Here is a 144,179-nt window from a genome sequence, read left to right on the forward strand (position 1 = left end):
GTAAATTAAATTTTTTTTTAAATTTACTTGACTCAGATCCTCAGTGACTGTCATGATTTTTAGTCTTAACTCATCCGAGTCAAAAACCAAATTCTAGTTTAGTTCTTAAAAGCCTCAATTTCTTCAATGTTTTATTTGCAGCCCAAAAAGTGACTCTGCTTCAGTACTAAAAATCATCTGAGAACTCGGAGACTTAAATCTGAATTTGTTTTTTTGACTCGGACATTGTAGAATGTCTACGGACATTTAATTTTTTCTATTTCAGTCAATCGTATTTACAATTAAATTTTATCAGCGTGTAGTTGAATACAATTTTTGATATCGAACAAAAGTAATAATAAATGGCTATAAACAATGAAACCTACAAATAACAATAATGAATATTAATCATCGGATATTAGTTAGCAATAATTAAATATGATAAAACGCAAGTCCAATAACCAGCTTTATTTCCTTGGCAATAAATCATTCTTAAGTATCGGTTGTTCAATGATCAACCTACCGATCGACCTATATCACCTACATATATATACATATACATATATACAATATATATATATAGTATAAAAGCACGACGATACCGGTACGGTGTTTGTCGCGAGCCGCTAACGAGCGGCAATCTCTCTCTCGCTCTTTATCTCAAGCACTGGCTTATATAAGTCTTACCGGAGCAAACCAAGAGACCACACGCATCTGATCCTATCTGCTGTCTCCTCAGCCCGCTTCGAAAGCCCACCCTCCGCCCGCGCCCTACGTCCTTTATTTAAACCTCCGCGCACTAAATTAGCTCTTACTTAAACTCGTTCAATAAAACTCACCCCGTTCTGCAACAGACAAAATAAAATATAAATAGTTAAATAACTGACTTGAGGATTTCACTGATGACTGACGACCAGATTAATTGTTTAATCAGTGAAATTTACAGTTAATGAGCTTACCGTTGTCTCGTTGACGCTCTTTATGTAGTCTTTGTAGGTCCCAGCAATTAACTTGACGATGTTTTCATCCCCGTGCTTGGCTGCCCAGTGTAATGCCGTCTGTTGGTAAAAATTTTAAAAATTCAATTTTCGGTCTCTTTCATTAAAATTCTAAGGTTTCATTGTAATTTTTATTTAAAATAAATGACTCGTAAATTTATTTACTGCAGATTAAAGTCGATATTTAAATAATAAAAATTAAGAAACTCAAATAAAGACAGTGGATTTTTCTAAAGGTCATCTTAGGTCGGATGCCCTGTGAGCCTGTGGCTGTCCAAGCAAATACGTTGATGATTAAGGGGTTAATATGTCTTGTTACAAATATAAATGGGTTTAGGAACGTGAGTGAAGATTGGATGACGAGACACCAACAGCTGTAAGCTGTAAGCAAGTTGCCCGTATTTTCTTGGGTATTTTAAGAATAAATCTTTACAAACTCCGGGTACTATTTAACACTAGTGTGTAACGGAGTTTAAATGAATTAACCCAGTCGCGTGTTAATTCTTAGACGGTGAATGAATGACTGTCGTATTAGTGCACTTGCTTACTTGTTACTTGCTGGGGACTTTTATTGTGGGAATAGAGCTTTTTTACGCTGCCGAGTGTCGACTCTGTGCTCTGGCGTGGTCGTGGTGACGGTAAATTTAGTCGTTAAGCCAAAGGACTGGGGCTGGAGCTGGAGATGGTATATTTTTAAATTTGGGATTTGATTTATATTAGAGGAGGAACGTTTTTGTGGACGATAATTAAAAGAGCCTTGAGGTGTTGGGTTGATCTGTAAATTATAATTTAATGGATTCCATGTGTCACATTAGCTAGGTAGCAACACGGAAGAACTTTGGTCTTGTGATATGATCCCAACTCTTTACGGCTTTTTACTCTTTATCTTTATTTTATTTTTATTTTTATTCGAGTCTACATCCCGGCTACTTGCAGAGGCTCATTAGCACTGGAAAAACTCATCTGACGTTGCGTGGCTAATGACGAAACGTGTTGTTATAACCCTGTGCTTCTTTGTGTGCTGCTATTATGGAATCACGTTCACACAATTCACTTACGACATGATTAATTTTAGTTTACCCTCGGATATTAATGTCGAGTTGGATAATAGTGATAATTTTTTTATTTTTATTTTTTTTTTTTTAAGGAAATTTTTATAGAAAAAGTAGTTTTTTTAAATTTTCCTATGAAGATTTCGACCTGCACCCAGCCTTGGAATGAAAATAACATTTGCATAATTAAAAATAAAAATAATAAAATGTATGGCTAGGTGATTAAACTAATATCGCTAACAAAGTTTTATGAAGCAGCCTGGCTGGAGAACGAAACACGTCGCGACTTTGGCGCTCCTTAATTTGCGGGCTGTCGAGACCGGTAGGGTAAAAGAATGGTATGTCGCCTCTGACACGACGATAAATCCTCGGGCTGTGCATTACCCAGTTCCATCCCTGGCGAGTATTCCCGGGTCTTTATCAGCTGGTTCACACCATCTTCAATTTTCTAGTTCCTCGGCATTCATTTGCTCGGGCAAAAAAATTCAAAAATTCCTCTTCCATCCGATCGAACAAAGTACAAAGGCTTTGTTGAAATATTTAAGAAACGCCGGAGAATAAGTTGGTCACGTTGGGTAGAATTGTGTGAGAGTACTGATTAAAGCGGTTGACCGTCTCTCAGTTAGTGGAGAGTAAGCCGCTACCGGCGGGTTGCCAGGTTGCCGAGTACTTTTTTCCTCTTGTTCAGATGCTGGTCATTCTACTGTTTGTTGTTGCTGGGCCTTTCCGCTGATGTATGCAAGCGATACAGATATCTCCGCGAAGGAATTTGCGTTGAATTAGCGTATAATCGTTGGGCCCGATCTACTTCATACGGAATCCCGCGGGCCGTTTACACGTGTCTACGGGCTGTATTCACTGCGCGAACACAATATTTAGTGGCGGTCTCACCGCTGCCGCCGTCGCCGCCGTAGCTGCCGCCGCCAGAGCCCTGACTCGAGAGAAAATACTCTCCAGGGATATCTTTCCTTGTTCCTGAGAGTATTTTACTCCTTGTGGCTCCTTTTTTATTATCATCATCATTATTATCTTATTTATTTTTATTACCATGCCAGCCAGCAAGACATTACTCAACGCTATCTCCTCTTCACTGGCTCTGGAGGTCATCTGTGGACGCTTCGACGCTCCCGGGTCATCTCAAGCTATTTCATTCTGACATTTCTGACCCGACTACTTCAAGACACATCCAGTAACCCACTGATTTCTTCTTATTTATCGTCATAATTTATTTCAATTGCCGGAAAACGATACGCAAAGGTGTCATTAGAACCGAGCTGCTAACTGACGAGTGATATTCCGGTTTATTTCAACTAAAAGAAAAACAAAAACATATCAGCCATGTTCTGTTTCGAGATATTCAATTGCCGAGGTTACGCCCAGCGATCAACGTCACTCACATTCACTACAATGTTATCCTTCGAGATCGCATGCATATCTGGAGGTTATTATTATCACTTATTAGTGCCGGGGTCTGAAAGACTCGCAAGTACTCCGGGTCTCGGTTCTTGATTCCATAAATCATTTAAATATTTAATTATCCCTCAATAATAGAGCACGCGGGGTTTAGCTTTCTTGCGACTACTGACTCCGGCACTAATCGATAATTAAGACTCTCATGAGAGGTCTTGGAGGAATTCGCGGCCGTGTCCAAGTGTCCAATATACAAGCGTCTATTGAAACATTTAAAAGCTGAAGCGTTTAATGGTGACGCAAGCTAAGAGGTACCAATTGCAACAATGAGTTAGCGATGTACTTAACTCTATAAAGTTTTAAGACGGATACTCATTGCCGGCAGGTGCGGACATTCGTCGAACCGCGACGTGACAAGACATTCGCATCAGCAGACCATTAGCTTGTCAGTTATATTCACTCGAGCGAAGACATATATACACATTAGACATCCATTCAACGACTACTTATATCACCAAAGCAACTTTTCTCCTCGCGTCTACGACAATTTTAATTGTCGATGTTTTTGCCAGGAAACACTTTCAGGCTTTTCATCATCATTTACCGGAAATTTATACAAACATGGCTTAAGCGTTTCACAAAGATGTATTGTTCGAGTGCATCATCATCATCATCATCATCATCATCATCATCATCATCATCATGATATTTTAAGTGAGCGAATGAGCAGCGGCTCGGTATCAGGAATAAATGTTTAATGGATATCCTACTCAGAGTAAAAGGTTTTTTGGTTTTTGCCGTCGTTCCATGGGAATCTGCTCCGCGAAAGGGAGAAACGAGTGTATTGACTCAATTGGAAATTATACGGTCTCAATTCCAGATTGTTAGTCACGAATAATGAACGAGCTGACTCGATACGACAAACTTCTCCGACGATTTCGACGTGAGCGGTATTTCACCGTGGATTACTCGGCTTATAAGCTTTTCGTTCCGATACCGGCTGAGAGTTGCTCTCGGAGGGTAAACGCGAGGGAGCAAAGAGCACACCGAGCACTGATAGCTGGTGTGTGTACGTGTGTTAAGCTAATGGAAATCGAGCTTTTTAAATGCTGTGCAGATTCATGTATATCTGTGTGCGCAGTATGTAAACTGGTATTTGTGTGTCACGCTTACCCTTCTTTCGCGATAACTCGATACCAACACTCGGGAAAATTATCAGCAAGCTATTATATTTCCGTAGTACATATGTACTCGTGATAAAAGGCAATCGGGTGCCGAAAACGAACCACAAAACACCCGTTCTACGCCTTGTGTGCCACTTCCCAAAGATAAATCGCGCTCGACATTTTTACCTGTTGCAACGGTATTATTCCATACCCCCGTTCATTTTTTTATTTCCGCATTTTCCGCTTCCCTCTTTCGCCATCTGATGCACCAGCTCCTGATTTCCTATCAGCAAATTAAACCACTTTCCCTTTTGCATTTGTCAGCACTACTCCGAGCCAGACACCGATGCACTGGATCCAATTTGTGAACTCCAGTAATTAGACTCGGAATCAAGTCTTAGCCATAATAATGCCGTGTTATCGATCAGAGGGAAACCACTGGTGCAGGCAGACACTGTGAGAGCTAAGGGGTGAAATTGTAAGCTGCTTTGGAAGCGATTGGACCAGAGAGAGCGCTGCATAGAGCATCAGAGGCAAAAGCATCGAGGGGTTTAGGCGATTAGGTAAACCGGGGATTAGTCGCGGGCATCGCTCGATACCTCAAACCAGCTCTCTGGGAACGAGCTCACCACCCACGACTCTACACACACACCGACTCGACTATAAACCAATCCCTTAGTACTGGTGCCCTTTGACCTATCATCCAGCCAGGATCCTCTCAGCTAGTTCCACAGTGTCTATATACCACAACACCAATTGGATTGTCTCTATACTCTGCATTATTAATGTTTGCTCTCTCTTCCTTACTAAAACGATTAATGCACCAGGCACCACAAACGTTATATTACCCAATATATGGGGACAGGGAACCCCGTCGCCCGGGAATCCGGGGGAAGATCAACTTTTGACATCGTTTCGGTCATAAACCAGCGGTTATTTGGCCAACCTTTTACTTCAACCAGAGTCTGCCTTTATAAACACACATACATACATATTTTTATTTATCTGTGTTGGATGTATATACATATACTCGTATCCGCATACCGTGAGATTGTATCTCTTGCAAGAGCGCGCCTTTGTAAGTTTTTGTGCGAGTTGCGTACGTATTTATGCGAGGCCTCTCCACGGCAGCGCCACTACATTTTCAAACATTATTATTATTATTTTGGTTAAAAAAAGGAAGCTGCGTCTCTCTTTTATAGCTGGCTCTCTACTCTTGGTTTCTGTGTACTTGGTATTATTTTTAAAATCTTTTCCCTCGCCGATTCATGACATACCTGAAAAGCGATGAACCTAGTCGCGTTTGCATCGCGCAATAAATTATACGAGATCCCAATCGAGGATCTAACTTTCCTCTTTTCATCCTCATTCTTTTTACGATACGCTGTTTTTTTTTTTTCTTCATTTTATTTATGCGTCACGGTGTGAAGACCAGGAGAGGGAAAGGGATTATTATATTTCGGATGCGGTTTTTTGGGGACACTCAGCGATCGGTGACGCTGCTAAAGGATTAGGAGTTTCAATTGAATCAAACTTCTTGTTGATGCTCATGCCAAGTTCTGAGAGCTGTCTAATCCACGACGTGTACCAATTAATGGCCTCCCAGGCTAAGGCTATATGCAAATCTAAGTTTGGTCATGGAAACTATATTAACGCTAGTAGTTTCTCTGTGATCTTGTTGTGGACATATGTAAATGGATATTTGTCCATGGAAAAGGTTCATAAAAATTATATAAACATCAAAAGTCATCATTTTTCGCAAGTTTTATTTCCGACAATGTCGAAAACAGTAAAATTTTGTTTTTTCATTGAAAAATTTGTAATTTCGGGTCCAATTAAAAATTTGACAGAAATATTTTGGGTAAAAATGATTTTTCTAAAAGCTATAGTATTTTTCATTTTTTTTTTTTTAATAAAAGTAATTTTTAAAAAGACTCGAACTTATTTTAATGAAATATTGGTTGAAAAATTAAATAAAAATTAGTCGAGTACTTTTCGATCGGAAGACAAGAGAATTTAAGTAAAAATTAAAAAAAACTAGGATATATAAATTTTTTTTGTGAACTGTTTGGTATTTTGAGGAGGCAATTAAGCGATAAAAAGGCCCATAAAATAATTAAAATAAAACATAAAGGGAAAAATTTCGGGGATTCTCAATGCAGCCGTGAGTTCAAAGAGTTCACGGGTCTGGTGTAATTCTTGGGTGAGTAAGGGTAATTGAGTAACATCAAACACGACGCCAGGAAAAGAACCATTATGTGTTAAGATGAAGGCTTTTTACTTAATCCTTCTACTGTTCTCATTGTCTCGGGCTGTGGTAGATTAAATCGTTTCCTCCGGCTGATGATCGATCAGAGTGCGCTCACCCGATTGATTTCGCTAACTATTCCCCCGATAAATTCCGGCTTCTTAATACAACAGTCGACAATCCTTTGAGATGTTTTTCCGAAATTATAATCAGCTCCAAGCAAGACAGAAAAAATACTTGAAAAAATGGCTACAATCTGCAGTTACAATAAAAATCCCGGCACTACGCAAGGCTAGGTCGCTACAAAGTATTAAAAGGAAGTCTGTTTCTGAGACGTTCTTTATTTTAAAAACTCATTTTAAAAACATGTCGATGAATATTTATAGCCTGAATAATGCGAAAGAGATTCATAAGCAGCAACACACAAGGGATGTTACCCAGTCGTGCAAGAAAAATTGACGATTTCTCAATACTGATAACAATGAAACATATCGAGATTATGCGCAAAAAAGAAAAAGAAGAAAAAAAAACAGTAAAATGAATAAAAAAAACTCAACGAATCTAACAAAACTAAACAACAGCATTACGTGAGAACGGATATGCATATAAAAATTTCTCCTCATTATTCGTATTTTTAAAAAATAATTTCTTATTGGACTCGAGTAGTCTGGGTCTCGGGTTGTTTTCTCATCGTGTTAAACAATTTAACAAGTTGCTGCATGTATATTGATAAAATGATATTATGCGGCGTAAAGGTGGCACACACAATGTACTAGCACTTTGTACAAGTGGAAATTCACGTGCGTATGTGTCTGGATGTGGAGTAAAGGGCGTAGGATACAGATTTTTGCGGATAACGGGCAGCTGGCGTGTGGTAAGCCGCATTCTGGCCGCAGCGCCGCGTCGCTCGTGCATCACCGGCCACTCTATTAACCCCAAGCTGCTCTATATATATATATATGTATATATTTTAGGACATAGATATAACCCATAGCAGCCGAATAACCTCCATATGGGAAAAATAGTACCGATACCGCGATAAACTGGTAGCGTCGCCGCAACTTGCTAGTCTAGTGTCGGTGAACCTCATGCTCGATAATTATCGGTGTTTCTATCCGCGTCATCACACAGACATTTGACTAAATTATTGATATTAAAAAATTTATCTTACATTTTGATAATTTATCTTATGACTAAATTTAAATTGATGGCGGGTTTTATTTTAAATTCAAAAATTATTTACTTACATACTGGATTGATGCGTGCGGTTTCCGATGATCCAGAGGCAGGTCATGGAAAAAAAAAAATGTAATTAGTTCGTATTAAAATAATTAAGAAATAAGATTTTTTAAAATGTTGAGAAAAATTTCCATTAAATTAACAATTTCCGAGAGCGGGTAAAAAAATATAAATAAATTTAAATAGTTGAGTTTGACTGTAATAACTTGTTGGTAAAGCAATCCGTCATGATCAACGTGACTTGTGGGGATTTAATTGTCGTGGATCGATAGCGATTTAAAAAATAGACGGAGAAGAGGAACAAAAAGGAGAACGGGTACGGGTCGTGAAAAAAAGTATAAAGTTTGATAAATATACAAAGTAATTAGACGCGATAACGTGGGAATAATTGGATTGGCTGTAATATTTATGGAGGAATGCATGAGGATATGGGAAGCGATCCGAATTTGGAGTTAGGGCGATAAATAATAGTAATAATAAGTACATATGATGTGGTATGGGTATGGGTATGGGTATGGGCATGGATACATAAGTTGCGATGATGTTTAGTTATATTTTTCTATGTCAGGTGTGCGTGCACTCGCAATTATGAGTTGTTTAAGTGCGTGTATGTATACCGACGAGTGTCTCGTGGCTCTGTATAATTTGACATGTTGTCGTACACGTTATTATTCAGATAGATCTCGAGATACGCGGGCAGTCGGGCAGTTGAGTAGGCCCCTCTTTCGTGTCCTCAAGCTCTCCTCCTTTTTCATACGCAATCCACTTCTTTTGCCGGGTTTTTATCTTTTTTTAACCCTCATACATACGCTTCGTATCATTATTCAATATATATGAGTATGTATATGTATATATTTTTAGTTGCATGTTGTACCAACGAATTTAATGTCATGAAAGTGGTCAAATTTTTTTTCCATGTTACCATTAAATTGACAAGTTTTATTTTTTAATATTTAATTTATTTCGAATCTTCGTTATTAATTAAAATGATTATTATTGTTGTTATTAATTACGTCTTCCAATTAAATAATTTTATAAATCGCGTAATTATTAAAATATTTGTTAGCTTAACTTTCATGAGACGATCGTCTGACGATAAAATGGCAAATTTAAATAAATAAAATTACTCATTAAAAAAAGTAAATTACCTCGTAATAATTTGATTTTATAAATAAATAAGCTATGAAATACAAACTCGTCGACAAATAAATAAAAATATAAAATAGCTAATATCTTGAGGATAATGAATAATAAACACAGGGAGAAAATTTTTGATAGCTAAAGAGCGACAGAGATCGGAGATACGTCGAGCAGATAGACGATGAGTTTAAGCATCAGCCATTATATTAAATTGTGTATATTTCCCTCAATAATTACTTGAATTATACGCATTATGTAAATCGGTATGTTAATGCCACGTAACTCCCTCTACACTTCACCGTCTTGTGCATCAGCTTCTATGCCTCCGATTCTCGCAATTTCGCTTAAGCGCGTTAAATGTTACTTTATGCACTCTTTATACTCCGACAGTTTGCCTGTGGCGTCACTATTCTGTCCACAGCCACATTAAAAAAAAAAAAAAAAAAAAAAATATTGAGGCTACTGTACTTAAAAAATTCACTCTCACTATTTACATAATAACTATTATTATTTTTTTTTTTTACTATCTGATAATAAAAAAAAATGATAAGAGAGCCGGACGAAACCGGGTAGAAATTTTATTATTTAAATGTTTTTTAAACATTCCGAAATCACTTTTGTAAATATAATTGAGCATTATTTTGAATTTTTTTTTTGACTTTTTAAAAAATCGAGTATCGGTCGGAAAATGTTAATGACTTGTTTTATGATAAAAGTTATCAAATTTTTTTTTGTGTATTCAATAATTATGTAAAATATAATTTTTTTTCATGTAAATTATTTACAAAAAAAAAAAAATAATTTTATCAAACTTAATTAATATCCAGAAATTTTTTTCGCCTTTTTTAGGGGGCACCCCATTTTGTCCGCAAAGATGAAATTTTTTTTTTCAAGAACTGAAAATTTTTTCTATTTATTTTGAATATCATTAAAAAAAAATATTTAGCGTATTCGGGTCCTCAAAAATTTAGTATTTCATTAAGTACCCCGTTTTGCCCCTCCTATCTCTATTATTTTTTTGTACTATCTGATAAAAAAAAAAGTGATACTTTGTCCATAAAATTATAAAAAATATCGCGTTTCAAATTAATGTAAAAAAAAAAAAAATTCAGCTCACTGGTTTTAGTTTTAATTCATTTCGATTAAAGTTAAATTACAGTACTGTATAATGGATATAATTATCCGATAATTTTCATCGCAGATTTAAAACGAGATACGGCTGAAAGTTTCACGTGATGAGTCCGCGTAATTTTCTCGTTTATGTATTTACTTATTATTTATATTTATAATAATAATTATCTCGTAGCGAAACGAAAAATAAATTGTTGTTGTTGTTGTTGTTGTTGTTGCTCGATAAATAAAGTGAGGATTAAAAATAATAAATATGTTAAATATATTCAACGTATAAACATATGTATATTAGATAAAAAGGATCGTGTGATTTTCCATGCAAATTGAGTTGTCTGACTGTCATTATGTTAATAAAAATAATGACAAGTATCAGCTGCCGTAATGGCTGTCGCTTGTTGGATTTTTAATGTCAAGAAATTTCATCTGGCTCATGCATGAGACAAAATATTTATAAATACATATATATATATATGTTTAATGACATAGCATTCTTTCAGTAATTTTGTCAGCTTGACGTTCGTAAGTCATTACTACGCCTTCCGTCATCGAGACTATTTGTATTAACGACACCCAAGAAATAAAAATAAATAATTATTATTTTTCACTACTCGAAGACGGATAAGATATACTTTAAAATAAAAAAAACTTGGGATTTGTAGCTGTCGAAATAAGTAATTAATAAACAAATAAATATAACAAGGGTGTGAGTTAAAATATTTATAATTGGAAGCACAAATTAGGTGCCGGTGGCTGATGGCTGGCAAGAGCGTCGCGGTTGATAATAAAAATAAAAATAAATAAACCGGGCATCAACGTTAATAAATATATATACTGTAAGAAATAATGGCGCACGAGCCAAATGTATTTGGTTATTAATTTAAAGAAACCACTGGATGCCTGAAAAAGGACCCCCAGTGTGTGTTAGGGAATTTCTTTTACTCACTTAGTCCTAGAGGAGATAGGCTAGGCCCAGCTCCCCCACCACCACCACCAGCCAGCGTATATGGGACTTGAGACAATGGCCGCCCGCAGCGCTGATGTCTCCGACGACGTCTGGGACCCCCGCCGAGACGCGGGCGCCGTTCACCTTTTACTTATAGAGACGTCACTTATCGGTCCCATCGTTTTCAGATCTTCCAGCCTCCCCCACCGAGCGAATCCGAGCGATCTACACGATTTATCGGGTTTGTATTCTCACGGATTTATGGACGGGCGACAAAGGGCCACGCGCTAGGGCCATTACTAAATATATTATATTATAGTATATTATAATATAAGTCTCTGCTCTTTTACTGCTGATGGCTTGCTAATAGTACCTACGACGTGTGAGGTGTCCTGTTGCTCAAATGCATCATGCCCTCGTCAGTTTAAATATTTCTAACATGTTCCCAGCCACATTCCACTACTTAATCCCCCATTAATATCATCAGATACTCATATCAACATATATATCTACTATATTACCATCAGTATCTACGGTCGCCAATAAGACAGTCAGCGATGGTCCAAAAATTTTGTTTTATTTTCGAAGTATCAGAAGTCGATACGTTTTATCAATTTGCAGAAAAATGCAAAAGACACTCGTCTGCAATTTCATGTCAATTTTATAAGATGCGTGGGCGCCAGATGTCTACTGAACGAATTTTCGCACATGAAATTTGTTTTTAATTTCAAAAATACTTATTTTGCAATAATATGGCCGGTTATTGGAAAAAAATGCATGTAGAAAAAAATGGGGCAAAAAAAAAATGAAATAATAAAGTAATTTAAATAGATACTTACACCCTGCAGATGTTGACAGCAATTTGGTGGCAGGTTGAGCGGAAAAATAACACAGTAAATAATTATCCAAAAACATGAATACGTTTCTGTTAAAGAATAATTGACTTATACTCACGGAGGATGGATCCTGAAACAGAATAATCTCAATGAGTTTCTTTTGGCATCGAGTAGCTTTATGCGAAGGTTAAGATTATGCTACAACTCGCCGGTCCATGTTCTGTGTAGGTTTTAATAAAAAATTTTAATTGATAATGAATCGCGCGTTTTCTTTTACCGATATAATTTAGCGGTTAGAGCGGTTCTTGTGTTGCGGTTTTACGTCAATCTTTTCTCCTCGAATCCGCGGGGCTCTGGCATTTATTATTATTTCCTATCCAACACGCAATATCATAACATAACGAGGCTTCTCCCTCGCTTTGTTATTAAAAGTTTATCCAGGTTTATAGAATACGTGAGTGATAAAGAAGGGAAAAAGCTCGCGGCGATTTTGCGGTTAAGTACTTTGCCTTTCCTCCGCGAATATCTCAAGGAACTTTCTGCGGTTTATAAAATATAGTACATGCTTTTCATTTTTTTCATCCACCCATACATCCGTACGTATCTATATATATATATATATTTATATACATATATGTATATGGCTAATGTATAAATATAAATCCGAAGACACCGTTATTGCCGGATACCTGCAACTACCGCAATGTATGTGCGCAATAGATAATAAATATATAGATACAAGTATCAGTAGCTTTTATATATTATGTACGGCGCACGGGTTATTATGTTGCGTGCGCTGGGTAAAAAATTTAAAGGGGTAAAAAATTTGCCGGGGTTTTAGCCTCTTAGTTTTATTTAAGGTTTTATAATATTTTATGCTAAGCAACGATGGCTTAAGCATCGGAACATCTATATTTATGTAGTCGATAAAATAAGGCTGAGGACAAAGAAGAGAAATGAAACGCCGGTTGGCTAAATTGAACGCAATTTTCAGTCTCGGAGTATGCATAACAAATTATTGATCGGAGAACGTCTTTATACCTTTAAGTTGGCAACCGTATAAAAGGGGAATCAAACTCCTGCCTGTCGTATATACTTTCGTCCATCTTCTCCGTCATCCTCTTTTCAGTGTATTATAAACCACCGTTCCTATATATATTTATATGTATGAAGACGAGTAGCGGGGGAGATGAGACAGTGAACGGTTGTTTCGTCGCAGGTACGCGTCACCGTTTACATTCCAATTATTTTGCCCGCATAATTCGCGGGCTCTTGTGAAATTATCTGCCTACATATATATTTATATATATTGTGTTGGTAAGCTGGTGGCTCAATGACTGGGCAAAAATAAAAGTTGAATAACATTTTGACGTCGATAAATTTTTTTTAAAAAATTACGGGGAGTTGGGAATGAAAGAGTTTAAAAAAAGCGCATAAATAAAATAGAATATGTGGTTTTTTTGTGGAGTACATGAGTTTAGTTACTGGCGAGTGGAGGCGTCTCATGTGGATCGTTTGGTATCGGGCTGGAATGAAATTATTTTCGGTGGAGAATTAATAAAACGGGTGACGAGAGAGACGGGGATATTGTTAGCGGAAACAAGTGGAAACAAGAGACAGAGGTATGGCTGTGAAAACGTTTGGTACTCGGGTGGGAATTTAGTTTTCCTCGTTTAATCATGCGTCGGGCCCGTGGACGGAGTGCAGACGAGAGCTCGCGGGTGTCACGGGACCGGTGAGTAGACCAGGGGGGAACAGGAGAGAGGAAGACGGGGTGGCTGAAGGGAGAAGAGTTAACGGGCACAGGGGCCACAGGGAGAGAGAACGGCACTCGAGCCGTCATTTGTCAGGAGCTGTCGCGCCACGAGCGTGTTTCTGTTCCAGCGGTGCAGATAGCGGCCCGTCCATAGGCCGTTCATCTTTATTCCTTTATATATATGTATATCTATATGTATAAATGTATATATGTATAGCAGGAATACGAACACATTGGAACACCCCTACCCTCATTTAAAAGCATTGCAGTACCTTGTGTTCTCCCCACCAGCGTTTCCGCGGCTGGCACCTCACCCGTCGCTTAAACGTCCCCACGTCCCCCTGTACACGACTCCCTCGAACTCATTTAATTACAACAAACAATTTATTAGGTCCATCCGGGATCCGCCCACGGGCATAAAATGGCGCGTTTGCCTCACTCGGAGCTTCGGCAGAGCCCAGAACCCACCAGAAAATACCCGCCGGATGAGCCAGACGATTTAAACCGAGTAAGCAACTGTTTGGTGAAATTGCCTAGACACCCAGCACCCAACACCCAAAATTTGTCTATTCTATTCTATTCCATGATATTCTATTCTATCAGAAGGGTGCTAGTGTGCAACTGAAAATGGGGACGGGTTTAATTCACGCGTCCCAATTCGGGGTGCATAATCAGAATGTGTGCTGGTAATTTACCGCCGGACAATAGCCTGCTCAGATTTTCATGACTTTAATACTTTTATTGTGACATATGTATTTTTTATATGTCTGCGGTGGTTCTGAAATATGATTTAAGCCAGTAAAGAGAACAACTCAACAGTATACTGCAGTTGTTTATAAAGAATATATCTTTCATGTCCCTTCTGGACTCTTCTCCATTTGCCGAAGCACACGCGCATTATTGAAAATAAGAATAAAAAAAAAAAAAAAAAAAAAAAAAAAAAAAAAAAAAAAAAAAAAGAGCCAGGGCTCGAGGAAGATGCCGGGTAGGCACATCTTTTATTCATCCGACAGAGTGGAGCCTCAATTTGAATTGAATAGGATTTATAAATTATTTCAAATTATTGCCGGTATCCTCGCTGGCTGACAAACTCTGAGCTGCCCGGTTATTGCGCCTATACATTTGCTAATGCTTCCGGTAATGTCATGTTCACCGAATATCATCACTGACTAGACACTGACTATTTTTCCATCCTCGCTTTATTAATCCATTAAACGGGAGCGGAAATACGGTGGGGTTTACAAAGGGATCCCGGTTAATCCGAAAATTATTTTTCGAGCACAATATTTGTGTTATAATGAAAGACTCGGAGCGACGGTGGGCTTGTGTGCGAGCAAGAGCAAGAGCCTCCACTCGGCAGTAAGGTAGCTGGCAGGGCGTGCCACCTATATGCGCCCGTCGTAAATATGATAATCCCGAGGTATCAGAGCTACCCGGTGGCTCGAGGTGATAACGACTATTATATGCGAATGTGCGACGAAAAGGGAATTAGGTAAATCGTTTGTTAGTTGAGTAGTCCGTCGTCGCACACGAGAGATGATGATACCATGTTCCACTTAACCTCTTTTATCCTGTACACTTGTAATCTTTTATATATTATAACTCATAAATTTAACTAAACCTTTTGGATTTTCTTTATCATTCAACACATTCGTTATTTACTATTTATCCGCTTATATATGGCCACTAATTGCAGTCCAAGCTTTCACATATTTTAAATTCATCGATCTCCAATCTGGAAAAAGTAATTCGGAAAATTTAACGATTGATTCCTTTCGCGTTTTCGAGCATGGAGCTGACAGATCCAAAAGTTCGTTCTTGATCTGGAATCTAACGGTATCCATTTGTTAGCTTGGCTATAAAATGGACGTTCTCATGTCAGTGGGTGTAACCAGGCCAAAAAGAAGGTTTATAACCTGATTTATAGAATTGCCTTTTTTTTTGCCATGTTTACTTGTTTATAGTCATTTTTTATTTGGAGGTACAAACCAGAAATTTATTGCATTGTGGTGCAAAAAAAAGTCAGTTTTCAATGCATGGTAGAAATATTTTCAGTAATTAACCCAAAGTTCATTTTTGGAAAAATGATACTGCATTTTTTTGTGAAATGTTAGAGCATTATTGTAATCCACAGTAAAAACTTTTCACTTTCAGGAAAAAATGCTCATTAAAATTTAGAAAATTTCCATTTTCGAGTGACTCGAAACTTGAACTATAGTTAATAACTTCAAGAATTGAATTGTATATTTAAAGAAAAAATTTTTGAATACAGAGTGAAAAATTGCAACATTTGACAAAAACTTAAAAGAGCGGATTAAAATTTTAGTTTATTTTTTGTAAACTCAAGAAGGCCATGAGAAAATTGAAAAATTCACGCGGTGATTATTGATTGCGGCACTTACGTGTGACATGTGTCGCGATACTTATCATACATTATATACGCATACCGTACGACATTATACCTCGAATACACATATATAATATTATAAATATGTGCGTGGCGTTCTCGTTGGCATCAAGGTCTTATGTACGACACAATCTACAGGATTATAAAATAAGTGTACAATTATTGTTACATCAACCGAGTTACCGATCTCCAAAACCAAAAACACCCTTTTCACCTTATTTACCCAATTAAAATAACCATCAAAAAGCTGCTTGCGCAACTTATCAACGTAAAGATATATCGGAAATTTTTATCTGAAATCGTTTCGTAAAACTAAAAATGGGTTTGTCAGAATCAGTTATTATTTATTATTTTCTTTTTTATGTAATTGACTTATTAGCCTGTCAATCATCAGGCGCCCAAACTAATAGCAGTTGCTTCTGGGGTTTAAAGAGAAAAACCCAGTAAACATACCTTTCAACTTAAATGTCGCACGTAATGTTTGCGTCCCGTAGCCTTGGCTACGTAAATGCTCGCAATTATATCACCATAATTTAAATATATATATATAAATATAAACATGCACACATGAATATTATAATAAGCCAACAAGTTGTGGAAACAGGTAGATAATACAAGAATAAAGCATTACTAAACAGAGCTTTCAAAAAGTTTGTTGCAATAATAGCCAGCAACGTGTATATGTATATATATGTTGGAAACATGCTGTGTTATAAATACCGCGTATTAAAGGTACATATAGGAGAATAGGAGCTTTTAAATGTTCTAGTCGGAGTATCTAGCAGTGGCTGTATGTATATCTAGTGAGAAGTAATATATACAGAAGGATTCCCGCAGGTAAAGTTTGGGAGTAAAGGCGTACCGCCAATTAGCTTGAAATAATGAACGTGTTTCGGCTCCTTTTGTTTCTTCGTCGTTCGCCCCAGAGCCAGATATATGTATATACCGACCGTAGCTAATGTTACCTTGGTACAGCTTCTGTATTTAGCTGTGTGCTGTTCACTACATAGTTACAGCCTGTGGAGCTAAAGCTAGCGGACTTGCTGTAGAAAACTCGCGACGTTATAATGAAGTCTCTTATAATACTCAGTACCCGGGGATTTTAACCTGATACCTCAGCTGCCTCTTGCTCAGGCTCTACCTTTGCCTCTACCTTTGCCTGTTCTTGTTGTTCTTCTACATGGGGAATATTCCTTGGTGTAGTGGTGTAGAGATGTATCCTGGAGCCTCAGGAAATATCCGAGTGGTTTAATGTCTGAGCTTTTTTGGATACGGACTAACAATGAAGCTTGTTTGCTTACTTTTAATTATTATTTTATCTGGCTTTCATAATTCTCGATACTATTTAGCCTTCTTTTGTATGCGGGTTATTAAATTACATCCACTTGTAAAGAAGGTAATTATTTTTTTTTACCAGTGAGATAATAGTAATTAAGGTTAAATAAGTTGTATGCTATCTTTTTTTTCTGAATTAAAAATATGTTTGTAATTTTTTTTAGGATTAAATTGATTCAATATCGGCTATCAGTTAGGATGACGATCGGTACATATTTCTTTGGGGTTTAAAATAAAAGAGTAAGATGACGATTTATAAAAATGAGCGTGTGTGTGTGTGTGGGTTGTGTATGAAAGGGGGATCATGAGAAAAATAAAAAGAGGCTGATGAAACGGTAGCAGACGGAAAGCGTGGATTAACAATACCGCAAATACTGGCACTGGTCGTGGAATGCCCGCGAGCGCACACGACGCATAATTAATACTCTGGAGTCTAAGGATGGTTGTGAGCAGGAGTGAGAAAGAGTAATATGGGAAGAGAGAGAAGGAAGGCTGGATATATAAGACAGAATAAGAATAAAAATAAGGTATGGAATATAGTACCGAGTTGAGCTGAGCCGGTTTCCGTGAGCAGAAGAAGTGTAGGATCTGTAAGGAAGAACCAATCGGAGGGGGAGGATAGTCGGCATGTCCACGGGAACTGGAGATTTATGTGGCTCCTGATTGAATCGTTCTCACTCGATCGCGCCGCTTACTTTTTTGTCCCAATCCCATTGGTGTGCTAAGACTACATCGGGAACCTGGAGCTTCTTACTCTTACTCTTACTGTTGGTCTTGGTCTTGGACTTGGTCTTGGTCTTGCTTTTCTACTCTTGCTCTTATTGGTATTTTTATTTTTATTGTTCCTCTTTCGCGTCCTTATCCGCGGGGTTTTTCTTTACCCGGGCTCGCTGGGTTTGGGTCCGTCCGAGAGACACGATCGGGCCCGCACACCATCAGCCTCTCGAAAGACCGGTGGAATATGTCCAGGTATCAACTTATGGCCACGTATTCCCGTGCAGATGCCAGCTGAGTACGTGCACCGCGTACGTCACCACATCTGATGTATGTACCCGAGGTTCTTTCCACTGACAGTACGTCGTACTCGTCAAAGTCCATCGTAATTTAGAATCACTTGATATTTGTTCTCATATGATGCTCCAGCTGACATTTTATCTTTTTTTTCACTAAATGTATTTTTTAAAATCGCGCTTATAAATGCTGTGTTTTTTTTTTTTTTTTACAATAATAATAATAAAAAGAGTTTAAATAACAGGACAATTAAATGGCGCGAGTTGTGCTCGTAAAATATTGCACGAGGCGATTAATCTTTCTTGAAAATAATCCATCGCTGCAACGAGAACGACTGCGACGACGAATAACAGCAGCACTCAGTTATAAGTATTAGTATGTGAGTATTAAATAGTGTGTTGCCCTTTTCATATGTGCCACACTCACAAACCGACATCGGTAACCCCATTATTATTTTCAGCTTGTTCACTGCGGGTGTGTGTGAGTGTGTGTGAGCAAGTATCAGTATATGGATGGGTGTGTGCTTATGTATTTGTCAGTAGTGTGTGTGGCCCGAGTGGCAAGTGTATTTTTTGTTTGTTGCTGAGTATAAACACGTTAAGCAGCGTTTAAATAAATTGAAATAAATGGCACTTTTAAACTAACATATTATATGCGACATATATTATTCCTTAGGATTGCGTGGTTGTGCACGGTTTTTCTCTATACGCACACCCTGGGTGTGTTTTGCTTTATATATATTTCATAGAGAGGTAAGTACTTTGGCTGTTATTATTCTTCAAGTGTTCCATATAATGCACACCGCGATATGCACACCAGGGTGTGCTTTTAAGACATTTCATTCATAAAAATAATTATTCATTTTTTCTAAAAGAATTTTCATATATGTAACAAATAATAGAGGCTTCAATTAAAATGCACACCAGGGTGTGCATAAAAAAAAATTTATCAAAAATGGCGATGTTTTGAATTGTAAGAAGTGTTGGAGCGAATAATAATAATGAAGATAAAAGCAATAGCGGAGTGACGTCGAATGGTATATTACAAACGGCATCATCAGAAGGACATAAGTGCGGTGTGTATGGTTGTAAATGCGGTGTGCATGATGGAAGTGTAGTAAATGGAATGTGACGACGCGTTGTCGGATGTATGAAGAAAAATAAAATAAAAGTAGGTGTGATGTGTGTATGAGGGTGACGATGGGATTACGCATTTGTTTGTCGTTGTCATAGATTTTCAGACGAAAGCTTACACGGAAACGCAGCAGCAGTACGCGACGTCGCGGTACGTTGTGAGGTTCCGAGTGTCGTGAGAGCATTTTGAGAGTATAGAAAACAGCCTCGAGACACGCGGTGACACGTGTACGTTCAACTCGGGCGTATATTTATGTGCACTGAAATTGTGCACTTCCAAGACCCATAAATTATACCACGTTCTATTGCTTGTAAAACAGTAATAAAAAACACACACATCAAATGGATCACATCACTCATATTAGTCATAATCTGCTCCTTCGTATCAACACTCTCACTCTCTAATTAATTTAACGCCGAACGGATAATTACTTTGATTACTTTATTGCCATAAATTACTTTACGTCATTAAAAGTTATTAAATTACACTCCCTCGAGTAGTCTCTCCACTTGTTCGCTCGAGTTTCTGCCATAGATAATTGACTTGATGGATTTTGTAATATATATATACATATATATATATATATATATATATATATATATTTAACCTCGATGGACCTCGAGAATTTTCCAGCTGCGCAACGGCCGTCAATGTGACGACGGCGGCCACCCTCCATGCGATCGCATTCTCCGCGAACGAAAAAACAACTTGATGCTAAAGGCATCATCTCCTTATTTTAGTTTTATTTTACTTCTACTCATACATTTACTGGCCATTCTCTCTTGTTCTCGTGTATAGTCCCCACACAGAACCATCAGCGACCACGAAAGCTGAAATGACCACGACTCGGCCCTTGCCGTTTTTTTATTTTTTTTTCCGACGAGTCCTCAGTGGGGATTAAAACGTTCGGGATTTAAAAATAATAATAAATAAATTAACTTGATGTTAAGTTAATTTTTTATCTGTTAATGGAGCGGTCAAAAATAATTGGCATTACCGTCGACGGTTCACTTGCGTTGTTAATCACCGGGGAATAGGCGATGTAGCGGTCACCCAGCGAATCCCAAGCGTTCCATCACCCGGCTAGCTTTCTGCTCCCCAAGAGCCAAGTCTAGTCTCCGAGCAGACGTCAGCCTGACGTTTTCCCGTCGGTCTCGTGTCACCGTCGTCGCCTGTTTCGCGACACATTCTTTGCGACAGCTAAACAAAAATTAATCTCTCTTGCACAATAAAATTAAATAGAATAAAATAAAAATGAAATAAACGAGTTAATAAAACCCAGTAGAGTAAATAAATATAAATAAATATATACGAGTCATAGATATATGCTTATAAAACGGGAGACAGAAAACAGAATGTTTAATGGCAGCGATTACTCAGCGAATCGAATGGGCTGGTGCTCCAGTCTTGACACAGACTGTAACGAAATACCAAAATAACGTCACTAATAAATATACACTTGTGAAAAGTAGCGTCAGGGCGGTCGTCTGACGAACGGCTCCAGAATTAACCGGGTCGTCTGCGTCGCAGATATATAAAATCTACCAACACGTTTTTCGCGCCTTTGACTAACTCGCTACTCACTACTTAAACTAATTTTGCAACACACAAGTGGGTATTTTTGGCCAATATATATATATATATATACATATATGCACAATGCACACCCTTGTAAGCTGCAATTAACGATAAAGAACCTCCGGCAGAGGAGGATGAATTTCCAACCACAGTTTACGTGTCATTACCAACGACATCCAGTTAAACATGTGGAATAATCACTTGGACTAAGCATGCTTCGAATATATATATGAAATAAAAAATAATAAACTGTGATGATGCTGAAAAATAAATTATAAGGTTACTAAAAAACACTCGTATGTTGTCAAACTATTTAAAACAGACATTTATTATTTTAATGGATTTTTTTTACGCGACTTTTTGCCCGGCTGGATCGATAAATTTTCTTAAGAATGCCTATGATCAGAAAGATGTATGGGGATTTTGAGAAGAGTAGTTGAGACGTGTGTAAAAATACTGTGATATAATAAATATATGAATAAGTCGGTGACACATCCGACAGGAAACCATCGTCACCACGATAACGAACGCGCTAAGGGATTTTATCTGGATCTAATGATGTGATGCTGAATTTAAGACCCGGTTACTATTTTCGATTTAACATATTTATCGCTCCTTCCTTTGGCTGATTAAATTCCCGCGGGAGTTTATTTTCTGTTTAAAAATATATATAAACAATTATATTTTTTATATATGGATTATTTATTTATTTTTTTATTTAGAGAAAAAGAGGCTTGGGTTTTGCTTCCACAATTTCTGGGGAGCGAGGACGAGCGATGTGAGACTCGACGAACATAAATTACCGAGCGCCACTACACACGAGTAGAGGGGAAGTGAGTTATTTGCGTGAGTGATGGAATGTGCCAGCTGAGGAAAGCATCCTCTGTCTCCTCTGGCTCCCTCTTGCACTCATGACTCTCAGTGCACATCACATACTCGCCCTTAACCCTAAAGATTTTTCAACCAGTCCCAATTCTAGTGTTACCTACATTTCTTCCATTACTCGGACCCTTTCTCATCTACTGACAGATTCAATGTCCCAATGGACATAATTACGGTTTTTTTTTTTTAATTTTCAACCCAATAGCTGGTAAAACATCTGAACAAATGCTTGTAATTATTTAACAAATTAAAATTTTTTTAGGTCGGAAAAAAATGAGCGAGGACGGGATTCGAACCGTCGACCTGGGGGTTACGGAGTAATTCGCGTAGTTAATTAGTGGTAACTAATAAAATGTGACAATAGCTCATTTGTTAAGTGTGATTGGAGCGTAAGAATAGTTTTTTGTTAAATAAAAAAATAAAGGCTCACGTTTAGACCTCAGAGAGAGGCACGTTAATGGATTCATTAATTAACTTGGTTTTCGTTTCGCTGAACGTCAGAGCATGCGGAATCTCGGAGTTTAATTATCATTATCATTATATATACTAGGCTCTGGACGGTGTGTTTAAATATATAGTGCAGTATATAATGAGCCCGTGGAATTAAAGCGAAATAATTAGACAAATTAGGGCAACGTCACAGGAGCAACTGGAACTGGATGTAATTTGTCATTAGGATCCACGATTAATTCCTCGTTAATTCCTCCTTTCCTCGTCGAGCAAGATAAACGAGTGTACAGTGTGTGAGTTTTGGCGATGGGGCTAAAAAGACTTTGCAGAGAGACAGGACAAGGATAAAGAGCAAGACAGAGACAGAGACAGAGTCAGAAAGACAGAGACTGAGAGAAAAGACAGTAATCCCTGACCAGGTGAAGACGGATGGACTTTACTCAGATCTCGAGAGCCATTCAAGAGCCTACACGTACTCGAGGACACTTGGGCACGGCTCACCAGCTGAATAGAGGGCTGGACAACTTGAAGGGCTCTGGAGTTGAGTCTACTTGACCAAGGAGCATCGTAACATTATCGTAGAGCCGAGTCGAGAGATTCGAGAGTGCAAGTCCCGAGAGTGCCCACTCGACCGCCGGTGCCTTTATGTTTTGCCGATCTCCCTAGTGGCCCGGGGAACGGCCGGACAAAAAAAGCCCACTCTCCGTCCGAGAGCCGTGTCCTCGTATCATAATATGTATACACCGTCCGAAGACTACTCGTGAGTTATTATTATGGCGGCTGAATAGTACAATGAAATTTTTACCGTAAGTGAAAAATCGCGTCAGTCTTTTTTATTCATTCATCCTCTCCCTCTCTTCATTCCTTCATTTATTTATATAAATAAGTGAATTAAATAAACCAACGAGCTCGCGATAATTGCCCATGATAAATAGACGATATATATATGTATATGCCCACTTATGAGTGAGTCTTATAAAAAGAGTAATAAAATGTGTGTATACGAGAAGCACGTGGCTTAATTCGAGTCTGGGGGCCGGGAGGTTAAGAATCTTGATGTAGCGAGACTAACCGATGCACGGCTCGTTGCCGCTGTCACCGTCATACTATCTCACTCACTTATAGTAGTCTACTTATTTCATTCGTACGCAATATATAGACACACACACACACACACACACATACATATGTAAACAGAACGCGTAAATAAAACTGGAAAAGAGCACCCTGTATACCCTGAACTCTTCTATAGCAGCATGCTCACATGCTCGTTCGTGGGTATTTATTAAATGTCCTTGTCGCTTGCTGACAGTTATGACAGACTTTTTTTACCGGGTATTTTTTAAACTACCGCGCATGTGTGTTGCGTCCCTCTGTCGCGTTAAAAATTCGATATTTCAACGATCTAATAATAAACAGGATGTCTACGTATAGATATAGATATAGAGGGACGGGTTCGTGCATGAAGAATCTCGGCAAAAAATATTAATCGTAAGTTAACAGAGACATTTATTCGATAGAATCATTAGGCTGGTATGACAAAACAGATTGATGCTTCCTTGGACTGGTACCTTTAAATTTGTGGCAAACCTTCGGCCACACGTTTAGATTCCAGGAGACGGCTGTCCTTGTTGGGAGCACACTTTTGTCCCGGTTAATTCCTCGGCTCTTAGTCTTTTTGCTACAGATGACCTGGCAAAAAATACGCGGGCATTCGCGGTGGCTCATTAGCTGAGCAGCCTTTAAATTGCCCGCGTGACAGCAGCCTCTCGTTTTCTTCAACCCGGTCCTCAGCATACTCTTGTTGTTATTATTATTATTATTTTTGCTGTTGCTCACATTTGGTCCCCGTTCTCGTTCTCGTCCTCATCCTCGTCCTCGAGTCCTCTTCTATCTTCCGCAATATATGTTGGATACACTGGGTAATATTTATGTTCGCCGCGTGGCACCTAACGACCGTGAGGCGCGAGGTCTCGATATTTACCTCCGAGATCCCAGAACGCGATACCAAAAATTAATTTTCGGAGTCGTTTTATTTTTATAAATTGACAAATTAAATAGACTGATAAATTACCGGGAATTGGACGTTAGAATCGGAGGACTTAATAAAGAGCCTAATTTCGCAGATTTAATAGAGCGCAAACTGTCGCGAACGGGCCGCAGATGCGGGAGATTCCTGCGAAAGGGTTACTCTGGTGCAGCTGCCGGTTATCACTGCACCTCCTGCAACTTACGACCTAGGGAGAGATTTCCAGCCTGATTATGCTCAATCTACACCTCATTCTAAAACTATCGCTTATTACCCGTCATTTATTATGTCGACTGCTCTGACTTATGAACAAACACAAACAACTTTATTGTTTTTTATGCCAAGCAAATCTACATAGTGAACCCGGGGCACAACGGGGTACCCCAAAAATTAAGAAAAAAAAATTTATATGCCGAATTTTTTTTATACATTTCTGAGCAATACGAAGTATTTGGGTTAAAATGGGTCAGCCCAAAAATTGAAGGAAAATTTTTAAAAATTTGCTAAGTGATAGGGGAAAAAAATTTTTTTTATTGAAGAAATTAAAAAATGACGACAGATTTGTTGCAAATAGATAAAAAAAACCAACAGTCAGTGCTAAAAAAAAAGCACAAGAATTAATTACTCGGTCAGATATCCCGCGGTGGCCCACTCTCCCCAATATAAATAGATATGTATAAGTGTACATATTTATTATAAAATAAAAACGTATTTATTATAAAATAAAATAGTTTTTTTTATTTATATTTGTTGTTGGGATGTCACAAAGCAGAGAACGGTATAAACACGTGTCTCGAGGGATTCCACGCTCTATAGGGTGTCTCACGATTGATATATGATTATAACACAGCGTGCATCTCTACACGAGCGCGAACAATTATGCGTTTGATATAATGCAGCAAGCGAATGATTTGTTAAAATGTCGCGAGTAAAATAAGTCTTAAACCAAGACATATTCTGGTGGGTTTAACTCGTGGTTGAGTCGTTTGGATTGCAGGGATACGATGTAGAGATGGAGAGTGAGAGAGAAGAAATGAGTGAGTGAAATTGTTCTGTGTGAAAATTGCTGGCTCTCTTTTATGTGTGTAACGTGCAAGCGATTTATAAAGTGCACTCCCCCGAGACTAGACGTAAAACACAGGAAGAGACTGGGTAGAATGAACCATCGGAGCACAAGACCAGAAAACTAGAGATATTTTGCTTCTTAAATTCACTGAGCCTGAGAATCTTACTCACGTTTCAGACCCTTGGCGCCGGGTCTTAATGATATTTTTTTTTCCTTTTTTTTTCTTTTTTATTTATGTTATTTATTTATTTCTGCTGCATGGCTTATTTTTTAAAACGATCTAGACGCGTCGCATCGACGATTTATTTGAGAGGTTGCAGGACAAAGTCATTTTTTATCTGTATTTTACTTTTTACTTTCTTTTTTCTTTACTTGGGTTCGAGGTTTTTTTTTAAAACTGACACGTTCTAATTAGTTTAACATGGTCAGGGAATTTTATTGCGCAGCTGTAGGACCGCTACATGCCACGATTCAAATTTTTTTAAACTCAGGAAGTTATCAATTGTTTTAATTTAAATATATATATATATATATATATAAATATATATGTTTGCTGATGGTAATTAATGCTGGAAAAATTTTTCTGGTGATTAATTTTCAAAGCTGCTTTGACATTTTCTTGCGAGTTGTTTCAGTAATTTTTTAAGTCAACTGAGTTTTTATTTAGAAATTTTATTTTTAAATCGCTGATTTATAAAATTACATTTTTTTTTAAATACAAAATTGAGTTGAGAAGAATTTTTTTGTATGAAAATTAAAAAAATGGGCAAATTTATGGACTAGCTCTGAAATTTTCAATGTGTTCTAGCTTTTCGCGCCTCGAAATCGAATTTTCAGAGATTTTTTAGAACAGAAATTACTTGAAACACTTTGATCACGATGGAAATTGACTTTCCATAGGGAAAAATTGACAGTAGCTTGCGAAAAAACCAAATTTTTTATTCGATTTCTTAAAAATAAAATTCCGGTCGGAGGTAAAATAAAAATTTTACTAGAGAATTCTGTTCGAAAAATATTCAAGACTTGAAAAGCAAGATATCATTAATAATTACTAAGAAATATGTTTTTTTTTTTAAACTTGGCATTAAAAATAACAAACATAAACGAAGAAGCTTCCGAACAGTGTGTGCTTAGTGTTTTAAGTGTGACATACGGTGTCTGATGACTAGTTTGGACGTCAAGCAGAGCCAGCATAAAGAATAACTGAATAGAAAACCTACTTAAATTTATCTCTTTCTCTTTCTCGTAAAACATGACAACTCTCTGGTATTTGTATTTTAACATAAAAAGTATCTGTTTGTACTCCAGTTTAATATCACTGTGACATTTACTACTGAGCCTCACATCTGGCGTGTTCTTCTATCTCGAAATCTAGGCTCCATGCAGTCCGACCCGAGTCGAGGCAATTAATCCGCACAAACTTTTACGATTATTGAAAAAATAGATAATTGACAGTGGCCTCGGCAACATTTCACCGGCACGAAATTACTATTTTCCATTTTCGTTTTACCTTTTTATAGTTTATACCTTTACAGATAACGAAAGTTATTCCAAGGGAAAGTCTGAGATCTCTTAAAAAATCAGCGATAACGAGGACAAAGATAAACGGGCGCCTCCCCCGCAGTGTCATCCCGAGACATAAGTAGCAACATTGTTTTTCTTTTTTTTTCTCTTATATTTTTTTTTTTTACTTTTTCATGGGACCCAAGCCCGGATACATGAAACTGCTGACATACAAGGATACTTATACATTGATACATTTACATTTATGTCAAATGAACTGGCCATAATTAGGGACCCAACGCCCACTTTTGTCTGAGTTCAGACCTTTACATTAGACTCTTATACTTTTTAACAACCCAAACTATTTTGTTGTAAAACATGTATTACAACTAATTATTTTGTATTTCAAATTAATTTCCGTACATGGGAAAAAAAATTTTTATTTTATAGTAATTAGAGTAAACTATTTTGAAAATAAATAGAGAAGATAAAATTAGGCCTTCACTTTATACTATTTTTTTTTTGGCTACTCATATGACGGTTAAAAAAAAAAAAATTTGATAATTTAAAAAAATCACTGAATTTTTTCAGTTTCTTTTAAAAAAATGAGAGGGAAAAATTTTAATTTAAAAAAAAAGTAACACTTAATAAAGAATGATTATCATAAACAAGAGTACACGTGTTAAAAAAAAATTGTCGTAAAATGAAATCACCTAAGTCCTGTTTTCGCTGTCGCTATCTCTAGGGATAACAAAAGTTTAAGAAGTTACTTCTGAGTAACAACTGTTTTCTCATTCACCCACGATAATATTTATCTGTTAGTTCGTTAGCTTCTGATTTATTTATTTATTAACTTTTACACAGGGAAAAAGCGGGTAATACGGACCACCCTAAAAATTTGCTAAAAGTTTTTTTTTAGAATTAGTTCTTACTCATAATTTATGTCATTACTGTCTTTCTTGCACAATTTTTAGCTGTAAAATTTTTTTTGAGGTGGTCCGTTTTCCCCAGATGGAAAAACTTTTAAATTGGTAATTGAAAATTTGGTTTAATTACTTCAAATGAAAGTTAAAAAAAAGATTTGGCGGATTTGAGTCAAGGAAAATTGATTATTTCCTCAGTGGTCCCATTTTTCCCGCCTTTGCCTGTGTGTATATATTTTTTTGTTGTTGCTTGAAATGTGAATTATGTTACAATGTATAAAACATAAGATTTAGTTATTATTTATGCATGTTTATTAATCGAAATATAAGTATAAGTATTGATGACTCGGCGAGTTGTGTGTTGTACATAACAAGGGCCCTTGTAGAACGGAAATAATATTTCGCATTAGTTTTATTGGCATAGAGTGGAGCAGAAAGCAGAGCAAACCCGAGTATGTGTACGGGACGGCGATAATTCCAACTAATGTATCGCGGTGTCGATGAGCAATCGATTGTCTGTTGGAAAACGATCGGGCAGACAGCCGATGCGCCCTGCTGGGAGAAGTTTAGGCGGACAACACGCCCACGTGAGCGAGATAGCCGAAGACAGAGTTATCGCGGGCTTACAAGAGGACGAGAGACCGAGAATGGGAAATAAGAATGAGATGCAGGAGAAATAAGTTTTAGTTTAAGTTTGAGTCAAAGTAAAAGCAAAAGTAAAAAGAGAAAAGAGAAAAGGAAGGGACTGAGAAGGACTAGAAGGAAGGAAGGAAGGCGAGGATCTTCTTAACATATCGTACAAAATCCAGACGCACAAGACACTGGAATAAGTGAAGGAGGATGGGACCCGGTGGATATGGAGGAGACATTCGTCTCACATTAGCATATACACGCGAGGTTCCGCTCCCCTTCGCCCTCTCCCTCTACCTTCATGTCTTTTTTTTACTACGACCACACTACGGGATCTTAACTCTTTACTTCCTTTATTTCTTTGCTGAAATTTTAACAATTAAAAGACTGAAATAAATTTTTTTTTATAAACATTGCATACAATTAAAATTAATACGGCGTCATATCTCATTAAAATATAAATATATGCCAATTTATGAAAAATTTTTGTTACTTAAAAAAAAAAATTTCGTAACCAACTTGCCCTAATATAATCAGGAAATTATCTAAAGTTATGTTGGGAAAAATTTTCCACAAGTGGAAAAATTTCGCCATCTAGCGGCAAGTGGAAGAACTTTATTTTTTACAAGAGCTGTATGAGATTTTTTTACTGATAAGCTTACAAATAAATCTCATAGACATAAATAATTTTTTTTTGAATAAATAATAAAAGACATGAATGTAATCAATAAAAAAAAAAAAAAAAAAAAGCATAAGCTGAAATCAGTGTATCGTAAAATTTCGATCGTCCGTGGATCCTCCCCATCTCATTCATCTCTCGTAGCGACAGGAGGTGGGGATATCTGAGAATAAGGCGCGTGTGCCAGGTATCGTGCAGTCTTGGAACGGATATGATAAACCATCGGATAACGATCGTATGAGAGTAGGGAGATAAAAAAGTAAATAAATAAATAAAAGAGTTAAAGATATAAGAGCAGGAAAAAATAAAAATAAAAGTACCGGGTCGGAAGAGTTAAGGGAGTAAAAAAGGGCAAACGAGTTGGCCAAATTAAATTCTCCGTCGAATCGTCCTTGCGATGAACAAAAAAGGACTAAAAAGTTTACGAGGGTTCAATGGAGTAGAGGTTTTTGCTGTATAAAAGCATCGCTCGAGGATACATCGCCACGTAACTTTAAGTCGCGATGAGTTCCAGAGTCCATAGGCGCGAGAAACTCTTTCGTCCCACGAGCCTTTTATTTACTTTTATTTACTTTACTTAACATTACAATTTATTTTATTTTTATTATGACGCGCGTAGACCACAGTCACGAACAAACTCCAGTCCGTCCGTAGTCCAGAGGAAGAGCAAGAGCAAGCTCAGAGTACCGCCTCGGGGTTGCCAGTTGTATTGCCTTTGAGTTATAAAACGCCGAAGGAAGCGTCGCAAAAACAATAAGACTTTATTAGGGACCAACTCAACATCCCGATCCTCGTTGTTCGGCTTTCAAAAATAACCTTCTAATAGGCTGTTGTATTGCCTTTGATAGGAGCCCAGTAAATTATAAAAAAAATCTTTACGGTTTTACTACACTATTTCTAAGGTATATAAATATACTGTTGGTATTTCTATCAGATATAAATGTGGGACCTAAGAAAAAATTTAATATCTTTTTAATAGACAGCCCAGCTAATAAAAATCACTTTTAAAACATTTCCTCTGTTGGGGAAAAAATTCAAGATCGCGACTGTTCCTTTCCGAGGGCTGGACAATACCATCACCGAACGTTGGCGTATGAATAATCCACAATAATAATAATAATAGTAAAAAAATGACAGTGAGAGAAATAGGGTCTGACGAGGCTGGAGCTAAGTCCTCAAGTTAATTAGTCCGGTTTAGAGATTGAATGGGCGCCGCCATTCACAAAATTATTCGGGGAGCGGCCGAGATAGTATCACGTTAACTGAAATGAATATGAGCGAGGGTAAGGACTTACATCAACTGGTTATGGTTATATTAGTGTTAATGTTGAAGTACGCGGGCTCAGCCTCGGGTTTAAAACACACCAATTCTTGGATTGTAATAAAAATAAAAATATATTTTTATATATAATATAATAATAATAATAATAATAAAGTAACATCACTGACACGAGATTCGAGGGGAAGACGTTGACATGCCGAGCTTATTCACACCTCCGTCCCTTGGCGATTTCTTCCTCTCGGTCCCCTGGCCAACAAATCATTACTCGTTCAACAACTCGAGACGGATGTCACGATAATTCCTCATAATGACTAAATATCAGAAATTTAATTATTAATTTTTTATCACCAAATTTACACAGACCTGAATAAATTTTTTATTTAATTTTTTTTGTGTGAGAATTTTTGGGCTTTGTCGGATCAGAGTGCGCATAAAGGGTGAGTAGGTGGAGCGATATAAGACCACCCAACCAGTTTTCGGGCCGCTCGGAAGGCTCGCGGTGTTGGCACCAAGTGCGTGGGCGCCATTCGTCCCGCAAAGTGAGGATACTTATTTTCTTCCACCTCTAGCTAGGATATATTTACTCCCACCTGAGTTTTACCGTCACCCTTTTACCTCTTGTCGTTTCAGTCTTACACCCGACACACCACCATTAGTGTAGATAAAAATAAAAAAATTTATAAATACCGATCATTAATATTGGAGACAAGATTCTCGGTCTGATTTATTCGATTGTCTAAACATTTTTTATAAGGACACATTTTCAGAGCTAGCTGCACATAAAGATTTTTAAATGTTACCAAGATTTAAAAGCTCGAGATACAATCTTAAGATGTCGGTTCCATCAGTTAAAATGGCGCCAGAACAAAATAAAATTTTTTAACACAACAAAATAAAATAATTTACTCTATTGAGATTTTAGACTTGAGGAATTTTTCTTCTTTTATTAAATATTTACACAGTGGATCGGAGTTGCTGCCGTACTTCGAAAAGGTGACCGGCAATTTTGTAATTTAATAAAAAAAAAAAAAAAAAAATTAGGCAAATTGGCCCGCGAAAAATAATGTATGCTTATTAATGGGAGTTTAAAAATAAAAAAGTGCGTATGTATATATACAGGTATGAAGGAGATGTGTACAAAAGGAGAAATATGAGATAAGAAACGGCTCAGGATGGATCAGGCGAACCAAGTGGCTCGTTAACGCAAACCACCCATGCGATAACGATCGGCTAATCTTTGAATAGAATAAGAAGGGAAGCAGCGATATATGTAGATGTATATATAAATATGTGTGGATGTGGATGCGGGTACGGGAGAGAGGACGAAAAGATAAAGAGGGAGAAAGAGAAATCTAGTGTTTTTGTTTAGCTCAGGAAACACACACCGTCGGCTGATTATCCGTCTGCCTATCCGGCGTGTAGGCAACGCCCGGTATTTCTGACCTTTTTTCCCTTGCTTTAATTTATCGCTCTTGTCTATCGCTTTACATTTGCGCTACGACCCCATCAAAATTTATATATGGATACTACGAGTATTAAAACTTAAATTATTTATATTTTATTAAATATATAAATGTACAGAAAACGTCATCTTCCTTCAAGTGGAAACAGATTTTTATCGCGATGGATTACTTTGTATACCACTTTAATAACCACTTTTTTTTGTTTTGGAAAAAAAATTTACTTCGAAAATGGAGAAAATTAAAATGAAATATTTTTAAGACTGATTATCATTATGAATGAATCAGGCTCAATTAGAAAAAAAATATCTGCGAAAAATCATATGAAACAAATTTTAACAAGAAACCAAGAAAACCGTACGAAAAAAAAGTATACATTCGTGCAAAATTCAATATATGTCTCATATATATTTTTCAACTGAGAAAAAGTCATTCAAATTTTAATTTTCCAACGTCGCTCTCTTTTTTATCATAAACGCGCCGTAAAAAAAAGCAGAATAAAAAAAAAGTTGAAAATGTTAATTTTTCGACTAGTTATGGTCGAAAATAGGGTGGCGCCCACTTGTAAATATGTATCTCAGACTCTAATAAATGTAATTTTACAAAAAAAATATAATAAATTTTTTGTTTGAATATTTTTCAAGATGATAATTATTGTTAAATGTATAAGAATGTTAAATAAATGTGAGTGAAAGAATAAAAAAAAGGTAAATATTTTTTAGTAAGATGAAAAAATTTTAATTTGAATTCTTTTAATGGTGAAGAATGTTTTTTGGACACGACTGAAGTAACATAAAATTAAGTGTTTTTTCCTGCTTTATGAAGTAGTATAAACAACGGTAAAAAAAATAGATAAAAAAGTCTGTAATTCGAGATCATGAGAAATGAATTTATTAGCTTGATAACAAAGTGTAACGAAACGAGGCGTAGGGGTTGATAATCTGACCCTCACAATCGTCGTAACACTACATTAACAACACTCGGATAATTGTCAACATATAAACCTACATATTTATTTATATATACATATAAAGACTCACACATCTGCACGCGTAATACATAAATACACTTAAAATACGAGGACAAAGTCGAATGGGAGTAAAAATACAAGAATACGTGTGGATGTGTACAAGTATCTGTTTCGAGTGGGCTCGTAGCTTGTTCGCGCCATGGCTCTGCTAATTAGCCATCAAGACCGATGACTATCTGTCCAACCACATGTCCCCTTAGAGTATATTGCGGGCCCCAAACATCCGGTTTTAGTCCCCTTCCTGCTCGGAACCTCAAGCGTCTCAGGGATTCGAGGAAAAAACACGTGTTCTCAAGTGAATCGCGACGGGTCTTCTTTCTCCTGCAAATTGACATTTTTTCATCTCCACTGCCCCCACCCCTCAGCAACCTCGAGATCTAAATTACCGTCCGTCGGAAATTTTTTATCCACCAGCGAAAATTCGTCTCTGAAATCTCTCCCCTCGAAAATTCGTTGGTTTGAATTCGAATAGACAATAGAATATTGATAATAATCATGGTGTGTAATAATTAAAAACACTATGAATATGGACGGTAACAGGAAGTGCTTGGCAATTAGTAAAAAAGATTTAATTATGTAAATAATCCACGTAACTAAATACGTAGTAATAAAGAGCTCATCTTGAATTTGTAAATAGTTTCAGCTTGCATAAACACCTGAATCATGATCCAACGCGGTACCAACGTGGAAAGAGATATTAATATAACTGCTATATAGATACACATATATATGAGCCCTATCCACCGTGTACTTAATGTTTAATATACGTTAAGTGTGTGCTGTACACACGTCACTTTTTTTATTCTTCGTCATACAATAAATATATGTATGTATATATGTATGTATGTATTTCTATTTATATATGTACGCACAAAAGAGATGGATAGCTGGCGTACAGTGAACGGATCGCGTGTCGATCCCCGCCAAGATATTTGCTTGTTACTTTATAGTTGTGTCACGTCTTCTTGACGATAGGGGAAAACAGCCATTGTTTGTAATCAATAAACGTATTTTTTATTTTTATTTTCATTATTGTGCTTTTGTTATTAGTTAAAAACTCTGGTCGTACCACCTTTTGTTAATTTGGCCGTTTTCTGATGCAATTATGTTATTTTTTTTTTTTTTTTCTTTTTTGGCTGGGAATTTTTTTTATCCGATGACATGACGATACGATGGATGATTGGTGAGCATTGAAAAATGTCTTTCAGATGTGAGATGTGGAAGGGATAAATTAGTAATAATTTACGGTACGAGGACAGAGGCGGAGTCGTATCGGTATTTTGGAATCACAGATCTACTGGGATTTGGGAGGAAAAAATGTGGACCGGAAAAAGATCAAGTAAATGTGTCTGGATGTGGTGATGAGACATTAGAAGGAAGTAAAAAGGGAAGATGAAGAACCGGCATAACCAAGAAAACGACGATCCCGTAGTAAGATGACGCCTCGCTGGCGCCATAACTCGACATTCTTCGAGTACCACACAGGATCCCATAAAAAATATAAAATCTATTTTCTCGGGTTTTACTGCCGCATTTTTTTCTTGCCGCCACGTTTACTATTTTATAATCGCCGCTTTTTCGGTTTTCAAAGGAAAACTTGATAAATTTTATTGCTGTCAAATATTTTTAATTAAAAAGTACTTATAATCTATAGAACACTTGAAATTTTACGAAAAAACCGGCTTTATGCACTTTTTCAATAGAACCATAAATTTCATCATTTCAAGTTTTTAATGAGCTGAGGTTTTGAAATTTTTCAATGGAATATTGATAAAATGTAGTATTCTATCATTCTCTGAAATTTCTTATCAAAATAACGACCAATTTAAACTAGACCAACGAAATTTCAATTGAAAAATGCATTTCTTCTAATTTCGAATAAAACTTCAGAAAATAAATTTTTTCAAACATCTTTCCAAAATTTTCAGTCAGAAATGGCCTAATCATATTAAAAACAACAAATTTCATGTAAAATGTCTTTTTTCAACGAAAACAGTGTGAAAATTCATTTTTTTCTAACTTTTACTTGAAAACTGAAGATTTCAGACGGAAAATATCTAAAATAGCTCTCTTTTATAACAAAATCTCGAAAAATTTGTTTTTTTACAAAATTTCCGAAAAAACACTTGAAATTCGAAAGAACTCGAGAAAAGCAATTACATAATTTTTTAAAAATTATTAGTTAACATAAAATAATTAATAGCCACGGCTCAAAAAGCTAAATACGAAAAGTAAATTAATAAAGAGAAAATAAACATAAAGTAATATTGTATATACGACAGGTAATAAGAAGACAATTACGTGAGTTAAATGAACCAGCGAGTGAATAATGTTTAGCCAAGAATGGAATGGCCAAGTGAGGATTAAAGTTGCTCGGTGGTTAACTGGCTAAAGGTTTTCAACGCTTGCAGATATAAGATTACAATTTGTACCCAGAGTTTACCCACATGCACACCCATGCATTTATATAAATATCTATGTATGCATGTATGCATGTATGTATATGTGGTCTAGAGAATGAAACAGACCTTCTGCAAAGGGTTTGCAAAAATAACTCGGGATAATAACACGCATAAATCAGAATTGTTAATATTCGGGGGCGTATTAGTTTATATAAGGTGTAGTTAAGGTATTTCTCAGCAGCCCACGACCAATATCCACCTGTCCGGACAATCTCAACCTCTGAGGAATATCTTCCTGCTATCCGGAGCTAAGGTTATAACCAGAGTCCGAGACTAGTCTACTCTCCACTCTCTAGTCTCTGGTCTGTGCCTCGACCGGCTTAAGCTCCCGAGACTCTGGATGAGGATACTGACCACTGGGACTCGGAATAATACTAATGTGAGATCGGTATATCATTTCGTAGCAGGTCCAGAGAGATATCCTCCAGGTATACGCCTCCTTGTTAGCTCAAGTTTACTTAGTCCTTCGGGTGCTTCCACCTCAAACGTTACGCCTGCTATTAGCTCACCGTTAACTACCGCACATTCATCCACCGATTTTTTACTTCCTTTGTCTCTCGTGTCTTACGTTTTTTTTTATTTTTTTAAAATCTAAGCCGTGTTTTTTGTTGTTTTTTTAAAATATCCGATACACATCAAGGAGATCTTGTCAAATATTTGAAATTCGTGCTACTAGTTTTGAGGTAAGTGACAGGATAGATCGCCTGCCGGATTTGCTTTGTAACTAATACTTAAATTATGTTTTTAGGAAGGACAGAAACAGTCGAGGGAAAAAATATTTTAGGGCGTTACGATGTTTAAATCAACCTGCAGCCACTGATTATTAATTTTAATTCCCGATCGCTGTTTGTCTAGAGCAAGTAATTGGAATCTGATACCACTCATTATTTATATTAAAATTTTAAATTTAATTTTAATTAAAAACAAAAAAATTATGTTTTATCTTTTAATAACTTTAATGATTCATCGTACTACTAGTTTTATTTGCTCAATTTTTTTTTTGTAAATGAAAAAAAAATCGTGGAGTTTAAATTGATTCCGGAGTTAGGAGTTTATGGAGTCAAATAAATTCCAAGTTAGCTCTATTCCAGTAAAAAATTATAATTAGACAGTTTAAGGAGAATAAAAAATATAAACTCCAGCTGGAGGTAAATTAGACTCCGACTTTGATAGCCAAATGGAGTTAAAGAGACTGTAGGAGGCAAGTTCTCGGATTTTATTCGAATGTCCAAAGAGAAAGTTCCGATGATTAATCATCTGCATAAATTATTGAATAATCAATAAAGCAATAGTGCACCTTTAATATTGTTCTCGTCACGATTAAAAGCCAAAAGAGCAATGAGCGATGCTGAGCACGTAAACACGATGAGACATAATAGACACACGCGTTCACGTCATACAACAGCAACAGAAACAGAAACAGAAACAGAAAGAGCAACAGCAACACGAACAATACAATCATCCAATCCGACTTTACAAAGCATACTTTTAACTACTGAATACCGCGCACTTTTGTCCGTGTTCATTCGTCAGTCTTCGGTCACGTACACTCCGATCATTATACGGGTTGTACACAAAAAAAAAAAAAAAAAACTAAAATTAAATAAAAGTGAGTAATCAAGTGGAATCATGAATTTTTAAAAACCGCTGCTCCCGGTTTTTTTATTTTTTTTTTTTTCTACTTTTCTGTCGAAACTCATCGAAAAAGAGAGAAAATAATAATAACCAAGCTTTTGTTGTCTGAAAAATTTTTTCACGCTTTTATGAGTTTCACAATAGCACTACACATCCCAATAGTTAAAACGTGAAATATTAGCATGTTAATAAAAAAAGTAAAACAACCGGCGTTTTCATACTTTTTTTTTTTTTTTTTTTTTTATAAAATTTAGTAAATGTTTTAATTAATATTTTTTGTTATTTTTAATTAAAAGGGGATCCATTATATAGAACACTATAATAGTGGCGTTTAAAAAAATGTCAAAAAAAGGGAATAAAAAATATTTAAATGAAACGACGAGTTCGGGATCTCTGGAGTATTGAGCACACGAAGTACATACGTACAATTTGGAACGTAGACCGGGTCTAGAGTTGAGTTAACGGGCAACAACAGTCTGCCTGATTGCTACGGGGCCGTTGGATTTATTGACCTGTCATCGAGATCAGCCCTCGAAAACGGGGAATCCGCTCTCCAGGTGTCAAATTTCGCAACAATATTAATAACAATTATTCCCACCGCCGAGGATCATACTCGGAGGTTTAATATATATGATATTGGGGTGCAAGTGAAATGAAAGAGAGCATAATTTCTCACTATACGGCACTTAACGGTAAGCCACATACCCGTAATTATATTTCCAAGTGGTTCATTATAACATGACACGGTTATACATCAACCAGAGTTGACCCTCGATACATTACTGTTTGTATATTCTGTGGGTAGTGTGTGTTGCCCGTCAGAAATTATCGAAACATCAACACCTCAACCATTTATCAAATGAAAAATATAAAACCTTGTACTCACCTTCTGCCTGGTGAGACGCGGCTCTTCGGCTGCTAGTTTTGCTAGTGCTTGATAGTCACCCTGTGCTGCCCGGACTAGCCATTCGCGTGCTTTCCCATCCAATTGTTGCTATAAAAGAATAATTCACTAAAATTTGAACATTATAGCCCTAATTTCGTGATATTTTGACTGATTTACAATCCATCTTACGGTAAAATATCAATATTTTATTCAAAATTGGCAAGAATTTAATAAATTATTGAAAATGGCGCCCAATTAGGAATTATTTTGTTGTATTATCGCCTAATTTTTTAGAAATTCAACTCATACATTTTGAATTTTATGAAATTTGTCCATTTAACAGTAAAAATGAGTATTTTTGTATTGTTGAATTCGATAATTTTCAATAATTCAATTAAATTTGCAAAATAGAGTTCAATTTAGGATTTTCATTCTCTTGTAGCCCGGTTCAGCCAAAATTGAATTAAAATCTCGCAAACTCTAAAATTTCTACTCCATCTTACGGCAAAAAAAATACAATTTCAATAACTGAGACTCAATTTTTAGATATTCATAAATTCTATTTCTTCTACACAATTTTTTTATGGTTTCCATGCAAAATTGTTGATATAAAAAAATACTTACAGATGCGACGGAAGCGCTGTCGTCTTCATCAGCGCCCTGTAACAAACCCACCAAAGCCCATAAATAAATAAAATTAAAAGAGTGATGATGTAGTTGGGTTATCTACGACTTGTGCAATAAAAAACAAAAAAAAATAGTATAATAGTAAAGTTGAATGATGTGTGGGCGGTACGATTGGACTGGTAGGTTGATAAACGACTATTCATCCACGTTAAACTGTTTGTCGTTGGACTCAACATGAGCACAGGATTACAGAAGACTCGTGACACCGAGTTCATCGGGTTCTCTTCCTATCGAGCGTGACTTTTCACAAAACCCAATCTCTCCTCTTTCCTCCAATCTCTCCTTACCACAAAACTTACTAGCCCTCAACTCTCCCGTCCCATCTTCTCGATCGACATATCCGTCGAGTCATCATTAAATACCATTTCTCCAATATCTTCATATCGATCGATCGGAGCATTACAACCGGGATATGACTGGCTTCGGGATGTGTAAATCGAAACACTTGTTTACTTGTACCAATCATCAGCTCGCCTAATATAAGTAATGACCGAGTAATGACTAATGATATTAATATTTTGAAAGCGATATTATAAAAAAATTCCCATTGTTACGTTTTTTTTTTTTTTTTTTTTTTTTTTTTTTTTTTTTTTTTTGAGGTATAAATTATTTATCCTGTTCCCCGTCCGAAAAAGCGGAGGCTAAAATACCGACACGATACTTGAGAAAAAAAAAAAAGGTTGAAACTCTATCTGAAGAGGGCAAGAGCAGAAAAATAAAGAGCTCTTGAGATTTAACGAACAGTTATGTATTCTCATGGCACTTGGCTAATTCCATGCACGCGTCAGACACACGAGTTTTGATGATGATGATGATGATGATGATGCTCGGGTACACGTTAAAAGTCAAGTATTTTTCGGGCAACAAAAAAAGTATCAGCCAAATGAATAACACACGCAAGTAGCTGATAAACGTGCGGGTACTTGATGGAGATGGAAACGTTTTAATAAGCAAGTTGTGCACGTGTCTCTAGGGAAAGACGGTGTAAATATATGTTTATGTATGTGTGAATATATATACATACATATTGGGGAATATGTGTGGCTCATCTCGTTTACGTGACATACGCGAATGAGAAGCGCCCGAAAGGGAGATAGAGAGCGAAAGGCGGATTTCGGATGAAACCATAACGTATTGGCGTGGAGAGGAGGTTGGGGGAGTCGCACGGTGGTGAGATGGGACACGGGATGAGGCAAAACATGTTACGACACGAGCAGTCTCGAGTGCTCTCTGGAATTAGCTTTATTATAACTTGGGGACCGTCTACCCGGGATAATTGCACGTCAACCGCCGCTCGATTCAAATTCTTTTAATCAATAAATATTTTGGCTTTCACTTACTATGGTGTTTGCGTATGCTAATTGCGGATTACGCCGAGGCCATCAAAGTAAGCTATGTTTTTTAAAGTTGAGGAAAATTGGATTGGGAAGTGTTGACTCGGGTTATAAGAAACCGGAGATTGTGAGACAAAGGAGGAATAAAGTGTGAGGTTAAAGAAAGCGGAATTAGTTTTAGGATAGAGTAGATCGATTATGCAATCTGCGGATAACGTTGCTCTGATTTATTCCCTTAATGGGCGTTCGCGCATTCATTTTCGGTTGGACGACCAGGCAATTCCGACGAGGCTTCGTAGTTGGGTTATACGTTTAGCGGTTATACGGCTCATCGCGACTACTATTCTGTTGATGACAGGAAAACTCTCGGTGGGTGATTCAGCGTTCGCCGAGGGCAACGCCTACCAACGTTATCCGCACGGTTATAATGCTATGGAGCTGATATCCCGGCTATATACTCGGCAGTAGTAACCCCCTGGAAATCTACGCGGCACTTTCATCACAAACCAGAAACCATCGTTACCGTGTCGTGCACGCACTCGAGCTTTATTAGATCGTCCGACAATTCCATACCGATTAGATTCTAACCCCAGCCACAGCCCCGACCCCGGCCACACTCGAGTCATCTAAATCAACCGAGCGAATATCCGAGTATCCGAAAACATGGAGAAAAAAAGTTGCGATAATTTATAAAATTTCAGTTGATGTATTGTCTTTGGAATAAACGCGCTTCTGCGAATAGAGTACGAACATGGAACTAAATTCGTACACTCCCGGATGACAGGAATATTCGTACGAGCCCTTGTACTACTCTATATATCCAACCGAACACCCTCCGCCATGTCGTATCGTCATCACAATCGTGTCGCTATTGCCATGTAATTTACTGGATTATGCTTACTCTGCTTGTCTTCTCATTCTCGCGTGTTCACGCAATTTGCCTATCAATAACTAAATTGTACACAATGCCAAGATAAATAAATTAATATGCGCGACAATTAATGGCCGCCGGATTCGATTTAAATTCAAGCCTCTGGATTTCGAGCACTTGTGAGTGCTCTAGCGCATAAACTATCAGTTTAAGGATTATTACCATTCAGTACTTTTTTGTAGAGAATTAAATTTGCAACAAAAAAGATCCTCAAGACGATTAACGTAAATTCAATACTTTAAGAGATAGAGCCGTTTGCAGTTTGTGCACACCTTTTGAGTCCGTGGTGTGCATCAGCGCATTTGATGATTTTCAAAAGCGATTTACTTATAAGCAATGCTCTTTAGTTTACTAAGTAAAAGCATCCTTTTTAAAGTTCATTGCTGTAAATTACGTTTACCGTTACATATTAAAGGCGGCAGTACGCCGTGATACTCAACCAGCTAATTCCAAAATGTAATCTGCGGTTACCATCTCCCTGGATTAGCATATAGATAGACCATCGACGTCATGATGACCATTTTAGTGCATCAGCGTCTTCTGACCCGGAATCGTAGCTCAGATAATACTAAATAAATTAAATTATTTTGATTGATTGACGAGCGATTTGTTTACTTCGAAAGCGATTCATTGAAAGCGTGTGCACTGAACTTTCTCAAGGGAGTTTATGGATCGCGTTTGGTCCAGGTGAGCCCAACAGACACCTCAGAAGTATCTCAGCTATAGTTATGCTGATATTAAGGCAAGACGGAAGAATATCGAGATGGAAGAGTCCGAGTCATATGGTCGCAAGGTAATTTGTGCTCACAGCAGGACTGAGCAAACACGCACGGTTGGGGGTGCTTCGAAAAATTAAATAACTCGATGACTGGTCACATTCTCCTACAAAACAGCGCACTGGGTTTGTCTTATATTTATTCTGGACATATGTGTGAGTATAATAATGCAGGGTAAGAAGAATATTATGGAGAAGAAAAGTATTTACTAGTGTAGTAAGTAGATACGGTAAAAGATGTGAGTGCAGTTAACGGGCCTTGTCACACCGAATGACGTTGCCGAGACACATCTCCGTCTTGCTGCTCATCTTGCTCTTTTTCTTCCTCTTAAGGACGTTCAATATATATTTATGTAGGTTGTGTGTGCATGTGTGTGTGCATGGTGTGGTACGAATGACGGAGAGTACGGTGAAGAATGAGCGAAGAGTGAAACGGCATCATGGATAGCTGGCATCACTGAGAATAAGTAGGAAGAGAAAGAAAAGATTTCGCCCGACGGGGATTCGAGAGTCAACGGAGAAACGACCTCCCGGGGACTTATGAATACAAATAGCCGCTCACTGCGCGATTCATAGATCTCTGATAAAGAGCAAAAGAGCTCTTATATGACTTGTCCAAACCACGAGCTCCGTACGTCCACTAAAAACATTCACTTATATGCACTAGTCACTTATGACTTTGGTTTTTTTACCATTTATTTTTTTTATTCCCAGCAAATTACCTACCGGCCTCTCATCCTCGGCTATCAACCCGAGCAACTGGATCCACAAACACGTTTTTCGAAAAGAGATTATTGAAATCGAGTAATAATTGACAACAAATGTTTTAAACTTCTGTAAAAATGTCTAAAACACTTTGCGTGATAACAGAATAACAGAATATTTAAACTCCTTTTAATAAATATTAACTCTCGCATATCTTTAAACTAATAGCCCGAATGTCCCTCGGTATAGTCTGATAGTCTGTAACACCGAATCTCTCGGATAAAAAAAAGTACCAACTGGCCAAACTTCTCTACGGCCCTGGAAACCCAAAATAAACCTGAAAAATATCAGACATTGCCTACGGAGATGAGGAATCCCAAAAAATCCAGGTGCCACACCGAGCGGCGGTCTTGCCCATTAACCCCACGTCGCGTCCTGAATAATGACCTTAATATATATATTTCTCAGACAATGATGATCCGCCCGCGTAGTTTCCCTTCCGCTTGGATCAGTAAATGTTGCTCGCGAAACCATGTGTCGTATCTAACTCAGCACTACAACAATATCATACACATATATATATATATATATATATATAAGAAGTAATATATACTAATCGTCTTGCCTCGACCCCTTTCCTCTCGACTCGGCTGCGGCTGAGATTTGACATCAGATAGCACCCAGCGAGCCCCGACGCCCACTCTTGCCGAAAAAAAGAAATAACCAAAACCCAAGCGAGTAAAAAAAAGCTAAACTCGTTTATCTATCAGTATACATGAAGAAAAATGTGGCCAGGACATTAGGCTTGCCCGAGTAGTCTCTTCTCTTCTAGCTTTTCCGCTCATCTATCATCCCACTTAGCCGCCGCCACGTTTCTCCATCCTGCATCAATGGACCGCGTTCCTCTGCACATGTTTCTCTTACAACACATCTCCAACATAACGTACGGTAAAAAAATTTCCATTCCCCGGGGAAAAAAAAAAATTACCACCGAATAACAACAGCGAAGTAAAAAATCCAAACGAGGAATAAAGTTCGTAGAGTTGATGTAGCTACTGTACTGTCTGGTAGTAGACACGCGCATAATTTAGCAAGTACGAGAAGTTGTCGAGGCTGTCGTCGACTTGGAATCACGCAAGCTGCTTCTCGCAACCCTTCAGTACTTCCCTGGCAGTAGTAGTAGCTCTGGCTCTAGCTCTAGCTCTAGCTCTTTCTTTGGCTCTACCTCTGGTTCTAGATATGGCTGTAGCTATAAGCTGGCTCTTGGAAGCTCCTCAACTTATACTCCTCCTTTGCATATACATTCTGTAAGATTACTTTGTGCGGTTTACACCCTCAGCCCTAGCGACCAAGTCCTTACTCGAACTTGAACGGCACCTTGTGTCTTGAGTGTGTGCTACAGGAGCAACATCTCTACATGTACAGTTACATCCAGCTCGGGGATGCTAGAGGCAAACTATCCAAGTTTCCTCTGGCTGGCTGGCTAATGTATGCTGAAACTATACTGAAATTTCAAAGTTTCCCGCTCCCAACTGTACGTGGGATGAGTTTTCACGGTACATACTCAACACACTGAGCAACAGCACACGACCTCTACTCTTTCCTTCACCCTCTACCCCCCCGCTCAAGAAACTACATTGTAGTTCCACAAACTCTGAAGTCTAGACTGTGCTACTGATACTCTAGACTAAAACTCTCAACACTTCTCTTGACGTCAGACATGCGTGATCTTAATTAGCAAAACACCGCGGGCGATAATGTACACAAAACCCTTTTTTATTTTTATTACCAACTACTTTTCACTAAAACCAAAATGTTTTTACTTTTTTTCTCGGGTTTTTAATTTAATTAATAATTTTTAATTAAAAAAACAAGTTAACGTTTTTTAGCGCGAAATTCAAATATATTCAAATTAAAATGTTCCTGGTACTGGAAAAATAAAAAAGTGCATACTTGCTCGAAAATTGGAGTCAATTTCAATGACACAAGTTAGCCAACGACTAATAATTTTTTGATATTTTTCAAAGCGATAGATTATGAAAAAAAAATCTGAAAATTATTAATTATCCGTTAACTGCAAGATCATCAAATTCAAGAGCCTGCTAATTGAAAATAAAAAAATTTGTTTTTTTTTCGACTCATCCCTCATCACGAATCAGAATTATTCTATTAGATTGAGTAATAAAATTATCGATGAACAGGCAAACGCGCGCAGAAACTTCTAACATGAGAAAAAAAAGGTGCTGGATTAGAGTTTTTTGTTCTTTTTTTCTTGGGATAAGTTCTTAGAAAAAATAAAAACGGCACGCGACACCAGCGGCACTCATTGAAAATGCATGAGGATAGATGACGAGAAACATTGTGCATAATAATTGTAAGCAGAGAGACCGCGCGGGTAAAAGATTACCACAGGATTTCCGGAGAACAGCCAGGCGCCTGCCGCCTTATTCATTTATATTTATATTTTTTTTTAATTTTACCACTGTAGTGAAAATTAATTGGCTTTGTGTGTTCCGACGAAAAGACCGACGTTGATTATTTTCGACGACGAGTTGCGTCAAAAGTTTTATTTAAATTAAGAGTTTAATAACTCCTGGGAACTTAAGGATAGATTAATTCACGTGCCGATTCCTTACTTGCCGGGGATTATTTCGTTATATATTTAAAGCGAGATAAGTATCAAACAGCTTGTCATATTAAAGGATTAGGTTTTGTGAAAGTATTAAATTAAAAATACCTTGTCAGAGCGTTTCTTAGCAGGAGTTGCTGCCCCGTTCGGACGGCCGTGGAGATCAGTTTCGCTGGCCATGCGATTGAAACGCTGCATTCGTTCCCGGACACTTGGTAACTCAGATGTTCCGAGACTTTCCGGTGGTCCCTCATCTTCCTGATGAATTGACACAAAAAAATAAACTCCGCTCTCCTTAAAATTAAATAAATTATTTATTAAAACCGGTACCTTGATGGCTTCCTGTCCATTTTTCCCTTTTTCAGCATTTATGTTTTCTTTATTCTCCAGCTTCAACTTGTCCTGACTCTTTCTTCGTGGAGGTACAGGAGGTGAAGTCATCGCTGGCGGTACATCTTCACCAATTCGCGAGTTGCGTGGATTTTCATCCTGACTCGAGTAATTCGAGACCTCGAAATTGGAATTACTTGGGGAACTGAAGTTCGGGTTGTTGATGGATCCGAAACTCGGATTGGAAGCAAACTTAGGGTGACTGATGGCATTGAGGTTCAAATTTGAGGGACTGAAATTCAAACTACTTCCGAGATTTAAATTTCCCGCGGCTGAGTGGCTCGGGGACTTGACGTAAAATTCGTCGGGAGACAAATGCGCGGGGGATGAAGTGATTTCGGAACTTGAAGGACTCAGGGGAGCTGGAGGAGGAGGTCGGTAGGGAGGAGGGTCACGTAGCGGCGACGTGGGGGTCAGAAAATCGGGAGTTCCTATGGAAGGGCTCGTCGGCGCGTAAGAATACGAAGGTACCAGCTCCTCAAGACCGTGTATGTACTTTTTTTTCAGTACCAAGTACTTTTCTCCCTAAAACAAAATCAATTATTTTTTATCAATTATAATTAATTTTTTATGGAATATATAGAACGAATTTAATTTTTTTTTCTTTATGAGTGCAATTATTTATTTTTTTGCTCTAGATTACAGCTGGATGACTTACCAGAACATTTTGCAGTTTGTAAGTTAAATAATTCACATTTTTTTTTAATTAATTAGTTTGAATTACACGATCTAATCAACAATTATTCATAAATACCAAATTTCTACCGATCCCGTAGCTAAAACAGGTCAGCCATCTTTGAATTTTTCAAAAGTTCGATATATCGAGACATTTTGCAACTATCGATACTTTCAGTAATTCAAAAAAAAAAATCGCGCCATCTTTAAATTAAAATTTTTAACAATCGATTATCTAAAATCGATAAAAAAATCTTTATCAATAAATTTAAATAAAAAATTTACCGCAATTTAAAATTTAAAAAATTTGTTTTTCCCGCGATTTTAAATTTAAAAAATAAAATCCGGCAACGTCGCGTAGCGGTCTTATGTTACGTTCAATACAAACAAGTAACCCAGTATAAAAATACAATACAATCTCATCGAGGCGCAACAAGTCGTGCCGCTCCTGTCAGATGAACGGTCACACTCTTTGAAGAAGTAACACACACACACACACACACATACACACTCACAATACTCACAAACACACACACTTACCTCCTCATTTTTAATCGTCGCCAAAGTATTGACGTACTCCTTAAATTTGTTTCTCGCCTCAACTGCAACACAATATTTTTTTTTTTAAATAATAACAATAATATTAAACAGCTGTGTCACAAACGAAATAAAGTAAACATAAAATATTGAACACAACACACGTTGTAAACATGAGCAATCAGCTGAGGTCACGTACAGCGCACACATTTAACAATCGATAATAAATATATTAAATATCTATCGACTCGGAAAACTTACCTCGCGTATCAGGGTCAGTTAAAAAATACTTAAAGTGTTTAACTAGATCACGATTACGAGCAGAACCCCCATTTTCGAGTAAATATTTACGTATCTCAGCTAACGACAGATCACTGGGCGTCGCCATCTTTGTCTCGACTGAGCGACGCTCGCGCCTCTAGCGCCGGGAAAATTCAAAATTCAAATCTCGGATCAGTTCGCGCGCAGTCGGTAATCGAACGTTCTGTTATATTATGACCCAACATATATATATAGATATATATATATGTATATATTATTTATGAACATAACCCAAGGCTATAATTGATGTGTTCATTTCTCATTCGGAATTCGATCAGAGTCTAATTAAATAATTGACTGATTGATTGATTTAGTTATTTATTGAGGGCCTTAATTTGAATAGTGCGTCGTGTATTTAAAAAGTTTTTCTAGTGGATTAGTGCTTGGATAAATACAAAAAAGGTTTTTTCTGTTTTTAAATCAACGACTCGGGTTTTTATTTATTTAAAATAATGGAAGCTTAGTTTGGGAGACAAAAAGTCCATTTATTGGAGATTAATTTTTTATTTTTATTCCGTGTATGTTTAAATAAAGAGAGGAATAAATACAAGAAATAAAAAATAAAAGGAAGAATAAAATAAATGTAGGATTTATTGAAAGCTTTTCACCGTACACTGTACCAGCATCCGGAAAATTCGAATTTATCGTCATGTGCCGGACTGTTAACATTCGTACTTTTTAATTTTTTACTTTTTTATTTTTCGAAACTATTGTTATCATTATTTTTTACTTTTGCTCCTCGAAAAATTTTGGCGCCAATTTTTTTTTTAAATAAACGCGGGATTGAAAGTTAAAAATTATGAAATTCGGCTCCAAATTTTTGGAGTAAATAAAAAAATGTTAATTCTGAATTATTTTATAGATGCTGCTGGTGATCCTGGTTAGCAGACAATTAACAATCGGATTTTTTTTTTTAAAAATTCAAAAATGATTAAACATCGGCTAATTGACGTCTTGGATTTCAACGTCGGTCGAAATTCGCAAAAAAAATGTAACTACTAAATATTTTTTATATTTGATTAAACGATAAAACAAAAACAAAATTTGCTGCTAATAATTGAGTACTGGAATAGATAATCCAGTATATGAATATTCGATATATATTTTAGCAGCTGATAATTTTAGTCAAAAATTCGAAAGTTAATTTTTTGAGGCTGATAATTAAATTCGATTAAACATAAAAAAAGGACAATAATAATTACTAAATATGTAGTTGATCATTTGGATTAGCTCTCGGTAAATCGTGGAGGAATGCCTTGAACCCGGTATGCAATGATCCCCCGAACATTAGCACTGGTGATGTTTTTGCCCAAGAATTCCTCAGCGACATAAAGTCTCGCGTGCACGCTTATATTTTCTTCCTTTCTCTCTCTTTATTTATTTATTTCTGCATGTCTATAGCACAAATAAAAGACATTAAATATCTACCGCATCTATATACTTATATATATATATATAAATATATAAGACAAAAAATATCTATCCCATCTCTCTACTCATCAGTTCTTGCGCTCGCCAACAATTTATCAATTTCAATCATGTGAACCCAATAAAAGCGACAAATAATACAGACGTGTCATTAAAAAAATTATTGATTCGCTAATTATGCTTGCTCACATTTACACTGTACATATATGTATATAAATATACATGTATGTGTATAGAGGAATCCGACGAGTGCAGTATTGTTTGTCTTTCCCACGAGGTCGCATAAAAATATAAGAAAAAAAAATAATTTGCTATTTTATTTGATCTTCAGGGTCTCGGGACATTTGTCAGCCTCTTCGCTGGCTAAATAATTCGCGTAATATGCAATTTACTCAGGTTAAGTAATTATATGTAGACATACAATGCAAACGTGTAAGTGATTTAAGGCTTCTACGTAATGTTTCAAGTGTTTAATTGCCTTTTTCAAGGTCTTTATTTTATTTAAACTCATCAACTACCCGACTAATTAATTTAATTTTCAAGTATTTATTATTAAATTACTTAAATTACTTATTTTCATCCTTCGCAAGTCTAAAAAAAGAATAAACTCCATGTAAAATATGTATTCCAGATATTGGATTGAATATTTGTTATTTGTTGTTGTTATTATCATAAAGCATGAAATTAAATAAATAACATTAGAAACCATAAAAATAATAACCTATTGAGCGTTCGCGCCGAGGCCTCCTTACTTAAAATAATAAAATTACCAGGTAGCTCGGCCTCTATCCGCGTAATAAGCCACGGGGAAACCCGCGGATGTCATGTTTCTCGTATTCCACTGTTGTGCGTAAGTAAAAAAATATGATTCTTAAGCCCTGTAAAGCCCGTTAGAAAATACTAGACTAGACTAGAACAGAGCGAAGCCGATGTATGAGGAATAAAAATGCGGGAGAAAAGTAACGAGCAAGTAAACCGAGTAAGTACACGAGATACGCAGGCCCAACGGGGGCAGGTATTGGCGCCACCTCCATACTAGAGACTTAGGCCTCAACTCTCTCTGTCTCTCTCTCTCTCTCTCTTTCCACGCAACCCCATCGCCACCCAGCTCTCGGTCTCTCTTCTCTCGGTTCTCCTACTATACGCGACTGAACCCCCACGCACGATTAAAGACTGAGGTCTCTCTCGAATGCGCGATACTCCGGTTACTCCCTCTCACTCTACTCCGCTCCATCGGGAACCAACCGGCACTACTTGAACTCTCTCCACCTTGGTCTGTCTCTCTTCCACGTTCGCGGTTTACTCCATCTCACTCGATAGCCAGCTCTCTGATGCTGCTGCTGGTGCTCCTGCTATCTGCAACCGCGGTCTCTGGCTCCACTTACCCAACCTAACCCTCGGGGCAACTTCATTCCACGTTAACTGACCACCACCGTCGGCCGCCCTAGTCGTCATCGCCGTCATCATCCTCGCTGACGTCTACGCTGACGTTCGCCTCTTTGACGTTACTCCACTCTGGTTCTGTTTATTTCAATCGCGCACCGGCAAATAAATCATTTGTTTGATAAATACTGAATATCTAAAGGACATCAGCTTTTTTTTACACTTGGAGACTTATAAATGGAGGTTTTAATAAAAATAAATGTAATAAATCAGTGCAGTGGGTTCAGTGATTAATAAAAGTGGGAAATAAAATTTGAGTTATTAATTGCGGGAGTAAAATAAAGTGGAGGAAAAATAATAGTAATAATAATAATAATAAAAAAAGACTGGGTTTCAGTGAAGGATGGACATGCAAGAGGATTGCTGGGAACACGTGGGACTCCTTCAGGACGTTTCCGGTTCGGGACAACCAACGCCGCCTGATTTAAATCCCGCGTTTCTTTGTAATCAACAACAAGTGAGTACTTTTTCATTTATATTTTTATTTTTATTTCATTTTTTATTTGCGCGGGTATTTGAGCAGGAGGGTGGGAAGCTCAGGCAGGATGATTTATTTTTGGAGTGAACGCGGAATTGAGAGATGGGAATTAATTTTAAGGAGTGAGACAGATCTGGTGGATTGGGTGCGTCAAACACGGGGCCAATTACGCTCGGCGACGGTTCGACGTATGCCATGTACTCGCTTTGGGACATATCGGTAACCGCTAATATTTCAGAGTGTGGAGACTGAATTATCGATTTCGTGAATCCGTTATCAGACAGCATGCCAATCGTTATTATCCATCAGTTTCCGGTTTTAATGGCATACATATGCATGTCATTAATTTTTTTAATTGAAACAAAAAAAAATTTTTCACCAAATTTTAATAAAAAAATTCATGTGTAATTTTTGAAAATTTAATTAAAAAAAAAAATGACTCCAAATTATAAAATAAAATTTTTACAAACACGTGACGAAATAAAAGTCACAATGACTCAAAAAAAAATCGCGATCTCGTTAAAACGGCAAACTAAACAATTAATCAACTTAAGTGCGCATCTACTTCTAAAATCCAAGCATCAGCACAAAAAGACCATCGAGACTTATAATGCATCCCATAAAAGAGATAGTGAGCCAAAGGGTGAAAGTATCGGTTTAAAAAAACCGGGGCGTTGGTTACGGGGCTGCCCTGTAATCATCCCCCGAAAATTATAGGCATTTAGTCGGTGGGTACAACTACACTCCACACACTGCACACTTGGATTATCATGAATGAGCAGAGTAAGAGTGGAGCCGCGGAGCGGACAGTTAACTTGAAGAATAAGAAAAGATATCGGTGGCATCATCGGCGAGCGTTAAGGGCGCGTGCAGCAAAAGCCCGTCGGGCAGCTCCCTTCTCACACGCACCTGCTCCTCCTTCTCTCTATCCCCATCCTCCTCCTCCTCCACCCTTCTATCTCTTTTATTCCCTCTATTACTTCCTCTATACAACTCCACAGTTTTATTTAAAACCCAACTCGCTCTCTATTAAAGTATAAATTTATTTAAACGTTTACTTTACTCCTAACTCTGGTCGTTTATTAAAAAATTTCTGATACCAATCAAATTATATGACCCCTATTATTAAATTTATTTCATATATTTCTAGCCCGCTTTTATTTGCAAATTTATCCCGTACTTTGTTGCCCGTGCTCTGGCGACACGCGGCTCGAGTTTTGTCTTGAGACACGATTATTTAATTAATAATAATGATAGTAATAATAATAATAATAATAAATGTCCCCTTTTGGTATAATAATAAACCGAGAGGATGTACGTACGTGTTCTTTTATCGTTTATGATGAGACAGTCACACTCGTGCACATGCGAAAAATTTAAAAACCGCAATAATATGTACGGTGTTTATGTTGCTGGTGTACCAGCGGTTTCGTTGATCGCCCGAAAACGAAAACGAAATCGCAGGTGCAAGTGTCCTTATTTATAGACACATATATCGTTATTACGATGAATTATATATGTATATATTTTTTATTTATTTTCTGATTTATTTGCTGCATTATTTTGGTAATTTGCCTGTTTATTTTTATGACGGCAATTTTTATAATTTTTTTATTCCGAGGGATTATGGAAAAGGTGGAATTTATTTTGGTAATAGAGAAATTAAGGAGTTTTTTTATTATTATTGTTAATTATTTTTAAATTGATAATTTTATTTTTTAAACGAAGTGCAATTAAGGTGAATTAAATTTTTTTTATTATATCGGTTTTAATTTTTTTTTATAAAAATAAAAGTCTAAATTTTATAACAGGGAATTAGTAAAAAAATTTTTAATTAATTTTTCAAAATTTTAATTAAAAAAAAAAGTCATATATTTATTACAAACGTAAAAAAAATGATGAGTGTAAATTTAACGGACATTAAAACTATAAATAAATAGAGTAAATAATTTAAAAAATAAAATTTCAAAAAAATGGACTTATTGATTTGAAAATTCTTTGAATGCCCATTTTTTGAAAATTAAATTTTTTAAATTATTTACTGTATGTATTAATAATTTAAAATTTGTCTGTCTGCTACATTCACACATAAAAAATTGCATGTTCGGAAATCGGAAAAAAAAAAAATTGCTGAAGCACCGCGAGCTGGAAGTCTTTGTCATAACCCGTCCAAAGACCCGCACCCGAGCCTCCACAGGAAAGAGCAACTTGGCCTCTCTTATTTACATGTAATGCAACCTCCCGGTAAGTGAACTTACAAGCAAGTGCCCGAATACTCTATAGAGATTGAAGGCTTGCGTGTATATTAATTGTCCCGACAATTAACTCCCAGATAACTCATCATGAGAATAAAAGTTTGATATACACTCGGTATTAAAAAAATTATAAAAAAATAAAAAGATAAAAAAAAAAGAGTTTTAAAGAAAAAGGGCACGAAGATGACGCAGTGTGCGATGTTTGCTGCACGGGTGAAACCGATGCAACGTTGTATACTCACGTATAAGTTTCCCACGACGGACCAACCGACGTGTGGGAATATCCTGATTATTACGCGGCCATAGGCAAACTCTACCAGTTACGATCATCGCCCGCCGTGGATACCGATTTTTATATTCTCAAAACGTATCACACTATTCAAGCGACGCTATTTAATTTCACCTTTAACTACTCACACAAATCACACACTCACACACTCTCACACTTACAGACATTAACTCACTAAAAATACCCATTGCTCTCCACTATTCCAGCTCAAGTCCCAGTCCAGTCCAATATTTTTCGGGGGATTTTTTTTACTAACCCGCCATGTTAGCGTTATCTTTATTTGAATTGATAACCATAAAGGCGTGTCTGTGCTCATTAAAAAATTGTTTCTCATTAAAATAATTGTGTAGACAAATTAATTAATTATATATTATATTATTTATTATTAAATAATTCTTGTTATGTAATTTATCTTCATATAGATTCGATATATATGTATTACATATGGGTGATATATGATATATATGTATATCTACTTAAATGTACACGTATCGCAATAAACACATGCACGTAGGACATATATGTATATATATATTGGATGATATAGACTCGGTGGGAAATTCTGCAAGCCGTCGTTAATGGATATTATGTATGGCTGAGAGTTTTGCTGGAGATTGAGAGATTGAGTTTGAATATATGTGACACTAGGGGAAAATATATTTCGGGGACTAAATTTATATGTTGAAATATATATACATATAAGTATATAAATAAATAGTTAATCTTTTTTGAGCTACAAAATTTGACTTTTATTTTATTTTTTATTTTTATGTTTGGGAATTTTTCCGGAAGTTGCTTAATTAATTATAGAATCTATGTTCGAAAGTCGCTGATAGGAATTTATTAATTAAACGCAAGTTTGCTTAGATTTTTAAAAAATTTATTTCTTTATTTCTATGCTGAAAAATTAAATCTTAAAAATTTTTCCTCTTAATTAAATAATTTATTTATGACATGACTATGTTCAATTAAATATATATAAATATCAAGTGTCAATGAAATATGATACATTTAAAACCGCACAGTCAATAATAAATAGTTCACTTATTATCTAAACAAATATTTAAAAAAACATAAACTAGCAAATTTGCAACCCGATAAAATTTTAAAATTAACAACACAAACGGTAATTATTTATTAAGTATTGAGTCAACATTTGGTTAAAAACGACGCGTTAAAATGTAAGCTTATCTTTCCCAATATAAATAATAGCCCATTAGAATTAAAATATCATTTATTCTTATCGCCGCGGTTTATTATCACTCCTGTCCGTAACTCGCGTAACTTTCCTCATAGAAAATTAACAGAGCCATTTTGCATTACACTTAAAAAAAAAGTATCGTACATTCCCCGGATTTTTTCAGATAAAATTCCCTCAATATTTAACAACACTACAAATCTATACCCAGAAAAACAAACCGTAAAAATAACTCAACCCTTAAATTTTATTACTTTACTAAATTTTTACCCTAAAAAAAATATTCAAAAAAATCGTCCTTGGTGTTTTTTTGGGCCCACTTAGACCGAGGACGAAATTTAATGTCATGCAACTAAACGCAGATTTGTAAGCGGCCATAAACTTTCGAAAATCAGGTAAATATCGGATATATTTATGACAGCTCAATATAGGAATGTAAGCGTGCACTTATATAGATGTATATATATATATATATATAGAAATATCTGACGTGACAACTTAACTACAAACCTATGCAATTGTACAATTTACTTGTTATACTATATTATATTACGTAACAGACCAATAAACTGAAAAACCCCCACTCCAAATATTATTTATGACCTACACTATTTTTTGAACCGTCCCTCGGCACCCGACACAAGAGCCGGTATAGGTACAAAGTTTTAAAATTCTCTAAATTAAAATTAAAATAAAAACTCAAGTAAAGTCTTTTGAAAAAAAAAAAAAAGAAAAAAAAATATATATAAATGGTACTTGTTTATTACTGCAAGTTTAAATTTAAAAGCAAACATTTTTATTGAAAACATGAAATAAAAAAATGTCATAATAATTCATAAGATAAAAATATATAAAAAAAAGTCAAAAATTTATTGTGCGATAGTAAAAAATATTTAGTGGCTATTGTGAATAATAAACACCTTTGATATTTTTATTAGGTCCTAAACTGAAATAAAAAAGAAAAAAAAACTATATATATATATATATATTTACATTTATATTGGAGGCGAATTAAAATATCTAATGTAAATAAAATAAATTTTGAAAATATAAATATATATAGTTAAGAATTGAAATATGTGTGGATAATTAAGAGGATGGAAGGGACACCTGTGTAGTGGATGTATATTTATATATTTATATATATATTAAAAATGCCCATAAGGCACAAGTCCCCTCGAATTATACTAATAGATAAAATAAAATTAAAAAGGATCCGGATCCGTTACATCCTGTGTAGTGACTTTGGTCTATTTTATCTTTGATCACTGCGCGCTGATATCACCTGAAACGCATGCACATTTATTTTGTAGCAATGGCTTATATTTATATATTTCGGGGATAAGTATCTATTAGTGTCTCAGCTAGGACGAGTAGTATTGTCCCGATAGCTGCCGCTTATGAGTTCAACAGCTGCCTCATTCACTTTATTATGTGTTGTTATGGTGTCTATTGCATCGAGTCATGGCTCAATCTAACAGTTTTCATTTTACCTTCGGCTTTTTATTATGAAACCCTAAATTTTTTTTTTTTAAATACTGTGTTTAGTTTTTTAACCTGAGTTTTCAATTTGGCTCTGGCTTTTATGCTTTTCGTGACGTTTTTATGGAGATTTAATTTTTATGGGAAAAAAAAATTTTATTTATTTATTTTATTGTAAAGTCGTTTTTTTTTAATTATTTAGTCGATTGTTTTTTCATGTTCAGAATTTATGACTGAAAATTTTTACACAGACACTTTAGTCTCCGGGTAAGAGACAGCATGTTCAAAATTTTCGACTTACAGGCAAAAAAATTTTTTTAAATCAAATGGAAAATTTTCTGTTAGAAATTTCAAAACTATAATTAGTTTTTGCAATTATCTCTGTAAATATTGAATAATGGGCAAAATTGCAGAAAACCTTTTTTGTAGCGCTATAAATTCTCTATAAAAAAGGTATCCTATACTTTTTTTCAAAACTGAAAATTTACTGAGATATTTGAAGTTTAAAAAATAATTACGAAGTAATAAATGACAATTTAAAAATATCCATTAATTAAAATCAAATTAAAATTGCCCATGAATTAATTAAATAAATAAATTTCCTCAAAACAACCATAAAAATCTCACCAGAAAATCATGAGGATCTCAAAAAAATAATTTAATTAAAAAAATAAAATAAAATAAAAACAATAATACAGCTTACAAGCCCCTGTGAGGGTTTTAATGTAATCAACAATTAAAATAAATATTCAAATGTGGTCACATAGACTGATTAATTCACAATCACCGCGGTAGGTGCGAAAGCCTCCGGTCCACTCAATTCAGCTCAGCTCAGCTCATTTCATACTGGAAGTGGAGGCCCGGAGCGTCCGGCACGGCGGTCCATTAGCCTATTAGAGCCTCGCAGGTGTCTCGAGGTGCACTTATGGGTACGCGTTAACCCCATACCCATAAACCATACCCGTACATGAGATCGTTACCATCCCACACATCCCTGACCCGGTGTATGTATATATACACATGTATATCTACATACATTTACGTCTTCCAGCTTCACCAGCACCTTGATCACCCGCTTCACCACTATCACAATCGCCCTGGACATTATAATACATACAATTATCTTCGACTTTTACGTGCTAGCAATATTTTTGAAGCCTTGTCTAGAGCTTCCAGAGAAAATACAGACTCAATACAGACTCCACACAGACTTGGTGTTTGATGTTAGAAAAAATACTCATTTTCTTTAATTTTCATGTGCTGGCGTAATTTTTGAAGCCTACCCATGTAGGAACTTACAAGCTCTGACAACGGGGCTAAGCACGGACCAGGACTGGGTAACCCTGCTCTAGCTCTTCAATATTGGCCCAAGCTTGAACCAGAACTAGTTCACCGAGCTCTGGGTCTACGGTAGACCCTAGCTAGGACCCAGCTATGAATAACTTCTACCCATACAGGAAGCCCCCGAGTTGAACGACGGGGCCATGCCTGGGACATTATTGGGAAGCCCGTCTTGGCAAACCTATACTGTCCCATGCCTGGGCCATAACTGGTTAATTAGTATTGGCCATTCCAATAATTACCCAGGCTTGGGCCAAGATTGAATAACCTAGCCTCGGCCGTTGGATGGTTACCCTAACATCGGCCAACACTAGATAACCTAGCCTTGGCCAAGCCGAGAGTCACCCTAACTTTGGAATTATGGTGGTAGAGTAAGATAATTAAGCTGGGTTCTTGATAAATAATCAATTAAATTTAATAAATTTTATTTTAAAAAATTATGTAATTATAATATAAATAATACGAAATTATTTTTTTCTTTCTTAATCGAAAATATAAATTAAATTGCTCTTTATATTTCATAAAACCGAGTGGCTGTAGTAAAATGAACAAGTAGAACATATAAAAGTTTCAATTGAACGTTAGTAGGTTCGTCCAGTAGCCAGCGTTCAAACCCAGCAATCAGAAGGACGGCAGTTCGCGCACAGAGCCCAGCAGAATTTTCACCGAGTTTTTTTCACGTTATTTACTTCACTTAAATAGTTTAAACGTTAATTATCACAAACTCTAGTACTTTGATAATAATAAATTTTTTTTTTTAATTGAATTTATGTGTTTTTTCGATGCATGGGCCAAGTCTGGCAACCAAGCATGGGCCAGGTCTGGCAAGCAAGCATGGGTCAGGGCTGGCAACCAGGCTTGGCACCCAGTTATCATTCCAGACTTCTACCAAGGCTGGAACAAGGCTGGCTTACAAGCTTGGTCCAGAGTTCAACATAGTTGAACCAAGCCTGAGCCAAGCCTGGGCCCGTCGTACTTTCCTATCTCGGCTTGTCTAGAGCTTCCAGAGAAAATACAGACTCAATACAGACTCCACACAGACTTGTTGTTCGATGTTAGAAAGCATAATTATGTATTACAAGAACCCGTCCAAGTATAGAGGCAGCGTATAGGTGCCAGAAGTTGAGTCAAGCTGCATATTCATGCGCACCGAGAAACCCGGCCGACGAGCGTTAACGACCAGGGCGTGTAACGCTAAATTTCGTAGCGTGTCTCTGTCCAGTTATCCACGCATAATCTGTCCTCAAGGCGCGATTCTGCCACCTCTATACACTATTCTCTTCTCTAAACTATTTTTTTATTTTTATTCTACTTTATTTTATTCAAATCACCACTATCATTACTACACACCACAGACGCTGCTTAATTATTTATACATTTAATATTTATTCGTTAAATAATAATAATAATAATTGCGGTTGTCAGTTGCCGTCCACTTGTCGCACTTAGCTCCCTTACAGTACATATGTATATTGATATTTTTTCGCATTATTTCCTCCCTACATAAATATAAATAGATGTATAGACGACAACTAACAATAATATGCTGGGGTAAAAGGTTTCAGCTCCGGTTTTAATGCACGTGCATTTTTACTATGACACGTGTATAATTTTTATACATTTCCTATATGTTTATATTTATATATAGACCTCTTACATTGTGTTACATGTATGGAAGATTGACTTTTCCGTATATTTTTTTTTTTTTTTTGCAACTCAAGTGTGCGAGCATGAGAATTTAGTTTTCGAGGGAACGACCCCAGCGTCGGCACTTTATTAAGTAGAAAACGCTTGCTTGTGAGTTTATGAAGTAATTATAACCCTTTTTAGATAGCATACATTCATGTGGTACAAATTTTTTTTTTTTATGAAACAAAAAAATTATAAAATTTAAAAAAAATTTGAGCAATGATTTTCACGTGATTTTTATTAATAACATTTTAGTGAAGGCAATAATAATAAAATATATGAGGCAATAAATATGATATTGAAATAAAAGTAGGAAACACGGGACAGAGTGGTGTGGAAGTGTATATAGTGTATATAGTCGGTGAGAAATGTTCCTTAGCTGATTCTTTAGTCGTTTAACCACCCTCGATACTAGATTATTTTTGTGCGGGGGCGTCGTGCCGTTAGCCACCTTTTTTCCGCTTATTCAGCAATCATTCAATTCGAATGGTGCTTTTTACGCCGTCTCTGTGGAGCTACAGCACTTCTGCCAGGACGATAAAAGTTAGTACCGCGAGTAGGAGGTCCCGAGACCAAACCCGACCATACATTTTCTTAGGTGAGCCAAAGTAACCTCGGAAACCAGGGAAAATAATCTGACAATCGACATTTCGGCTGCTAACAAAGGGGACATTAGTTGGATATAAATTATTTTACGTGTCGATAGGGAGCTCTGACACCCCACCATCCATTTTTCTAACTTTATTTTATTTTTTAAATTTACAATCATAAGGACTGCGATTCGAATCCACTTGTCGGTTCTTTTATCAATTTTTAAAAAATTAACTCGATTATAATTTCCAAAAAAAAAAATTTCTATCAAATAGAAAATGGTCTGAAATTACTTGTCAATTTTTTTCTTTATTTAAAATTAAATAAAAATTTCAAAAATTGCCAGGAAACAATTTCATAGAATTTCTATAATTTTTAATGAAAAAAAAAAAAAAAATCCAGCCAACAGCCGTACTGCAACAAAGTAACGAGACAACGAGTGGATCAATTAAAAAAAAAGGCGAATGAGACGTTTAAAAAAAAAATTGAATAACTTTTAGTGTCGTAGGATAATAAATACAAAGCATACCACCATACATACGAAGCATCAGTCTTATATGAATACCTGCAGGTCCCATAATACCGTGTAGCCAAAAGCCAGCAGCTGCCGACTCGTTTGCAGCACGCGAGCTCCGAGCTCTCACCTGTAACGTATAGTATCTTCCTTCCTTCCATCAGCACCACGTCCGTGCGATCAGTCCGCTACGACATCGTCCTCTTGCATGCTCCGACCTCATTTTTTTCATCGCCCTCTCGCTCGCCAACCTCCCGCTTCTTTTCCTCCTCCAATTTCCCCGCGACTCCTCGCCTCGCCTCCACTCAACTTCACTCAACTCCACTCCACTCCACAGTAGTGTTATTACACTCATATCACCTTTATTTTTATTTCTCCACTCGAGATACAAGATCTACTACTAAAACATCTATTATTATAGTTTAGGATTGGCCCCAAATAAAATACAAAAAAAAAAAAAAAGGAAAAAAAAATATATAATAGCAGTATGTTAATTTTTATTGGGACTATTAAGTATGGGTATCAATGAAGTAATTATAGGGCATTCTTTCCATCACCTGGACGATCTAGGAGATAAATAATATTCCCTAAAAACATCCATGTACATATTTTTTATTTTTATTTTTTTGTATCGCCTGGAAAATTAATTTAAATTATGAAAGTCAAAAAAAAGTACTAACAAGTAGAAAATTATAATAATTTATATGCCGGAATAAAATCAATTGTCAAATTATGACTGACATACACGTACATGCCAATATGTGACACGTATCAATTATTAAATATGTGCAATAAGTATATATATATATATATATATATATATATATATATATGTGTGTATGCGGATATTTGTTGGTTGGGATCCGTCGTCGGATTGAAGGTTATACCAACTAAGTAATTGGTTTGGTTCTTCCCTAATCATAAGGATAATCACGCTGTATCATGTACGTAAGCGGGGATGTATGAGTGCGAGTGTGGATAAATATATAATATATAATATGTAATAATATTGGAGGCAATTTAATAAATTCTACAAGAAGCGAGTTGTCGGTAAGGTTCAAAAGAAAGGATCAGGTAATTGGTGGGGATCGATATTAAACTAAGATCGATTCTCACGCTCACTCTCTTGGTGTACTAGGGGCACGCTTTACTTATATGTATGTATGTACAATATATATATAACGAGTAGTAACAGATTTATTTCAAACCCGCTTCCTATTAACGACCGCTGAAAAACGCTTGCGGTTTTAATTAACAGCTCGTGTTTATCGATTAATTGTTTTCGTTTGACTATTCCATCAGGTTTTTAAAACTTTATTTTTTAGATGTTTAATTAAGAAGGAAAAGTTTCCGGGGGCTTTGGAGTAGTTTTCCGATTTTTGGGCGGGCGTACGGATGTACGGATTTTCAATATCTAGGAAATTTATCTCCCGATTCAGAAAAATCATATAGGAATCGATTAGGTTCGTCAATATTCAGAGCCCGTGAAAATTTGGAGTAAATCGGTTAAGTAATTTTGGAGATATTCTCAAAATTAAACTCGTACAGAAAATTTTTGACGGTGAAATTTTAAAATATGTCGATTCAAATATTTTTCGAGGTTTTTCTTTTTTTCTTCTATGGAAATAGAGCAAAATAGTGAAAATTATTGAATAGAAAACTTTTTTAAATCCCGAAAGAAATTTTTTTCTAAATTTGTGCCCGAGTACGGATGTACGGATTCCCAATATCTTGGAAATTTATCTTCCGATTTAGAAAAATCATCTTATAAAAGATAAGGTTCGTCAATATTCAGAGTCTTTGAAAATTTGAAGCAAATCAATAAAGTAATTTTGGAGTTATTTCAAAAATTTAATTCGTACAGAAAATTTCTGACGGTGAAATTTTAAAATATGTCAGTTCAACTATTTTTCGAGATTTTCTTTTTTTTTCTATTGAAATAGGGCAAAATAGTGAACCCGAAATAAGTTTTTGTCTATTTTCATGCGCAAGTACGAATGTACGGATTGTCAATATTTATAAAACTGATTATCCAATTTAAAAAATTTCTTCAGTGATTTCAAGTCTTCATTAGCCCTCAAAGCCTGAGAAACTTTGAAACCAATAATTTGAATATTTTTTAAGTTTTTCAAAAAATGGAAATTCTACCGAAAATTTTCTTCTATATCTCATGTACAATTTATTCCTTCGAATAAATTTTCAGTAAAATGATTGCAGCAGTTTGAAAAAAAAATCAGTTCGAAATTAGGTTTTTCATAAAAAAAAATTTTGTCACTTTCTGTATTAAAAAAGCGTCAAAAAATTTATCTTTCTCATGTCATTGAGAGTATTTATAAATCTGTTGTAGATAATAATAAACACCGATCATATATATCGAGACGATTGAGGATTTCAGGAGAATTCTAATGAAGATGGAGGATAAATTGTCATGGAGTAGTCTTATTGAAATACCTGTCTCAATACCTTGACAGAATAAATAATGGATATGCTGATCAGTGATCATGATGATGATCACTGATGGCATATATGTCGATTAAATAAATAATTATAGGATGTGCGAGCGCCGTCCAAGGTTTACTCCTCTATATGTATTTAATATTGTACACCCATACAGCTCCTCGTCTCCATACATGTACGCAAACTGGCGTCAATATACTTTCCCACGCGTGCAATCTCACGCCAATGGAATTCGCCTAGAATTTTCATTCATCTCGTTTCGGGGCTTTGTATTATAATAACAGCCACAACTTATTACAATATTTACCATCACTCATTTTTCAATGCAATTCATAATTAACAACTCCCCCACGCGATCCAATTAAAGTTCAAGCCCAAAAATTAATTTAATTAAACCCATTGAAGCTCAGCTCGATTTCAAAAATTTCCATCGGCTCTTTCTCTATTTTTTTTTTTTTTCGTCCTCCAGAGATTTTTTACTGCAACAAAAATATATCTGTCCCCTGGCGACAAAAATTATTAAAAAGTATTATGCATATGTGTCTATATGACGCGAATATTTTTTGGTGATATGGTTTAGGGGTAAAATGGTAATGCTCGAGCAGCGGGAGTCATCGGGAACCCCGCGGTGTTTGTTGAAGTATCGACTACGAGAATGGATAATAAACCCCGACGGGCCGTCGTATTCGCTCAAGTTACTTGTAACTCTCTTTTATATTTTATAAAAAAAAAAAAAGTAGAAAAAAAAAATATGCAGATTTACCATAAATTATTTTTTTTAATTTTACGAAAAAAAAAATTTTTTTTGTTTGTGGAATTTTATTGGGAAGCTGAGATTAAGTTTGAATAAATAAGCAAAGTAGAGACTCTGTGATGAGGGCGCCAAAGTTAAATGTACAAGAAGCAGTTTATTTCGGTCGGGTTAATTAGTGGGACTCGCGAGTAGGTTTACGGTTGACATTTCGTAGCTCGGCTCGAGGAGCATTTTCTGGGTACGAAGAGAAGAGGGCACGGATCGAAATTAGTTGGTGATGGTGTGCATGGTGTGTGGTGTGCATGGTGTGTGTGTGTGTGTGTGTGTGAGTATGTGTGGTGCAAGAAAGAAATAAATGAAGGAACAGCGAGGGATAAAATAAAACGTTGAGAGACACGTTGTTGTTAAGAAGGTATATAGCTGAGCTAAAGAGGAGTAGGGTGTGCTGAGCCGGCTTTTTTACGGCGACATACTGGTCGGCCATACCAAATCCAACTTGAGCTTGTCGAGAATTAAACCGCCGACTTTACTCTACTCCGCTCTTTTATGTGCCAAAAAAAATACTCACTCCTCAACTGTTCTAATAAAATTACCACGCTAGCATTTTACGATAATTATTTTACTGTCAGTCTCTTTTTTTTTTTTTTTAATTTACCATCTAATCATTTTTTGAAAAACTCAAAAATTCCTTTTCTCAAAAACACCCCCAACTTTTCCTCCTATCACACCGTAAATAAAAAATTAATCTTTGACACTTTTCCAAACTTTCACACCCTCGCTATAACTTTTTGGCGGGTTTCCAAATTTTGAATAAAAAAAATGAACAAATCCAGTAAAAATAAATTGTATTAAATTTTGAAACATGTTGATAATAATTGTAGACATTTAATATGAATATATATTGTACATAGATATATATTTGTAAAGGTTGATTACAATCGGTTGATGACGTTACGTCCCGGGTTGTCTGTATCAATATTGGCATCCTGGGCGGATAAGCTTCTATATATTCCACCCACCCACGACACCTTCTTCACCCCAGCACTTCAGTAGATATATGTATATATATATACCTGGTTATGTATATGCGCATCGATAATTATACATGCAATATAGGAGAGAGCGTGACTGTCGTTATTGCCGCGACAAAACGCTCAGGGATATATATCCTTGTGGATAGTTGTGTACTCTGTATGATTAATCGCGGAGTGAATAACCCAACCGTTTTGGTCTACTCGTTACCTCTATCTATATACATACACATATATAATAATATAATGTGCATGCCCTATACTCTCCTCTGTACTCCATACTCGATACTCCATACACTTAATATTGTACATATAGTTATAACTACAACGACACGACTATACCCAGGCTCTACAATGACAAAGACGATCACCGACAACCAACAAGTGCATATTCAGACTTTTATCATATTTTTATTAATCAAGATTGCTAACTCGGCATTTATTTTTTATGTCATTTGATAAATTACATACATGCGTACTGTAATTTCAATAATTATTATTCTTCTATTTAAATCCCAATAATTAGTTTTTCTTCTTTTTTTAATATTTACATACTTTGTAGTACATGTTATTGAAAGTTGATCAGAAAAAAAAAAAATTGCAGTTGTGGTTTTATTACGAGTGGTTTTAATTGCTATTATTTAGTTAATAATTATTTTTCTAATTTAATTTGATTATACTTCGATTCTAATTGAAGTCACGGTAGTGTCTCGCGCCAAGTACATGTTATTTTGTAGCTGCTGATTACTTTTTATTTTTATACTTGAATTTTGATACTAATTTCGATAATTGCTAGTTCTAATTCCTAGGGATAATTTGAATTTTAGTTCAAATTTTTATTTTCAAAATTCGACCTAATTTCGTTCTTGATAGTTTTGAAATTTGAATTTTTAAAATTGCCGCCAATTTTTGCTGCAATGAAAAATAATTCAAAAATTCGATTTAAATTTTGAATTCAAAATTTCAATTAAATTATGACTTTAGAAGCCATAACTCATTTTTTTAACACTAAAAATAAAATTTTAAATGCATAATAAATTATTTCTTAAATTGCATGGGAATAAAAAAATTTGTTAGAATTTTTCCAAGCAAATAGAAGTCATTTATTTTAAAAATATTTAAAACTATAAATTGACTTGGTCAAAGTTGTTGTCGATTGTGAGCTTAGGGTGTAACTCAAGGTAAAAAAAAAAATATAAAAAAAAAAATATGTGTATACACGGTACCATTAAAGTACAATAGATAATTTACAATAAAGCAATCGAAAGTTTTGAGGAGCCGTAGGACAATAATAATAAAGAAAACAACTAAAGGAAAATATTTATTTAGTAAATATGACATTGTGAGTAAATTTTGCGCAAAATATATCTGTTGGTCATTGTCACGGGCGAGATCCTTACAATAAAGCTGTTTTAAAATTGCATAATCGGCAGGTCACTGGGTTTTTATGGCCGACCCCACAAAGGCGGTAAATCATCGTAAAAACTTTAAAACTTCATCCGCTGGCATTAGCGTCGCGTCTAGTCAGAATATTGCCGAGTTTTCCGTGCGACCGTTAGAACTTTACATTGGAAAAGTTCCTCTGCTCTATCAGAACAGAAAAAAAATAAAAAAAAACGTAAAAATACTTTAGCTTCAGGTATATCCGTCGCAACTAGTCTTATCTTTAACAAACGATCCTGCCTGTTGCTCATCTTGCTCATCTTGCTCATCTCTTGCTCATCTCTTGCTCAGATATAGCTATATATTTACCCAAGATTCCATTCTGTGTAGTTCTTATATTATTCGGCTTTACACTGGAGATCAGTCCTATAACCTAGACCCTAGACAAACTAGACTTTTTCGACCTGTCTCGGTAAGCCTATTAACCTCGGACTACAACGATTTTCGGTTACACATTTAACTAACGAAATCTTTAAATCCAATAGAAAAAATATTTAACACAAACATCATGTTTAAATACCATTTAAAAACTACCTTAGAATACTAAATTTTCCACTTTCTCTTTTATTGTCATGTTTTTTTTTTATTTTTTCAAATTTTAAATTATCAAAACGAACCCAAAAAAAAAATTATCTCACCGAAAATTTTATGAAAATACGCATTTTAAGAATTGAAAATTAATTTTATTCGGTAGCGGTTAAAAAACAAAATTCGGAGTTTATTTTTTTTAACTCCGGAATTGGAAGTACTTTTATTGAAAATTGAGAGTTAATATAAATTTCCTGGAGTTTACTTTGAAGTAGTAGGAGTCTAATCACGAAAAAAATTCATTCCTGAAAATTCGGAGTCGATTTCTATTTCTTTCGGGAGTTCAAATATTTGAGCCCTACAATAGATTTTATTCTCTATAGGAGTCTAGTTTAAGTATAGACTGTATTGCAAACAAAATCAAATTTAGTATTATTAACTCCGGTTAAAAAAATTTTATTAAAAATGATCAATTATTTCATATTTCTAATTTTTTCAACTCCGTTTTTAACAAAAATATGTATACTACTGAAATTTCAAATGATACTGAAGTTAGCCGATGTCCAATCATTTTTTGATATTTTTTTGAACAATAAAATTCAAAAAAACAAATATTTGGAAAAAATGCACCTGTAGTTTATCAAATTTTCTACATGTGCATATTTTTATTTTTCTACAATTTATTTGTTGAAAATTCGCAAACTGTAAATTATCTGATAACTTCGAGATCATAAATTTCGGAGTCAATTTTTTTTTGCTACATTGAATACTTCGAGTTTATTTGCTTTTCGAATAATTCATGAAAACATGCATGCTCCCAAATTTTCTTTTCCACAATTTTTCTTATGGAGTTAATTTACTTGTGACTCCAAAACAAATTCAAATTCGATGTTCTGTAGTAAAAAATTTCAGTAGTATCTATATAGAGTTGTCAGAAATGGAAATCAATGAAATTTGATGAGTACAAATGAGCGTTATCGAATTTGGGAATAGACTCCACTTGATTACAAAAAGTATAAATTTCTTTAAATAATCAATATCTTAACAAGCTTGTATGCTCATAGATTAATAATTAACTACAAGGATAAATTTATCTAAGCCATTAAAGTGTTAGTAAACATAAAAAAGTCTTAAAACTGTTATCATCCTAAAGATAAACCCAAAAAAAAAAACATATATACAAATATAATACACAAGTGTTAGCAATATTATAGTATCAGGTGAAAATGAATAAGAACAACGATAAAGGTTCGAGTTAACAAAAAAAGTGAAGACAAGCTGAGATTTATTCAAGTCCCGTGCCGACGGAGTTGACAAGAGTCGAGCCGCGTAAACACCCTCGCTCTTTGTTCTTCCCTTGCTGTTGAACAAAGACAAACTCGTACATACGTACATACGTATCCACTCTATTCGGCTCAGAGTGTAACAAGTGAGAGGACTCACCAAAAATACTAAACCGAGACGAAGAAACAAAGTGTAAGAAGAAAACCGCATCATTTTACGATCTTTTCTTGTTCGTGGGCGGAGCCAAGGGCGTGGCCTATTCGCAGCCCGCCCCTTTGTTCCTTTGGCCAATGGCGCAGCTCCAAAATGCCTTTTAGGAGTCAATTTTGTTCGCTTTCCAGCTCGCTGATTGGTCGTTACCTTTTAGACTCCACCCAGCGCCCGAAAAGTGGGACAATTTAGTTGGCCATGAGACCGTAAGAGGGACCGGTTGTTTCAGTCGATTTTGAGCCTTAGAGTGGATACCGATGAAGTGGTGTGAGTGTAAGCGAGTCAGTCGTAGACTGGAGAGCCCTGTGAGAGCAGGGGACGGACTACTCTCTTACTAAACAAATAATATTTTTTAAATTTACATTTTTAATATTTTTCGTGTGTGCCAGTGTCACGTTTGTTTAGTTATCAGTTTTTTTCTTCATTAGAAAATCATCAGCGTCACTATCATCGTCATCATCATCATCATCATCATTATTATTATAATAGCTATCATTATTATTATTGTCAATTGTTGACCCAAAGCACGTGGAATTTAAACAAAAGGACAAATCGGTCCACTATGAAGCTCCGAAATAAATTTAAAAACCTACTGGCAAATTTTAAGTGAAATTTTCCTCCAATTGAGACTGGACAAATTATTGTTATTATTATTAATATAAATATCTATATTATTGTTAATTATTATTGTAATTATTAATAGACAGTGAATAAAACTCTAATGTGTGATACTGTGGGTGCTCGTGCTCTATTATTGTGATTTATTATTTTAAAAACTGTTTAAAAAAATAACTTGCGCGTAATGTCGGCGTACGCGCAATTCGGATACTCGTATCCGTCGGCATCCCAGGTGAAATTTTATTTAAAATATTTATTAACAACAAAAGCTCATATTTTATAACAAAAAAACAATCAATACGTCTTTATAATTTGTAATTGTAATTACTATCGCAGTTTAAATTTTAACAAATTGGTAGGGAACTGGTTTTTTATACCCGATTTAAAATGCCCGCACCTGCTCGGTTTATTTTCAGTTTATTCTCTGCTGGGTTTTTATTGAGGATTATTTCATCTTTAGACCCTTTTATTTGAGTGCCTCTTCTTTGTATTGCGGGTTCGATTTATTTACATTTTTTTTTTTTTAGAAAAAATCGAGCGACGGCCGTCGCACGCGATTTCGCGAATTAGTTATTTATAATAATCATAATTACAATTATTATTATTGATAGTATTAATATTAATATTGCGATAACAATCTATCGTAAATAAATGTCAGCATTAATATGAAACAAGAATTACTTATATAAATACAATTCAAACTGTCACTTACACCTGTCGCGAAATTTAATATTTTCTACATGCAGAATATTTTAAATAATTATTTCAATTTAACATTTCGTTTAAACGGATGACATTTTATAATAGTTGGATAAAATACATTAATTATCATCGAAATTTAAATATATGAATTTTAGTATTTAATTGTATTATTTTATATTTAATTGATATCGAACTTAACTCCGAAATGGTTAAATTATGCGACGCACGTCCGTCCGATATTTTTCATGGGCTGTCTTTTATATTTTCCTGAAAACATGGCTTCAAAAAAAATTCATCGTTCCATTTTTTTCCAAAAAAGGAGTCTATTCGGAGTCAACTTTTTTTGTGAGTCAACTCCAGCTTATTAATGAGTTATTAGACAAATTTAAGACATTTTCATAGAAAATGGAGAAATTTTCATGAATTTAGTCTTGAAGCCGGAGTCAAATCGGAGTCCATGTATTTTGCAACCTAACTCCGGAGTTAAATGTTCAAAGCACATGATCTTTGAACTTTAGCTTAAAAAATATCTTCTTAGGGATTTTTCACATCCAGGATAGAAATTAGAGTTAATGAAAATTTTTTTAACTCCGGAGTTAATTATTTATTCAAAATAATTTGAATTTTTGTCAAAATGAAGTTAAATTTGAAATTTTCGGAGTAAAATTCATCAGATTTGGACAAATTGGAGTCAAGTTGGTTATTAAAGATTATAATTAACTCCGGAGTTGAATTTTAGTAAAAAAGTACCGACTCAAAAAAAAAGGAATGAACTTGTTAAATAAACTCTACTGTAGTTACTAATAAAATTAAATACAGAGAATTAATAAAATATTTTTTTTAATGTAATTTAAATTGTCAGTTACAAAATAACTCAATTAATTTATAACTCGAACAAGCTCAGCGTAATAAATTTCAATTGTTTCGTCTACTGACAACTAAAAAATGAATATTTCCCTCTAAAAAGTCTCGATATCACGACAATTATATTATTAAAACTCACTTACTCAAACTCATTATTAATTTAATCTCAAATCTGATCCCTATCACTATCTAAAAAAAAAAAAAAAAAAAAAAAAAAAACTTTCTCTCAATTACAAATTACTTATTATTAACCTCGACAATAATTATCAATCCAATAAAAGAGTAATCAGGGCATAACAAAAATAGTAATAATTAGTTTCCTTTTTTTGTACAAATTAAATTTTTGTCCTTAAATTTAAAGAGCCTGCGCCCGCGCAGACGTACAAAGTACATAGAAAAATATATGTATGTACATATATATATACATATATATGTAAGCGTGAGTGAGTATGAGGATATATGGATGAGGACCTAACTTTCTATCTAAAGATTGTGCCACTCATGTGGATATAGAGAGGGGGCAAAAGGGGCCAGGGGAAGTCCAAGTACAAAGAGTAAGATACGCTAGTGTGTTTATTGTACCAAGTGTACGGAAGAGTATAAAATAAAGTTGTGAGAAAATATTTATTCTTACAATGTAGATGTGTCAGTGTGATTCGTGTTTCCCGCATACCAATGACAACACAATTGGTGAACATATGTAACATATGAATAGTAACATGTTTAAATTTATTATTTTATACTAATATGCTTACTCCTGTTTTATTATTTACTTTATTATTATTTTTGCCTACGCTATTATTTAAACTTTGTAAATATCATTGTTGGCATGCTATATATTTATTTTTAAGATTTTTTTTAAGACTCGGAACCGACGGAATCTGATACCGCTGATTACCTTGTACGTTTATTGATATCGCGGTTAATAATCAGTGTTAATTTTATTATTTTATTTAACACAACATGAGGCTCAAGTTTTTAAATATTTCCATTGTTTTTACTCGCCGATAAATTTCGTTAACGAGGAATTTAAATTCAGCAAGTAAAAATAAACTCATTTCTTTTTCTTTTTTTCTAATTAATGAGCGGCGATGTCGCATAATTTTTTTTTTGCATTTTTCAATTTTATATCAATGAGTTTTTGAAATTTTAAAATGAACATTGACATTATGGACATTGTTTGATATATTTTTGATTCAATTTAAAATTTTAAATATAATTTCAGTCAAAAAACTCCATTTTGAATTTTTTATATCTTTATATTTAATCCTGATAAAAATAAATTTTTTTTTCTACTCGAAATTAGGTTTTAAATTCGCAAAGTTAATTTTGGAGTTCGAATTAGAAATTTAATTCCAAAATTAAGACTGAGTTTTTAATTTTTTATTAAAACCCAAAATTTAAAAAACTTACCAATTTTTTTTCAAAATTTACAAGTAAAAGAAAAAAAAGCTTCTAAGTGTAATTACTTTAAATAAAAAAAAATAATAATCTGATTGTAAAAAAAATGTCCAACTGTAATTACAAGTACTTAAGTATTAAAATTACAAGTACTTATTTATTAGAATAAAAAAAAAAAAATAATATTTTTTCATGTAAAACACAGCATAATCTGAAATGGTATGTACGCAATTTAATGTAAAGATATTTAAAATACAGGATTTTCCACATTGTAAGACTACCGTATTATTCACCGGTCGAGTCCGTTGTCATTATGCCGCTCGGCGCATAAATTTTTCGACAATTAACGAGTAAATATTCACACTTGCTGATTAAATACTGATTATGATAAACTCTAAAATATAAATAAAATAAAGTATGCGGGTTACAAGTTGATACCCAGCGTTATAAGCTATAAGTAACCAGACTAGTCGCAAGTATTGACATACCCAAGCTGTACATCAAGAAAAACCGGTTACTCTTATTCTGGAATTGCACATCAGGTGCAACGGTTCACTTTGTACATGTATCCTTAACATTACCTCTACTTTTCACTCCATATTCTATACCCACTATCATATCTCTCATATTTTTTGTACAACTCCAAAAAAATATCGCTAAATTTTAGAACCCCTATTCATATATATTTCGACTTCAATGCCACTTCATATAAAACCGTCTTTTAAGTCATGACTCCATTTTGCGATTTTTAAAAAAAATATCGGAACAAACATATGGCGCGAAACCGCGAATTTTAAAAATATGAAGTAAGGCACAGGGTCAGTTGTGACAACTTTAGGCCCACTTTGAAAATTTCTACTGACATAATTTTTGAAATGGGCTTAAAGATGTCTTACACCATTAGAAAATTTGGAGTGACTATGGATTTTATTTCAATCCGAATTAACTCCGTCACCGAAAGTTCTGGAGTTTTAAAAATACCGCGTAAATAAGAAGTTTGTTTTTTAACCAGACTAATTTTGGAGTGAACTGAATTTTTTTTCAACCCGCATTCGCTCCGATCCAGTGTCTCAACTTAAAAAAAACGGCCTTTTAGGAGTAAATTTCACTCCTAGGGAATTAAATAAATAAACAGATCCGCTCTGGATTTACTCCAGTAATTTTTACAGTGCAGTCACATTTTATTGCAATTAAAAATTTGTATTTTTTTTTTCATTAATTTAAATGAAGTATTAAGTGGCCATAGTCGGTACTAGTACTCCAAAAATAAAAATAAAGACTTAAAAATTGAATAGTGGATATAAAGGTAATATGGATATGTGACAGTAAATCTATGGACATGAAATCCGTTTGTTTCGCGAAGCGTTTGGGAGTGAAAACTCGCGAATGGCGAATAATCCCTGATACCGAATGGCTTACTTTAATACACATTTCGTTTATTTTTTATTATCTGTCGTAACTATAAAAGTTAGCATCTGCTTCGACAATTTCACGGTTCATTTTATGCCGCATACGATTCTCGGCTCGCAAACATTAAGTTACAACACTTTTAATATTTACTTAAACTAAAATTAAATCTATCGTTTTATTATTTTTTTACTGCCTCATGCCTCGTAATAGTCACTTTAATTTTTATTTTTTGCAAACACGTGCTTTTATGTCTAAATCAAAATTATTATTTTAAAATTAATTCCTTCCCCAAGTCGACTAATTTTTCTTTTAATACAAAATCGACGGGCGGCTTTTTCAAAAATAAAATTTTGAATTTAACATTAAAAATTAAATTTTCCAGTTACTAGTAAGCGGAGGTCAGCCAACGACAGCAACATCTCCAGCAGTGTCCTCAGGTGGAGCATTGAGTCCCAGTGCGTTGTCCCCGTCGTCAAATGCTCGAACCGCAGTCCCAGGTGCCTCTGGAGGTGCCGAGACTCCGGTGGGCAGCTCGACGGGGGCCGGATGCTGCGAGAACGGGAGACCCATGATGACCGACCCGGTCACTGGCCAGACGGTTTGCTCTTGTCAATATGACAGCGCGGCCCGTCTCGCTCTCGGAGCTTACCCGCGACTGGGACCTCCAGCGTCTTCGTACTCGACTTACCCCACACCGACGCCCTCGGCCACGGACCAAGGGCCTTATCCAAGCATCGGGATGGACAGCTCCGCTTTCTACTCACCCCTCGTAAGTATTAAGATTAAAAAACATTTTAAAAATTAAAATTTGAATTTATATTTATAAATATATACCAGCGATATCTTAATGGCTTCTGATATCCAACTCAAGGCTTGAAATATTAAAAAATTTATAACGATTGATATCATTCGTTATCGTCATAAATTACGACCAAATAAATCACAGCGTGTCGGAGATTATTAGTTTTTTTATTAAATATATATTTATTTAGCTTCATATTATTTTGATGTTATAGTAAGTAAACGCTAAAATTAAATAATAAGTCCATTAGGTCGTATCGGCGATAACAAAAAGGTCCCCCGAGTGTCGGAGTCTCGGTTATACACCCGAGTTTTGTATATATGTTCAATAGAGTTTACTCGGGAGTTAAAACTTATCGTTGCTGATTTTTATCGGTATTAAAACTAAAACTTTGAATCATTTAAGAGTAATCTAGTTTAATAAAGTATCGCAATAATATTACTTACACTTATTTTTACTCTCATATATCTTTTATTATGTGTGAGTGTTAATATACATTAGATATAATATACGATAAAAATATATATTAATTTTATTAGATGTGTTTATTGATTTTACTTTGCAAATCGCTTTTATTAACATGTCTTATTCTGAAAATTTATTTTATTGGTTCAAAGTTTTAAAATTTTTCCATGTTTTTGTAAACTCCATTTTTTTTTTTTTTTTTTTTTTTTTTTTTTTTTTTTTTTTTTTTTTTTATTGATAAAAAAATATTACTAATGAAGTCTAAACTGAAGTTAAAAAAATTTATAAAGAAAAATTTTGAAAAAAAAAAAAATTAAATTTTTACACAAATTGACTTTAGGCGGAATCAGTATTTTTTTTTTTTTTTTAGTAAAAGTTTTTAAAAAAAAAAAGTTTTCATATTTTCAATTCACTGCTTCAAATCTATACGGAAACTTCATAGCGTCTAAACCCAGTAATTCATCAACTAATTTTTTTTTTCAACAACACTTCTTCAAATCTATAAAAAAAAATCCAGTAATTAAATTTCAACCAAATTAATCAACTTTCACTTTACAACTTTCCGCTCTTCTAACGTACGCTCGATAAACTTTAAAATAATTGATCTGATAAAATTTTTTTTATCCTTTTTTTAAAGACTCAACATTAAAGTTCCGATAATTACTAAAACCCTCATTATGAATTAATAAATTCATAAAAATAAACTAAATAAATTTCAACAAGATCCAGAAAACGGTTTCAGAAAAAAAAAGATCATGTAGTTACATTAACTTGATTTAAATAAATATTTATACAGCAGCTCGATAGTCGGGGTTGTATAAATTACTTGAAATAATAAAACATAATTGTGAAAATAAAATAACATTAGAGATAATAGTCCAGAAGAGGCAGGAGGCAACACGTGCTATTGATGTGATTTTCTGCACAAGTGTAAAGGGAAATAATATAAAGGGGCATAATATATATATATGTATGTATGTAAGTAAGCTCAAGAACTCTTATCTGTTAGATCCTCTCTTCTCTCCTCTCTATTCTCTACTGTATACTCAGAGCTTCTCTGAGATTCTCAGGTCCTCTGGTGGGTATCCTCCAGCCCGAGTGGATAGAGAGCGTTATAAGAAGGTAATAAGAGCCGGATTAGCATTGAATGAAATGGCCGGCGCGGCGTGGCGACAATAAGGGCAATAAGCATCAGTGAGTTGAGTTGAAGCTGAGTAGAGTCCTTATATGTTATAAAACGCTCACGGTGGTCCTCAGGACGGCAACTCGTACACGAGCCTTCTTTTCCTCCCTCTCCTCTCCTCCCTTCCTCTCCCCACCAGACTTCTTATCCCTCTTTATACTTTAATACCCCATTTCTATTACTACTTTTATTATTCTAATTGTATTTTTCATAACATCCAGGCATATTTGTATATTATTATATTTATATCTTTTATTATCCGGAGCTTTTCAACTCCTTGTAATGCACGGCGACATATCGAGCTTCGTAGTAACCTTCGTCGTAATACTTTGACGTCGAGCTCACGCACTAGAGTATGCCAGTAACAACTACGGCTTCATCGTGTTATTGCATCTTATCTCTACTATTTTATTCGATTAGAGTCTACGCTGCTATAATCTATACTCTGACTTGCTGGATTGTGTCTGTGTTCTACTTATTATCAATTTATATCTACACTCGAATTTTTTTACTCAAAATTAAATTTTTTACAACTCCCGATTTATTTTAATTTATCAACTAAAAATTTTTAATATTTATGAGCCGCCAAATTTGAATTAAAAAAATTTTTGAACAAATCAGCGGAGGATTAAGAGGGTAGAAGTGAACAACTCAACATGCACATGACTCTGGGTCTTAAATCCTTGCAGCAGGAGAGTGCAGGAGTAAAGTAGACTTTGGAGTATAAGTATAAGTATATATATATATATAAATAAAAGTATTAAGTAAGAGCATGGCAGAGTATAGTGAGAGTAGAATAAGAAAGAGCAAATCCGACGTCGTGACGACAGCGTTAAAGTCCTGGCGACCACCCGCGGGCCCGACGTCATAAAAAGGCGCCGAGAATGCCCTCCTGCTAATCCTAGGAGGTCCTTGCAAGAGACAGGCTGTCGCATGACCACGTTTTCCCTTAACCCGGAAGAAGGCTCAACTTTTCTAGCCTTCAACTACTTATACAATCAATTAAACCACTAATTTTTTCAGCGAGTAAATTCCATTGTCCTCTGGCACGAGGACATGGACTGCATTGGACAATAAAATAAAGGCCAGAGAAATTAATAAATAATAATTTAAGAGAACGAATTAGATCCAGACATGAAATATGAAACTTACTGGCGCCAACCTTTTTCTCATTCTCTTATTTTCCATTTATTTTTTTATCCCCACTCATTTTTTTTCATCTTTTTAACTAACCGAAAAATATTATGCTATTGTACTCTCAGTCATATTTATATTTTATACTCATGTCACAGTGTCACGTAGTCCTCGTTCGCATTTAATATTACTGTGTACTTGCTAGTTGATTGTATCAAATATTGACAATACAATCTAGCCCTTAATTAATTATCCGTGTCGAATTTATTCTTGTACGTGTAGACGAGCTGCTGCATTAATTAATCTATTGTAAGACGTGTTAATAATAATAATAATAATGATTGTTATTGTAAGCCATTGGAGTAAAAAATTTGTGTTTGTAACAGGGAAATCCTTATGGACTAAAGGATGCAACGGGGATGGGAATGACGGCGGATATGGGCGCAGCCTGGGGCACGGCGGCGTTACAACCCGCCGCGACTGGATACTACCCCTATGATCCAACGCTTGCTGCTTATGGGTATGTACTGTTAATATTCCAGTAATAAAATTTTATTTTATTGAGTTTTAAGTAAAAAAAAAAAAAAAAAAAAACGGAGTTTATTTTAACTCCGGAGTCAATAATTAAATTGACCGAATTTTTAATAATCAGTAAGATACCTCGCATATGCGAAAGCTAGTTTCAAAAAAATTGACTCCGGGTTACCGGAGTCAAAAGTACTGATTTAAACCCAATGGAAGTTAATTCAAAATTAACTCTACCGGAGCTTAACTCCTGATAGTCAATTTTAGATGGGTTTGAATTTTTTGTTCATGACAAGGAGTTTTAAATACCGGAGTCAAAAAAAATTAACTCCGCCTCAATAATAAGATTCCAAATTTTGAAAATGTATACTTGGTAAAATTTGGATTTACTTTAAAATTTCTTTAACTGCGGAGTTAACTTTTGACTCCTGCGTTTTCTAAAAAGTACCAAATTATAATTTTGCTCCTGTCAAAAAAACATTTTAAATTAACATCATTATGTTTTTTTCAACTTTAAAAATTCCCAAATATTTTTTTATAATTTTTTATTTGAAATAAAATATTTACTGTACAATAAAAACCTGAATAAAAATAAATTTTATCAGTATCAATATAATTCTGTAATAGATTTTCAAGTGTGGTCTGTAAGGGTTAAAATAACAACGCCAATACTCCGTTAAAGTGGGATTTGGTAGACCCTCATAACAAGATTTCCCGTATCGAAAATTTTATTTGACATCTATATCAACACCAATAAATATATTTCTCCCACCCGAGCAAAACCGAGCTCACCATCGTTATCTCCTTCTCACTCCAATACACACCAATAATTAATAATTAATTCATAACCTCTTAAAACTTAAGCTTACCCCCTCCCTGAAGATCTAACGCAACAAAAACAACCAGGAAGTCCTCACACCAATAGACAGCGACCAAAAAAGCCTCTAGTTATTTTAGTAATAAAACTTTGTCCAATTAATAAATAATCTGAAAATCCCCAAGCTTTGCCTTATACATATACATATATAATAGAGAATACATAACAGAAGAGAACAACAATAAATAGAAGCCAAAGGATTGAGAAGAGTGGGCGTAGACAAAAGAGTTTGTTAACTGGTTATAAGTTTGCCACTCGCGTAGTCCTTGTATTGGGAAAAAAAAGGAGAATCTAAAAATGAAATCTATAAATTTAAATTCTTCAGGCAGTTCTCTTATTCTGTGCTGGTGATATTCTGTGGTTCTGATTAAAGAGAATAGGTTGCAGCCTAGCAGCAACTGCTGGTACTGGTACTGGTACTGGTATGTACTAGTATCATTAAACACGACAAAGATAGAAGAGAACAAGAGAGTGAGTAGTTTATTGATTGGCTTCCTCTCCTATCCCGGGGTTTCGCCGGTTCACCGCTCTCGCATTCGATCTCTCCTTGTCTGTTTTCCGTTTTCTCTCTTTTGCTCTGCTCCCTCTTCCTCTGGCTCAGTCTATGGCTCTGGCTCTGTCTCTTTATTCACCTTTACACTGACACCAGCCACCCACACCTCTGCAGAGACATGTGTAGATGCCGAGGGAAGGAGAGAGAGAGAAAGAGAGTGAGCAGCATGGCAAGGTATCCTGGCACCTCCATCATCATCTGGTAGACTATTGTTATTATCAAGGCTATACTCACGCCCACCCTTACATACACGCAAGAGTTGCTCCCACAGGTGCTTTACTTGGTTGCTTTGCTTGGCAACCCTCGTGTGTTGTCCGTACACCGAGTGCTCACGGTGGGTTTGCTCTGGTCCCTCCTCCCACAAGCTCTACATTTGTATCGTTTGTATCTTCTGTGTGTAGATTCTGGGGAGAGGGACGACAAGCGAGAAGCGAGGGGTGAATAAGGTGTGAGGTGAGAGAGTATGGAGAGACTCTACTGGGCATTGTTTATCGTTGAATCCACCCTCGGAGCCTCTTCACCAGCCAGTCTACTCCACAAGCCGCTATTAATTTACTTGCTTAATAATACCTAGGCCTCAAAACCGGCCTTCGTTATTTCCTCTTCATTCATGTTCCTCATCTTTCACCCGTTCACTTATATATATGTATATATTTATATAACTTTTTCTTTGTTTATGTTTTTTCCTAGAACTTTTAAAACAATCGGAATTTTTATTTTCGAAAATATCAGCTCTAATTTTATTTTATCACAAATTTCGCCGCCATATTCAAATTTCGTTTCACAAAAATTTTTCTTTCCTTTCCCTCCATAAATAAAAAATAAAAATATAATTAAAAAAAAAATTCATAGCCTACCCTGCATATTTGTAATCTCTTATTAGCATAAAAAATAAATTTCGAAAAATTTTTTCTCGGCATAAAATTTTCAGCGGGATTAAAAAATTATCCTTACCCGCAACCCACCCGAACCCTATATGCTGCTTTTATCCAAAGTATATTTCGATGTCAAAAATAATAAGCTAATAAATATAACAATAATAATAGTAATAATAATGCGGACATATATATTCTGCACTTAATTTAGTTTGTTATTTAATACCTTTTTCAACGTAAGTTTAATACATTATACATGCATGATAAAAGGTTTTATAGAGGAATAAAAATCCCCGGAATTTTTTCCATGGTACACATATATTGCGTTTGTTACCTCATCCCGACAGCTCGGTTGCCCCCAGCAGCACCTTTTTAACTTTTTTTTTTTTTTTTTTATTTTTTTTCTCTACTTTAGCTCCGACCGTGAAAAGCTCTCACGGCTGCTCCAATACTCAGCCTTTTATTTTATTCCTCTTATTTCACGCTCAAATGTAAATCGTGTTAATCTCGCTCGCAATATTTATTCCATTATTATTAATAATAACAACAGCAAGAGCAGCAATAGCAATACCTTAACCCATCATGTATTAAATATTCCCCCGAATGTCGAGTAAAGCGCTCATGAGCTCCCGAAACTGCAATTACCAAGTACCAATATTGGTTAACCTTTCGAGATCGACATGACCATGCAGCCCCGTAATGAGTCCGTTCAAGTGGACGGTATTTCCAGTCAAGTACCACACACATGTTACATCCATTCGCCAACGAGTCCCTCCCGTCCCGTAAAAACTCGAGCTTCCATATCGTTATTGCCCACCGGCATACAAATAACCGTTTGCTCAAGTCCTTGAGTTTCAATTTATTCCGACATTCAGCCTTTTTTCCATACCACACAAAGGCTTATTTTATTGTTGTATACAACCTTGGACAAAATGTTTAACTGCAATTGTTCCCCGGCGAATTTATGCCCGATTCAGACTCCGAAAAAAGGCAAACAGTTTTAAGGAAAAAAATTAATCACCGGAGTGTAGTACAGTAAACCAGGGTTATTGATAACGCGGCATTAAAAGTAAATTTCTTGGTCAGGATGTATAAAAACCCGAGTAAGGTTCATTAAGTTTTTACCCAAGTTCCCAGATAATCCGTTCTATTCCCTCAGAGCGAGCGAGAGTACACATAATGGCGTCGATTGATTTCCCGGTCGAGGCACCAGGTTTAATGCCTGCCCCTGCGTTTCCCTTGCCTCAGTCCAGCTTTTTCCCTCCTTCTGTGCTCCCCTCCCACCTTCTCCTCCTTATCCTCATCTTCATCCTATACTAACTTGAGTTTGCGAGAGCACGAGCGAGCAAGCGGTTTTATTGGAAAGGAACAGCTCGGTGGCCGCCTTTCCCTTGTCGGGGACGTTTAATAGAGGGTGAAACCACCTTATACTTTCTTTTCTTCATCACCTCCTCCTCCTGCTTCTCATCCTCCTGCTCATTCTCCTTCACATCTATTCCAGCAGCTCCGACAAAAGTTTCCCGAACGTAACAGACCGACACCATTTCAAGCCCACTCCGTTCTTTCGCTGGATCCTCTGAGAACTTATCGCAATTCTTGTATTTACCCAAACAAATCGTCTCTGACTTAACAACCCAGCCCGCAATTCATCAAACTTTCATCCATTTCGAGCGGAGAAAGTTCTCAACTAAAGTAAGTTAACTCTACCGATGTCTTACCGCCAATGTCTGTTTCTACTCGACAGATAAGTGGACACGCGAGTAGATAATTTTCAGATAAGTGCCCAGTGTACCCCTACCACTGGCAGCTCTCTTCTAGGATCTGCTTGGTCCGAAAAGTAGCTGTCTTATTTAATTCAAAAGCAATTCGGGATCTGATTTATCGCTTCGACACCCACGGCATTTATCGCTCCACTAGCCGTATCCATCATCTTGATATTCATTATTTTTGTTTTTTATCTTTCATGCCGAACCCGAGTCTATACAGTAGGAGACTATCATGCTACCAAATCAGATCCACTCACACAAGTGGGTCACATCTGCTTGATGTATTTATTTATGAGGCTAAAAAATCCAAATCCAAATTGAATGAGGGTAGGAATGTATGGTCACGGTGGGTTGCCTCATATCCCGTAAACCAGACCGGCATTGTGTGTTTTTGTGTTGCTCTATTCCTGTTTTAGTTTGTCCCTGGCTACAGTAATACTCGTAGATGTTGTAGATGTAGATGTAGATGTAGATGTAGATGTTGATGTAGAAGTAGATGTAGTGATCGTCAACTCTCAGGCGACCCCCGTTGTGGAAACTCATTGAATGGGTATTTCAGTTGGCAGTAGCCTCTACGAGCCACTTGGTATCGTGTGTATAACAGCCAAGCTATAATACCGTGGGTGTCGAGATGAAGGGGATCGATCGAATCGCCATTACCGCTTGGAGAGAGATAGATTGGACGAACATGGCGATCGGCGAGAGAGCGAGCGGGCTGGAAATAGCTCTATTGGGTAGACTTTAGTATAGAGTACAGAATATAGAGTCTAGTGTATAGAGGATGGGAGCAGAGGTAGAGGCAGAGTGTGTAGAGTGAATAGAGTGCGGCCTCGATGGAATCACGCCGACAACGCGTTGCCGAGGGTGGTTTATTCTCCGTATACATTTGCCGCGTATCACCCTACGATAGGATGACGCCCTGGTTTAGGGCGAGAGAAGAAGGCTTTATAGATACGAGGGCGTGTTTCCCCGTAGCGCGACACATGCAACCACTCACTCACTCTGAGTATAAAAGCCCACTCTGTCTTTCTCACCAGCTACTTTATTAAATCCCTGGGGAATCCGCGCACTACTCACCACCCTGGTTGAATCTCCAACGAGTATATGGATTCAACTGGATAAATCATCCTCTAGAAGAGTAACTTCCTAAATTGTGTCAGTCAATACTCGGATACAGACTTCTCTGATACATATAAGTAGACTTAGATTTAGCTTTCAGATGATACTGTTATCCTGTCACATTAAACTTCGGGGCTCGGGTAGCTGGAGTACCCACGCTATCTTATTCTGATAATCCACCCACAAGTTGACTGATACTTTGGCATTACCTCAGTACAACAGAATGACTAGGCCAATAAATAAGATAGGGATGTGTGCGCTTATACTTTTCTTTATTTATTTCATTGAATTATTCTAAATGGTGAATTGTCTTTTAGGTATGGAGCCGGGTACGATTTGGCGGCACGTCGGAAAAACGCGACCAGGGAATCGACGGCGACTTTGAAGGCCTGGCTGAACGAGCACAAGAAGAATCCTTATCCGACGAAGGGGGAGAAGATAATGCTGGCAATTATCACCAAGATGACCCTCACCCAGGTGTCAACGTGGTTCGCCAACGCGAGGAGAAGACTTAAGAAGGAGAACAAAATGACGTGGGAGCCCAAGAACAAAACCGACGACGACGATGACGCGATACTCACCGACTCGGAAGATAACAAAGACAAGGACGAGATGGGCAGTGAGCACCGGAGTGACCGCGTCGGAGACGACTCTCAACGCAGCCTTGATGACAATGGTAATAATTTCATCATATTTACTCCAAGAATTCCAATTAGTGCCCAGTTTACAGTACCTAACCTCACTTCCCCGCGAAATTTAACTTTTATATAATTTGGCGCGGAAAAAATTTAAAAAATTTCGTGCTTGTCTAAGCTCACTTTCCCAGAGTGGGTAAAAAATAAAATTAAAACCTTTAGGCAATTACTTGATGAGCTGGGAGTATTAAAAAATGGCAAGTGAGGCTCGAAGGACCAAACTGACTCGTTCCCATCTAACCTGCCGGGGATTTAACTGAAGAGCAAAGTCTTAGCATGTAATACCAGACATTATGAAATATTTAAACCGCAAACTAGTCAGCATATCACCACCGAGAAATTCCAAATTCGCAATGAATTCAAAGTAAGTGAGATGAGGATTGTGTCGCGGCGGTGGACATAATGGTTCACATGTGGGTAAACACAGTGACGGGTTGCGGGTTGCCGAGCCAAGAGATTAATGGCCTTTGGGTTCGGGCTTAGCTCCCATTCCCTTCCTCACACCACCAGCTTCTATACCTCTCTCATATATACATATATATATAGATATAGATATATAAATGGCAAACGGACTGGTAGGTCCGTCGGTGTACACAACACACTCGCATGCTCTCAGAGTAATGCAAGAGTGCGAGGGTGCGGCCAGACTGAGTACTGGACGTACTCCAGTCCAGTTCTGCGTAGATATTTCTGCTGGTTCTGTTGATATGTCTATTAAATGTCAGCACTTCCTGTTGCTGTCGATACGTTACTTTGCTAAGCAATCTCAGGCTTCAGCGATTAATTGAACAGATATTAATTATGGAATTAATGGGTGATAACAGAAGGTCAAAAGTTAAAGAGCCACTTGTGGCAGTATCTGTTTAGTTGAGCCATAAGGTTCAGTTTTATAAGGGGTAACTGCACCCCAAAAGCCCACAAAACTCTCTAGGCAGATCTCTGTCCTTGCGCTGGATGTCTAGTTGGATTGAAGGGAGCGAGACAGCCGCAGTAGAAGCAGAAGCAGAAGTAGAAGCAGTAGAGGCAGATCTCTTCGCTTGGGGAATTATCGCTTGACGAGCCATCAACTAAACCCTCTGGCAACTCATTCGAACCTCTTAATGAAATTCTCACCCCTGACTGACTGGCTGGCCGCCCGCCCTTTCAGACAGTCGGGACGCTCCGAGTGCCTTGGGATACAACCTCCTCGTTCCCATTAAATCAACGAGAGAAAGACAATGACAAAATATACAACTCGTGCTGAGGTTGTACTCAGTGTGGGTGCATCAGTGAGCAGTGTGCGAATGGACTCGGGTGTAAGTCGTTGGTGTTTCCGAACAAAAAGACGAGAAAAGTGGTAAGGGCCGCCGAGGGATACAGAGAGCAGAGACACGGGGTGAGAGAATGAGAGAGCGGACTGAAAACGAGTGAGCAGACGTTGAACAAAAAGAAAAAAAGACGAAGAAGGAAATAAAAAGAGTAGGAAAAAGATATCGAGGAAGCCCAAGGGGATCTCAAATCTCTCGTGCTCCCCAAAGTGGTTGCAGGCTTCGCTCCCCGGTTTTTTTCACAGCATCCCTTACGGCTTAGCTCTCAATGAGCAAACCCAACCATTCACCCTGGTGAAGAAAACCCTCTTCTTCTCCCTCCTCTCCCCTCGTTTTCGCACTTGCTATTTTTCACTTTCACCCGCGATTTCTATCTCCCACTTTCTTCAATGCCTTCCTTTTTTCCTTGATGCTGACGACACCCTCCCCAGTCCATTTCTTCCTCGGTCTTTTCACCGGCCCCGCAATGACACGCATACCCGAGTCGCTTTCACACCAGGGACTATAAACCATTAACGGCAATATTGCCATTGAGCCGAGCACACTTAGACCCTCACCAATAATTAACGAGCCCGGGGATATATCTCTGGCTTATCGTCTTTGCCCCTCAATTAAGTGTCGTCTACGTACATTTTTAAAGCTCCACACAAGCCGACAAGTTGATCTCACTCTCAAATAACTAAAACCACTTATAATTCCCGCTACCGAGTGTCCCCATCTCTTTATTCCTTTTGCTATTCCCATTAATCAAAAATCCATCATAAATGTAATCCCCACTAAACAAGTTCTTTGTGTTTCCAGAGCCGATAAGACACGTCAAGGCCGAGCACATGCACCACGAAAAAGACCTGGAGGATGAGGACGACCTGGACCTGGAAGATGACCCTCGAGCGCGTGGTGACATGGGCTATCACCACATGCCGCACCACAGCCATCATCACCACCATCATCAAGGCTACGTAGGAGAAGACCACCACCTCAAGGAAGAGGGAGTTAAATCTGACTGCCAAGCGGGAGTTCCTATTCCCGCGACGAAACCCAAGATCTGGTCGTTGGCTGACACCGCGGCCTGCAAGACTCCTCCACCTAGCAGCCATCCTCACGCGCATCAGCACCATCAGCAGCAGCAGTACCTCCACCATCACCACTACGGTCTCCAGCAGCAACAGCAGCAGCATCAACTCCAGCAGCACAATCCTCACCACCACCAAAACACCGGGCAGCCCTGGCAACTGGGTCCCTCTGGGCCAAATGACAACTCTGGTCTCGGTGGACTCACGTCTTTCGCCCTTCCCTCGTCAGCTACCTCGATGAGTCCTTCAGCAGCCGCAGCCACCCCCTACTCCAACGTCTCCAGGTACGGTGGGTTCCTCAGCTCCGGGAACCAGCTCCACTATAACCCAAACTCTTCCTCGGCATCTTCGTCCAGCGCATCGTCCAGTGCCGCTGCGGTGGGGTTTCCCGAAGTTGGTACGGACACGCCACCCCAAACGCCACCCAACATGAAAGTGGCGACGCCCAATGGTGTGATCCAAGCAGCTCCAGCAGCAGCGGCCTACTGCCCTGGTGGCATCAACACAACCGCGGTCACCAGTAATCCCAGCACCCCGAATAACCACTACCCCAGCAACACGATCCTCGCCTCCAGCAACACCGGGTACTTATCTTCCAGCTCGGGCTCCTCCGTCAGCAGCAACTCCTCGTCCTTCGGCTCGAGACTGCAGAGTCCCCACAAGGAGACCTTCGTCAACCAGAACGGCCTTCACCAGCAGACTGCTGCCAGTCTCGCCACCGAAGCCACTACTGCGTTCAAACCCTTCTACAAAGAGTAAGTTGATTCTTTAGTTTCATTTTATTTTTTATTCCCTACCACCATTGCCACCATCAATAACAACAACCACAACAACCCAGCGCTCACCCATGCATTTATACTCTTTTATAAAATGACCTTTACTCTAAGCTTTATTTATTCTAGATCACAATCTATGGCTAGTGGATTTGTGTCACCAGTTTAGGAATTAACACCTACCGATCTTGAATGATTAACCTGGGACTCGGCTCTTCAGGTAAGCTGGAAATATTTAACTATCTCATTTTATATTTTTTATCCGTCCTTTCGGTTTTTAAAATATTCAAAGATCCCTCGGAGCTCGGATACCTAGGCCACTATCATCACCAAATTAAACAACATCAGGATCGGGCAGGGATCGGGCAGGAGTATATCGTAGTCACTGTTGCGTAAATAATAATAAAACCCAACTCTGTTATTATTTTATTGAGAGCCATTGATGCATTAGATCGCGGATTTATTTTCGACGAGGGAACAGGATTATAGATACAGCCTGAGATTAATAACTCTGGTAATAAAATAAATTAGAGAATAGAAATGGTAATAGGTGCCGAGGATAAAAGAGCAAAAGCAAGAGAAAGAGAAGAGAAAGGAAGGGAGCAAAAAATAAAAATAAAAAAATGAAAAAAGAGAGGCTCGTTTCGAGACATCTTGCCCGAATGGAAGACCGGGTGTTAGCTGGATGTCCTTATCTCGTGGCAATCTGATCCTAATTTATAGTCACGTCTCGAATAAACTAGTTTTCGCTGTCGTCACCTCTGCTCGTCGGCTCAGACGATCGAGAACGTCCTCTTACTCAGTCCCCGGTCCCCAGTTGCTGGTCTTCGGTCCTCAGTCCTCAGTCCACGCTCTTGGTTTCTGCCACCTTTTTTTTGCTCATCCGAGAAATTTTCGCCACTCAACGCTCCCAAGTTATTATGCTGGGCCAGATATAAAGCATTTTGAAATAATCGGTATTTTTAACCCGCAGATTCTCGGCGAACGGGTATCGGAATTTATTTACCCAAATAAAGGCTTTTTGTGGCTCACCTTTGCAAGTTTGGGAAAATATTTAGCGGTGTTAATTGACGGCAGGGTGGACCGGGGGCGGGTTTGTTTAGTCTGGGCCACAGGATCCAAGAGAGAAGAGAGGAGAAGAGAAGGAAAAAGTAGACTCAAGGTAATTGGCAATTAGTAAGGGGATATCTAATTGCCGTGTGGGCGATTGCGGGTGGCGGACCTGAGCTGCCGTTGCTCCCGGCGATACGAGCCCGGTTCAATGCCCACTGAGCTGATCCGGGCCTTCTGATCACATCATTTAATTGTGATCCCATCGGTGGGATATTTCTGTGCAGTACGCGAGTACATGCTAGCTTGTAAAATATTTCCAATTACCGCTCGCTACAATTTTGTTTTACGGATTTCGAGAGAGGCATTTAGTTTAATAACATTCTTGCTAATTGCCTCAGTTCATTATTTGCAGTACTAAATTTTTATTTAAAAATCACTGGCCATTTTTTTTAGCGGTACCTCAGAAAAATTCCGACAAAAATAAAAATCTGAGCCATCAGTTATTGCAATTAAAAAATAATCATAAAAAAAAAAATTTGCCGCGACAATAAAATGTAACATCAAAAACAAACAAATTAACTTTAAAATGGAGAGAGAGAAAGTTTTGAGGGGGAAGGGGAAGGAGAAGGTGAAGGTGAAGATGAAGGCACAGGTACAGGCAAAGAGGAAGACCCGTAGGCCGTAGATCTGCATAAAATTTGGGTTCTTACTAGAAATATCTCGAGCGTGTGTTGGTAACGGCTACCCATCGTAGGATTCCGGGTGGATGGGTTAGGTCTCCCTTAATAAATCCTTTGGCCCAAGCCCGAGCCAGAGTCCCAGCCAAGCGGATTCTGAGATACCCGCGGCCATTCTGTCCTCCCAGGACCTTCTTTGTCCCACGAGTTAAGGAAATGCCTCTGAGGAGGCGCGAATACCTGAGACCTGAGTCCAAGTCCGACTCCAAGACCAAGACCAACACCACCAACGTCCCGTTCTTCACAAATTCTTCTCCCCCTCCCCTCCCCCCACTACTCTATTTTTAGTCCTCTTTGTACTCGATGTTTATTTTATTTATTTTTATTCTTAACTAAACTTAATTCCTTGTCTTTTTTTTATATATAAAAGAGAACAGTCGCGATGAAACGATGGGTTCGTTTTCGGAACAGTTCAATGAACACGGAGCGTCAACGAATTACACGTTTCGCCGCGCAACAAGTGGTAAACCCGTTTCTTATTCGTGATCCCAGACTATTTCAAAGTCAATATGGAAATGGGATTTTTAAAATTATATTTTTTACACTAAAACTCTTTTACAAGAACCCGGAGCTTACAGTAATAACTATTATTATTATTATTATTATTATTTAATTACGGATAAATCGTTTGTCTGAAGTTTGCTTTGGAGAACGACAGCTGGAGTGAGGACTTAAAACATTAAGACAAATGAGATGATAGTCGCGCTAACGACTCTCACGGGCGCTGATGAATTGTCCTATTACGTGGAATAACTTCCAAGACTGAGACTGGGACTGAGACTATAAGTGATAGAACAACTCTCGGGTCCTTATCCTCGCACTCGGCATTTAGCGTCGACGGCGATTGTTCGATTATGTCAACTGACTTCAGCCACGGACGGGGCCGTCTATTGTGAAATATCCCGAGGTAATCACCGACATAATGCCGTCGTAAATCACAATAATATTTTTTTTAGACCCGAGTTCCATCGGGATAATCGATGACGGATTTTATTTATTAGACGGCGTATTGTTCTTGTACATGCGTTTAGATTTTTTTTATCTGTGATAGAAAAAATAAAGGACGAGAGTCGGATGGATTTGCTGACAAGTTATTGGCTTGTTTTTAATTTTTTTTTATTTATTGAATTTTTTTTTATTTTCGAGCTCGTACAAAAGGTTTTAAATAATGGACAGAGCTAAAATTTTTTTTTTCAACAATTTAATAAAAATAAAAAAATGCACATGTAGAAAATTTTAAAAACTATATGTGCAATTTTTTTTTTTTTTAATTAAAAATAAAAATAATAATCCCAGTTAATTATTTTCAATAATTTAAAAAAAAAAATCTTATAAATTCTGTGGTACTAAATATTTATAACTCCCGCCATTTCCATCACTAAAAAAAAAAAATAAAAAAAAGGTATAAGAAAAAGATGGGCCATTGAAGAAAATTAATTACCACTGAGTCGGACCCTTATCTTCGGATATGGATGTAGTAACTGTTGAATATACAGAGATATAAGTCACAGGTAACATGGATGGTAGAGCTATCCAGAGACCGCCTATCCCTTATATCCGGCTTAAGTGCTCTAGTAACAAGCATTTACACGTTACGACGTTCCTTCGCCGAGTAGAGAGTCGAGCGCAATGTCATCCGCGCTCGATTCCGCTCCCACCCCCGCCCCCTCTTCCTCGCGGTTCGCTAAAAACCGGTCCTGCTGCACGCTATGCTCCCCGGCTATCCGAAGATACATAACTTGGCTCTCCTCCTTCTTCTCCTTATCCTCATCCTTATTTACCACCTCCTCTGTCTCATTTTTTCACTACGGTAATTGTAAGAGTATAGAGTACAAGTACAACTGAAGTACGAGTACGGGTACGGGCGCGTGACATTCGCGATGTCGGCTCATGATATTGAATATTAATCGCTCACGTGCGAGGATTCCGAGTTGTCGATTATTATTCCATGTGTACTTAACACTTCGCACCTTCACTTGTACAACCTTCATTTATTCCTTACATACTTCGTATTTAAATATATATATAATTATCTTTCAAACTAGAAATTCATTTTTTTTTCTCAAGTAATTATTTTATCTGCTACTTAAATAAAGATATCTCGTAAACTATTGACTTTACGCTAAAATTTACTCATATCTTTTTTATTCAGAATTTAATTTCCTACAAGTTTGTTCTCATATATTTTTATCGTATCTTTGATAGTTTAGTCAGAAATTTAAATTTAAGTACTGAGTAGATACCTGGGGAAAATAAATTAGCGCTCCAAAATTTTTTATCAACAAATCAAGATACTGGCCAAAGTATCGAAGATACGTCAAAAATTTATGATAACAAATTTATAGGAAATTTAATTCTCTACAAATTTGTTCTCATTAATTTTTATCATATCTTCAATACTTTAGTCACAATTAAACTTTTAAATACTAAATATATAAATGTCCAAAAAAAAAAATTAAAATTTGTTTATAATAATAACAATAATAATAATATAAATAATTGATCGATAGTTGAATAAATTTCCTGTCAAACCCTTGCCTCAACAATATAATTATTTAATTTTGAACCAATAAAATTAACAAACAATAATTTTTTGTTTCAGATAAAATGAAAGTCTCTAAACAACAAACAGGATAAAAAGTAAAAATAAAATAAAAAATGTAAAGTAAGGATGACAACAACCAAAACAAAAAGAAAAACAACACATACCAGGAGATAATAAGACACAAGGAGATATTGATAGTACGACGAGCTGACTCCGTACCGTTTTTCCATCTCCGTCTGTGTGTGTGTGTATGTGTGTGTCTGTATTTGTGCGTTCACGTTGTGTGTCGTGTGTCTATACTATGTCCGTCTATACTTTTACCTTTATATAAATCCTCACAGTACAGTTTACAGTTCAGTTAAAAGCGAGCGAGCGAACGAACCAACGAGATTGTATACAACCATACAACCGTACGGAGAATGTACTTTACTATTACATGTGCGATGTACAGACAGAAAGAGAGCGAACAAAAAATCTAAAAGACCTTATGCTTAAGAGCGACAGCGAAATAAAGAGAGAGAGAGAGAGAGAGAGAGAGAGAGAGAGAGAAAGAGAGAGAGAGAGTGAGCCGTGTGAATACCGGATTAGTCCAAAAGGGATTAAGAGAGTTAGAGATTAACGTCAACGTATGCTTGTATGCTATGCATGCGTGCTCTATGTCTCACCATAAAATACGAAAATCCATTTTCAAATGGACTCACAACAAACTTTATTTGCCAGACGGCTAATTATTATTTTTTTTTTATTTTTAATTTGTTACATAAAATAAAAGTAATAAATTTTAATTAATTAATTATTATAATTGTATATCGTTCTCTGGGAAAAGAGTATTTAAATATATCGGGATACGTGCAAATGGCAACACTAATATATATAGATATATATTGAATAATTGGGAGTGATATATATTGCTCTTGATGGTTTACTCTGTATTATATTTATTAAATTGGCAAATAAAACAACGAGCCTATAGTTATTAATAAAAACAATTACGTCCATTTTCAGCTAATAAATATCATAATATTTTATTGACACCCGTTCAAAGCTTTACCAGTTAATGTCGAGTACATTTAATTGTTTATATAATTATTTAAATGCAGAATGCTGATGGTTATTTATTTTTGGATTCAGTTTTTGGAGCTCGGGCGCCTGTACGAGTAAAGTAATTGGGATAAGAGGGTTGATAAGCACATGGATAGATAGGAAATTTAATAAGCTACGATTTTGGTATCTGTGAAAATTTTCGTACGAAAGATATTTTGGGAGTTATGGGGATTTTTGTAGTTGGGGGTTTCTTTTGATATTTTGCGGGAATTGAAAATTTGAGAAATTTGTTTTAGGCGTTTCTTTGGAAAATATTGGAAAATTTGGAAAAAGTAGTAGGTCACTAGAAAGGAAATTTTATCCTCTACAACTTTGATCTCTTTGAAAATTTCCATAAAATCAATGGTTTAAAAGTTACAGCCATTTTGATAAGTATATATAGTTATTAATCCAAAATCTATATTAATTTCAAAAGTTTATTTTTTATTATAACTAGGGAACTAGTTAACGAAAGTAGGCCGAAAAATAGGTCATTAGAAAGGGAATTTCATAATCTACAACTTTTGTATCAACAAAAATTTCCTTAAAACCAAAATTACAGGCGTAATCATAAAAAAATCTAATTCGCAGCTCCAAAACGCGAAATCCATAAGTGAATAATCAAAAAACAAAACCTCAAACTGAAATATTGTAATTAAAAAAAAAAAAAAATACATAACACAGTAGTCCCCGCAATATAGCTTATTAAGTGACAGTGTACTTTAAGCGATAATTACGACATAAACATGTCGCCGTTTACCATGTACGAGTGTTGCCCATTATACCCCGTGGCCATCCCCACATCTCCCATCTCACCCACGTGTTAATAAATCCACACTAGCCTAACATAAGTGAACTCGATAATCGGTCTCGCTATCGATATATCGCTATTGGTATTGGGGATGCGTATTCGTCATGATTCATTAATTATCATTATTATTATTATTATTATTATTATTATTATTATTATCATTATTATTACTATTATTATTATTATTGTAATATTTTATCTTAAATAATAATCTCGCACTTAAAATATAAATTATGTAAACAAATTATTTATATTTTCTTAAGGAATTAAAAAAAAAAAAAAAAAAAAAAATTACAAGCCACTAAATCAAATAAATCTGTCCAGTTTTATTTTGTTAGTTAAGTTGATATTTATATTCCGTAAAACTCTGGTGAGAAGAAATTTAAAAAATTGATAATTAATTAATAATTAATAATAAAAAAAAATTGATTAATTTATATCTGTGATAATGTGGGAGTTGGAATCGAAAAAAAAATTTTTATAATATAATTACTAATTAATTAATTAAGTAAATTAATTACTAAATAATGTTATTAACAAAATAAGTAAAGATGGGCGACATTATTATTATGATTATTATTAATTGTCACGGCGGCTGCAATCATCTAATTTAATATTTTTTATCAATATATATATACATATTAATAAATGCATAAATACATGTATGTATATATTGATGTATGATGTATAAGAAAAAATATAAATATGAATATATATAAATATAAATATTATATCTTAGGACGGGTTTAATGTACAAGAGTTGAGAAAAATAATAAACTTGTGTACACATTGTAAAATAAATGAAAAAAAATCAAGTGAAAAATTAATAAACTTTCTGTACATAATTTTGAATGTGAAAAATAGAAAATATATATATATATATAAATATATATGGAAAAAATTATATATTATTATTACCATAATTATCGTAAATTAGATTATTGATTATTATTATTACTAATTATTATTATTGACATTGTTAGTTTTATTTTAAAAATAATATCATTACAAAAAAAAATATGTCTTATTTATTTTTATTTTTTTTTTTTTAATTGAAAAAAAAAGCAAAATTTTAAAATTATAAATTGTCAGTAAAAATATGAGGGTATGGGGGTAAAATGGTCATAGAATATTTGAAAATTTTACAATTAATTATATAAAAACTTTATTGTAATAAAATATAAATTCTCATGGGGCAAAATGGTCATTAGAAATTTTTATTTGTAATTTAAAATTTTCATTGGTGAATTTAAATTGAGTGGGAGTAAAATGGTTACATCATTTTTTATTTCAGTTAAAATTTTTCAATTGTCCATTTTACCCCATGACTTATTGACCCTTTAATTAAAGTAAATAATAAACAAACTATAAATTGAAAATTTATTAATTTATGAGTAAAAAAAAATTTCAACTGACCATTTTACCCAACTTTAATTACAAAAAAAAAATCAATGTCAGATATGAGCGCAATTGAAAAAATTTATGAATTGACAAAAAATTTTTTCTACATAAAATAAAATAACTAATATGATAATAATGTTAATAATAATAAATAATAAATAAAAACACTCAAGAGCGAGAGAGAAAAAATAAAATTGATAACTAGTGGGTAAGAGAGACATAATAATAAATTAAAATGTCAAGGTGGTGAGGCGAGTTTAACCCCCGTCAAGTATTTCCCCTCCTTACTTTCCTAAGGGGGACCTTTATTACCATTATTATTATGGGTTTAGTTACTTTATGGCGAGCGACTAAATTTTACGTGTACTTGTGAGTGTGGTCAGGGTGAACTTGAAAGAGACTTTGCCATTTTTTGCTCAGTTGTTTATTTAAAATTTCTCTTGTTTCTTGTTTTTCAATCGCGTCTAGCTGTAGTGCAACGGGGTGACTAATATACCCTCTAAGGATAGTATGCGCGTTTCAGGGCGCGTGATACATCGTCATACGTGGCCCGCGGGACAGCGCTGACCGTGTACACCTTCACCTTCGCCGTGGGACGTCTCACGTTAAACTTATCCTCCATTACCTCAACTCTGCTATCTCACTCAATATTTTTTATTTTTTTATTTTAATAAATAATTATGTCTTCATATTTCTGTACCCGTATAAAGATTTTTCATTGAAATTATAAATTTACTTTTTTTATCAATGGGTAGCATTTTTTTTTCCATTTGTGTCGTTAAAATTTTTATTAAAATTAATTATTGATAATTTTTCATTTTAATTTTAATCAAAAATTAATTCATAACCGGAATTAGTTTTTTTTTTTTTTTTTTTTTCAAGAATAAAAAAAATTATCAAGGGAATGTTAAAAAAAAAAAAAAAGTAATAAATCTGGAGTATCTGAAAAATAAAAAAATTAGAGCCGAGCGCAATTAAAAAAAGAAATCTAATCAGGAAAAAAACAACGCGTAGTTAATTAATAATCTCAGGCAATAAATTAAGATATCATCAGATAAGTCGAGTACCGGAGGTTAAAAAGCCGTTTTAGATTTTGTAATAAAAAAAATTTATAGTTTTACGATATATCTGACAATAATGATAAACCCGAAACACTAAACGAAATTAACTGAGAGCAAGACACGCGGAGACGCGGATAGGATTCGCCTCGACTCGACTCGACTCGCGTACCCGCGTAATCGAATGAGCGAAATAATCAACTGACAAAATGGTGGCGCGATAATATCCTACACCAAGACCAGTCTACTTGATACATCCACACACATATTGTTAGTCGATAAATGCATTACAGTTATCGTATCGCCAGTAAAGATGTTTACACCGCGTACTTCTCCCACCCTCTACATTTATTCTCTGATGCTGATGCTCGAGTTTGTGTTTGTCTCCAGTTTATTTATTATGACTTTTTTTTAATGTTCCTCACCAAAAAATACTTATACGCCTTACATATATGTATGTATATATAAGAACCTGGGGTAAAATGGCACATCATTATTCTTTCTTACTGATCAACTTTCCCTATTTTTTCTAAAAAATCATAATCAAAATTTTTTTGTCGAAAAAATAGCATCCCATTTTACCCCAGGTACAGTAAATGAAAAAAAAAATGGGAATTAAAGTCTCTAATTAATTAGTTTCTCTGCAGTTAATGAACTGTCAGTAATTTTTAAATTAAATTACCGACTAACATATATATTTGTATATATTTATAGCTTGTATATTTAATGTTATCATAAATTGAGGAACAAATAGGGTTTTATAAAAATATATATGATGAGCTCTTGGTCTTTTAATAAGTTTTTGTTGGGCATCATCGAAACCTAGCAGTCGGGTCATTGATAAGTCATCACTATCATACTTTCTTGTATATGTGGTGGTCATTAAGTGTAATGTAAGCTGTGGTAGATGAGGAAATGTTTGTTATTTAATTTTATGGGGATTGAGGTGTGTTGATATGAGATATCTGAGGATCTTGCTCTGATGTATGAGTGAAGATTTAGTGGTCAGAGGATCGAGGATGAAGAATCGGGGATCGGGATCGGGATACGGTAGGGCATTTTGACGACGTGGATTAGTTTCGGAGAGCCGTTTAATGGGCTCTTGTCAACGGGTTCGTTGATCGTTGACACGGACTTAGTAACTTTTTTATTTTATTTTAAAATACAAAAAATAATTAGGAGACGGAAAATGATTTTGAAAGTTCGTAAAATTCAAAAATCTAAAATTATAAAAATATTTTTCATGAGTAAAATTAAATTTCCATAAATAAATGTCGAGATAAAAAAAAAAATTTTTTTTTCTAAAATATTTCGAGACTAAGCTATCAAACTCATCTCATGTCCAGTCGTTAGTGTCATCTCCTGGACGATTTATCATCAGCATCCTCCGTAACAGGCTCACGTCTGATTGTCCTCTTCCAGTAACGCAACGGCGAGTCATTATTTCAAAATAATCTGAAACCGATGGTGATTAGTCGCTCCCATCGCGTCACCTGCTCTCTCTAAACACTCACACTCACATTCAGCTCAAAAATCCGTCACTCACCCACACACTCTCAACCCAATCGACAATCGATCATCTCTAGCCTCCCAAATTGACACTGTCAATTCATTCTCAATTCCTCCATAATTTCCGGTATTTAACAGCTCACCGTGACCGCACACGTCGATACACATAACACACTCACATATATATACACACACACACACATCTCCCATTATAATAAATATACAAATAAGCTTAACAAAATCAAAGGCAAAACAAAAAATAAATCTCCCAAAGAATCCATTGAAAAATTTTTCGAGACATTTTAAAAGACTAAGTCCTTTCTCTTTTCCTCCTCCTCTTCTTCTTCTTCTAACTTGTTATTTTTTTTTAGTTTATCCGTGTCAAAATAAATCTCAAGACATCGGTACCGTGAGAGATCACGGTTATTGTTTGTCTTGAATGTGCATACACTGGCTGGCTGGTTGACTGGTGGATCTCCATAGTCCGTACCAGAGTCCAGTTGAGCTTTAAACCCAAGTTATTATTCTCAGAGTACCCGAGTCGAAAATAAATTGTAGTTTAGTCCTCAAAAGCCTCAATTCCTTTTCTGCCTATAGATAATGACTAGTACTAAAAATCCTCAATGAAAACTATGAGGTCTTACTGCCAATAATTTATCAATTTTAAATTAATAATCAAGACCTCAAAATTCTCAACGAACCAAAAGTTATACTTAAAATTTTTTAAATTTTGAATAAAAAAAGAGAGGGGAGAAAATACGTCGAATGAGACTTTTGGCTAAACGAGGATAACTTTCTATACTGTTGCCAACCATAAAATTCAAAATTGATCCTCAAAAACCTCATTGAGAACTTTAAGACTTAAATTTGAATTTGTTTCTTGACTTGGGTACGAGTGAGGCGATTTGTTTAATTTTACCAGCTAAATACTGAAGAGGAAGGACCAGTGGTCAATACCTTTTATAAGATGCACAAATAACTTCAGGAGTGAGAAAGTCGAGAGCCGAATATATTATCGCGACACGTACCGATTGCGGGATCTTTGTTTATAAAAAGTAAAGCCGCGAGTTTGGGTTTTTTAATATAATATATTATTGCTGGTGTATGGGAGTACGAGGTGGCCAGAAGAACAGGGAGAGGATAAAAGAAGAGAGGAGTTGGTGATTGTTTGTTATTTCTTTCATTGAGGCCTCGGCGGCCGAGAAATTCCCGAGGAATTTGGGAGCTTGTCGCGGAGTTGGAAAAGAAGTTGACCGTTCAGCCAAAGTCTGAGTCGAGTAGGAGTCTAGAGTGTAGTGTAGGGACAAAAAGACCGAGTGTGAGAAAAAACGAGTCGGGTGAGTAGAGATGGTGTTGGCTAAACTGCACCAGCATCTAAACGATCACCGGATGTTCCAACTCAAAGCTTTTTATTTTTCGCAGATAAAGAAACGGGTTTTTATCGATGCTCAATGGAAAAGCGGCTTTAATTGTTGTCGCTGAATTTTTTTTATAATTTTTTCAAAAAAAATTGATTGAAAAAAAATTTTACATAATTTTACAAAATTTGACATAAATAATGAATGAAAAAAAATGAAACAAAATTTCGCTTTGTGAGAAATAATGAAAAAAAAAAATTTGATGTGGTTTTAAAAATAACTTTTCGAGAAGGGAGAATCTGAATAGTATTTTAGTCAAAAACGTGGGAAATTAAAAAACATCAGTAAGCAGTTTAGTATATCTGAGAGATTAATATGCTCCCTAAACACGTAAATCAATTACGTAATTAAAAAAAAAGGCGAGTGGTAAAATGATGCGCAAGTACAATCGAAAAACACGAGCGATAGAGCGTTAACTCAGTCTTTTTGAATTATCCCAGGCACGACAGGAAGAAGTGGAAGAAGAAAAAGTCGCCTAATTGATGCTTCGTCTTTGTTTTAGTTAATTCCAACATGGTTCGGCCATTAAAATGTCCCACAGTATCGGCAAACCCGATCTCCAGTAAGAGATAAATGATGACACCCGCTCAGGGGTACCATACTTACCACCACTTCCAAGACCCTCCACCTCCCATCCCCAGCTTCCACATTCACACACTCACATCCTCACATACTCTTAATAAATACGTGAGAATGCTGTATGTGCTCAACGCCGAGGACCGAGGCCATTCAAGTGAGAGCCACAACACTCTCAATACATCCTCACCTTCTTCTGCCTCCGCTGCCTCTTCTGTCTTGCTAAATATATACACATTCACTCAACATATATATATACAAGTTGAGAGACTGGGGCAAACTGACACACCATTTTAAAAAAATATTTTTAATTTTAAACTGAAATTTTGAAAAAAATTACGGAGCAAATTGACCCTCATCCAAAATTTGTTATGAAAAAAATTTTATGTGGCCAACTTACCCCACAAGCTAAGTAAATTTAAAAAAAAATTTTTTTTAGATGCTGACCCATTTTACCCCGACGTCTCTGGTCCATGTATGGAAACACGTGAGGTTTTTATCAATTAAATTTGAGCAAGAATTTATCTCGACATTATTTTGTCTGATAAGAAAAAAAATTTGAATATTTAAATTTGCAAATATTCATACAAAAAAAAAATTATAAAATTTAAATAATTGTGTTAACATCCATTTTAACTGATAAAAGTTCGCTTACTATTTTTTATATTTTTTTATTTTAGGCTAAGTGGGAGGAATGATTGCGGGGGTGAAGAACGGGAGGGGGAGAGAGAGAATGGATTATGCAGCGAGAATAAAATGAAAACTAAAATGAGGGCACGGGAGAGGGCGGAAGGGGAAGGGGTCGGAAGAGCAGTAGCAGAATAAGCAATACCGGGAGTGACGGTGTTGAATTAAATAAACGCTTAACTAAAATTAACGAAGGTGCGAGAAGAGATTTTAGATGCATAATGAGCAGCGAGTTGACCCTCAGCCTCGGGCACTATCGGGTTCCTGGTATGAGGTCCGAGTCCGCCAATCCTTGGGTGGTCCGCTTAATAATAGATTTCAGGTGTTTGTTTTTGGTGCTACGCTGGTTTCTATTGAGATGTTCGTGCTTCGGTAATTTGAGTAATGAAGCCCACACTTTTTTTTTAATTCAAAAATTTATAAAGGCTTCAAATCATCCTAGAAATATTTAAAATTTTTATTATAAATTCAACTCTTCTCAAAAAATATAAAAAATGAATTTTAAAATTTTTTCAAAAATTCTATAATAATTTTTTTTCAAACGAAATTTTGAATTTGAGCGGCTACAAAATTCTCTATACAATTTTTTCACACGAAAAAAATAATTTGTTGCCACTAAATTATGCAGTTGCTTCGAAACCTAGATTTTCAGATAAAACAACTTTTCCGTTGGTCAAATAAATTTTTTTTCCCAAAAGCTAAATCTGTAAGTACACATGCGTGACACAATAGCCAGGACAAACAGTCGAACACGTGGCGCATGTCATTCTGTCAGCATCTCGCTAATCTCCAGTTATTGCTTTCTATATTTGCACTCTCACGACTTCTGACTCTACTCCCGCTGCCCAAAAATCCAGCATTAAAATAAATAAATAAAAAAAAACAAAATAAAATTAAAAAAATACAAGCACAGTCCAACTCTTTCTCATCTCGTCAATTAAGATTCCAATCTCTCATCCTCATGGACCGGATGTTGTAAAAATCACAATAATTTCCCGTTTCATTAGCATCAGCATCAGCATCAACATCAGCAACGACGACAGTCTCAAGTCCTCTGGCTCGTGATAACACGACACCTGCTTCAGGTTTTAGCCTCTATTAATATCAAATTCCACTTCCATCATCATCATCATCATCATCATCATTATTATTATTATTGTATATTTTGTATCCTAGAGCAAAGATAGAAATGAAATGCCGTAAAAAAGGCCGCGGTCGGGCGGTGAGAATGTCCTTGATTCATTCAGACCCTTTTTATCTCGGAATCCATCCCGGAAAGAACGCGTGATTTCTCGGAAGAGGAGTTGGAATTCGGTCTCGTTCTCGCTCCCGTCTTTTGATACCAGCAGAACACACTGAGCATCACCGTGTTTATGCCTTCTCACTTTTATTTTCTCTTTATAAACGACAACCTGGTACCCAGAGACCGGAGAGCCACCAGTTTGAGACCGGACCGAAGACTGGGACTGGGGACTGAGACTAAAGAAAGCCAAAGGACGTTACATTAACGTAGAGACGCTTCAATGGGCAACACTGGGCCTACTTCATTCAGAATGGACTCGAGTAGTGTGTGATGTTATCGGTATTATTTTTTTTTTATTTGTTTTTTTGTTTTCTTTTTATTTTTTGATACTGGTGCCGGTACGGGGATGTCCGTCTCTTTGATTCCCCTAATTATTTTTCAACACGAGCTGGACGTGGAACCCGTTAAACTACCCACACACATTGCTTTTTATCTTTATTTTTTTAACCTTCTCATTTTTTTATTATTATAAACTCACTTTTAGACAACACTGTGGTTATAATGTCCAATTAATGCTCATTGATGCTTTTATTTTTACTAAAATATTCTTTACGTTTCCTGAGGTTCTTAGGTGACTGTTTAAGATAATTTCACGTTTTTTATGCTCACTGGAGAGGAAATTTAATCCTCTACAACTTTTTGCTCAATGAAAAAAGTTGTAGGATCAATAGTTTTTAGGTTACAGCTGTTTTAAGTCTTGGAATAAATTTTTTTTGGTTATGTCATTGTGTTTGAGGTTATTAATTGTTTAAGAGGCTGTAACTAAAAAACAATTGAGTTTAGGAAAATTTTTATAGAAACCGAAATTATAGGAAATTAAATTTGCTATAATTTTTGTATCTGCAAAAAAATCTGTCAGATCAATAGTTTAAAAGATATGGCTGTTTCAAGTGTTGGAAAGGAATTGGTTCAAAAATTGTCTAATTGTTTAAGGTTACAGTAATTGTTCAAGGGGCTGTAACTTTTAAACAAACGATTTCATGCAAATTTTTGTAGATAACGAAATTGTAGGAAATTTAATTTGCTACAATTTTTGTTTGAACAAAAAATCTGTAGGATTAATAATTTCAAAGATATGGCTGTTTAAAGTAGAATAAAATTGTTTTCAAAATTGTCTAATTGTTTAAAATTTCGAAAATCGTTTCACAGGCTATAACTTTTGAAAAATTAGGTTTAAGAAATTTTTCAAAGAGCCAAAATTTGAAGGAAATAAAATTTCCTTTCCAGTGACCATCTATGATGTTCATCTATATCATATATTTTGCGATATATATCTGATCAAAGATCGGATGAGTGAATTTTCTGCAGAGTTTATAAAAAATGGAAATTAATAAAATAAAAGTATGATATATTTATTTATCGTTGATATAGATTGTACAAAAGTATGTTGGGGTATATAAATGTATTAAGGATGATGTGTATAATAATATGTGGTGGATAAAAGATAGATTAAGAATAAGTGTATGGGTGAGTCTTGGCGGGGGGTGGTGACAGAACGGCTGGAGAAGACTGCGGGGGTCCGAGTCCAGGGAACCAGGAATTCGAACCACGAATGGCTCTGCAACAGCGAGGAGCCGTCAGATGTAGAGAACCTGGACATTCATTACCTCCTGGTGTCCTAAGCCAGAAGGTGCACCATCTACCACTCTCTATATATTTATATTTATATTTATATTTATACGCACTGTATTTATACTACTAGTCATATCTTATTATTATTAATATATTATTTACGTGGCTGTCGTACCGCGTTTACTTGTTCTCTATCAAAGATATTTATTTTCAAAGGATTGTTTTCTGATGCACAATCACTTCACGTCCTACTCGAGAGCTCTATCATTGCCAGCATTTTTCATTCCCTTCTTCAAAGTCACTTCTTGCCTTTTTTTTTTACTACAAATACTCTTCAAATATTTTTAAAAATTTAAATTTCATTTTTCAAAATCCTGAAAAAATTTCTTTAGAATTTTGGAAATAATTTAATTGATTATTTATAGGTAGAAAAAATTTGAGATAATGAGCATAATCTATAGACACTGTTGTATATATTCAGACAAATTTCGACGGAAAAATCGATAACAATAATTGGAGTACATTTTTTTTTCTCAAGAATTCCAAAAATATGATTTTTATTAATTTTTCATGATTTACATGGAATATTAGCTTTTGAAAAAAATTGAGAGTAATGTTGATGGTCCAAGCATGTGTGAAATGACGTATCAAGTCCGATTGTTCGGAAAAAAATTAGTAATAACAATAAAAATCCATTTTTTCAAGAAAATTTCAAAAATACGACTTTTGAGAATTTTTCAGTAACTCCATGGATTATTCATTTTTTCAAAAAAATTTAAGGCAATGATCCTGATCTAAGTATGTGTAGAATGACGTATGAAGTCCGATTGTTCGGAAAAAAATTAGTAATAACAATAAAAATCCATGTTTTCAAGAAGATTTTAAAAATATGATTTTTGGAAATTTTTCATGAATTCCATGGATTATTAATTTTTCAAAAAATCTGAGACAATGAACGTAATCTAAGCATATGTGGAATGACATATAAAGTCTGATTGTAACGAAAAAAAAAAAAAATATTTACTAATAAAAAATGACTTGGATGAAATTTTGATTAATTTCATGGGTTATTAATTATTTTGAGAAATCGTATATAGTCATGATGGAGTCAAGATGTTACAGAAGACTTATTAACTGTAATTATGACGAAAAAAAAATAATAGTCATAAGTCAATCAATCAATTTAATTGAAAATAATAAGGAAGGAGATTAAGGATTAATGTCATGAAATCATAGAAGATAAATAGTAATTTATGTTATTTACCGATGTTCCAAGATACTTGACTTGTCTGTAGATGGCAGCACTCTCCCGGCGGTCCGCGATGAAAATAAAAGAGGCGAGAGCTAAAGAAAAATAAATAAGATTCAAAAAAATAACCAGCCAACAGTTTATTTGAGTTTGAGATTTAAAAAAATATTATAGATTTATTGAGACTGGAATAAAATATCCGAGGCGTAGCGTTACGGGGGGCGGTATTCACACGGCAGAAAAATCGTTTTATAGATGTACGGAGGTGGGCACTAATGAGGAGGAAAGTGTTCGAGAGGAGGAGAGGAGGAGAGCCGATGGACCGAGGAGTCAGCGATCGGGAGGAGGAGGCTGTGCCGGGATGAGGAGCATCCGCGTCTATTGGTCCGTGTTTGTGAGAGCAAGGCGTTGTGGTTGGACGAACCGACCAACCTTCCTGGGTTACTACTCTCTGACACGCTGTGTAACGAGTTTAAAATAATAAAAAAAAAAAAAAAAAAAAAAAAAAAAAAAAAAACAAAATTATTTTTAAAATAAAAGTTAAAAAAAAATTAACAAATAAACGAGCCCGAGTTGTGAAACGATTTAAGACCACGGACAAGAAGTAGAAGTAGAAAAAAAAAACAAGAGGAAGACCATGTAAAATAGTTTAATGTTTATGGGAATTGTATAAATAAAATTTAGATTTTTTTTTATCGAATTATTTAAAATAATTTTTAAAAAAGATAATGAATAAATAATAGTTGAAATGGATTATTGATTAATTAGTAATTTAACTAGATTATAATTAAAGTTAAAATAAAAATGTCATTTTAATAAATTAGTCGTTGAAAGAATGGAATAAAGGAAAAAAGACAAGTGTCGAAAAGGGGCGTCAATAAATTTGAATTTAATTTTAAAATCAAAGGGACGTAATTTAATTTTTATCCCGCTGTCATCCAAAGATATTCCATTAATCCCCTGACGTTCAAATTAATTATTATTTCATTTCCAATCCAACCCAGCCCACACCAATCCCGACTCTATCTCCCACTATCATATCTGATTTGAGTTCTTATCAAAAAAAAAATTGTTTCAGCAATCGCGGCCGCGACAAAGCGAGTCCAGGCTCGGCGCCGGGCTTTGATCGCCGATTACGGGCAATCGGACCATCAAATAGGTCAGGTAAATATTTATCATAGATTTTATAACTTATGTAAGACTGTAGATACAAGTAAATTTTTTTCCAGCGGAGATAAAAATAAAAAACCAAAGTTTCCTTTTCAAGTTAAACAATACAGCGATGTAACAAAAGGCAAAAAAAAACATTACCAAGGAAACTAAAGCTCAACAAACACTCGTGTATGCTTGGTACGTATGTTACTTAAACGTACGTATTTCTCAGAATGTCGAGTTTCCGTTTCCCCTAGAGTAGACTGTAGTCTACATATCCGCGCTCTACTCCCGACTCGGCTGTGTATGAACGGCATCAGCTACTAAATTCTCCTGCCACCAGTAGTATAAACTATATACGCAACAACGAGAAAACATTTTATCCTATATTGTTTTTATCTCTTGTTTATGTTCATCTTATTGTTTCACTTTTTTTTTTACTTTTTTACATAAATAAATAAACTAATAAATTTTTTTTACTTACTTATATCAAGCACTTCTAAATATTTATGACTTTATATATCTTACTCGTGAAATTTATCAGCTCATATCTGCCCGTTTAATTCATATATTTTTTTTATGGGAACTGAAAATTTTGGAAAATGGGAATTGGAAAATTTATGGGTAATTAAAATAAATTGATTGTTTAATTGTGTCATCAAGAAATTACCGTTGATACCTGAAAAAATTTTTATGTAATTAAATATATGAGAAAATTTGATATCTGGCCTTATAAATTTGCATTCCATGCTCGGAGTAAATATTGTGTTGATACAAAATTGAAAGATCATATATGTATATATATATATATATTTAAAATTTAGGTATGACAAATTTTTGCATTTTATATTTTACTGCATAGTTCTGCAAAATATACATATGCACATATATGGCCAAGTAATATCATACATAAATTTTGTCTGAAAATTATCCGCAAAAAAAATGGCCGAATGACTATATATGGTCTTATTTATTTAAAATATACAACAGCAAATAATGATGTTGAATTTTATTTGATGCGTGTCTATTTTAGCGTTCCATGCATAATTCAAAAATTCGATCCCTGAAAGCCGTTTTACTATACGTCAATTTCATAAACTACCATCTTTATTTATTTATTTTATTAACAATCGTGTCGGCCCACGTCGACGATCAAAAAAAATAATTTCCACAAACGAAAGCTTAAATTAATTTATTCAATTGAAACTCTCAACAATAAAATCTCCCAATAAAATAAATACAGCTGAACGTACATATATTAACGATCAAACACCCAGCAAACATTTCTCGAAATCTCAATGGGTACTTGTACTTTGAAATAAACCTCCGAATTGTCTCAAAACGATCAAGTTCCAACAAACACGTTTACCACATCCCCCTCTTACATTTCTCCCCTCTCACTATACTCACCCACCTACACACGTCCAACACACACACTCGCACACACACACAACAGCTTTTATACCCTTTTACACGGCAAATAGTATCAGTATAAGTGTACAAGCGTCTACATCGACCAATACTCCACCGGCGTCTTGAGCCCGTCGACTGCAAGAAACGCCAGCGGGTGTTGGGTGTTGGGTTTGGGGGCTCGTTAAAGCACGACAGTTTGTTGTGTGTGCAAGTAAAGCGCCACGGTTGTGTGTAGACTGCGGTGTTAACAAACGGTACACTAATGTTTCACATCTCGGCATGCTTCAGTGTGCCTTTGTCGTCGTCGTCGTTTTATTCACCCCCTCTTCACCCCCACCCCTCCCCTCCTTACCTTCTTATTCACCTTCTCCTTCTCCTTGTTCTCCTTCTCCTTTTCTTCCTCCTTCTCTCAGTATCTGTCTCTCCTCTCGGTCTTTTCCACCCCGAGGCGCCCCCGCTAACCTCAGGCAAGAGTGCCAAGTACCGACAAGTCCACATCGACGTTCTGCATTAAATGGGCGCTCGCGTACTCTACAATACACCTTTACATACTCCTCAGTCCCTGGAGTGGGGGTTGGGTAAAATAAAACTAAAAAGGGGTATTTTAAAAAAACAATGTAAGAGTAGAATAAGCCGGGATTTTAGTAGGGGAAGAGACCGAGAAGGCGGAGGTTCAGAAGGCGGAGCGTGGCTTGTCCGCGCCCCGTGTAGGGGAAAAAACCCAACTCTACCTACTACTTACTGCCTACACCACACAACTTGTTATTATGTCTCACAAATACTTTCAACCGAAAGCAAAGCAAAGCAAAGCACACAGAGCAGAGCAGAGTTCAAAGCAGAGTCTGCCGACCGCTTTCAGTTTCACTCGAGCGCTCAACTCCGCAAATCCTCGCAGGAATAAATTTCAAAATTTCTACTTAAAATTACCAAAAATAAAAGCTAATGAGTAATAAAAAAATCTACACCCCTCGAGTCACCGAAACCCGAATCGGCAGCGCCGCCAGCGAACTTACCAATCTATCGAACTAAATAGTAAACAATTTTTCCCCTCCAGTGATCCACAAGTACCTCCCCTTGTCCCCACCCTCTCCAGCGTAAGGAATAAACCGGGAAGTAAGTCGGAGCATATTTTATTGCAGCGTTTGCTGGTAACCGCTTTAGCTACTCTATCCTTCTATACTACTCGTGATAGTCGTCATGTCCGTTAGCTGAGGATCTCTGTGACACCTGGCCCCCACCTCTTTAGCTCGCCGCGTGCCTAGGACCTCCTACCGATCCTACCTCGTATCGCCCGGGAAAAATAAACGGTGATCCCACCACCGCCGCAACAACCGTTGACTACTCGTATATACCCCATGCCACCTTGTGTACTACAGATACGTGTGTTAATAGCTACAGAGTAGAGCGCTACAGTACAGAGCCTGTTAATAATATCGGCGTCGTTTATGACTCTCTCTCCCTCTCTCCCTCTTTGTCTGTCCCTCTCTGTATCACTCGTTTGCTCACTCACCAGTGTGTGTATCAGTAGTCGAGTCAGTGTGTGAGTCGAAGCAAGTCAGTAGTCAGCAACACCTCGTATTGGTAAACCCGCCCCTCTGGGATGACCAGAGTTAAAAAAACGCCCGCAGCGAGGGCGTATTTTTATGTATAGACTCTAGTCAGTGGCGCTAGTAGTGGTAACGTAGCAGTTTGCTCGCTCACTCGGTCTACTCCCGTAACACTGATACAGATACGAGTTGAGGCGGTTGAGGCTGAGGAGCGCACACCAGCAACTGAGTTGAGACTGTAAGCGAGATAGAACACCGCGTTCAAGTGCTACCGCGTTACACGGGAACCCGTAGTTGAACGCCTGCGTCTCTCTCTTATACTACTTCGACCACTACTACAACAACTACAGGAACTACAACAACTACTATTACAACAACTAATACTCCTGCTACTACTAACTCTCGGTGTACAGTGTCGCGGATACAATTCCAAAGCCAGTTAGTACTTGGCGCCCAACACGAGTCTCATCGGAGCCTCATCAGTCATCAGTCATCACTCATCACTCATCAGAACAGTTAATAAATAATAAATAATAATAATTGTTAATAATAAATCGATTATTAAACCCGAGTGCGGATTAAAAGTGTTGACAGCAGTGACCGTTTCACCCCCACCCCAGCCAGCCCCTGCACTCTTGATCCTCGACACTCTTGGCGGTCTGGTGTCGCGGTTCCGCGAGACGATCGCTCTCTCCCACTACACCCGGAGCCCGACTCCAGACAATATACCGAGTTCGACACGGGCGACACTGTCGGTCCTCGTCCCACTCGCCGTCGCACTACAGACTACACCAAGACCGAACCGGATTCCATCGAAAAGAACACGACGATTCGCTGGTGGATAGTCGCGACCGATCATAGCTGGCGCGTCGATCGGATCAACGGACCGTCAGATTGTCTACTCGCTTTCCAGTATCCATTCTTACCTTACCTTACACTTTATTACTGTTATGGTGTCCGTGGATTTATGTCATACATCTCTATTTAAATAATTATTATTATTTATCCAGTGATTATTATTATTATTTATTTAAATACCAGTGGCAAGTGTCTTTTTTATTTACTGTGAGTGAAGTTTCTGTGATAACTTGGATACCTTTTATTATTTTTATTTTAGAAAATTGGTTTTAAAACTCCGATATCATGATCATCACTTTTTGTTTTTTAAAACAAGTGATTCGTGGATAGTGAGTTTTTTTAATTGAAAAGAATAAATTTTAAAAAGTACTTGATGTTAACCAGGTGGTTTTAATTATTTTAATCATGATTGCGTAGCGAATTACGAAAATCACGGCCCTCAGTGGCCGACACAACATGTCACAGTTCTCTTATCGTGGATCACCAAATTTACAGGTAATTTTTTTTTTTTTTTTTTTTTTTTTTTTACTGTTAAATAAGAAATAGATTTTATGAAGAAAAAATTCGAGTGGAAAAAAAGTCATAAATTTATGACATTTGTAAATTGTCTTGTTAATTTATTTACTTTTTTTTTTTTATGAGTAATTGAGCAAATTGGAAGTTAGTACGTGATAAATTTGCTATTAGGCGACATACTGGTGTAGTATAATGAGTTAGTTATCATAAACATGCGAGAATTATTTTTTACTTGCCGAGTTACGATAAATTTGTTGTTGTCAATATTATTGTTATTGTTATTGTTTAATAATTACGAACAGAGGGTATAGAGGAGAGGAGAGAAGGAGAAGGGGGAGAGAGAAAGAGAAAGAGAGAGTGTGGGTGAGAATGAGGATGAGGATGAGGACGAGGTAGGAGGTCAATGATAACAACGGACGGGAGAATGCAGGGTCAAGACAATAGACGATACGTTAAATTAATTGGTGACTATTTTCTATGCGTTTTATTTATACGCTATGACTAGTCCGGTTTTTTAATTCAACATTCAATGGACAATAGAGAGTTTTGTTGGGTAATTGAGTTCGAGTAATAGGAAGGAAGTTAATTAACAAAAAAAAAATTTAAGTTCCATTGAGTTTCAAAAATTTGATAATTTTTACGAGTGTGAATGTAGCGGGCATCAGACAAATTTAAAACTGTAAATTAATAGAGTAAGTAATTAAAAAAAAATATTTTTAAAAAAATGCACTTATTAATTGGAAAATTTATTAAATGCCCATTTTTTTTTTTTTTTTAATTTAATTTTATTAATTATTTACTCCATTTATTTATAATTTCAAATTTGAGGTTTGCTGAATTTACACTTATAATGTTGCAGGCATCAGACAAATTTAAAACTTTAAATAAATAGAGTAAGTAATTAAAAAAAAATATTTTAAAAAAAATGCACTTATTAATTGGAAAATTTATTAAATGCCCATTTTTTTTTTTTTTTTAATTTAATTTTATTAATTATTTACTCCATTTATTTATAATTTCAAATTTGAGGTTTGCTGAATTCATACTTATAATGTAGCAGGCATCAGACAAATTTAAAACTTTAAATAAATAGAGTAAGTAATTAAAAAAAAATATTTTAAAAAAAATGCACTTATTAATTGAAGAATTTTTCAAATGCCCATTTTTTTAAAATTTGATTTTATTAATTATTCACTCCATTTATTAATGATTTTGAATTTGTCTAATGCCTGCTACATTCACACTCAATTTTTACTGAATAGTAATAGAATTTTTATTATCTTGAAGCGAATTTTTTTTTAATGTGAAAAAAATTTCTAATTTGAGGGAAAGTAATTTTCAAAATAATTAATTGTATAACAGATATAAGATTTTGAATTAATTGACGTTAATTTTTGAAAAATGGATACTTTAAATATTTGATTGAAGTAATGGATTTTTTGTGTGAAGATGGAGGAAATAGATTATTTTAAGAATTTTATAACAATTATTGAGTGTAATAGATCTGAAATATGGGTAGTTTAGAAATAGTTATTGATAGAATTTATTCGGAGCACGAGATTTGTTACTTAAACTTTGAAATTGATAATGAATTTGAAATTGATGGTATTTATAGTTGCGTAAAATAAGAGAAATTTAATGTAATACTTAAAAATCAGCCGTAAAAAGAAGTCAATATCAGTCTCAAAATTATCAACTTATAAAAAATGAAATGAAATATATACTATGTATGTAATAATTCAATTGTCCGTATTAGCAATATTGGACACATGGTGTGCACATACTCACATACTCTTACTCACTTACACTTACACTCTTAGACTCACGTATGATTGCAATAGCCGCCTGTTGAACCCACACCTTTATTGGTAACTCAGGGACAATGATCACGTGTCCCTTATATTATGCATGTATTGTCCTTACATGTTAATAAGTTTAAACGTTAGCATTTGTAGCGCATTTTAAATATAAACTTCTTTAATTGTATTTATTATCATCGCTTCCACATATTTTTTAGCTTTATATTACATACATTATACTTTACTACACTCTAGACACTTAATTAGTACATATGTACATAAATACATACATAAATAAGTATAAGAACATTTTTTTTTATTTTTTTATACTCATTACTAAGGTCTTACTGTCGGACATATATTTTTATGTCATACATTTATTAATAATCTCTTTAATTTATTTTTATTATTAAATAATAAATAATTCGGTAAATTATTAACTTGGATATCATTTACGTCAATTAAATGACAATTTGTCTGGTTTATATATAAATATATATAAATGTATATGATGGTTGTATTTTTAGCTGAGGTTACTGAGAGAGATATTACGAGTTACGAGATATTGATAAATATAGAGTAGACAAAGACTTAAAACTTTTTTTTTAATTACTAATTTTAATAATTTTCTGTGAAAAAAATTTGCTTTTAAAATTTTACCAAAAATCCGTAACCGTGGACCAAAATTTGAGCCGATTCTGAACTTTGAGTATTTTTCAGGTTTTGATGCTTTTAAGAACATTCAAATTTTTAAAACCAATTTTGAATAATTTTTTATTATTTATAAGAATTTTTGAAAATGGTTTGGAGATTGAGCTCCAAAAATGATTGACCCAGTGTTCAAAATTGTCTCAAATTTTTAAGTTAACTAATAAAAACTTTTAGAAGGAATTTTTTTGACCCAAGTTCTGGAGTAAATTCTGATAAATTTCGTAGGTCATAAATTTTAATTTATTTAATACAAAAAAAAAAAATTGAACATATTCTCAAAAATTTTATGGTGAATAATTATTTTAGCGGTAATTAATATTTTTTATTTTACTGCAGTCTAAGGTACGACAAAATTTAGTCAATAAAATTTTGTTTTATAATTAATTTGAAAAAACCATAAAAAAATATTTTTATTCATTAAAATATATTAATTATTAATTATCACAGCTTTATAAATAATTCTTATAATTATTAACCGTAAAAAACTTTAACTATTAATTTTAATTATCAAAGCCCTTAATTAATTAAAAAAATAACTGTCAGAATTTTTCCACTAATCAAAAATGATTAATTATAAAATTAAATTTCCATTAAAAATTTAATCAATTTTTCGGAATTACCCCAACAAAAAACGTCCAAAAAATAAATTTAAAATTTTACTGAGCATTGACTGGATAAATAAATTTTATGAATGAAAAATAATAAAAGCTGCATAAGCACTTAGTAATTAATAGTGTACATTCGTCCGGTATAAAATAAACGCTGAGTCGATAAATGAACTTTTAGCTAAAACGACGTAAAGCGAATTAAATGAATAGTAGCCATCATAGCTCAAGATATACAGTAATTCCATATCTATTCGCTGACTCAGATCCGTTTTTCCTCATATTATATTTATCGCACACCTAAACTCGTTGATTTTTGACTATAATTTTTTATTGTCCCCATGCATACCGGGTTGCATCCCATGGCCTCTACTCTCTCCCTCTCCCTCTTTGTCTGTTATAAAACACACACGCATTAAAATATGTTGACAGTACTGTGGCATTTCCGGTGCTCAGATTTCACGTCTCAAAATCATCTTATACAATGTAAGTGTTATCCATGTCTGTTAACTCGCGATTAAGTGTCTCGTTATATTAAATATATACTCCACAGTGTATTATATTTATAAATATCTGTATACATTGTAGCTGATGTTATTAAATTTTAAATAAACAAGACTAAATAAAAGTAGCAGGTCTGAATAGAGAAACTCCGGAGATTCTTAAACAGGCAACGTCATCATATATACTTACATATACATATATATTTACAATAAAATATATGCTTCGGAGAATATTATTTACCGGCTTTCATCATGTAGCGCCAAACAAATGCCGGATGTAGGAGTAAAGCACTCGTCTTTTGATAACTAAACTGTTCGAGACTCGAGTCGGTTTGTTATCTTTTTTTTTTTTTTTTTTTTTCGTACTGAGAATCGTTAGTATCGTGTGACATCAAGTCTGTAATGTAGTCGTGTAACATCTTCAAATCTGTCTTTACTTGCTTTATTTTTTATTTCATTTTATTTCTTTGGTTCCTTGTCAAGACGAGCGATTAATTGCTTAGGGTATTTTTGGGAACATCATTTTATACTTTTTTGAATTTTTGTTCAAATTAGGAGTTAAATTTTACGGGCTAAAATTATTGAGGTACAAATTTTAACAAAGAATTGAAATAAAAATTTTGATAAAAATGATATTCTGCAGGCGAATTTCGAAGCTTAGAAGGTTGAAATATTTTTTTTCACATACTGGAGGATGCGTAGATGAGATTTTGAAAAAAAAATTATAGAAAAAGTTTGAAAGAAAATTTTTTTCTGAGCAAAAATACACGGGCTATTACACAATTCTAGTGGATCTTCTTATTTTCGGCTTGAAAAAATTTTTTTTTTTGAAATTTCGATTTTATTTTCCTATGGCTCTCTTCTATATACTCCCAGGTTATTGGAAAAAATTATTAGAACCTTCTAGTCAAGTTAATTCACGACCAGAATATCAAATAACTGCCAACTAAAAAATTATTAATTTTCCGGCTTTGAAAATTTTTCTTTCCCAGGCTCGAAATTCAAAATTACAGATCTCACAGACTTGAAATAATTGTTTTCATCAATCTGAGCATGTCTACATGCATGAAAAAAAAAATAGTCATTAAAAGAAGTGAAAGAACATTATTTCCGACCGGAAAAGAAAACAAAAAATGAATCACAATCACCAAAGTTCTTAAAACATCCCAACACGTTTTTGTTTAATTATTTTTACGAGCTCATAGTTATTATTAAAAACATCCTCTCAAGTGAAACTGAAAGATTATTCATTCATAAAAATAATCTATATTTTATTGGACCATTAACATCATTCCCACAAAGACACTATTCATTAACTCCCTACTTAAAAAAAATAATAATAATAAACGACTTTAGGTCGTAATTGATAATTATTTGTCGATCACGTATTTATCTGACTCGTTCAACCATAATATATATTCTCGGAAAAACTGCTCGAGTAAATATTTGCCGTAGAGCAGAGCAGAGATTACTTTGACGTTGAGTTGATTTTGGTTTTGGTTTATCGACTCGAAAAGGTGAAAGTTTAAGTCTGAGACACGAGGAAGAAGTTTAGTTAAGAGATAGAGCATCTCGGGAAAGTTTCTCTCTCACACTCCAGGACTGGATCCATGTCCATGTCCAAGTCTAGGTCTACCTCTGTTTCTGTGCTGGCGGATATTAATCTAAAGTGTAAGTGAGGAAAGAAAGATATAGGACATATATACACATATATTTAAGGGCAGTGTAGAGAGAAAGAGAGAGAGAGAGAGAGAATGTAGAGATTGAGTAAAGGGCGAATATCGTGTGGGAACATAAGTAAGTACCGCTGACGGCCTAAGCACACAAGACGGTCCATCAATCTGCTCAGGAGTAAATATTTGTTTGGCTGGGCCTCGTTGCAAAGAGGGCATTATCGGCATACACAAAAAGCGACAAACCATACGATGACGATCCTTCCAAAAAGACAACAATAACCTATACATCCATCTAACGTTGATATTGGATTTGTGTTATGCTATAAGTGAGAACGAGTAATATTATATATGTATATAGGCATATGTATATATATATATGGATGTATAAACGAGTGGAGATAGAATGGAAAGTAAACCGGTCCCTTTTACCTCTCAAAGTTGCAGGACACGCGTGACAAATGTTCCGGCTGCAAACATTGCGGCGCATCTGTGTCTACAGGATAAGCCGCTTCGCATATTCTTTTTCCAATTTATAAATTGTCAAGGCTTTTTATAATACACTAATGCCCGTTACAATTATAACACGATTATTGCGACACTTTTTATTTATTTCTGTTTATTTTAAAGCCGTTGCAGAGCTTGTTTACTAAATATTTTATAATCGTCAGCATTAATCATTCATTCAACTTTTATTTATTTATTATCTATTGGTATTTGTTGTCAGTACATGCTGTCAATCTAAATAAAATATGAATTGATTTTTTTTTTTTGTTGAAAAAATATCTCGGTGGGATTCGAACCCGCGACCTCGGGACGGATTTAGTCGAGTAGGAGTAGAAGCTTAGAATTTTTTATCTTTTATAATTTAAATTAAATTTCAACAGAACCAAAAATTAGAAAAAAAAAAATATATATATATAAATTTTCAGTCACAATATTTTCTAATAAAAAATATAAAAATTCCCATCGAATATTTTTATCTCGTAGCCTCCATATAAAAAATCAATCACCGCGAGCTTATCGCGTATAAATAATTAATAAAGAGTCATAAATATTAATCCAATAAATTAAAAAAATTACCATAAAATTGGATATCAATTAATTAAGCATTACATCACATTGTTGTGACTACTGGCCTGTAAATAAATAATACCCGCTGACAAAATGTCGCATAAGTAATCTAACTTGTAATTTCGTCTTACAGCCTCCCCCCCTCCACCCCCTCCTTACCACTACAGACATTAAAATTGATACAGATATATATTTTTAAATAAAATAAACATTTAAACACTTTGACTCGGTACAGCCAGTTGCCTTATTGGTGCCTTATTAGCATGCGTTTGCATAATCAATTTTATATATTTATTTTTTTTTTTTTCTTCTTTTTATTTCGAGCCTTACGTGACGTTAATCAAGGCCGCATAAATCGTGCGTCATATTGATTACGCTGGTTGAGTAGGTCCTTATTATTTAGCAGAGATCAATATATATATATATATATATACATATGCTGTGCGTGAGTGAGTGAAAAAAATAATAAAAGGGTAAGAGGGAGAGGGAGAGGGAGTGTGTGGAATTTATAATGTGAGAGAGAAAGCTTAATATATTTAACGTATTGGTGCTGTTATATTTTATTTAAAATTTTAAAACCGGGCCTTGATACGATTTAATGCAAGTTACAGATAGTAGTTGGGTGTGCATGGTGTGTATATGGTGTGTATAGTAAGTATTCGTTATTTGTGCATTTAACTCGAGGAAACTGGTCAACATATAACTCTGACAGGCGCTGATGCTTGTCGCTTACCACGCAGCTGCTCTTGACAACAACTACACGAGGAATTAAATGCCAACGAGGTGCATATAAGTGCTGTGCTGGATTGCATGCTCTCTTGTATGCATGCACGGGAGTATGTGATGTGATGATGCTTTAGCTTTACTTATTCAGCTAAAACTTTCTTACTTTATTAACATCCAGCGGCCGGTATTTAAGACCATCCTGATGTTGCTGCTGCTGCTGCGGAAGATGCCGATGTCGGAGCTCAAGTTGGAGCTCTTTACTTATTGCACATTAATATAAGTATGTGTGCACGGATATTGCCAATTAGCGAACATACTCTAGAACAAATAAAACTCATTTCTGTTTCACTAATGCTGTGGATTTTTTTTTTAAAGAGATAATTTATTTCTGAGTATTCATTTTTTTGTGATTAAAGATCGTTTTTTGGTATGGAATTATTTGTCGAGAATAATTAGAGTGACAAAAGGAATTTTTTCCTTTTTTTTTTTTTTTTATTGAATTCTAAAATTTTTTCTGACGTAAAAACAGAAAATTATTCTTGAAAAAATTTTTTAAAGCCGCGAATTTTTAAATTCTTCTACTCAAATTTATATAAATAATCGAGTCTTCAAAATTATTCCAAAAATCTCGAATTTAAAAAAAAAAAAAAAATTTATGCAAAAATTAATAAGAAAAATATTTATGATTATATAAATCGAAGTATCTTTTGGTGAATCTGTAGCTAAGCCGATTCATATAACTGTAAACATATGCTCAATAATCGGCGGGTCGCATCTGTCCCTGGCGATCTTGTATCCTACAGTACCGTCGATACCATACGTTGAATTTTGTTCACCTTTAGCATCTCTTGTTGTCTCAGTTTAAGTTTTACCTGTTGTATATACATATATATATAATATAATGTATACCAATGGTTGTCGGTGGTTGTCGTCGGCTCGAAGAGTATGCCCATGCATGCAGTAACCAGCTCTTCGAAGCTCGCAAAAGAGTGAAAGATTAACGCGGGAGCTAAAATATTATCGTAGATCGGCGAAATACAAGTGAGAAAGTGAGAAATACAGTTGTATGAGTTGAGAGTTGCCGTTTTATTTCGAATAATCGAGGTTTATAAAACCGTGGCGACGACAAGAGCCAGCACACGATGGGATCGTGAGGTGTAACTCAGCTGGCTACCACCGAAGGTCCTTGAATTATGGCCTACAGGTCATACCAAACACGCTTCGTCGTTTAACCTCTTCCTCCTTTCCGCCTCCTCGTCCTCTTCTTCTTCTTCTTCTTCTACTTCTCGAATATATCTGCTGCTGCTGCTGCTGCTGGCTGATATCCTCAGCCAACACTCTGCTGAGGATTCCAACGATCCGAGCTTGGATTCTACATGAGAGAATTCATTTTGTCAGCAGACTCTCACTCACCTGCTATGCTATTGCTGTGTACTCTGATGCTTCTCTAACCTTTTTCTCTTGTTGGTTAGCTCAAGGTGTTGATGCTGTTCGCGGTCTTCGTGTACATCGGCACTTACCCGTGTCAAGGATATTCACTTTTTGTTCCTTCTTTTTCATGGCTTTGCGTGATAACCGACACGCTTTTTATTGCAGACATCAATTTTTCCTCGAACCATTTGAATTTATAATTTATCACCTTTTTTCATATTTGCCCTTATGTAGCCTTATTGAATTTAAATTCATTGCTGAGAATTCTCCAGGATTCACTGGAGCACTCAAATTTTTTACCCTTTTGAGGAATCGGGTGTTTTTAATTTTTATTTTCATTCCACTGAACCTGGGAATCGATTGGAAAATTTCAAGTTTAAGCTGAAAAACTTTCATCAGTTATAGAGTTTTTAATTTTATTTACCCAAGTTTCTTTATAAAGTGACACTTTAAATTTACATTTTACACTCTAGACTTAACGTTTATGACTCAAATTTTTTACCATTAACTGAAATTTCAATTTTTCAGGAGAATTTCAAAGTTTCAATTATTTGGAGTATTTGAAATTTGAAAATTTTTCAAAATACAGAAATTCAAATTTTTCTACGGCTCCTCATAGTAACAAGTTTAAAAAAATTTGAAAAATTTAAATTTTCCCGCCGAAAGTTTCCCTCGAAAAAAATCAAAAATTCAAATTTCCTCTACTAGGACAAAAATAAAAAAATTTAATAATAATTATCTTTTTTTTTTCTAGTGTCCCGTAACAGTAAGTGGAGCGTTAGCCTCATCGTCGCCTTCGCCAGCGTCGGCATCGCACCTGACCAGCGGCGTCTCATCAACCGGTGGCGATAACCACCCTCTGACGCCATTGTCGAGTGTCGCGAGGATGGCAGTGACCAGTGCGATAATTCGCCCACCCGGGAGTCCCACGAGCTCAGTGAGTCCCTCGTCCCAGCAGCCGCATGGGCCTCCGCCGTCGGGTCCACCGGGCAGCGGACGCTGTTGCGACACCGGAAGACCCATTTTCACGGACCCAGTCACTGGACAGTCGATCTGCTCTTGTCAGTACGAGCTCCTGGGTGCGGGCTACCAACGTCTCGGTGGCATCACACCCGCAGCACTTTCCATGTACTCGACGCCCTATGCCGCCGCGGCGGCAGCTGTCGCATCCGAGGGTATGGCCGCGTACTTTCCGGCCCTCGGCGCCGAGCAAACTCCTTTTTACGCTCCCACTGTAAGTATTATTATTATTATTATTATTTTTTGAATTTAATTTTAAATGTTATTATGCAATCTTCAGACAATATTTTTTATTTTTAATTAGCATTCATTAACTGATTGCATTTATTAGTCAGTTATCAGACCACACACGTCACATGTCTGCTCTACACACTATTTACTTTTAACTCAGAACAGACTAACAATTATTATGTGCAAATGTAAAAATTATTTTATGGCATGACCTAAATATTTATAACTCGATGATATCAATTAATAAATTAATTATCTTGCATGGATCATTTTTTTTTACTAGATAATTAGATCAATTTTTAGACTTAATTTTTTTTTATTTGTAATTTTAGTCTGGATTGAAAAAAAAATGTAGTTACTGTCAATTTACTTGACAACGCTCATTATCTTACAAACTGTATTACTTTCTGTACTCTGTACTGTCTTGGCAACGATCAATACATATCAATCTTTTAAATAAAAAAATATGACAACATGATCGATCCTTCATGATTCACCTTTACCAGGTGCTACTTTTTTCGCTTTAATAGAGGAACGATTTATTGTAACGTAGTTTATTAATTTCATGGGTTAGTTGGTCATCTGGAAGTAAAAAATTTTTTACCTGAAAAAAATTAGACTTTTTTTAAATATTTTTGAACGTTGGAGATTTTTTTAAATTTTAGACTTTTAGAGGTTAAAAACGAAAAATATCGCTTATTACTATCAGTACTTTTTTGTTCACCATTAAATTTCCTACAAAACAACTCATGACGGCTATTACTCTAAACTCAACCGTTGAAAAGTTACAGTTGACCCAACTTCAAAATATTCCCCAATCCTTTCAAAAATTTTTTATTCCATTAAAATCGCAGATATCTTCATAAATATCAAAAATTTCATAAAAAAAAATCAATACTTTTTTGTTCCTTACAAAATTTTCTAAAAATTTGTTCCTTACAACCATCAGTCTAAACCCAACCATTAAAAAGTTATAGTCGACCCAACTCCAAAATATCTCCCATTTTCTCCAAAAATTTTTCCATCACATTAAAATCGCAATTATCTCCATATATATCAAAAATATCACAAAAAACAATTAATACTTTTTTGTTTCTCACAAAATTTTCTAAAAATTTGTTCCTTACAACCATTAGTCTAAACCCAACCATTAAAAAGTTATAGTCGACCCAACTCCAAAATATCCCCCATTTTCTCCAAAAATTTTTCCATCACATTAAAATCGCAATTATCTCCATAAATATCAAAAATATCACAAAAGACAATCAATACTTTTTTGTTCCTCACAAAATTTTCTAAAAATTTGTTCCTTACAACCATCACTCAAAACCCAACCGTTAAAAAGTTGTGACCGTCCCACATGAAAATTTATAATTTCATCATTTTCCGTCCTCTCAACTCTACAATTTAAAATCAATAATCATAAAATATTAATATTTAAATGAATAATAATTAAATAATCTTAATAATGATAACAATACTTGATATTTCAGGCAGCAGGTCTCGATCTAAAAGAGAATCTAACCGCGGGTGCAGCTGGCTGGCCGTATCCCGCAGTATATCATCCTTACGATGCTGCAGCATTCGCCAGCTATCCCTTCAACGGGTAAGTTATTCATGACTCAATTATCTGTTTTCTTGTGTGATATTATTCTCGAATAAATTATAACACATTTATACTTATCTATACATACCCACACATAAATATATATATATATATATATGTATGTTTACGTATTTATTTAATCGAGAGGAAAATGAATAAAAAATAGTAAATATTAATAAATGACAACGGGTATATTTTATAGGCGACAACGACACTCTACTGTTCTGCTCTGGAAAATAATCTATTTAGTTATCGACATAAGGTCTTAGGTCAAAATTATCAGTCTATCATTACCCCGCGCGTATTTATTTAAATGTCGACATAAGTCTAGTTTTTTAAAAATAATTTTAAGTTTTAAAAAAAGTCGATACATTTTTCTCTCCTATCCGTGCTCGGGCGATAAAATTATTGATGAGTTAACACGTAAACATTGTAATAAATTAGCGCCCGGGTTGACCCGCGATTGTCTCACAGCGACGATTCTTACGCGTTTTTATTTTATCTAGTATGTGTATACGCCCGTCAGCTTATGTGGGGAGTGTGTGGGTAACGCGTGTCATATATATGTATGTACAAATATATATCGTTATGCACGGGGAAGAGGTCGTGTTATAAATCAATTTGGATATTTTTTTATTAAGACAGAGGGCAACAGCAATTGCTTAAACTTAACTTTTATTTTCAAATTTTTTTCCCGCTATTGTTATTCAAATTTTTTTATTGATTTAAAATTTTAATATCGCGTTAAATATTTACAATATCGCTAATTATCATATTTACATTTTTGTTCATTATGTATTGAATTCTATACAAATTTTTATCTTATGGTAATCACCTTAAAATCAATTGTTTCAAAAACTACTGGCGCGAAAATTTAAAATTACAAATTGTAAAATTTGTTTAGTTTTGTAAAATCGTCATATCTTAGTAAATATTGAAAATATCAAAAATTCTTATAAATACTTTTTTATTGCTTATTAAATTCTCTACAACTTTATTTCTTACAAAAATTACTCTCACTTTGATCCTTAAAAAGTTATAGCCGAAAGTAAAAAAAAAATTTTTCAAAACACAATTTTAAATTTTATATTTTTGTTAAAATATAAATATATATATATAAAATATCACTTAGGACTTGTCATAAATTATTCCTCATAAAATTTCCAACAACTTTGCTTCTTATGAAAAATCCTCTATCTCTGAACCCCATAAATTTATTTTCCTCCAAAGTCGAATTCGTTGTTTCGAAAAAAAAATTCCATTGAACCAAAACCTTGAGCGAAATAATAATAAGTGAAAATATAAATGCAGATGCAGTCGTTAACAAAGTAACCGACGGCTCGCGTCCAGATCGAAACGTACATAATATCGTACTCAAGCAAGCTGTAGTACTTGATCGTTTCCTTGCATATAAATCAGTACATGCCGGAAGTGCGTCACATATATATCCCCATATGTACATACATCGAACCTACAAATTTTCGTCTCCCTCTTCCCCTCGTCCCGCTTTCCCAGTCCCTCATTCTCTTACCTCTCTACCAAATCGTACATCAAAATTTCCTCCTGTACTCCTCCGCAAACATAACTTACTCGATTTAGTGATTGTCTATTCAATAGTACTGTCATTTCTACTCGTACAATTATACATATATACATATACATCAGTGTATATTGCATTATATATCTCAGGCTCATTGGTGTCCCGTCGTGTCGCGATGATGTGGCACTCCACCCGTCCAAAACGTGACTAACTGACTACACATCATTGCACACACTACGTGATCTGACTACTAATAATACTCATACTTATTTTATAACTACATTTCATTTGTGTTACCAAAAATAATTTTCTATTTTTGATTCTTGCATTTCTTTCACTGTAAAAAAAAAAATTTTTTTTTCTTACTCCAAAAAAATTTATAATAATTTAATTTGAATACCCTGTCCATTTTACCTCGATACTTTAATTATTGTAATTATTATTAAAATAATTGTAATAAATATTCGTAAATAAATTTTTAATTGATCCTTGTTACTGAAAATAATTAAAGTAATTAGGATTTAATAATAAAAATAATGAGTTTAATTATTGGAGCTACGAAAAATAAAATACAAGAGTTTATTATTAAAGTTAAATTTATTTATAATGAGTATATAAATTACTCATTATCATTATCAAAGCTTTCGCGTCTGAATAAACGTCAGTGTTTATGTATATATATATATATATATATATCGGTGTAATAATAAGAAATTTATAAAAATCCACTATTGTTTTACAACGGAATTTAAGTAAATTGAGAACGACTCGATTACGTGAGTTTGTAATTATGGTAATATATTCCGTGGTGTTTCCGTTGAGTTTACAATATCTTTTGGACTTTCGGTACACGCAATATTCCATAATATATATTATATACATGTGTGAGTGTATGCATAGAAGGATGGATCGATGGATGTGTGGGCTTATAGTTGAGTAAATCCGTGGCTGCGGGTTCTTTGGTTTAAATTCAAGAGTTAAGTGCTCAATACCTTGGCCTTCGGTTTCTGATATATATTTGTATTCTTTTCCATATATATTTTTTGAATAATATTCACAAGCAGTTACAATAAAACCGTGGGCTGTTTCTTTTTCACTAAATTCAAAATATCTCAACAAATATCAAAAATATCACTTATTACTATCAATACTTTTTTGTTCTTCATAAAATTTCCTACAAATTCAGTCCTTACAAAAATTACTCTAACTTCAATCCTTACAAAGTTACAAGCATTCAAAGTCAAATACAAATTTTTGAAACTACTATCCAAAATTTTCATCTCACAAAAACTCGTCATATCTTTTTAAATATCAAAAATATCACTAATTACTCCCCATACATTTTTGTTCTCCATTAAATTTCCTACAACTTTTTTCCTTACAAAAATTATCCTACACTCAATCTTCACAAAGTTACAAGCCTGTAAAACTAAAAAACCGAAAAAAAAAGAAATTCTCCCATCAAACCGAGGTTTAAAAATTAAATTCACCCTCTGATCCTCCTACATCATATATATCTCAACTCAAAGACTTATAGGACTTGTCAATAAATGATAAAATCGAGTGGTTCAATAAAATAAATAATAATAATAATAATAATAATAATAATAATAAAATGCAAGTTTGGTATGCACTTACGATGAGGTCGAGATCGTGGCGGGTCAACGATCCCGTCTTTCCGCCGGATTGGCCCTGCTTCCGGGGACATGTAGGGTAGACAATAAGAAAGGCACGAGCAGTACAGCAAGACTCTATACCACGACAAACCACTGTTCCTTGGTTCGTTATAATGTATCGCAATGCACGTGCGCATTGTTACTGCTATATAACGACATACAGTGTCACCACGAATTTAAACGCCCGCTGACCAAACATATATCCTTGCTAACGCAATCTCAACACATATGAAATTATATATTTAAATATATTGCCGCACATTATTATTTTATTAATATGCCAACACATTTTATTTAATTGTTAACATATGACTTATAAATATATATACAATATATATAACATGACGATGACGAATAAGAAACCTGCTTTTTTTAGAAAATTTTTTAATGGGTCCGTCGTGCCCCAGACCTCCTATACTCTGACATCTTCGCTCGCGGACTCAATTAATCATTTATTTTATTTACTTGGCAATTATTATTTGCAGGACAGAAAACAAGATTAATGATTTAATCGGTGGGTCGAGACACATTGCGGAGCAATTTGCATGAGCCGAGTGTTTGAATGTTTCCCAATACGGCGCGATTGTCCCCTAGGAGAAGTTAATGTATAATAGATTTCTGATGATCTGGCTGGTGGATCGCCGGATAGAATCACCAGAGGACCCTTTCTATTAATTTTGTGATAAGTTGACGCTGTGAGATCTGCGTGGACTCGGTAGTATGTGTAGACATGTGGGAGTAGAAATTCCCTGTCATTAAATTGTCGTATGTCAGTTCAGGGTGTTCTAGAATGTGTGTAATGGTTCGAGGCTGATGAGACGCGACAGCAGCGAGCATGCTCGTTAGTCTTGTTAAAATATCATATTTTGTCCGTTAAATTTAGAGCCATTTTTCACCCTTACAAATTGACATTTTTTTAATTTATTTATAAATTTTTATTTATTGTCAATTTTTTTAAAAAAATTATTTCATATTTACTGGCCCATTCTACCCCACGTGAATTATTCATTTTGAATGATCCTTTTATCTCGTAATTAATTTTTATCAGTGGTCATATTACCTCAATATAAAAAATTTTTTAAATTTTAATTTTCGTTAATTTTGCCTCAAGTTTTACTTATTTAGCAATTAGTAAAAAAACTGTCCATCTTACCCCAAAATTACAAAGTGTCCAGTTTACCCCTCTGTAGAATGTGTAAAAAATAAAGTAATTACTATTGACAGAAAACTGTGAAAAAAATCCCGCCCTTAGAAGCAAACGTGAGGCCACCCCCTGGTGAATCATGTCCGCGAGTCAGCACAACAAAATTACCCCATCAGAATGTCTCCATACATCCATTACAAAAACACTTAGCTGAAATACCACCCATTCTTAAAGAAGCCCTAGATGTGCTGGGAAAGGGGCGGAGTTAGCACACCTGTCACGAAGCCCCTCAATGACAACCCAGCACTCCATCTTACAAAAAGCCTCCATGCCGATCCTCAACACCACCAACAATCCAACCAGATGATCGTGATTGCCGATGACAAATTAAAAAAACATAAAAATACCTGTAGGTCGCACAGTCGAGTCAGAGGGCGACAGAGGAGGGATAGGAACAGGAACAGGAACAGGAATGGGGTTGGAGTTTTAGTTTTAGTTGGAATACACTCGGTATAAACTGGCAGTTTGACTTGCCAACGACTCGGTACCTCGCGAGCAGGGTGGAGTAAAAAGGGGTGTTGGTGGATGTACCGAGAGGGACGGGCTCGAGCACAGCCCGATTAGCAATCGCCATGGAAACAAGCAGTTGATGCGATCGCTTTTCGCGCATGAGAGGAAAGGGTTGCTCTCATTTACACTCACACACACACAGACACAGTTGCGTGCGACATTTATACATATGGAGTTGAGTTAACTGTACTCCCTGATGAGACTAAAAACGAAATAGAGTAAAGCGAGGAGGAATTGAGAATTTATAAAAAAAAAAAAAAAGAAAAAAAAAAAGCTGAAAAAAAAAATGAAAGCTTCACATGGAAAACAATTCGCTAATTCTTCCCTACTCCTCTTCCTCCTCTTCTCTATCTAGTTTACTCTAGAGTGATGGGAACTGTCGTAAAATTCGCAGCCTTGTCGTGAATCTCGTGATGGCTTATATGACGACGGCGAATCGATGTGACGGAGAAGTTAAATTAAAAGAGAATGAAATGATAATAAAAAAAAAATATATATATATATAAAATAAAAAATAAAATAGAGTCGACGTTGTCCGGACTGTTATCATGAGAAACAAGCTTCCACTCTGATTTTTTAATCCGCCACCCTGCTGGGAATTGAGGCCGTAGAAAGAGAGCGGGAGGGGGAGGTCTGTAAGAGGGATGAAAGAGACGTAGTTACTCATACCCGGGTGAATTTTAAAATAACTGCAGAACGCCATTTGCCACTCGCAAACACTGGGGGAGAAAGCGGTTGAGCCGCTCGCCGCCATTTCCTCCCCTTTTCGCTTACTTTACATTACTTTACTTTACTTTATTTTATTTTATTTTTTTCTGGGCTTTTATTCCTGTCCATGTGTCTCTACAACGCCGTCTTACTCGTGTGAGAGTTTATCATTTTTATTAATCTTTATTCTCGTGTTTATATTTTAGCTCTACACACGCGTATACTCGAGTTTGGCCTGACTGGAAATTCCCTCACGGGGTGGAATTCCTTTTCAGAAGTTTCCTTTTAGAACTTTGTTTATTCATTGTAATGAATTAATAAACACTTTATTTGTTTAATTGTCTCAGTAATTGGATAGGCGGCGTAAGACTTATTCATTTATTAATGGATCGTAAGAGGAAAATCATTTCAGATTTTTTGTCAGGCGAAAAAAATTTATGGTGATTCTTGTACTCTGATACTTAATTCAGGTGTCCTAGAATGTCCACAAGTGAAATTTCGGAGAATCAAAGGTCAAAATCGGCTATTTCGATATTTTTTACGGATCTTTTGATTTTAAATCCGGAAAAATATCGGAAAAACGATTGAACCTGCGAAAAACCTGCGCAACCTGATCAAACTAAAGGCGTCTGATGAATGCTCGAAGACCTCGGGGGGTATCAGAATTTTTTTCTGATAAAAACTCAATTTTCGAAAATTAGACCGAAAACCATAACTTGCCTTTTTTCGAAAATTTTCAGTTTTCATGGCGGGAAGTTAAAAATTCTAGTGATCTAAATTTTGACTTCATACTTTAAGTATCCTTCAATGTGCGCAAGCAAAATTTGAGTAGATTGAAGCTCGAAAATAAATTTTCTGCAGGTTTGAAACTGAAAATTCACTATTTCAGTATTTTCTACGAATTTTCTGATTTGAAATCCTGTAAAAAAAAATTTCAGCGACTTAAGTTGTAATTTTCTACTTTATTTAGATTTTTCAGTGTTCAAAACCTAAATCTGTCAACTGATGCCCGAAATTTTGGACCTCCTGAAAATTATCCAAGGCCCCAAAATTTCAACATCCTTCCAGAAATTCGTGTTTTAAAACTCCTGCCGAAATTAATGGCTCTTTTTTCATAAAATTAAAATTTTGACTGCGGGAGTGGAAAAAGTATCGAGTACAAAGGATCTTTTTCGCTTGTTGTCATTCTGATTGTAGCTCGCGTTCTCTGGTAGACTCAATACCGCGTGGTACAGAGCAGAGCTGAGAGAATACGACCGTTGCTCTCTCCCGTCCCAGGGGTTTGCCGTGGATAAGTGACAGTTTTATTAATTCCCCATCCCTCATTGTCTGCAACTTCTCGCCTCTCTGCTCTGTTCTGCTCTGTACCACACTCATCTCTGCACTCGATCCCTACACATCTCAACCTCCATAGCAGCTTCACCTCTATACATTCGATCCACCGGGTCTCTATTCTCATGCGCGTGAAATGAGAAATAAAGTTCAATAATGTTGCCACTCAAACATCCGTCACTTTTAAAAGATTTTTTTTTCTCTTTTTATTATTCACCAAGACGACTTAATAATGCGACAACTTTTTATTGCCTGTTATATAAACAAATAAACTCGCGTTGAAGAAAAAAATTCATTGAAATTGAAATTAAAATGAGACTTTATAATTTTTTAGTTTAATTAAATAATTAATTTGCAGAGTACAGATGTAGGAAAATTTAATTTCAATTCTGTCGATTCAGCATCAAGTTTAATCTTTGATAAGGGGTCTTCTTTTTTTAGTAATGGGATAAACGGGATAAAATAGAAAGAGTCAGTAGAGGGTCTCAGTCGCAGTGCAGACTCTACTCTGCCTGTATCTGTGAGTCTTTAAGAAAGTTGGAGCAAGTAAATAGTATGAAATGAGGCTGAGGTAAGCGAGAGGGCGAATAAGATGAGTCGAGATGCTCAGAAGCCTCGCAGAGGGTCAACGAGGACGGGAAAAAGGTTAAATTGCCAGATAAAGATCTGAGCTGGTATCCAGCTTCTCTGATTTTTTATTTTTCCTTTTAAGGAGTTTCGAATCTTATGATATCAAGCTATTGGATAACTTTTCCGTTAAATTTATCCTGCGTATTATATTTTCCAGCTTAAGTATTTATTTCAGTACTTGATACTTTGATTAGCGATATCTCATTAAATATTTTAAATATCGAAATGTTTAGTATGAGTTTTGGAAAGGGAATTTTATTTCCTACAACTTTTGTATGAGTGAAAAATTTTCTAAAATCAATATTTTTTACGTTACAGTCATTTAAATGATTGGAAAAAATTTCTGGCTCCAAAAAAATCTGGAAACGTCAAATCGTTGTTCCAGGGACTGTATCTTTTAAACTTTTGATTTTAGAAAAATTTTATAAGAGACAAAAATTGTGGGAAATTAAATTTCCTTTCCAACGAGCATATATAACGTCTATTTATTTTAAAAAATCAATGTCTAAACGGCTCGAATATTTTTATTCTGATTGCAGATATGGAATGGATTTAAATGGCGCGCGACGAAAAAACGCGACTCGCGAAACGACGAGCACCCTCAAGGCCTGGTTGAACGAGCACAAGAAAAACCCTTACCCGACGAAAGGTGAGAAGATAATGCTCGCGATAATAACCAAGATGACGTTGACCCAAGTGTCCACGTGGTTCGCGAACGCGAGGAGAAGACTTAAGAAGGAAAACAAAATGACGTGGGAGCCACGGAACAGAGTCGAGGACGAGGATAACAATAATGATGACGATGACAGCGGTCGCAAGAGCGTCGACGAGAAAGATCGACTTGGTAAGTTCCTCCCCCACCCACCCCCCATTTCTAATGATTACTAAATAAAAAAATTAACAAACCAATTTATTATTTCTGCTCCAGATTCCAAAGACTCAGGAACGGGATCATCAGAAGACGGCGAGCGACCCACGAATCGTCTGGACCTCCTACACCCCTCGACAGGAAGTGGACTTCAGAGCCGCATCCAGGAGAGCGAGTGGTCGGAATCTCGTGCGGACAGTGGGCCCGATAGTCCCGAGTGTCTCTACGATCAACGAGAGCCCCCTCGGCACCCACTCCAGCTCCAACACCCGGCGTATCTCAGTGCCCACAACCGGCTTCTGCGCCATCCGTCTCCCGAAAGCACCTCGCCGACGGGCCCAGTCCATTTGCCGACCTCAACCAGCACCTCCAGCGGCAACTCGACGGAAAACGCTAAGCCTCGAATCTGGTCTCTGGCGGACATGGCTAGCAAAGACGCCGATAGTCCCATAGTGCCCTCTAGTGCCGCGCTTACAGGCCTCGGGAATCCCTACCAGTCTTCTCCAGGAGGTGGCAAGATCGTCAGTCCCCTGGCGAACCGGTTCCCCCCACATCATCATATACATCCAGCCATCTCTGGGACTCAGTACGTCAGGCATCATCCGGACTTCTACCGCAACTTCTACGGTGCAGCTTCGCAGCTCGGCTCCGGGGACATGGCTTTCCTAGAGTCTTACTCGCGGACCCTTGGGGGTCTTGGACTCCCGCCAAATTCAGTACCTGCGAGCATGCTGACTTCAACGCCGCCCGCTGTCTCCACCAGTATCACTGTCAAGCCCTTCCCCCTTAATGGCAGTACCAATTCTAATAATAGTAATAATAATAATAATAGTAATAATGCAAATAATAGTAGTAATAACAATAATAATAATAATAATAATAGTAGTAGTAATAACAATAGTGGAGGCCTGATGACGCCGTCGGAGGTATCGCCGTCGTCCTCAGTGTCCTCGCACTCGGACCAGAGGTCGCCGCATCCGAGTGAGGCGGAAGGAAAGTCACCGCGAGTGTGATCGATGTCCAAAAGGCACGAGGTTTAGTGATGAGTAAATTTTCATTGTGACCCGACAATAAGCAGACTTATGTCTTGTAATTAGTGTACAGTTCTAAGAGATATTATTGTCATCTGGATCATATTACTGTTCAATTAATCTCTCCCGACAATTATGATAATTTTTTGGGAACTAAATTCTACGAGGGGTTTCAAATTTTTTTTTAGTCGGATAGAGTTCTAGAAGTTTTTTCAGCGATTTTTTTTGTAATTAGCAATTTTTTGCAATGCCCTGGAAAAATACTTTTTTAACAAGACCTTTCAAAAATATTTTTTTTTTTACCCAAAAAAAAGCTTCTGTATAATTATCATGCATCCAATAGCTTTTTTGACTGAACCGATTATAACCGAACTAAATAATAAACAAATATATATAAATATATATATATATATATATATATATATATATTTATAGTAAATATGATTCAATTAGATAAGAACCGATAATTGATAACTATATAAATAAAAATATAAATATAGAATATATTAATTAATAATAATAACAATTATTATTTATGTATTTGTACATAGTAGTTGAAAGGGATTGATTTAAAATACCCAGCCAAAAAAAACTAAATAAAATGTATGTACTGTATGTAGTGTAGATGCGTATTATTTTATTATGATTTTTATTATTTTATTACATATTATATTATATTATTAATAAATTGATTAATTATTAATTATTGATTAATATAAAAAAAAAAAAAAAAACAAATGTAAGTTCGCCGATTAGCGAATGACCACGTGGACAATTGTTATTGCAATGTTTATTAAATATTACTGAGGACGCCTATCGAAAATAAATAAAAAAAAACATCTTCAGTGTTACAATTACAACGATCATTTAATTACCGATTACCGATTACTGATTACCGAGTATTGATTATGATTATCGATTGCATACTATAGATAAAAATTTAAAATATTTATGAATGAGATTATGAGTGGGTTCAAATTTCGAGTCGCGGGCTTGTGTATCCGCCGAGTCCCGGAAATCGAGAATACGAAAAGTCGACTGCGCCTAACATATCACGCGTGATTCGAATATTAATAATGATAATAATTATAATAATAATAATTATGATAGTGATGATGATAATGATTATTTAATGATAATTAAAAACTAACGATTGCCATCTTTCTTAGTCATTTATGTCCAAAATGTGTCGTGCGTCTGGATAATAATAATTAAAATCGCTCTTGTAATGCCACATTGGTATTTATTAAGAATAAATATTAATTTAATGAAATTTTTATGTTTAACATGATTTCGAGTGATACGAAGCCCTTTCGCAATAAAATGATCATTATAACTACAAACAAACAAACGAGAACAAATATAAAAATATATATATATATATCTAATTATATTCATGGTTGTTATCCTTATCCTTCAGTCCTTAATTATTTATTTATTTATTAAATAATTAATTATTAAACAGTCAACTGATTGAGTTGTTTTCAGTTCAAACGGCTCTCACTTCCTAAATATTGATTTTTTTGCAGTCGAGCTGATGACCGATTTTGTAGAGAATTTCATACTCTACAAATTTGTATTTATATATTTTTTTCATATATTCATTAGTTTTCACGTAAATTCAATTTGAAACAAATAGAAATTAATAATGACAATATTTTGAAAACGTCATTATTAATGTTCAAACACCTCCCACGCCTTAAATATTAACTTTAGCGCAATATTTGTTGATACCATTTTTGTAGAGAATTTAATGCTCTACAACTTTTACTAAATACATTTTTTTCATATACTTGTTAGTTTTCATGTAAATTTAATTTTATTGAAAACGAATTGAACTTGGAATAAAAATTAATAATGACAATATTTTGAAACCGTCTTTATTAATATTAAAACACCTCCCACGCCTCAAAAATCAATTTTAACGCAAAATTCATCTCTACAGTTTTTATAGGAAATTTTATGCTCTACAAAGTTATTCATATACATTTTTGTCGTATCTCGCTTAGTTCTCAAGTAAATGGAATTTCAAAAAAATCTAAAAAATAATAGTCCAGGTTTTCTGCATGAAATCTAATATTTGTTGAAATAATTCATATTTATGTTACCATGGCATGACTTTTTCAAAGTTAAGCTGATGTACAATCGAAATACAATTCCATGGTCATAAAAATAATCAAAACTAAAAATTTATGGATCCCGTATCGATTTTCTTAGGCGGGTATGTAGTTATAAAAATGCAAAGCGACTTCTGGGTGGTTGGAAGCAGCTTCGCTGGTTATTAGTAAACATTTAAATCGACAATCGCTATAGTCCTCTTCTTGAGAACCAGGAGAATGCCAATGCGGTCCTCCCTCTTATTATTATTCCTCGATATTTTTTATTTTATTTACATAACATTAGACTCGTCTCTCTCGTTCATTCATACAAAGTCCATTGTCTTCATCTTGTTCTTATTCTTATTCTTCTTCTTCTTCTCTGTCTTTACTTGTTCCTCCTCAAGTTCTGCTGAGCGTCTCAATGAGAAAGAGAGCAAGAGACAAATCGCGGGAGAAAGTTTGCCGAAGCCCAAGAAATAGCTCTGCTGCTGCTTCTGCTTCTGGGGATGCTGGTGCCGGTGGTAGTTCTCTACTCCGCTGACTCTGTTTAAAGTTGTATTGGATTGGTAAAGCAGAAACAGAAACTCATAAGAGTTGGTATGGTATAGAGCAACACAGAGGATAGGACAGTTAAAGAGTTAAGAGTTGAAACAAGAAATCAAACCCAAGGACCACCCGCCACGGCCTTGGGACCACAAAGCCGCGGATCTCGAGGAGGTCTCTTGTGTCTTCATGAATCAACAGTCTTCTTCATCTTCATCCTCTCTTTAGTCTCAAACCATTCTTTCTATTAACTATTTATTTTATTGTCAATTTTTTTTTTTTTTTAATAAAATTTTTTTCAAACGTCAGTTCAAATTTTTTTTTTTAATATTCGATGTTTAATTTGTAAAACGGGGTAAGATGGGTTAATCAAATTATTCTTGAAATTTATTGAAAGCCGAAATTGATCTCTGGGGTAGAATGGGCCATTAAAAATTTTTGATAAAATAAATGAGATAAAAAGTAATATTTAAATTCGAGATGTCAAGATAAACACATATATTTCGACACAAGATTTCAACGCGTTAAATATATATAATTTTTTTAGAAGAAAACATCAAAGATGCCGGACATCCGGTTACCGCGCATACACGTGGACGGAAGGGATTAAAGATAAAGTCTGTGTTTTCAGATGAATTATTGTTTAATTTTATGATGATTGCATTCAAAATATTATTGATATAAATATTGAGCTGATTTTGGTACGGGCTTATTTTTATTTTGTTGTGCACAAGACATTTGCGCGAATGAGTTACCGCTGTTGCTTTAGCTAAACGGTTTATTCCAATATTTATTTATAAAATATTTATTTTTATTCCAGTTGTTAAAATATTACTGACATAATAAGACTCGACAACTTCAATCGACTTTTGTCACTCGAATATCAATTCTACCGCAATAACTACTCTTATCATTTTTATAGGAAATTTTATGGTCTACAAAAGTTTACTCATATATTTTTCTCATAAACCCCTTAGTTTTCAAGTTAATTGCATTTTTAAATTAAAAAAACGAAATTATAATTTTACTTCAAATTTTTTATTTTTTTCAAACCTCTCCAAGGCCTTAAATATTGATTTTAACCACAAAATGAATGAATACTTTTTTGTAGAAAATTTAATGTTCTACAAATTCATTTCAGTTCATTTTTATCCTATCTCCCATAGTTTTCCCATAAATTAATATCAAAGACCAAAAACTAAGTTTTTATCAACTCCCAGTCAAAATTATTAATTTTTATTGCAAAAAAAAAAATAATTAAAATTATTCCAATGTTGAGACACAGAAATAGCTTTAAAAAAAAAATTATTGTATTTTTTATGTCGAAAAAAAAAAATTGACAAATAGTAAAACAACCGAAAAATTTTAGCTGTCGAGTTTATAAACGGGCGTAAAGTTTACAATTCAATATCAGCTGAGACACGCACAGTAAACTAATTATATAAAGTACTACACATAAACTTACATTCCAAGAAGTCGATAAATAGACATATATATGTATATCCATATATATTCGCGATTGAGTTCTTTAAATTAAATTTATTGCAATGTAGCGAACGCTCGAGTTGCCAAAGAAGTCAAAGTCAAAGTCGGAATTCTAAAAATAAATAAAAATAAAAATAAATAATACATATACATATACATATATATGGAGTATATATACATATATAAGCATCTATACCCAAACTCAGCAGTAAAGACAAACGATTGATTTGTACGCGGAGCAGCCACGAAAATAAAAGGATCAGTCTCGAAAAAGTGTATTTAATTAAACCTGAGGATTCGTCGATGAAACGAGTATATAAGAGCATTGTATATATAAATATAAATATATCAAATATATATAGCCTTTATACATATAGATGAATATAAGGGGTGGTTAGAAGAGACTAGCCAGCGGATTGTGGACAAAAAACATTTAACAGAATAAAAGACATAGGGACGTGTGGACAGGGTAATCCTTGCCTCGGAATGACGAATCAATCTGTCGACTCTTCTTTTACTTTTATCTGCGGCATTAATATTCGCGACTGGAGATTATTTTTAAAATTCTTTTTTTAGAAAATTCGCGGGAAAAAATCAAATTTTTGGTGGAAAAGTTTGAAGCTTCCTGAGGCTCCAAGTATTGACTTCAGAGTAACTAGTATCAGGAGCATTTTTGTAGGAAATTTTGTGCTCTACAAATTTGTATTAATAGTTTTTTATCGTAAGTTGCTTAGTTTCTAAGTAAATTGAGTTTGAAGCATGAGATTAAAATTAAGGATTTTAATTATTTGTAGAAAATTTTTATTTTTATTTAAAACGTCTCTCCTGACTTAAATATTGGATTTAGAGTAATTGAGATAAGGATCATTTTTGTAGGAAATTTTGTGCTCTACAAATTTGTATTGATAGTTTTTTATCGTAAGTTGCTTAGTTTCTAAGTAAATTGAATTTGAAGCATGAGATTAAAATTGAGGATTTTAATTATTTTTAGAAAATTTTTATTTTTATTTAAAACGTCTCTCCTGACTTAAATATTGGATTTAGAGTAATTGAGATAAGGATCATTTTTGTAGGAAATTTTGTGCTCTACAAATTTGTATTGATAGTTTTTTATCGTAAGTTGCTTAGTTTCTAAGTAAATTGAGTTTGAAGCATGAGATTAAAATTGAGGATTTTAATTATTTTTAGAAAATTTTTATTTTTATTTAAAACGTCTCTCCTGACTTAAATATTGGATTTAGAGTAATTGAGATAAGGATCATTTTTGTAGAAAATTTTGTCCTCGACAAATTTTGTTCAGTGACTTTTTGTCGTAACTCGCTTAGTTTTCACACAAATCAACACTAAAAATGAAAAAGAAAAAAAAATCGTGCGCGTCAAATGAAATTTATGATATTTTTTTAAAAGCGACTTATACTTTGGAGCTGAGCGTGATGAGTTCGAAAAGGAAGTGCAGAGTATGAAAGAAAGGAAGTTTAAGTTTAAACTCCTATACTCGACGAGATTTTTACGGCAAAAGAGCCGACTCTTGGTTATACGGTTCGCTGCTCTTTGATGTCGCCATCAAACATACCAACTACACTAGGTTATAAGCATGATGCATAACCACTTCTAAGGAAACATACATCGCAATATGTCACTATAGTACTTGCCGGCTTTCTCACTCGTGCAAAAAGACAGTACTTAGTATCATGAGACAGTTTTACTTAATAACTTTTAACAAATCTTTAGACTTCTTTTGATCATTCGCTTCCGCCATTGATCCAAATTATCTCGCGACACACTTTTTATATTAATTAGCTTTTGCCTAATGATCATCCACCCTCATAATTGCAAGGAAAAATTAAATCCTATACATGTTACTTAATTTTCAAAAATTTCCATTGCTATTGCAAAAATTCTTGAATTTTTCTAAGAAAAATTTTGATGCATGGAATAAAAAGCTGCTACTCTGAGCTTCAATTTCCCTTTTTTGGAAAATTTTTAGGCTGATTTTTCCATGATTTCGGAAGCGCTGAAGTAAAACCTCAGTGGAAAATAATCAGAAAAAACTGAAAATAAATTTAAATTAAAACTCTGAGCTGCAGAATTTCACGTACTTTCGATTAAATAGCTTTTGAAAATTTTTTCCATGAGCTACAGGTCTCAGAATACTTCAATAATATTGCTATTCACGTGTGTGCTCCCAGCAGGACGACTCAGAATCCAATACACGGCTTTTATCATCGCTATTAAATTTTTTTCATAATCGAATTTATTTCATTGCATTCCTCACATTGTCCTGATATTTATAAAAATATTTAAACTCACGTTATAGATTTAATATTTTTACTAACTGATAGATTTTGTGAAATTATGCTAAATCGTGGGTTTAAAACTTTTGTTTAAATAATTTATTCATTAATAAATGTATGAGCTAGCGCTGGAATTAATCATTACAACTCCAGCAGTAGTCATAAAACTAGTCAAGTCAAATTTATAACCAATGTTCGATAGCTGGATTTAAATTTGAAATAATACTCGTGTTTAATTTTTCATCGATAATTTTATTCATCACTCCAACAAATCACAGTTTTGAATTAAAATAACTTTGGTAATACAAAATTAAAGGACTATTCGAGTCACATTGATTTTTACATTATCTACTCTCAGTTTTGTTTAAGTATTTACTCCGGAAATTGGATAAATTACTCGGCGATTTCACTTCATTCACTCAATTGATTCAATTTATTTTAGACTATCTCTTGAAAAAAAAAAAAAAAAACTTTTCTACGTAAAACTACTCCCCTGGCGATGCAAAACATGTCAAAATTTTTTTTTTTTTAATTTGATGAACTTTAAGTATAATGACCAAAATAATGAAACAAATTTTTGAGTTTTTATAACTGATTATTAAAATTCAAACTGTTGTAACTCGGCTCAAAATCAACGGATCGACATAAAAAAAAATCCATTTTAAAGCTTGAAATGTCTAGTTTCTTGCTTATGTATTCATTTATTCATAAAAAAATGTTTATCCGCACTAGAGACAAAAAGGTCCGAGTAAAAATTTTGGTAAAAAAGATTTCATTTAAAAAAAATTTTTTATTCGTAAAGTGACCAGTGAATAACATGTTGGAGTAAAGTAAAAGTAGTAAAAGACAAGTTTCAAGAGACAAACAGACAGACAAAGATAAGTAGAGAGTTAAAAGTCAAAACTAGTAGCGGAATGGGCACCGGCCGACGATTAAAATTCATCAATGGCCAGATTATATTAAATAGTGGCTCTGAAAATCCACTCAGACGCATATCAATCGTTCTCTTGGGGTCTACTCTCACATATTCAGACACTCACGGACAAAGATTTTGCTAATGAGAGCGACAATTCAATACATGATATATAAAATAGTCGCCGTCATTGGAATGCAGGCTCAATATTTTTTGTTTTATTTTTATTTTAAATAATTATTATTATTGTTATTATTCAAATTAATAGTATGAGTATTGTCTTTAAAAATTCTTTATCTCTTTGTTCGAGTGATTGTTATTTTAAAGTGATTTTATTTTTTAAAAATTATCAAGACGATAAGATTGCGCGCCATTCTCTTAAGTACAGATAAAATGCCACGTAATATTATTATTGTTATTATTATTTTAAGTTTTATTGTGTTTTCGAACCCGGGTGTAAGGAGTGAAGATACTAAAGCGGAAAATTATAAATAATGAGTCGACGCCTTAAGGTCGCAGATCGGGTAGCGAGCGCGTGATCTGATGAATTGACCAAGCGAGAAGAATAATGCTGTCACTGTGCAGTATCACTGAGGTACAAAAATATAAATTTACTGGCCAGAGATAGCGAGATCAGAGAAGCACATCCGGTGATTTTACTCACTGATTATTTTATATAATAAATATATAAAACATCATAGAAAATTATATTCACGAGATTTTAAGAAACTTTTAAGTAATGTAAATACCGTGGGGTAAAATGGTCACAGCTAGGTCTTATAAAAATTTTTGTTCGACTAAAAATAACCATGAATAAATTCATTTTTTGAATTCGCGGAATTTCGCGGGTTTTTTCAAAAATTCAATGATCTAGACTTTTTTCAAACTCAAATATTTTTTTTTATTCAAAAAAATACGAGAGCTCGAGTAAAGAAAAAAAAAATTTTCTAGTTTAAAAAAAAAAAAAAAAAAAAATATTAAAGCCTTTTAAAGGCAGCTTTAATAGCGAGTAGAGATGTTTCAGTTGTAAAAAGATAAAAAAATAAATAAATAAAACCGATGGTATTAAATGTAAGAAAATAAGTAGTAGTAGTAACTAGGTAGCGAATGGTCATTATCGCGTGCACCAACAGCATGATGCCAATGCATCAACTTTTAATCGTGTCTAACGAGTTCGTTATACGACTAAGATATATTGAACACAGAATCGCATTATTTTAAATTGAATAATTGCTAGTAACATATATAACATTACATACAATCCACACAAGGTAAATAAATAATTGATCAATTAAAAAATTTTTAAAAGAATGATTAAGAGAAAAAAAAAAAAAAAAAAAAAAAAAAAAATGAAAAATCAATTGGAATAAACAATCGAGGCGGATTTATTTGCTCCGTCGAATCAAAGACTTAAAGCTTGGATGACAGTGACTACACCTCTGCTATGTTGGGAGAAGAGCGGGAGGAAAATAAAAAATAAATAAGGGGAGAGGAGAAGGGGGGGAGGTCAGCAGACTACTCGTGAGCAGGCTGTAGCGACGAGGTATTCGAAATGCTTGTAGCTGTCCCACATGGATGAACCACTTGGACCACGTCGGTGGGTGAATCCGTGACGTTACCTGAAACATCAAAGACGCCGGCACTACGACGTATAGGGTTACACCCGCACGTTCTTCTCCACTTTGGAGTTGTCCTATCCTCTGTATCTGCTCATTCACTTTATCCTTATTTAACATTATTTTACTTCTCATCGTCTTGTCGGTCTGTGTATAGTTCTTTAAGAGAATAGGCCGACAATGCCGATTATATAAGTTCTGCAAAAATTTATATATATTATTATTTTAGAGATTTGTGGGAAAACTAAGCAAGATAGGGTGAAATTGCACTGAATCAATTTTATAGAACATTGAATTCTCTACAAAAAAGTGCTCGGTGACTATACCGCTAATTTCAATATTTGACGTAGGAGAGGCATTAAAAGTGAATAAGAAATTTGGAAAAAATTGTCAAAATTTGTTGTTTCTATTCAAGCTTGATTTTTACGAAAATAAAGCGAGCTGCGACAAAAATGCACTGGGACAATTTTAAAGAGTATCAAATTCTCTACAAAAAAGTATTGAAGAATAATTGCCCTAAAGTTGATACTTTAGGCGCAGCAAATGAAATCAAAAATCCAAAAATCTATAATGAAGAACTCATTATACTAGAACTGCTCAAAAAATGGATTTCCACACAATCCAGCCAACGCTTGTAGCTCGTAGCGACAAAGAGCACAATTTCTACGCAATTCGACAATATTATCACGACAAATAGCTCTGAAAGCGTCTCCTCATTAGCGTATGCGAAAATCCATTTAATACACAACGCCCTAGAATTCTCTACACCGCCTACACACAAAATACTCCACTTAGCTTATAATGCAACAAAGAGTTTCACTCTCACTCTGACTCTCTACAAAACCCCGTGATGTACTTGCAAGCTCATACCGAGTCATAATACCACTACCGCCACCGCTTAGTCTCCTTATTAGCATACGCACCTAATTAACGCTTTGTTTTACTTTAATATCACCTTATCCGTATCAAAACATGATCCTCATTACACCAACATTCCCTCCTATCCGTTATTTCGGCAATAATTGCTTGGTTACTTCCGAATCCGCCAGCGCAAACCCGCAAATAAATTCCCCATTGAAAAATAAATAAATAAAAAAAAATTTTTTAGTGAATGCGTGGGCGGGCAAAAGCCTAAACAACCAAGATAATATAACAACACCAACCGAGACATTTGCAGCATCATTAAAATTCGCGATACGGGATCCAACAGCCTCAGTGACATCATCCGTGTTCACACACAATCCAACCAACTTTTAAACCAACAGGAGGCCAAGGTTTCATGTTAACCAGCCTCCATCTTTTTCTTTTATCATTATCATTATTATTATTATTTTAACACTAACATTACCTTCTACATTTATTTTAATATGTATAGGCACATATTTATACATATATATATATATCGAAAGGAAATTCAAATCTGGAGATCAAAATCCAGGAGTTCGGATTCAATTTACGGTAACACGTGCCCGCGGGTGCGTTATGATGAGATTTATGATAACTTATGGCAATTACTTTAAAATATTAAATTATTTGGCGGGGGTCAGAGTTCTGAGATCACCGTCCGGTGACGGGAGTTGCAAATAAATAAATAATAAAGTGAGAGGTGGGAATCTAACGGAGGCGAATATTGCTTGCAGACATACATGGGAGGTAAGTAGACTTATTATGCCGAGATCGGAGATTACGCGATCGGATATTTAAGTTATGCCTTTACACTTTGTACGGGCAACTGTGCGCTGATGATGGTGGATGCACCGAGCACGTGAACCGTGAAGCCATTTATTACTGTTATTAACTATAATTGTTTCCCGCTATCGCGGAATATTTTTTCAATGAGGATTTTTTATTGTTTTCATGCTTTAATGGCTAATGTGTTTATTTTTGTTATGCAATGGGGAATTTTTATGGAGCGCAAATACTGGATTTTCACCACAAATTTAAGAAAAAAAATATTGTCGAAATTTTGGAAAAACATGCTTGTGAATAATGGGAGGAAATAAGAAAAAAAATTGGAAAAATTTTTTATGGAATAGATGTTTTTTTTTAATTATGGGAAAAGTGGGGCATGATGAGCAGTATGAAGAAGTTGGGGTAAAAAGGGCCAGGAAAAATTATTTCTTTTTGTCAAAAATGGTTTTTTAACAAAATATTGTAATTTGGTGATAAATTTTTTTAAAATAAATTGCAGTAATTAAAATTAATTATTTTCTTTGGCTCATAATACCCAAGTCGTTTTTGTAAATTAAATAAATTTTAATTTTTATTATCAATCGATTGAACGTAAAAAAAAAAAGTCGGACATAAAAGATGATTATTTAAGAATAAAAGCTTCACAAACAATTAAGATAAACGGAGCAATAAAGTGTGATGGTAAAAAAAATAATTTCCAGAGATGAAAATTAAAAAAAAATGTATTTCAAGTGAGAGAATTGAGGATGGTCTTTTTAACAAGTATTTAATATACTCTCCAAGTAGATTGTCACGTCCATTAGCGATATAACCCAGTACACATGTCCATTCCCTCCTGCCTTCCCCTGTCCCTCTGGCTGATCCTCATTCCTTATTTTAATAAACACAGATTCCAAGTGTGGAATATTTATGCAAATTCAATCATCATAACGGAAGCTAAAAATGCAAATGTCAACCGATTAAACCTCCACATTTCGACTCACTCGTTATCATCGTTTTTTTAAATTCACCTCTCCCTCTCTCTTAATTAATAAGACTTTAAATTTATTGCAGCCACAAGACATCACAAATTACCGAATGACTCACTAAAATTTCTTTGATGTCAGGAACAAAAAATGCTTAAGTAGAGAACTAAATTCTCCCTCAGAACTTACTCATTTGTATGTGTACTTTTTAACTCTCAACATTAACAATGTCATCCTTTTCTACATATATCCTATATATATATTTATATATGTATATATAAGTAAGTACAAGAAGCAAGGCATAATGCCAAGTAACAGATGAAACAACTAGAGTTTTAAATGTACATGTTACATTACAACTATTCTCTTGTTTTAATTATTACACACACATACAATAATACTTAAGTATATTTAATATTATTATTACTATTATTATTATTATTATTATTATTATTATTATTATTAAAAAAATTATTTAAATAAAAGTTCAAATTCCAATAATTATTAAACTATTGAGTTTACAAAAAAAATTAAAGAATCATTTTTTTTAGGAAATTTAATTCTCTATAAATTTATTTATATATATTTTTGCTGTATCTCTGATAAATAACTTGTAATTTTAATTTTAAATACTTGGTTTTGTAAAATAGGAAAAAAAAATTTTATTATTCTAATCTTTGAATTCAAATTCTGAGTAAACTATTGAAAATATGAGAAATTTATATCAGTACATTTTTGTAGGAAATTCAATTTCCTATAAAAAAGTTTCAGAAGACTTTAGCTGTAAATTTAGTATTTTAGCTTCAATTTCAATTTTAAGTAAATAATTAAATTTTTGAAATTTGAAAAATAGTTATTATTTTATAATTATAATAATTTAAAATTGATGGGAAAGTTTGCTGGAGATTCTTGAAGTAGTTTTATTATATTTTACAGCTTAGTTGGTTTATTGTAATAAATATGTTTTCGAGCGCCATATTGTTAAATAAGTATCCAAGTTTTGAAATGTAAAATAATTTATTATTTAAGTTAGTGTATTTAATATTTTATTATGAGGATAGATTGAGAGAAAAACGTCGATAATTTTCCATCGGACATATTATATTTAAGAAACTTAGTTTTTAGTCCACTAACTTAAATGTTAGAGAATAATGAGATGAGTTAAATCAAATTTCGATTTTATTTAAAAATTTTTCCTATTCAATTAAAATCAATATAATTGCCAATTATTATATATTTTTATAGAATCAATTTAAAAAAAAATTGTCATAAATATCAAAGCTATAAATTAAAATATCATATTATTTTCCAAAGACTTAGAAAGTTCACGTGCGATTTATCTTGTCAATTCAATGGTGATTTCATCTGCCATCAGTACACATACCAACACCTCTATCCACCTAATATATAATATATATAATATAATATAATATAATATAATAAAAGTGAGTAGAGTCAAGAGTCTAGTGTATAGCGAGCGGTCGTTAATCTTTTTTACGGCGTAGTAACGGACGCAAAGAAGCCTTATGTTATTCTGCGTGGGTGACGTAGGAGGTGTCCCTTGCTAATAAATAATTTCTCGCGTACTTCGCTGTGAGATCTGCCGATGATAACCTGCTGAAATACGTCTCGTGTACTATTTTCTGACAGACATTCTTCTTTCAAATCCTCCCTTTCCTTTCCCCCACGTCAACGCCAACTTGAAAATCTAAAAAAAAAAAAAATAAATAAATATGAAAACATCCCTTATTTAAATTAAAGGGTCAGCTCGAAAACCCAGTGAACAAGTTGGCGCAAACATGGACGACAACGTCCGAACTCTTTATTCCCTTGAGTTTACTAAACTAAAAAATAAAAAAAACCAGGGGAGATTGTGTGAGAAGTTAAAGACTGAGGTAGTGGAAGTAGTGGAAGTAATTTATAATAAACGACGGCGACAACAGCGAGGACAAGTAGCTCGGAGGCCGGACTCTGCTCTGATGTGGCGACGAGGAGAATTCCCTCGGTCGTTTTACCGTCGCCTCCAGACGAGAACAAACTCCTGACTGGCCCTTTCACTACTACTACTACTAACTTTTACTACTACTACTACTACTGCTGCGGCTACTTCTACTACCGGTGATGCAGACTGGGTGGGAATAAGGGCGCAATTAAAATGCCGCGTTAGCGCCACTCAACAAACCGCCGGACGATAAATAAAAGCAAAGTGGCAGCCGCGTGGTCCTCTGACGCAAATAAGTGTGCGAATGGATTTATATGCTCTTTACTTCTTAGTCGCGAGTGTGTGTACGGGAACGGACAGCGAGGAAGGTAGAAACAGAGACAGAGGAGGAGGGGGAGGAGGAGGCCCTTACCTCGACACCCTACTCTGTGGCGCTTGCAATAAAAAGGTGGAGACGTTGTGTCCGCCGCGTGGCCATGTTTTCTCATCCCCTACTCTGCCGGTCACATTCACAAAGCTGCCGGGGAAATAAAACCAAACAGCCGATCCTTTTCTCGCGGTCCTTCATTTTGTTGTTCGTTAGCTGTGTGGGCTCTGGCTCCTGCTATGTATTAATGATCCAATATTTTTATTGTTCGTCCGACGCTCGATCCACGGAATTTCGGGATTTTTTAATTGATATCTCGGTTATGGAAAATTTCAGACTCGGAAATTTTAAAAAGGTAACTTTTTTATTTTTATATTTTTAATTGTAATCTGATTTTTTAACATCAAAATTTATTAAAAATTGTAGCTCTAGTACTCTGACAAATCTATTAATTAAAAACTAGGGTGGTTTAAAAAAAAAGTCCTAGTTGATAAATTAAAGGATAAAAAAACGTCGTTATGTTCTTAAGTAAGGACACGTATATATATCAATATAATTGTATAAAATAATCGAATGGAAAAGAGATTAGCCCTCGTTTGAGGCCGGGGATGGGGTTGGGGATGTCACCCTCGTCAAAGACAGAAACTAAAAGGCAGTCTGGTGGTCTCTTCTCTTGCTTCTGTTCTTTCAGTTCAGTAGTAGAGCTAGAAACCGGTGAGGGCGGCGAAATATTTACGAGGCAATAATTTAACCGCCACTTAGCCGGCTATTAATTCCGGAAATTGCTGAGAAAGGAGGATATTAGAGTGTGTGCGATGGTCATGCCCGAGGTCATTCATCAATCTATAACTTATTATAAAGGGTGCATTTGCAGCATCTCTTACTCTTACTCTTTTTTTACTCATCATTCCTCTGCTGCCCTGCAGCCTCAGTCTCCATCCCTCGGTCTCGCAATTAAACTCTCCTGTCTTCCATCTTCTATCGCAAATGTAATGGATCCACTGGCCAAATAAACTCAATAAATAATAATAAAATCATTTATTCCTACTGCATGTTTACAAACCACTTGGACTCAA

At 35.1% G+C, this 144,179-nt stretch overlaps 3 protein-coding genes and 1 long non-coding RNA gene across 6 annotated transcripts; 2 read left to right on the plus strand and 2 right to left on the minus strand.

Moving 5' to 3' along the window:
• Positions 1–608: 608 nt before the first annotated feature.
• LOC128667957 (uncharacterized) lies at positions 609–9,661 on the minus strand. Its single transcript, XR_008403841.1, has 3 exons — positions 8,101–9,661; positions 939–1,037; positions 609–824 (listed from the first exon to the last, which is right to left on the minus strand). It is a non-coding gene; the product is annotated as an uncharacterized LOC128667957 (long non-coding RNA).
• A 260-nt stretch (positions 9,662–9,921) lies between these two features.
• On the minus strand, positions 9,922–47,331 carry LOC103575648 (serine/threonine-protein kinase WNK4). Of its 2 annotated transcripts, XM_053739776.1 has the most exons (8): positions 47,205–47,331; positions 46,947–47,008; positions 45,672–46,256; positions 45,450–45,599; positions 38,905–38,940; positions 38,281–38,388; positions 12,261–12,272; positions 9,922–12,148 (listed from the first exon to the last, which is right to left on the minus strand). In XM_053739776.1, exons 1-8 carry the CDS (start codon positions 47,329–47,331, stop codon positions 12,044–12,046), a joined length of 1,185 nt encoding a protein of 394 aa, XP_053595751.1. In that variant the 3' UTR covers positions 9,922–12,043. The 2 variants fall into 2 exon arrangements, with proteins under 2 accessions (XP_053595751.1, XP_008553725.2); XM_008555503.2 differs by having other exon boundaries at positions 9,922–12,272.
• Positions 47,332–47,502: 171 nt separating this feature from the next.
• LOC103575650 (homeobox protein araucan) lies at positions 47,503–92,316 on the plus strand. 2 transcript variants are annotated; one of them, XM_014443377.2, is made up of 9 exons: positions 47,503–47,666; positions 48,127–48,255; positions 50,473–50,592; positions 73,057–73,443; positions 76,645–76,778; positions 82,291–82,649; positions 84,777–85,803; positions 85,951–86,041; positions 90,214–92,316. In XM_014443377.2, exons 3-8 carry the CDS (start codon positions 50,479–50,481, stop codon positions 85,988–85,990), a joined length of 2,061 nt encoding a protein of 686 aa, XP_014298863.1. In that variant the 5' UTR covers positions 47,503–47,666; positions 48,127–48,255; positions 50,473–50,478; the 3' UTR covers positions 85,991–86,041; positions 90,214–92,316. The 2 variants fall into 2 exon arrangements, with proteins under 2 accessions (XP_014298863.1, XP_053595893.1); XM_053739918.1 differs by lacking the exons at positions 47,503–47,666; positions 48,127–48,255; positions 50,473–50,592 and adding an exon at positions 67,961–68,529.
• A 14,836-nt stretch (positions 92,317–107,152) lies between these two features.
• On the plus strand, positions 107,153–129,554 carry LOC103575651 (iroquois-class homeodomain protein IRX-2). Its single transcript, XM_008555506.2, has 5 exons — positions 107,153–108,288; positions 117,586–118,065; positions 119,576–119,688; positions 127,828–128,132; positions 128,217–129,554. Exons 1-5 carry the CDS (start codon positions 108,250–108,252, stop codon positions 129,167–129,169), a joined length of 1,890 nt encoding a protein of 629 aa, XP_008553728.1. The 5' UTR covers positions 107,153–108,249; the 3' UTR covers positions 129,170–129,554.
• Positions 129,555–144,179: the final 14,625 nt, after the last annotated feature.

The sequence above is a fragment of the Microplitis demolitor genome, chromosome 6 (genome assembly GCF_026212275.2).
Source record: "Microplitis demolitor isolate Queensland-Clemson2020A chromosome 6, iyMicDemo2.1a, whole genome shotgun sequence".
Classification (NCBI taxonomy): Eukaryota; Metazoa; Arthropoda; class Insecta; order Hymenoptera; family Braconidae; genus Microplitis; species Microplitis demolitor.

Coding starts and splice junctions, on each gene's coding strand:
- LOC103575648 (XM_008555503.2), bottom strand. CDS start 47,331: ATGGCGACGCCCAGTGATCTGTCGTTAGCTGAGATACGTAAATATTTA. Junction 45,600..45,671: donor ATGGACAGGAAGCCATCAAG/GTACCGGTTTTA, acceptor TCAATTCATCAG/GAAGATGAGGGACCACCGGA. Junction 38,389..38,904: donor ACAGCGCTTCCGTCGCATCT/GTAAGTATTTTT, acceptor ATTCTTTTATAG/CAACAATTGGATGGGAAAGC.
- LOC103575651 (XM_008555506.2), top strand. CDS start 108,250: ATGTCACAGTTCTCTTATCGTGGATCACCAAATTTACAG. Junction 108,289..117,585: donor GTGGATCACCAAATTTACAG/GTAATTTTTTTT, acceptor TTTTTTTTCTAG/TGTCCCGTAACAGTAAGTGG. Junction 119,689..127,827: donor GCCAGCTATCCCTTCAACGG/GTAAGTTATTCA, acceptor TTCTGATTGCAG/ATATGGAATGGATTTAAATG.
- LOC103575650 (XM_014443377.2), top strand. CDS start 50,479: ATGGACATGCAAGAGGATTGCTGGGAACACGTGGGACTCCTTCAGGAC. Junction 76,779..82,290: donor CCAACGCTTGCTGCTTATGG/GTATGTACTGTT, acceptor ATTGTCTTTTAG/GTATGGAGCCGGGTACGATT. Junction 85,804..85,950: donor TTCAAACCCTTCTACAAAGA/GTAAGTTGATTC, acceptor TATTTATTCTAG/ATCACAATCTATGGCTAGTG.